At 38.9% G+C, this 144,179-nt stretch overlaps 2 protein-coding genes across 4 annotated transcripts; one reads left to right on the forward strand and one right to left on the reverse strand.

Annotated features, from left to right (window-relative positions):
• Positions 1–50,549: 50,549 nt before the first annotated feature.
• On the reverse strand, positions 50,550–103,961 carry IBTK (inhibitor of Bruton tyrosine kinase). 3 transcript variants are annotated; one of them, XM_062489836.1, is made up of 29 exons: positions 103,788–103,961; positions 95,553–96,221; positions 92,125–92,221; positions 91,663–91,787; positions 90,690–90,800; positions 89,336–89,506; positions 88,107–88,224; positions 86,172–86,352; positions 85,375–85,498; positions 80,631–80,808; positions 79,783–79,957; positions 78,371–78,964; positions 76,928–77,014; positions 75,940–76,022; positions 75,797–75,834; positions 73,925–74,018; positions 73,431–73,532; positions 72,565–72,682; positions 70,900–70,960; positions 69,988–70,115; positions 68,419–68,531; positions 67,672–67,820; positions 67,312–67,475; positions 66,047–66,139; positions 64,753–64,908; positions 61,158–61,307; positions 54,559–54,624; positions 54,250–54,382; positions 50,550–51,911 (listed from the first exon to the last, which is right to left on the reverse strand). In XM_062489836.1, exons 2-29 carry the CDS (start codon positions 95,874–95,876, stop codon positions 51,786–51,788), a joined length of 4,059 nt encoding a protein of 1,352 aa, XP_062345820.1. In that variant the 5' UTR covers positions 95,877–96,221; positions 103,788–103,961; the 3' UTR covers positions 50,550–51,785. The 3 variants fall into 3 exon arrangements, 2 of the variants coding, with proteins under 2 accessions (XP_062345820.1, XP_062345819.1); XM_062489835.1 differs by having other exon boundaries at positions 64,753–64,911; XR_009933051.1 differs by lacking the exons at positions 50,550–51,911; positions 54,250–54,382; positions 54,559–54,624 and having other exon boundaries at positions 61,169–61,307; positions 64,753–64,979.
• Positions 103,962–128,522: 24,561 nt separating this feature from the next.
• Positions 128,523–133,270, forward strand: TPBG (trophoblast glycoprotein). The gene is made up of 2 exons (XM_062489837.1): positions 128,523–128,563; positions 129,246–133,270. The coding sequence occupies exons 1-2, from the start codon at positions 128,523–128,525 to the stop codon at positions 130,483–130,485; spliced, it is 1,281 nt and encodes a 426-aa protein (XP_062345821.1). The 3' UTR covers positions 130,486–133,270.
• Positions 133,271–144,179: the final 10,909 nt, after the last annotated feature.

A 144,179-nucleotide genomic window follows, 5' to 3' on the forward strand; every position in this document is an offset into this window, starting at 1 on the left:
GAGTCACAGAATCAATTTTATGCAGTCTGTTAAAAATGGTCAATTTTTCACCCTCAGATGGAGTCTCAACTCCCCATTTCAGCTACCACCTACCTTCAAGTCCCTTTTTTCCTCTGTTTATCCCACGAAAGCCACCTGAATGGTTACATTTCTGCAAATAGGTACCACAGAGCTTCCTTTATCCCAACTACATAGAACACCAGCATAGGAAAACTCTGCACCAGAGGGACCTGAGAGGATAGGTTACAGAATCACTGAACAGGTCAGGTTGGAAGGGACCACAGTGGGTCATCTCCAGAGAGGGAGGTTCCACTGCTTCTTTGGGCAGTCTGTTCTAGTGCTTGGTGATGCCTTATGTTTTAGCTTTCATATCTTTCAGATTCTGTGCTGTCTTAGTGTCTAACTCTGAACTTCATATAAAGTGTTATCAAGTTCTCTTCACAATTTACTCAGACAAAACAATCCTTTTCCAGCCTGAGAACCAAAGACACTATTGGAGCTTTAGATCCAAAAAGCATAAACAACAGCAAAGCCATCTGGGAGGATGGGACTTCACAACCTGAGCTGTAATTGGACCATCAACCCCTATATGTAAATGGCCCAAAACTTATAAAAGTCATCCATCTTGGGTGGAGCCACAGCCAGGCCCTTGTACTGTCCAAAGTGTATCCTTTGAAGGCCTTTTTAATAAATACCTACTTTATTCCTTTAACATTATCTAGCCTCTGCTCCAGGTCAGCCTCTCAAGGCATCAAGTTATTTGTGCCCAATGTAGGGCAGAAAGGCATCATTGGTCACCCACACAGTAAAGAAATTTTTCCTCATATTCAGGTGAAACTTCCTGGGCTTCAGTGTCTGCCTGTTGCCTCTTGCCCTACTGCTCGGCACCACTGAGAAGGGCATGGAAACATCCTCTGACACACTCCTTTCAGATGCTCAGAGACATTGATACAGTGTCTCTCAGTAATTTCTTCTTGAGGCTGAACAAGCCCAGATCCCTCAGCATTTCCTTTTAAGAGAGATGTTCCTGCCCCTTAATTATCTTTGTCACCCTTTGTCATCTGCTCCAGAAGCAAGTGGATGCACAGTCTTCCAGGTTCAAACATGCATAGCCCAACCAACAAGACATGACCTGACAAGATTTTTGTCAGAGGTGTGGTATGACCATGCCCAACCTACGTCTGTGCAAGGGGGCCCTGTTGGGTCCATTACATGAGTGAAACTGTAAAGCTTTGGGTGGCAGGTGGGCCTCAAACCTCAGGAAAGAGATCACAGGATCACCAGGTTGGAAGAGACCTTCAAGATCATCAAGTCAAATCCATGCCAAACACCTCAACTAAACCATGTCACTGAGTGCCACATCCAGTCTTTTTTTAAACACATCCAGGGATGTTGATTCCACCACCTCCTCAGGCAGACCATTCCACTACCTTATAATTCTTTTTATAAAAAACTTTTTCCTAATATCCAACCTATATTTCCCTAAGTGTGGCTTGATATTGTGTTCTCAGTTGCTGCCCGGAGAAAGAGACCAATCCCCACCTGAATACACCCAACTTTCAGGGAGTTGTAGAGAGTGATAAGGTCACCCCTGAGTCTCCTTTTCTCCAGGATAAACAACCCCAGCTCCCTCAGTCGTTCCTCACAGGATTTGTGTTCCAAGCCCCTCACCAGCCTTGTTGCCTCCTCTGGATGTGCTCCAGCGTCTCCACGTCCTTCCTAAACTGAGGGGCCCAGAGCTGGACACTGCACTCAAGGTGTGACCTCAGGGGAAATACAGGGGAAGAATGAACTCCCTGCTCCTGCTGGCCACGCTATTCCTGATCCAGGTCAGGATACCATCGGCTCTCTTGGCCACCAGGACACACTGCTGGCTCATGTTCAGCTGGCTGTCAACCAGAACCCCCAGGTCCCTTTCCACCTGGGCACTGTCCAGTCACACCATCCCCAGCCTATAACACTGTAGGGGGCTATTGTGGCCAAAATGCAGGACTTGGCACTTGGACTTATTAAACTTCATTCCAATGGACTCTGCCCATCCATCCAACTGTTCCAGGTCTCTCTTGCAGCACCCTCCTACCTTCCAACAGATCAATACACGCTCCCAGCTTAGTGTCGCCTGCAAATTTATTAATGAAAGACTCAATACCCTCATCCATGTCATCAATAAAAATATTGAACAGGACTGGCCCCAGCACAGACCCCTGAGGGACACCACTGGTGACTGATTCCCAGCTGGATGCAGCACTATTCACCTCCACTCTCTGGGCCCAGCCATCCAGCCACTTCTTAACTCATCAAACAGTGGTCCTGTCCAAGCCATGGACTGCCAGCCTTTCCAGGAATTTGCTGTGGGAGACAGTGTCAAAGGCCTTGCTGAAGTCTAGGTACACAACATCCACAGCCTTTCCTGCATCCACCAGGTGGGCCACCTGATTGTAAAAGGAGCCCAGGTTGGTCAAACACAACCTACCCCTCCTAAACCCATCCTGGCTGGGTCTGACACTCTGGCCATCCTCTGAGTGCTGTGTGATGACACCCAGTACAAACTGCTCCATTACCTTACTGGGTACTGAGGTCAGGCTAACTGGCCTATAGTCACCAGGATCCTCCTTCCCATCCTTTTTGTGAATGGCCATCACATTGGCCGGCTTCCAGTCATCTGGAACCTCACTAGTGTCTCAGGACTGCTGGTAAATGATGGAAAGAGTCTTTGCAAGCTCATCTGCCAGGTCCTTCATCACCCTGGGGTGGATCCCATCTGGTCCCATTGATTTATGAGCATCTAAGGGGCTCAGCAGTTCTCTGACTGCCTCCTCATGGATAACAGAGAGGATAACATTCTGCTCCCTGACACCATCTACCATCCCAGGAGTACAGCTGTACTGAGAACAAGCCATTTTCCCACTGAAGATTGAGGCAAAGAAGGCATTAAGCACTTCTTCCTTCTCCTCATCCGCAGTTACTAAGTTCCCTCCCACATCCAGTAGAAAACAAAGATTGGTTTTACCCTTCTTTTTGCCCTTAATATGTTTGTAAATATGTTTTTGATTATCCTTTACAAAAGTCGCCAGATTAAGTTCAAACTGAGCTTTGGCCCTAATTTTTTTCCTACATGCCCTAGCAGCCCCCTTAAATACTTCCTGAGAGACTGACCCTCCTTCCAAAGACGATACATCTTCTTTTTATTCCTAAGTTCCTCCAAAACCTTGCTGCCCATCCAGGTTGGATGTTTGCCTCATTGATGCATCTTTCAGTACACAGGGACAGTCTTTTCCTGCCCCCTCAAGATCTCTGTTTGGAAGCACCCCCACCTTTCCTGGACTCCTTTGTTTTCAAGGGCTGCTTCCCAAGGAACTCTCTGAATAAGTCTTCTAAACAGGCCAAAGTGTGCCCTACAGAAGTCCAATGTAAAAGTCTTATTGATGTTCCTCCTGATTTCACCAAATATCAAGAATTCTATAATTTCATGATCACTGTGCCCCAGGCAGCCTCCAACCACCACATCTCCCACCAGGCCATCTCTATTTGCAAACAACAGGTCAAACATAGTCCCTCCCCTGATGGGCTCACTCACCAGCTGCAACAAAAAGTTGTCCTCCACACACTCTAGAAACTTCCTGGACTGCCTTTTTTCTGCTGTATTAAGTTCCCAGCAGATGTCTGGTAGGTTAAAGTCACCTACAAGAACAAGAGCTGGTGATGCTGAAACAGTCTCCAGCTGCTTATAGAATAAGTTGTCTACCCCTTCTTCCTGGTTGGGTGGACAATAACAGACTCCCAGAAGGATGTCAGCCTTGTTAGCCTTGCCCTTAATTCTTACCCACATTCAACTCCATCATTGTTACTTTCAATACCCATGGCATCAAAAGCCTCCTTAATATAAAGGGCCACCCCTCCGCCTCTTCTCCCTTTCCAGTTTCTCCTGAAGAGCTTGTAGCCATCCAGTGCAGCACTCCAGCTGTGTGAGTCATCCCACCACGTTTCTGTGATGGTGACTACATCATAGCTCTGCTGTTGCACCATTGCTTCCAGCTCTTCTTGTTTATTACCCATGCTACATGCAATGGTATACATGCACCTCAGCTGGGCTGATGATTTCAGCCCTAGCTCAGGCTTACCACTCTTGGGCCTGCTTCCAGACAGCACAGCTGCATCCCCTTCTTCCTACAACCCTAGTTTAAAGCCCTCTCAACAAGTTCTGCCAGTTCATGAACTAAAATCCATTTGCCCTTAACAGAGATGGAGCCCATGCTGTTCCAGCAGGCCAGGTGCCATTAAAGTTGTCCCACGATCAAAAAACCCAACATTTTGCTGATGACACCAACCTTTGAGCCATTTGTTGATAAGGTGGGCTCTCTTTCACTGTTTTCCTTTCTTTGTTTTTCTCTGCCACTAAAGGGACTGAGCAGAACACTACCTGTGCTTCTTCCCTATAAACCACTTGATCCAGTGCCTTAAAGTCCCTTTTAATTGCTCTGACACTCCTTTTCTCAATCTCATCACTGCCAGCCTGGAGTATCAGCAGTGGGTAATAATCACAGGGCAGAATCAGGGGAATCTCTCAGTGATATCCCATTCCTGGGCCCCAGGGAGGCAGCACACCTCCCTGTGGGTGGTGTTGTCAGTCGACATATGGGGCCCTCTGCTCCCTGCAGAAGGGGGTCACCCTCCACTATGACTACCCTCCCCGTGCCAAACTGCTATTCAGTAGGCAGATTCCTTGCTTCAGACTTGGGCAGCAGTTTTCAGTGTTGGTAGCATCCATGGAGAGCCCCTGGACACAAACTTCCTAACACACAGGAATATGCCACCTCAGTTTGGTCTCTCATTTCCATGAAGACCAAAAACCATATTTTTCAACAATTTTCCTTGTCTTTTTCTTCATAGCCATAACTTAAAGGCCATGAAAACAAAAGAATCTCAATATTAGAGGTCATATTCCTTCATTTAAAAATTTAAATTTTTGATGCTTATCTGTAATTATAAACATTGTGCAACACTGCTTTTAATTTGTCATTCCCAGTAGATTAAAATATCTAAAGAAATTATACTGAAAACACTGCAAACTAGAAAAAAAACCTTTGCAAAGTCCTTGTTTAAATTATGTCAAACATAACAGTTCATATTGCAAGTTCCCTGACATTCTACCTGTATGTTTGATCACTGGAGGCAAAGACTCTCCTTTACAAAAGAGAACATTCAAGATTTTCCATCACTCAAAGTGTCCTATAGGCTTAAGAATAATAGAGCTGCTGGTAAACTGACAGCAAATTCTAGTCAGGCATGCGTTCAGAGGACAACTTCCTGATCCCTAAGGGCTTAAGAAAAAATACAGCCTGTTTTACCAGTCAAGAAATGAGGCCCTGTGGGTCAGTTCTGCAAAGCCACAAACATAGCACCAAATAGAAAGGATTACTAACCTCTATTCAAACAGGGCTCTCTTGGTAGGCTGTGTTACACAACTTTTCCAAAAGCATGTTAGATATTGGCAGACACTGAAAAATATAATCCAAGTCCTGTTTTCACTCTCTCTCTCCCTCTTTTTCTTCTTTCTTTAATATACTCCATCAGCTTGGTGTCCTGGAGAGAGAAAAAATGTTCCATGAAGAAATCGCTTTGAAGCTTAATTTTTCACTGCCAAAGTACTTGGGACACTTGTTTTTTCCAGTATTTCTCTAACTCTTGTTATCACTACTGCTGACTCATCTCCTGATGCTGAGGGAAAAACAGTTTTATGGGAACACAAAGAGGTCATGACTGAATTATTTTGGCTATTATAAATGGCTCTGCAACTCATTCTCTGTAGAGCCATTAGACAGATTTTCATAAATTCTGAATCAAAGCTAATGTTCCAGAACAGAAAGATTCCCAGAGAGCTGGAGAAGCTTACCTCTCAAGCAGAAGCAGCATCTCTCAACCAATTGTAGTGAACATCACTCTCCTGAGTACTGATGCAGCAGTACTCCACAGCAATTCCATTCAACATTCCTCAGTGGGAAAGTTCCTCTAAGTCCCTCTAAGTTCTTGTAATGTGCAGTAAATCAGGACTGTTACGTCGAGGTGCTTCTGGAAAACATAGAAGTTTTTTCTCTTTTCCCCTGCCTCCAAAGCTTGCATAAAGATTTTGTTTGTATAGAAACAAAAAAGAAAAAACTGAATTATTTCTCTCTCTTTCATAAAATCTCACATTCTATCTGCATAGGCATATAAATATATTCAAGAGCAAATCAAGTAATTGCAATAAATCACAATTTCAATGAATTTTACCTGCATTTGCTGTCTATTAGCAGAAGTTATTTGTAAATTCTTTTGACAAAAACTTGTTTGTATATTATGCTGTGTATATTATGCTGGTTTTGACTGGCTCAGTGTAGACATTTATAGCAACATTTTGTGCAACTACATCCCATTAATCAATCAGATGGTTGTGTCCATTTCTTTATCAGAGGCAGATTATGTGATGGGAATATGGACAGACTATGCAGCTAAACACAACATTGACCAGGAGTGAATCTTTCAGTCTTTCTACTTTTCTCAAAATTTTAATCAAAGTAATAATCAAGACTATTAATCAGATGGGTGGGTGTATGTGTGGTCATGTGAAGATAACAGGGATAAGTCATGAAGAAACATAAAACTGAAAAATCCCTTCTATTTAGAACCACTCCTGGATAATTTCCTTATCATGACCTGCAATGTATCATGAGCTAGTAGGTTACTCAGCTAATCCTCATCTGGGGAAATTAAAGAGCATTTTACAGTTCACATGCTAAAATGAATGTCAAATAATTTATAGGAACACAGTAACAGAGGGGAAGCTTTCTCTTGACCTGAGATAGGTTTGCTTTGCAATTCTCATCCTAATCAAAATATCTCACAAGCAGGCAGTGAAGTGCATGGGCTGGACTGCTGCATTAAAGGGACAGAGTGGCAGCCTGAGGACAAAGCCCATTGCTGCTGCATGTTGTGCATAGACCATCCTGGGGCAGATGTGCCCTTTTCCCAACATGTACTGCAGTCACACCTACAGGCAAGGCAGGCAGAAGAAAGCTGCTCAAGTTTGGCATCCTCTTAGGTTTTAGACGTGGAAAGCTTGCTCCATAATTACTATTAGCACAAAGAAAGTTATTCTGGACAGGGAAGAAGTCAAACTGGCTGCTTAGAAAGTCAAAGACTAGATTGCCAACACAGAGTAAGCAGGTCCAGCTTTGGCTGCAAGCTGACAGAAGGTCTTAAGGGTCACAGTATCAGGCAGAATTACCTGCATCTCTCCTAAATCCTATCTCAGGTGTCCTCTTCCTTAATAAAGTTCTTGGCGAACTTTGTTCCATGTGTCAGTTGCTTGGAACTGTCACTGAACTTTGGAATATTTTTCATTAAGACCTGCTGTGGGAAGACTGGAATAAGCACAATGAAAAAATAAAAAAATAAAAAAACCAAAAAAAACAAGAATAAATCTTCTCAGTACATGTTCAGCTGAGGGCTGATGGCTCAGACTACTGTTGGCATCCGTTTCTCCTGAGCATTTCCTGAGCATTCTCCTGGCATTCATGAGAGCAGTGATAAAATATGGATAACGTCTGTCAATCCCTATTTCAGCAGTGAACTTCACAGTTGAATAAACATACTTCTAAGCACTACAGCTAGATTTTCTTTTCAAGCACGTAGTTTCCTTATTCCTTCACATAGAAATTACTTTCATAGGAAATTTAAAGTAAATAGAAAGTTCAGTAGAGACATGTGGTGTTCATCAAGGAGAACTTCCAAATCAGCAGGAGTTTTCCTTCACAGAGCTGGAAACCATCACCATGCCATCATCATCTGTTCATTTGGATCCCCCCAGCTACCATGGCTGAAGGCCATTAACCCCCTTGTCTGCCAGCTTGACCAACAACACTTTCAGCAGTTTAGTCTCCAGAGGCTGATAAAATGGGGGGGGAAATTACCTACCATGATGGGTATTTGCCTATTTACATTCCTAGGAATGAGTCCTGAGCCAGTGGGTCCCTGACCCCTGGGTCCTAAATGAAGTCACTCCTGGCTATTAAAATGCCAGAGCACCACTGCAATCATAGTAGAAGTTTTCTTACTCTGACACTTAGGATTACTCTTGACCATGCATCTTACAGAAGCATGGGGCACACTTCTCTCCCCTCATCAGATGAGTGCACGTGTGGCTGCATAAAACTTCCAGTGATGAGCAGTCTTTTCCTTTAAGCTTGGATGGCTTGTTTGAATAAGTGCAGGATAAACATTAGGTAGCATTTCCCCAGTTCACCATGTCTCTCCATCCCACAGAATTTTCAATGCCTTAGAAAGAATTAAAAGCATCACTAGCTCATAGTTGTACTCCAGAACATATTTCTAATGAGAAGCAGCATACTTTTGATATATTTATCTATACCTGTAGGTGTGTATGTATATATGTATATATGTATATATGTATATATGTATATATGTATATATGTATATATATATACCTGTAGGTTTCTTTTGAAATATTTTCTCTTTTTATCCTGTTGTTTCCACATAATTCACTTATTCTTTCTTTTCTCGGGAATGTATTAGCTCCTGTCAGCTTTCAATTAACTTCTTTCATATCCCTTAGCATTTGTAACTATTTTGGTTTTTTCTCATTGTACTCCTTTCCTGGTTTGCATGTTGCATACATTTACACTAATTCAGTACAACCTTTGTAAGTTGTAGTTCCTCCACCTGATGTAGGCTGAGGCATAGGATATCTCATATGCCACTACACATACCATAAAGGCAGCTTCTTTTGCCAGCATGAGAGAAGCTTTCCATGGACCCCATCTGTGGGATGACACAAGTTAGGTTGTGCCAAGTAAAATGCTGACTCTGTCAGAAGAACATTTGTCATATTTCATACAATTTATCCCTTTTTCTGTCTCTCACCACGTCTCTGCCTTGAATGTTATAGAATGAACTTGTCTAATCCAGAAGATGTTGAGGAAATTTTCTAGTCTGATTCCTTTCCTATTGTTTTCCCAGCTTCTGTTTCTCTCCCTCTGATATGCTCTGTTCAATAGGAATTATCATTGTGATAATATTTTAAAATTAATTTTTCAGGCTAATGTGATCAAGTGTGGATGTAAGGAAGAGGTTTGTTTCTGAAAAACTGTTTGCTACTTTAGGCAAACATATAATGTTCTTCTATTGTTTTTATAACACATAACCAACAATACCTGATTTTTTTGGAAACCAGCCTTGAAAGAAGTTTTGATATCAATATATTATCTTTGCAAATCCTTTGAGCATTTCAAAACCTGTGGACATTATGGTAATAAATTACAGGGTGTCTTGATGAAGATCTCAAGCCAGTATGTCAACACCAGAGAAGCTCTGTAGGATAAATAACACTGCACATAATGCTGAACAAAAGCAATTTATTTTGTCTTTCAAGTTTTAGCTAGAGGATACAAGCAAAGTGGCTGTGACACAGCCCCAGGCATATGGGATCCCCTGTCTACCTACCTTGCTAAGGAAGTGGATCCAAAATTTGATCCAAAATGGCAAAAAAAAAAAATCAGTCTGAACTTTTGTTCATTCAATGTTCAGTCAAGCAGACACAGAGATTATTCCCCGTGTCAACAGTCACTAGCATCATCCTCTGCAACAAAATTCAAACTATTTGTTCAGCATCTGCACTGAATTAATTCTGTGCTTGAGCTGTGGAAGGACGCAATGAGTAATCTCTCTACAGTTGTTTGTTTGTACTTGCAATAAGCTTCACTACTTGTGCACGTTTTCACTTGTCAGTAGGGCACTGAAACACAGATCACAGAAAAGTTATTGCTATTTACAGTCCAGCAGAGCAACATATAGACCCTAGAACAAAATCATTTCTGTTCATACAGATCCCAGTTCATTCTTTCTTGACACTGCAAGGCAGAAGGCTCAAACCTGGAAATTTTTTGAGATGTCAAATTTGGTAACTTTGGATCAAAATTCCTTTTGAATTTCCACCAAATGTGCAAATCTTTTTGATCTCTCCTCTATAAGGGAGGATTAGTGGGTTCTCAGCACAGTCAGTTAACCCAGATTAAATTAGAGCTGCAAGTTATATAAAATCAATCTATTTATGCCCCTTAATAAAGTGTTGACTACATCATTCACAAGTATAAAGGAATATCTTCATCAAGAAGAAGTTCTGCTGTGTTAGAACTTCCCCCATAATCAGTTTGTTCACATCCATTAGGAATATTAATGGTCTGCTCCAGAAGTAAAAACTTTCAACAGTTCAGGTTTTGCCCATACATACCTCTGTGAAAACCCTGGAAATCAATATACACAGCAGGGCCAGAAAACTACGTGTTGAAAGAAAAAGTACTGAATAATTTCTTTCGAATTATGAACAGTAATGTTGTACTTTACTGAATAGTATCTGCATTTGGATAGTCTCTCATTTCCTTCTTCAGGGCTAGGAATGTTATTTCCTCAGCAGGGGCTTTGTTTCAATTTTCAGGAGCCATAATCTCTAAATATAAATTTTCCCCCCAGTAATATATGCTCCATTGAAAGCTTACCTGTCGCCAATTACATGACAATAGGGAGACTAAAGGCTTCCTGTGTGTTTTGTTCTCAGACGTCAAGCTGAAGCCAGGAGAAAGCAGTAGGAAGACCTTCAGATAGAGACCATTCATCATTAATGAGTCTGGACTATGTTCTAGTAGTGTCTGTCCAGCATGCCTCCAGAACAAGATTTCATCAGCTTACTGAAGAAACAGCTTTTGAAAGATTTAGAGCAGAAATGAACTGAGCCATCTGGAAAACTTAGGTCAGCATGGATGCAATTTCCCAGGGGCCTTCTCACCACAACAGCTTCTTAACAGGAATCAAAGTTCAGTTAAAGTTCAGGTCCTGTTATGCAGAGTACTTCAAGAGACTGGCTTAAGTTACCTGGTAAAGGAATTACCAATGTATCCCAAACCACCTTTGTCATGATGTTGTGTTCTCACTCAGCAAAAATCTGTTGCCAGGGCCACAGATTCAGCTTCCACCTTGGGTAGCCTCTGAACTGATGTCTCACATCTAAATACCTAACACCTATTGGACTTGAATTTACTGCACATTCACACTAAAATAGAATAATATTTTTTTTAAAAAAAGACCTGAAAACACACAAAGGTATTTATATAATAGAATGTGAGAGATCAATTAAAATAAAAAGCAACTATTTGGAAGATGCTCAAATGCTTCAGATTATGTAAAACTATGCAGATTTTGTGAATGGCCTTCAAATTCCTCTCTAAGAGATCCATCCTCCCCCTCCCTTTATTCTTATTTCATGAAAAGTCTCAATGACAAAATAAAAACAAATCTTTTAAGCAGATATGTTTTAGTATTCTGATTAACAGTTATATTTGCTGTGTACCAGAACAAACCTATCTGGGAAAGGAACTTATACTGCAGTAACTTGAGGATGTTTTTACAGATCTTTTCACTTGATAAGTTAGTTTTTTTAAAATAACATCTACTATTTCATTAATTAATTTGAATTTCAGGTTTTCATATGATACTTGAGTTGCCTTAAATTCCTATAGTATTCTTAGCAACAGCTTGAGCCTATCACAGCAATTCTCCAGAAAAAACAGCAGTTCAAGTACACTTCTTCACATCTCACCTGTATATATATTCCAGTGTCTTCTTATCTTGTGGTTCAGTCCTAGGTAAAATTTGGGTTTGAAAGAATCAAAGGCTACTACAAGTTTTTAGATTTTTTGCAGCTACAAATCCTGTAGATTTCTGGATTCCAATGCCTTTAGTGTGAAGACATGAATCAAGGAGGGTCCTTTAGTTGTTCCCTTCTTTGGTTCTAAGTCCTGTGTCAGAAAGCCTTACTGAATGTAGTGCAGATAAATCTAATTCTCCAGCCTTTACAAATACAGGCACAAAAGCTACACCTTCTGCAACAAAACAAAGCTGCTAAAAAGAGTGGTTTCATTCAATAAATCCTGCTCCCTTTAGAGATTATGAAATGTGGAATGCTTCCAAAAATCTGCTGTAAGTCCATGGGCATGCAGTGGCTGTGTTTGAAAATGTTGGTCTTAATTTTGTTTGCATCCATAGCCCTTTCAGATCTGTTCTTTCATCTGCTGGAAGCACAGTGTGTAAACTAAATTCTGGCACTTCCTAACTGTGCTGAAGGACAGCAGATCTGCTCTGCCTCAGCCCTGGTGCTCTCTGCATGTTCCAGAAGTGCCTGGCAAACTGCAGACGAATCTCAGGTGGTGATGGAGAAAGCCTAGGAGCAGATGTTCCTCCAGTGAGACAGACAAAGTGACAAATGAACTCCAGACCTGCTCACCTCCATTTATTGCCACTTTTGACACAATTTATACTCCAGGAGTGTCAAGAAAGATCACAACTGCTTTTGATTTCTCAGTGGGAGGGTAGGTCTCAAAGTCCCAGATAGAATCCAAATGGAGATGATAGGAGCTATTGCTAAATTAATGTCCCCTGCTGAAGTGGCAAGTTTATTTAGGACACTTTCCTGTACAGATAAATATTTCTGCAAAACAGAAATTGCCTGGAAGACAATATTTGTGGTCTAAAAATCAGGAAGACAGGGCAAAAGGAAGATAGGAAGGCATTAGGTATAAGCAGGGAGGAACTGGTAGTGGGGGCTCCAGCAGACCCCTGAAGGGCACAGCCAAGGCCAGCAGCTGGTACCTTTTAATTTTTTCCAGGTTTGCTCAAATATTGTTGGAGGCAGAAGAATCCTGACTCATCATTACCTTTCAGCATGATGTGGTGCATCAAAAATGTAAAGAATTGTCACAGCAGCTGAAAGCTGTTCTCAATATCACCGGGACAGAACCAGTATAAAACCAGTATGTATATGTATGTATGTATGTATGTATGTACGTGTGTATATATATGTATGTATGTATGTGTATATATATACACATACATATGCACACACACACAGATATAGATATATATATATATATATATGTATCAACCTATTGGTACAGTGAATTTCTGTCTGCTGTACACCTGATCCTCATTGTGCTCAGTGTCTCACAGGATCAGATCAAACTAAAACAGAAGTGGAAACATTGGCTATGTGTTTAAATGATGAAGATTTTTGTGCACTGCACAATCAGTAATTTACCTACTTTGCTTAACCAAGGCCTTTGCCAGACAACCAAGAATATTATTTCTGTCCAATTGAGCAAGTATCACTTGAAATTCATTCTTGATTAAAAATCTGAACTGAGGTTCCCAAGCCTGTTTCATACAAATTCATGTGAAAAGCATAATCTACAATGAGGATTAAATTCTACAGCCCTGATTTGCACCTGTCAGTTTACATTTCTTTTAATTTAGGGATAATGTTGCCTGCAAGTTTGTTCCCACATACAAAGTAGAAGAGAGACAGGCACAAGTGATAATTCATCTTTGGTTCACAATACTTTTTTTTTTTTAAAGCAAACATCACTTTATTTGCTGTAGCATATAATAGCAAGTAAATTCTTTCAAGGAAAAACAATATGTTTAATTGAAGCCACTGGATAATAGGTAAGCTTTCAAGCACAAAAACTTCCCTGAAAGTGCCCTAACTGTTCATCAGTTTTCCACAAGTCTTTCAAAGTAACAAACAGAGGTAAGATGATAGGTTTCCCTAAAAGCTCGTCCTCACATTTACTCTGAAATTTTATTTAATGTTCAATATCCTAGAGGACAGTGGAAAACCCACAGCTGCTGCAGAGCAAAACACCAGTCCTTTCACCTAAGCCCTGCACATTTTCACCTGCTGAGAATGCATCCCCATGCCCCCTCCCTAAATTTTCATAGCATTGCAAAGTGCAAATGGAGTGCAAATATTTCTATATGTTTGGTGGTATTTTCTGTCCCACTGAACAAACAAGTCAGTAAAGCCTGTGGCTGTGCAAACACGAGGAACAGGTCCTGCAATTGGAGAGCTGCCCCTCATGGCTGCAGTGTGGCAAGTTCCCTGGCTCAGGAGGGAACAGGGCAGTTCTCATCCATTCATCCATACTTCTGAAAGCTATATAAGTACATTTGGAGGTGTTTTTCACATGTAATTTGTAATTGAAATAGAAAAACAGTTAATAAGCCACTATGGAAATGTGCTGTTTAGTTACCAACTACCTCATGCTGAAAAGGCACATACACATAGGACTAATTTCCATTCAGATAAAACAGGAGAGTGCTTCTATCCCAAACACAAAATATTAATTTACTGCAGTCACACATATGCCACAAGCAAGGAAAATAACACAATATTGGAAAATTTGCAAAGTATTTCAAAATAATAAGAATTTAGCATCGAAAAGTAATTTACTTATTTACACCAGATGTTACAAATAAAATGCAACCTTACTAAAGAAGATGAATGCTGTCCAAGGGTTCAACGCTTTTTGAGGTGTGACAAGAGTATGGAGGTCACAAAACCCTCCAACCATTTACTGCACTTTCCTGCACTTCTACAACAAGAACTTGAAAAACTTGGAGTCAAAGAATGGTTTGGGATGGAAGAGACCTTTAGAGATTATCTAGTGCAACCTCTGCTATAGCAGAGACATCATTCACCAAGTCAGGTTTCTCAAAGTTATATCCAATGTGACCTTGAATATATCCAGTGAGGGACATCCACAACTTCTCTGGACAAACTTTTGCCAGTGCCTCATCACCCTCATAATAAAAAAATATCTTCCTCATGTCCAGTCTAAGTCTCCTCTCTTCCATTTTAATACCACTGCCCCATGTGCTATCACTACAGGCCCCTATAAAAAGTCTCTGTGTTGCTCATAAGCCCCTTTCAGGAAGTGGAAGGATGATATAAGTTCTCCCTGGAAACTCCTAAAGCTGAAAACTAGCTATGTGTTACATTGACTAAGCTGTTGGCCTTGGAAGAGTCTAAACACAAAAGCCTGCAAAGAGGTTTAAGGAACCTATCTGTATAGAGAGGGCAAAGTCACACCAATAAATGAGAAAAACATAATGAGGTCTTTGCAAAGCTTTCTGTTGTTGACTTAAGTTACAGTCTGGTGAATGCCAGAAGGGAATAATTTTCACTGAAAAAAAGCCAACCTCAAATAAACAAAAAACCTTCAAACAGCACCCATACCACCCCCCCAAAAGCAAGATTTTTATTTATTTGCCATTAAAACAAGCACAAGATGGTGAAAGTGAACTGAGTCTTATGACTGTAGTTTGTTACACAGTCACTAAGTTAGTATCTGAGCTTCAGTATCTGCTGACTGTTCATAAAAACATTCTATTTAGCAACAGTTTTGCTGATACTGCATAACAGATTTGCTGCATTTTCTCCTCCTTTTCCACTTTTTTTGCAAAGGTTATACATACAGAAATAGAATTCTTACTTCTGAGGAGCTCATCTGTGCCTTCTGGCGTTTCCACCCCTGTTATTACAAACAGATGATCAAGACTTGACATGGAGCACCAGCTGAGAGAGCTGACAAACCCTGTTGAAGCAAAGGGCCTGGCTGGTGATTCAGAACAGAATATTCTCTCAGGAGGACTCAGAGACCAAGGTTTCTGGACACTGACCTACATTTGCCATAGAATTACTAACTAGCCTGACACCTTAACTTGTGCCTATGAGTTGGTGTACACGCACATATTCTCTAGTTCATGTGTCCTGCATATAACTGTTTTGTTATTATTCTTTCTTCTTATCACTAATAAAAAAAAAAAAAAAAAAAGAACAAGGAGCTCTTTGACTTATTGCCATCAGTCCTGCCATGATATGGGGGAAAAGGCTACTCAGACCTCGGTCAAATTGGTTGCTGTGGATTTTCTCATGTCCATCGCACCAGGCACCCATCCTACCACTCATCTTCCATTGGCACATCTTCAACAGCCAAATCTGTGTTCTTTTGATTTTACCTGTTACTGCTAAGCCCAAGTCTGGCAATAAAATGGATTCCATCTCATTCCAAATACATACCAGGAGCAATCTCCTAGGATTTTCCACCACCTTAAATTATTATTATTACACTGCCATAATTTGTCATTGTGCAGAAATGCTTACTTAGTTTTAAAAGCTGGCGAAGCTACTATCAAAGTAGATGAACACACCCTAAACAAATTCAGATATGTATTTTACAATAAAGAGGCATGCCTGACTTTGCTATCACTGGGAAACTGAACCAAGGTGATACAGTGAGGATACCTTCAACCCAATGTGAAATCATGCTCAGTAGAAATTCTGCTGTTAGACTAAATTCATTTGCAATTGCAAAACTGTCCAATGACATAGGCCCTTGGGAGAGATTTTGCTATTAAAAATCCTCAGTCCTGGTTCTCAGACAGCAGGGACTGGTGCACAGAACATCCCAGAGCAGTTAGAGTAGCGGTAGCAGCTAGGTCACTGGTGAAAAAGTGTCCAATTTTAAAAACTTGCCAAAATCAAAAGCTCCCACTGATGCCTCATTTTCTAAAGACTGTAGTGATTCATCACAGATCTTTGCCTTTTCAAGTTCAAAACGCCTTGCAGTCACATCCATAGGAAGAGAACCTATGAAAGGAGAGAGCTGTGAAATCAATAAAATATAAAGGCAACCTGGAAACCCAAATACACTGAATGCCCAAAGGGTAAATGCCAATTCAATTGAAGTTGAGAAAAAGAAACTCATTCTTGCTTTTCTTTTTCTTTCTTTCTTTCTTTCTTTCCTTTTTTTTTTTCCCCTTTTCCCTAAGAGAAGAAAAAAGCTGTTTAGGTAGCAACTTTTCCATGACAGATTGCAAATCCCATTTGTTATTCCACTTCATCCAAGGAGCTGAAACCCACTACATACACTGCAAGCTGAGGAATAGCACAGCCCAGTGAAAAGAGCTGTGCAAGCAAATCTCTTCCTATGCAACTGCAGCAACTGCAGTTCAACAATAACTCAGGAAGTCCTTTTTCCCCAGTGGAGAGCAGCAACTCTTTCCCAAAGGGAGCTGTAGAGGCTTCAGAAGTTCTCACCTCTTCTTACATATCAAAATCCTCTGGAGCTCAAAGACCTCGAGTGGGGCTATTTGGGCATGGAGAGTAACAACTGACCCCTCCAGCAGGACCCCACAGCCCTTAGAGAAGGCCAGCATTTTTTAACTGAGTAGAAATGATAGGGACAGGTTAGTCAGGCTTTTCAAATTTCTTCTTTGTAGCACTTCTTCTTTCAGCAAAAATCTATTCTGGACTTTTTCCTAACAGAGTACTAGTAAATAGGAAAATTCTGCTTCTGGGAAGCCTAGGCTGTCTGATTTTATAGCAAAGGCTTTGGGATGAAGTAAGTGAACCAAGATAGTTTATGTTTTTTAATTAAACTGGCTGGAAAAACCGCTCTGTTGCTGACCCTGCTGCTCAGTGACTCAGAGTGGGTTACAGCTCATCTTATCTTTGCATTTTAAGAGCTTTTACCAATCACCTCTGCTACATCTCAGTAAAGCTGATGGAAATTCACACAACTAAAACAAAAACAAAAACATTTCAACAATATAATTCTCAGTATCACATTCTTTCCTCCTGCTGGTCTTGTGGGAAAATAATGGAAATCTATCATGAGATCTAAAGTTACATAAATGTGGAGTGGAGGCTGAGTACTGGGATTCAAACAGGGACGTGACACTGACAGAGACCATCACAAGTTTATTCTGAGAAGTGAGGGATATTGTGGTATGGTTCTGACACATCTGATGACAATTCAGAGCCACCAGAAACTCTGACTCAGTTCTCAGCACAACTGTCACGCCTGGATGGCATCCAGCAAAACAGACTAGCACATGAAAACTAGCTGCTGGAGATGTAGGAGGGTAGCAGATCACAGTTGCCACCTCAGAAGAAACTTCATATTTGGAAAATAATTAGTAATTTTATAACTATCTCCAAATTACATCTGCATGTGTTCCAAGGGCAAACAATACTGCATACTGAACCTGCCTTATAAAAACTGTGCAACTTCATTGCTAGCACTCTGTCATGAATGCATCAACACAGTCTAGAATTAAGCAACAAGAGCAGCAGGCCAGGGGTGTACCAAACAACCAGACACTGTCTGTCCATCAGCCTAAGACATGATCATTCTCAGAAGGTCTAACAGTTTAGATTTCCAAAGAAAACATAAGAAAAGGCGTGGGTGACTTAATAACTGTGACTTTTCCTTCTGAGTAATGGTCCAATTCAGTGGTTCTTTCAAAAAGAAGAATCTTTCCATTGATGTCAATGAAGTTGACCATCATGCCCTAAGAGACAGGTGGTGAAACTTCTTGGTCTCTGTGACTACATTGGTTTTAAGTAACAGCCCAGTTTCCTTTTCAGTAAGTCCTGGCTAATAAACTGTAATAAACTTATGCTAATAAACAGTTTGCCATGGCTGCTGAGAAGGGGACCAGCCCTCACTGCAGGTCCCTACAAATTTTGTAAACCAGCTGATTGCTGTTTAGTGATGCAGTTACATCCAAGAGCATGGAGGCAAACACTGCACAGCTATTCAAGGAAAGGAGTTCATGGAAAAAAACTAGAGCTCTAAAAAAGGTGAAAAGAAAGTAAAAGGAAGTGGTTGCAAATAATGGAGTTGATTGATTGCAAAAAGTAGAGCTGAAGTTGCATTAAGCAAAGATGCAACTAAGAGTCAGACCTGTCCCTCACTAAAAGACAAGAGATGTTTTTACACAAACCTGGTAATCAAAGGCTGCAAGGAAGTTTTCTGACTCAGATTTTACACCACACTTTGTATCCCTCTCCCATACCCCATCTGCCTCTCTTTTCTCCCACAAAACAGCATCCCTGTCCAAATTGTTTATCAGGAATAATCCTGGGCCATAATATGAACAGGCACTACTCAGATACATGTTGGTTTCTAGTGACCAAAATCATGCCTGAGAGCATGCTGGCAGTCAAATGATCAAAGAACAATGCCTTAACCTCTATCCCAGGACTCCCCTTACCTGCTCATATAGACATAAGAAGGAAAAAATAGGGGGGAAAAGCCTTGTGAAACCACGTGTTCCTTACTTGTCACCATTAGGTGTTAAACTGTACTGCTGTCTTCTCTTCAGGAGGCTTCCAGTTCCACCTCAGCTTTGGCTTGAGGCACCAGTTCATTCATTCTGAAACTGTTTTGATGTGGAATGAGATTACTAAAACCAAGCAGTGTGTCCACACCTTTAAAATTTCACTAAATAAAATAATAATAAATTTTCACATACCCAGTGCAGAAGAATCACATCAAAAACTTGCACTTGGCCAAAAGACCCCTTGGGGACACAGATTAAGGCTGGGCTCCTGCCTCTAAGAAGCTGTGCAGCCAGGAACAGTGTGGTTACATCCACAACTCTAAGCTTGCTAGCCAGAGTCTTTAACTAGCTGCTTGAGATATTTGAGGAAAAACACAGATAGCAGACAGCTAGAAATTATATACATTATCTTGTAACAATAAGTTCTGTTTTGAATTTTTAGCTTTGCATATTTCTGTGGGAATAACAAGGAAAGACAAACATTGTGACTGCAAAACAGCACTGGAGTTTCCATTTCCATAGCACTCTATAAAAGCAGTTATTCCATATGGTCACTTTTGCAAAGAGTTTAAAAGGAAAGGAAAGTTTTCAAAGCAAAAGTCGTGGTCATATTCCAAGCAGAGGAAACAAGGAGGTTTCAGGGTACTTTTGAAATTTACAACTCTACACTAAGCTTTGGCACAACTTAGAGCTGCTTTTTCACTGGAATCATCAGCTTGGAGGTTCCTTGGTTGTTGATTTGATTTTTCTTTCATGTGATTCTCAAGTTCCCTCCTGACACAGTAATTTTACCTTTCTTTCCTTGGAACCAGCTCAGAAGAGCATATGTTTGTTATAGAAAATGACAGACCTGAAACTTGACAATTTTGGGAAAATAATTAAAGACTAGTGCCAAGATCAAGTGAACTTTCAGGACAGAAGAGTTCCCTGCAAACTTACCATGAACTGCTGCCTCCACATTGTTTGGGTGTTTTCATTTGTTCAGCTGAGTTTGATCTCTTATCACAGCTGGCTGTCAACCTTCAGCATCTGCTCCTTCTTGACCCTTTGCTTGAACTATATTTTCTCCCCAAAATGTGTTAGGATGCACAGGGCTGGGCAGCATTTCCCTGGGATGACGAATGTCATTGGCAGGGCCTTCAATACCTGCAAGAAGGCTCCTTCTTCCTCCTATGACATACATTTGGAGGAAAAGAGTTCAGCACAGCAGAGCAACAGGAGTGAAGAGGAAAATATTTACTGTTTCAGGTGCAGCTCTCTCATCTACAAAATTGAGTGGCAAGCAACAACTGCAAAAACCTAGAAAGCAGCTACTAGAAAACAAGAAGAGGCAAAGATGACACTGAGAGGCACTGACAAAGAGACAAAGATGACACTCACACAGAGCTTATGGGAATGCAGTATTTCCCAACAAAAAAATAATTAAACTGGTGTGGTGGAGGGGAGAGAAATTTGGACTGCAATGCTGCTGGGAAGATCTCTCTTTCTTCCTTATCCTCTTTCTGTCTGTCTCTTCCTTTTCTGCATCTTAAGAAGGCTTTTCTCTCCCTGATTACTGCAGGGTAGCTGACAGCTGATGCCTTCAGAAAAGAGAGGGTTTTTGCTATTGAAACTCAGATTATCTCTGGTCATGATTATGCCTGCAATCTAAATCTCATATTGCAACCAATGGAAATATCATGATATCTCTCCTGAGGAGCGGGAGTATTAATCTACTCTGTAAAATCCAGCCTTACCAATAACTAAAGTCAAAAATCAAATCAGTCTTCTGAGGGTACCACAATATTCCCTATTTTGATCTCTGTAGGGGAACTAAAGCAAAACAATATAGGCCTCTCAGTTCCTGGCCTCCTTGTTTTGGAAGGCTCCTAAGGTGATTCAGTGGTGTAGCCACAAGTCAGTAACCCACACAGCTTCCCACCAAGGATTTGGACATGAACACACTCATATGCACACATTGGCATTTTGTAATAGAATCTCAGTTAAACAGTGAACAAGTGTCAAATCTTAAATAATCCTTCAACTTCAAAAGGAAAAATTGCTAAGAGCAGTTGTAATCTCTTACAGCAGAATTAACCTGTTGAAGAGCTCCTTATCCAGGTGGGACAAGGCAGATCACTCAAGAAAGGAGCCGTAGGTCCCAGTCACATCTTCACCAGGAAGACCAAGAGCAGATCCACTACAAACTGTGGGGGCAGGATGGGGCTGCAGGGCTCAGCCAAGACGCTGCTGCCACAGGCTGGTCTGTGGCTATGGGGCTACAGACTATATCCTGACCAGATATCCTGGTCAGCCCAGAAAGTCCAGATGGGGACATGGGACACAGACATACCGTGGCACAGCTCAGGTGAGGATGAAGCTGATAGTCCCAGCAGAAATGCAGCTTCACTGGAAGAGGGGGAATCCTTGTCTCTCATTGCTCCCCAACTGTTTAATAATGCCCACTCCGAGCTTCACAGCTTTGGGGGCAGAGTCCTGAATGTTGTCTGTTGCATTTTATATTGTTAAACAAGCTAGTTATCCTTCATATGTTTTGAAAACTAACACACTGTCTAGCACAGCTCATCAAGCAGCAAAATTAGATGTTGATTTTTGAACTCATGTTAGTGATACACCCCTCCATTTACACTCATAGCTGGGGAGACAGATGCTGTCATACATGTGTGCTCAAGATGCTTCTGCAGAAACCTTAAATGCAAGCATCACAGTCTGTACCTTTTTTGCCTCCTTTTTTCCAAGCACAGTCAGATACCACATTAAGAGAAGAAATTTATATAATTCTCGTGCCTCTTTAGGGACATCGACACATTGAAGAGATGTAGATTTGAATTCACTGTCATTTTGTTTTTCTCATATGTTTTTTGCAATTTGCCTAATATTACTCAAAATATTCAGTGAGAGAAGGGGGCCAGTTTTGGGGGGAAAGAAGGTGTAGGGGTGATTTACATATATTCAAGGGTTGATTTCTGAGCATTCTGTCTGTAATTCAGCAAGACAGCTAAGAGCATTGCAACACAGCAATATAAGGGCACATATATGGTTAGAATTAGATGCAGACATAAAAAGCTTCCAAAACTGGAACACATAGCAAGTGTTCCACTATAACTCCACTAAACAATGAAATTCAGGAAGTGAAAATGCATTTTGTAGTTCAGGGTTCTTTTTCTGTCAGCATTCCAGGAGCAAAAGCAAAGAATAACTGTGGGAAAGATTAAGTGCTTAAAAGCCTCAACAGAAAGGATGTCTAGTCCTTAAAGAAAAATGTAAATTTATAAAAAAAAAAAAACATAATTCCAACTTTTCACAATATACATTTCTCGATCATTTGCATTAAATACTGTGTTCTGAAAAGTTCAAAGAATCACATGACAGTGAGAATGGGAGAAAAAAAAAGCATTTATATGGTTATTAAAAAAATATTGCAGTTTATTGTATATCTTGGGATCACATCCTTGGCTTTATTCAATTCCAAGCTTTTTAAAGTACAGTGTATGAAAACCTACAAATATGGTTTATCAAAATTCATATATTTTCACAAGCTGGACACAGGTCTTAGAGAGGTAGGAGAACCATAATTCAGAGTAAAGTAAAGAGCTGAAAAATGTTGAAAATTATGCACTTTTTATACCATTCATAGTTATAGTGGAACCTAAGTTTAATAGAAATACTACTTCAAAAAAACAAAAAGCCCCAAACCAATAAACTTCATCTTAGAAACAGAAAAATATTTTCTTCAATCATTTATTTGAAGATACTCAGCTTGCTACACAAAGTTAAATTTTCAGAGCAGTAAATCATGGAGAGGGTGTTACTTTAAAGAATTTCTACAGAAAATTCAAAGCAAAAGCTGTGTGCCTCTAAGAATACCATGAGTTTCCTGGCATTTGCTTGGCTGGTGCCAACAAGCAAGCTTAGGAATGCCACTTTTCCAAGAGAACTGTATAGAAAGCACCTAATTTTTCCAAGGTAATAAATCCTTTCCAGCACAGCAGATAAGAGACAGGTCTTTCTCTTGCCATGCAGACCTTTATGTTCTCATCCAAGTGGTGAGCTGGAAATCTCAAGATATCCGTTTACTCTAGGCCAAAAGACCATAAAATTCTAAGAAATCTCTCTGGAGCTTACCTCAGAAACAGAATACCAAGGCAGAACAAAGAAAATAATTAAGAATTTGCTTTGCCAACAAATACAATATCTCTTTATTCCGCAGCTAACACAGCCTCCCTTCCTATTGGCAGCATGCACAGAGTGAGACAATATGAACAATACGAAGAATTAAAGATAAATTTGGATTTTTGTCCTTTGATTAAACAATGCTTGACTCTTTTTCGGAAACCAAACAAAAAAGAGCTAGTGTCAATGACCATGGGGAAATTCTGCTGTACTCCCTGCCCCCTTTTCTTTAGAAGCACTGAATGCACATGATAATAAAATCACAAAAAGTCTCATAAGCAAGCTAGGAAAAAATTAAACTTTCCTCTTATGAGGATAACACCATCTCGGCTCCTTTAATTTGCTCACACTCAATAATTTCCCTCCTTATTTCTTCCTCTTCTTCATATTTCCTAGTGTAATTTGGATTTTATGCAGTCCATTAACAATAACAAGAAATATGGCCAAAAGTTTTGCAAACAAAAACTCCTCTGGACTTTGGTCTGAGTCTTGACTTTTCTCAACTCCACCATGCTCAAACAATTCATCCATCATGGCCTGATGCATGGACAGTCGTGCATGGACAGACAAATGGGATTGCAAGAGCTCACAAGAGTAAGAGGAGGAAAGAAAAACAGCTGACAGACAAACACTGGACAGATTTTCCCCTGAAGGAGTTAGCTGGAAAGAAAAGGCAAAGGTAAAGACCATCTATCGGGCCTTCTCAATAACTCAAAGCTCTTCTTGTTACACAGAAATTTCACCCATCTGAGCTAAATGCACAAAATGCACAAATTTAACTGTCTTCAGAGTTGTATGGCAAATGCTTTTGTTGTATCTGTGCTACTTAGTACAGGTAATCTATGTTCAATTACAAGGGCCCGGAGAGGAGAAAGTGCTGTTATCACCATTCAGAAAAAGGAGGCATAAGCACCAGCAATGCTGAGAGTAAACAGAATTTATTTCTAGTTCCAGAGAAGCCACAACACTGCAATCCCCATCTTGGGTAAAACAGACATAGGCAGGTTTGAAGCATACCTCAAATTCCCATAGGAAACTGGAGAGCAGAGCAGGGAATTAAATTCAGTATCAATTTAATAAATTTAATTCAGGTCTCAGGACAGTTCTATCTCCAAACAAGACCAGCCTGTCTTGTTTCCTTGAGTTCAAAAACTGGTTTGATTATACTACAAAATCTGCCAAAGAAGCCCTTCATTCTATTTGCAGTATCCACACAGTGGATGGGATACATTTGACTAAACAAACTTTCTCAATTTACTTTAACTCAAATAACTCTTTCATGAAGATAAGACAGACTTCAGAATCCATCCCAATAGTGCTCAGCCCCAGTGAGTGGATTCTGGGATCATTCACTTTATCTTCAGTACTATCTGTTTCTGGCTTTAGATGAAATGATCTCATGTGAACACTCATCTAAACAACCTCACTGACATCCAGAAGCCTGTGAACAAGATTATTTTATGCAGTTCAGTAGCAAAAGTGCAGCACTGTGGGTGCCATGGGAGAGGCAGTCCCATCTCAGCACACACCTAAGGTTACACACATGGATAGAACTGTTGAAATTAGTGGCTTTATATGAGTGTTTATATATTTAACTTTCAAGTGGGTGTGGGCCAGAGCAAGAACAAACAGTGAAATCTTGATGTGTTGTAATCACCAAAGGTCCCACTGAAGTCAGTGCTGTAAAGATGACATCTGTGGTAGCAAGATTTACACTTGGAGATTCCTGCAGACTTGGGATGATCCCCTTAGTGCTGCTATTCTGGTCTGTGCCAGTAGTACTGAGCACATGCTTTTGTTTCATTACTTACCTTGTTTTTCCTATTTTCCCCACAATAAAAGAACAGATCTGTGACGTACGACTTGCATTATTGCACACCCAGGGATTTTCTGGAGTTCTGAAGAAAGTCATGCAATCTATATTAAAAAAATTCTTTCATTAGGTTCATGGTGTTACCTTATGCTTGCCATGAGATTCTAGAAGACATTTGAATAGTTACAGTGACTCAGATGCTCACAGTTTCCTTGCTAGGTCAGTATACTGGAAGAAGGGAGGTCTCCCAGCATGTGAGCAATGATGCCATCTGTCTCCCTGCCCTCTCTGCTGGCTGATAACTGACAAATACATTAAGTACTACATCTATTTTAACAGAGAGGAGAGAAGAACTTTTTAGAAATTTTTTACCTAGCATGGCAGGAATTGCTAGAGAGCACACCAGGTCCACAAAGTCCAATAGAGAGCCTTCAGTATATAGGGTTCTTTCCGTATCTATTCCTTGTATAACATTTTTTTTTTGTGTCACAGATTCCATTTCAGAATCTAGTGAGGCTCCACCATCTGCTGGGCAAGGCACCCCTGCATATTAAGACTCAACAGCCTCAGAAACCATGCAGTGGTGCACTTGTTAAACACAGTTCTGCAAGCCCACTAGACATCAGTGTGCCAAAAGCATTCAGATGGCTTGTCCACAGCACAGTGAACAGACACAGCAACAAGGGTGTCTGGGTAGCCCATATTTTGCATTCAGGGACATCCCTACAGACATTTGGCTTAAACTGCATTCCAGGCACTGACTGCAGAGCCAAGGAAAACAGAGCTTCAGAGAGCTATTGTTCCTTGTTCACTTGATTTATTTCAAAGTATGCATGCATGCATACAAAACTCAGCAGATAGCTCCAACCATATATCTGTTCATCTGTGATCAAGCGAAAAAAAGACAAGATCCCCACTGTGAAGAAGGCATAGACAAGTATCACATGACATTTTTCCACTGGAGCTACCGTCATCATCCACCACAAGCAAAAAATGATGATGCCAAAGGCATCACACAGATGAACTTTCCAAGTAGCCAAACACCACATAATCTTCTAAACTTAAACATTTTCTAATAAGGAAGAAAAATGCATTCTATTGTCAGTCTCAGTCATTGACTTCAAAGTCCAGGAACAAAAAATCAGCAGCAGCTATTAATGATTCACAGCAGCTAACCTGTCTAAAACTTGAAGCCCTGGTTTTGAGTGCTTGTAATTTTCTGCCAATTCCTGCTTTCGAATATGCAATGCATCTGTAACTCATGTGGAAGCACCATCCCAGTACAGGCTGAGTTGTCCTCCCTGTTCCCATTGCTCCTCTGTGGGAGCCAGAGGTCTCAGGGACAGCACAACAGAGCCTCTCACAGTCTGCATGGCTCAACCCATTTCTCCTCTCTGGATTTTACTCCCTCTTTAATCTACTGATAGCTGTTTTGACACAGAGTGGTATTTCCCTTCAAACCCCTTCTCAGTGCTTCAGTGGACAAAGCATGGTGGTGTATCAAGGTAAATCAATGGAGCTAAGCCGAGAGTGGTTAAGAGCTACAGCTGACATCTGTACCCTCAACAGCTCAAGAATTCACACACAAACAATAGCCACATTTCCTAGTTTTATGTTTTTATAAGTTAATGAAAAGAGATAGGTTTCCCATGAGAGGTGCTGGAGCTCCACACAGCATTATTTACCCTTCTTTCAAAAGCATAATTGTCGCCAACGGAAATTACTCAGAATGCAGTAAAACGTGTTTTTCTAACAAAATGAAGTCCAAATCCTGCTTCCTAGACCAGTGTGAACTTTCCAAGAGAGGACAATAAAGCTACCTCTCAGACCAGGAAAAACATTATTTGGGCCTTTTTCTGAACCATTCAAGAGCGGTAAATAAATATGTGGAGGCAAACATTTCACCTCATTATGCTTTGGTTTATGGGGAACTGGGGTGGTCCATGTACAGGAAGATTCCTTAATGATCTAAGGTTGATACTGTACAGACCATGCTGAAAAGCTTTTCCTGATTCATTAATCCAAACCAAGCAGGGATGTTAAATATCTTTCAACAAAAACACCCACGTTTGTCACTGCTTTCAAAGAATTAGCTATAGATAAAACTAACTTAGATATAACTTTACAAAAACAAAATTAAGAAGCCACTTTTCTTTCCTGTATGTTTTAAAAGCTGTAAAAAGAGGGGTGTTTGTAGCTTATATAGACAAAAGAGAATTTTTATTCCTAATCCATCTGCCTCTACACTGTAAAAATGTTTTCCTTTAGCCTTATCGTTTCAGTTCTACACTAGAAATTTTGGCCAGTTTTTATACTACAGGTTCTGAGAGGGTTGATCTATTTTCTTCTAAAGTGACAAATTTGTAATGTATTTTTTATTCCTGCATTAGAAGGACATTACTTTAGTGAAGTATTCCTTCATGTATTCTTGTAAGGCCATGAATTTCTGCCAGCAAAATTTTTCTGTTGTCATCATAAACTATGTTTACCTTAGATGAGTCCAGCCTTCTGATTAGAGACCAATCTTTTCTAATGAGACTATGAGGCCACTAAAACTTTTCTTATGAATGACTGGTGGCACTGTTTCTAAACAGATTTATTTCTGTTCAAATGGCCTCTTTATAGAGTGTTTTCTCGTGTTATGATTGCAGATATTTGATCCCAGCAAGCAATAATAAACTGTGTTCATTTCTTCTCATGTATCTTCAAAAAAGGACAAAGGTGCACATTATTTATTTTTTAAAGTTTAAAATCCTGAACAACCAAAATTATAAGCAGTCCCTGACAGTCATGAGGACCAACGTAGAGGACTAAGGACAACTGGTTTTTAATGCTGCACAAATATTAATTTTCTTGTTTAAAAAAATAGCCAATAAAAACCAATAGCCAGATATGGATGCTGGCTGTTTAATAGACAATTATTATTCTTCTTCAGAAAAGAAACCCAACTTAATAAAAACCACATCTGAATAAGAAGAGCTTCACACCAAGGTCATTGCCTTATCTCCCAGACTCTCCTGCAGCAAAGCCCACTGCCACCAGCAGACCTGGGAGGGCAGAGCAAACAGAGCTTTTGCACCACAATAAAAGCTGATGACTAAAAAAACATGGTGTGTGATTTTTCACAGGCCCAATGAAGCGTTTTATGCAGATGATAATCTTGATGTGGATTTCTACCCTCTAAATTGTTTGATTTCTGTTTTAAAAGTATCCACCTAGATGCAGATGGATGCAACAGGTGAGTCTACTTAAATAAATATCCACAAGCATTTCTGAACTCATTAACTTTTGAAAATTCCAGAGAAAAATCTAATTCTTCAAAAGTTACAGTCTCTACTCGGCACACAGTTTCACTAAGTCTGCTCAGCCAGCAGTCACGGTGGCAAACAAATTCTTGCTCTCTGCAGGAAACTTGCAGTGAATCCTGATGGGGTTTTTTTGGTGCAAAAAGTAATGTTCTTCAAGCATCAACGCAGAGCACTGTGCGTCCAAGTTTTCAGAGGGTTTTGTGCTGAACGTGAGCTGAAATGGTGATGCAGAGTTCTCTAGCCATGCACATGTAGTGCACAGCAGCACCCTGGCCCAGAGAGCATCCCAGCTGTACTTGATAAGCTCAAAGTCTGTCATGGCCCTGACTGCTTTGATAAGCAGCTCAGCTGCTCTTCCTTTGCCAAGGAACTTTTGGCAGTTTAGAAACTTAAACAAAATAATAAAGAAATAAATAGGACAAACATTAATTGCTTACCTTAGAGTTACTTTGGAATTTAACATGACATGTTAATTTAGACTCTACCTCTGAGGGCTTGTTCAGTTCAGGTAAGAAAGATTAGGCTGCTTTTGCACTGCCCAAAGGAGTGTCCTGCCCTATAAGAACATCTGACCTACTGCTACTCATTCCTTGCAGGATTCCTTAAACATGATCTTCTGAAATGGGCACCCAATCCACAAGGAAAACCAGGCCACATATGAAGCATTTGAAGGATGGACCAAGACCCACACAGGTGCTTTAGAAATTGCAGAAATTCAGTTGTTTTTCAAACCAACCAACTGATGTTCTACAAAGGATACATTTTTCATGTTTGCTTTGCCTGATGGCTTCAATTTGCTATGATGTTCTGACAACCTAGAAAACATTAAATTCAGAGCCATCCCACCTCCAAAATGCAACTCCTCCTCATCTTTAATTTGATGTCTTCCTGTGCCATGGCCTATCACTGCTGGTATGTCTTCAGATGGAAAGGTTTAGGTCTGGGCTGCTGACAGGAAGACCAGGTGGTTTAAGAAGATCTATCCCCTTATTTGAAAAGCATTTGAAGAATTTCCCTTTTACTAAAGAGGTTATTAAAAATATAGACCTGGGTCTAAATTTAAAAGATATGATATATAAAATATTGAAATAATCTTGGCAACATCATGTTCAGAAGAAAGTTCACATAAATGAGAAGAAATGTACTAATCAGTGAACACAACTGAGCTGTAAACACTAAGATATGCTGCACACCACAGTTGCATTGAATGGCAACATGATCTAATTTAAGAACAGAACCAGCATGAGTCTTCCGGGTTTGAGGTCCCAGGTGAGAGTTTGAATATCTTCTATGACAAATGGCTTGTAACAACTTCAGTTATTGTGTTTAAATACTTTTTGCATGATAAGCTTGGGGATTTTAAATCTCTGTTTTACTGCAAAGGCTTGCTAAACATGTTAGAAGAATGCAGAGGTAGATAAAAATGAGGGCAAATTTAAAGCAACAAGAGTGAAAAAATAGGATCTACTTACCCAAAGAAAAGATATCCAAATTATGGAAAGAGTCCAATAAATCAAACCATTTACTCCTTGAAAGATAATTTTACTGTCTCAGTGGTGTTAACCTTTCACTGCCCAGTTAGCCATTACTTCATCAAAATTTCAAGTAGGAGAATTACTGGTGTGTTCAGGCTGTCTTCAGATTTCCTAGTATTTCCTCATTAATGTTAATATGCCATTAGAACATTCTGCACTTGAATTAGTGACTCATGATATTAGACATAGCCCTAAGGCAATCAAAAGAGTTACAAATATCTCATAGCACACTGCAGTAGCAATGCCCTGCAAAATATCCCTTGCATCTGAAATTCAAACTTCCTCAGCAATCTCATAAAAATGGTTACTTTAGAGATGCCTGCAGCAATGCAGGCAGAACACAAGCCCTTCTTCCACAAGTTATTTCCCAGTGCTGTTACTAGAATTCATGAGTGATGGAGATGGGTGGTAGGGAGGAAAGCTGTGTCATCTTGTCATGTTACATCAGTCACTGATGATATAAACTGGTGAATAACATAAGATAAACTGAGAACTTCTGCAGAGAATGGCAAAACATCTAAACAACAGTAAGGTCATTACTGAGTGGTACTCTTTTCATTGTGTGTTTTACTTAATAACACTGATAGTGTGTAGTTATTTTAAATGTAATAAAAGTAACTGTTTCTTGGTGGCAATTGGATATGAGACGTTAGAGGAATCCAGGCTTATTACAAAGGAACCTAACCACCAAGTTTAAGACACCTCTGATGGAAGATACAAAATGAAAATATACCTTTGATGAAGGAAGAATGTAAAAATATCTCCAGTTCCACACAACACTAATAAGTACTGAGCACTATTATCAGTGTGGAAAGGAGATTAGAAAATGTTATTTATATGTCTGCCAGTTGCACACCTTACCCCAGGCTCTACTAGTTTTTGTTTATATGGAAATATTATTTTTCCTTCAGTGCTCATTCCATTAGTGCCATTAACTGTAGTGTGGACCTGTAATCATTGCACACATTCACCCAACTGCAAAGCACCAATTCCATGTACACAAAGACTTTCCCACACAGCACCAAATCTGAAAAGGAAATAAAAGACATCATTAAATTGCCAGAGGGTTAGGAAGAAAGTTCAAAGTAATCTGGGAACCATGAGTTGTGCAGAAAAAAATAGAAAAGATTAATAACTCTAATTACAAAATGGAGATTATCCTTAAATGTTTCAATTTGAATGGGTAATTAACTGAGATAATGGTTGCAAATACATAGTCTGAAGTGTTCTTGCCTTTCATGTTTAAGTAGGGCTAATATCCATAAGGAAGAAATGTCCTCAAAGCATGCTTACCATATTAACCCAATCTTTCCCACACAATGTGAAGTTCTTCTCCCTTAAGTCTTTGAGCAATAGATTTCCTACAGTGATTTTGCTTGATGGTTTTCTGCTGCATAAGATTCATCAAGATTAATCTGAGTCCAAAGCAGGCAGTGCTCTCTCAGTATTCATTTGCACTGAGTTTTGTAGTGAAGAAATAAAGTTATGCTGCATAGCTTACTTGAATCTTCCATCAGCCATTTAGCTTATTTTCCTGCAGCCATTTGACAAAACAATAGAAACAAACTTTGGTTAAGAAATTTAAACAAAAACAGTTTTGTGAACACAACTGTCTTAGTTAGGCATGACCCGGTATTTGGAATTTTTCCCAAATGCACATTTTAATAGAGACCTACAAAAGAGACAGATAAGACATTGTTTTTTTATGCTAGTAGGATAGTTAGACTGGGAACTGCACATCTCCTCTCAGCAGCCCAGGGAACCAACCATGCCTTCAGACCTGCCCTCATCCGTGGAATATTTTCTTATTCTGTACTTTTCAGAATTACAGTTTTGTATAAGTCAATGCGACACAAAACATTCTAGAAATCTGACTGAATTTTCAGACCTGGACTTGGTTACTCCTGCTCACAGCTAGTGATGAGGGCACTAGGTACACCCTACCTGAGATGTACCAAAGACAAATGCATTCTTTCCTGGAAACTTTCCCACCCACTCCACACTTCTGAGAAACACAGTCATCAGCAGGCACAGAGACGTTGCTGCCCACCTTGAGATCACAGCTGGGGACTAAGTGGCATAAACATAATCAGAAGATATTGTCACTCCACTTGGCAGTAAAAGCTAAGAAAGAGCATTCCTCCCCCAGACACTCACGCAGCTCCATATGCTCTTTACGGTAATCTGAGGGGCTGCAAACCCCAGCTACGCACCAGCCCAGACTAGCTGAGCAGGGAAAGAACCATAACATGGTTTGGTTTCCAGCTGCTCCCCTACAGACTGACATTTCTTAAGTAGGTGTACATTTTGTGAAATAATACCCTTAGGCACTCAGCAGAGAAAGAGGTTGTTTTCCAGAGCAACCACCATCAGTCCCTGTACACAGCACAAAATTGCTGCAATCCTCACTGTTTTACATGACTGCCTCAGACTTGGTAAAAACACTTGGGTTATATTAAACATTAAAATCTTAAACATACCTGCTGGGAGACTGGAGGTGTGAGATATGAGACACAGCAAGCAGGAAAGCAGAGAGGAGGGACCTTTAAAAATTACATCGCACTTTGTCTCTAAAACACATTTCTGGAAACGAGGAAGAAATATTCACCATGATGGTGAGATGTTGTAAGAGAAAAGGCATCACATAGGAGGGTGACAGGGAAAAAATATAACAGGAAAGGAAAATGAGGAAATACAGCAAGAACTCAGACTGGAAAGACTATTTCAGTCAAATTTTGATTCCAGAGGAAATGTTCATGGTCAAGTTAGAGCAGAAATAGGTTCAAAATGTATTCATGATGTGTTCATCCACAAAGATCAAAACCATGCTAGCTTTCTTTCCAACAGTTTCTAATGCCAGTACACAGAGCCTTACCCTGGACAAGGCTTCTACAGCTACCCACATCTTAACCACTAGATGGTCTGAGAACTTTCCTTTGATGATTTAGAGGGAAGATGAATTAAGGCTGCACTTTTTACCAGTGGTCAGGTGTTAACTGAGGCAGTGACTTTTGAGGTAGTTGTGTGTGTGTGTGTGTGTGTGTGTGTGTGTGTGTATGTGTGTGTGTGAAATGGGGAGGGATAATGAGGGAAAGTACAGCCACAGGATCTTGCTCTGGGCTGGCTTGTCTGAGACAGTTTCTATTACAGTTTCCAGACCAAGCACTCGCTGTTTGTTCGTGGTCTGTGGAAACCTAACTTGTGAAAGACTTTTTGGCTCTCCCCCTCATTTCCACTAGCTGAATTCCTATAAAAAGCAGTCATGTTATGCAGGGATTTTCACCTTTGGCATTTCTGAGATGTCTACCCTTCTTGTTTTTCACATTCCTGCTCTGTGTCAGTAAGTGGTGTGGCTTCAGGGAACAATCTGTGTAGTCATGATTAGTAGAGAAAGTCCTATGGAGCTGTGAACTGTGAGGCCAAGAAGTAAGAGTGATCCCCTTGCTGGTTTGGAAAAGTCCAAGAGAAAGAGAAATTAAAAGAAAGTCCTGATTTCTCAACTCTACTGGTATGTGTCAGTGGTGCTGGCACAGAGAGATTCAAGCCCTTTACAGACCTCTGCTCTGGCCCCAGCTTCAGAATCTTTACCTCCAAATTCATGACTAAGCCTCGCTGGTTGAGGCTCCTGATTCAGAGGTCCACTAAATCTCCTCTCAAGAACAGGAGGCACAAAAGCTGTGACTGGACTCCAGTGAAAACCACATCTTGTAACCATTCTTCACAGGTGTCTTCATTGCTTAATTTAGACTAGAAATAAACCTTTCCAGAGCTGTCAGTGGGTATAACTCTCACAATAAGGGGGAAACAATAGATCTACAAAGTGCAGACATGGGAGATCTTCTTAGAGGGAAGTTGCAAGTTCAGCTGTAGTGGAGGTAAATGGGTTGACAGACATGAGGTCTCAAGGCAGAAAGGAACTTTCTTCAAAGTAAAGAGGATGTTTTTACAGTAGATTTTGCTTTTTGTTCAAAACTGACTTGTTCATAGATTTGTTCATATGATTGTTTGTTCATAGACCAACACAACATTGCACTGCCCTGTCAGACTTCTAAGCATCCGCTTTTATTGCAGTGTCCCCTCATCCACCTTGAAATCAAGCACAAGTGGATTGCACTATTCTGGGCTCATATGAATGGTAGATACTGCAAAAGCTGAGCCTGTGCACTAAATTCATGTGCTACCCACTCTGTATCACAATGGCAAACTGAAACATTGCATTTCTCTAGTGGCCTGCTCCACATTGCTCTTGCTTTTCTCAAGAAATGTCAAATTATTTCCTTCATTTTTAAGCCTTCTTAGTGACACTCAAAAGGGGGGGGGGGGGGGGGATGATAAAATAAAATCAGCCAGGCCACTGCTACTTTTACTGAACTAACTATACCTAGTAGCGAGTACAAAACCTTTGGGAAACCATCATCACAAGAAATGTACTTAAATTAAAAATATTGTAGTACAGTTTGATTGGGTCTTGATCTCTGTTTCACAAAAAATTCTCTTTTACTTCTTCCCCCCCACCCCCCCTCCCCCCCCAGCAGAGGTCACTAGAAAGTCAGCTGTTATGTATAAGCTCTAAGTGATCTTGTGATTTGTTACCAAAACTGTCTCATGCCCTCTGTTTTACTCAGGTGAGAGAAATTTAAACTAAAACCCACAGCTACTGCACCTAATTATGAGGTTCAGCACTGCAGAACATTTCTCACAGAATGGCTTAATTTTTGCTTCTGTAGATGATTTGACACAAAAGAAAGTCATAAGAAGCTGTCCAAAAATCAATTTTGATAAACTAAGGGGGCTAGGGACACTATATGAAGAAGATCAGGGCTAAAGAGGCTATGTATTTACTGTAAATTGTGAAAATGGAGCAGATTAAATCAGGCACTTGTGTTAACCTAATTTACTTTTTCATGCACACTTGCACATCCATACTGTCATTGTACTCCTCCACTAGAAATCAGGCTGATTGCCAAGAAAAAAGCACCTGGCTCTTGCTTCAGTTACTGAACTTTCCAAACCACAGTCATCCTTTTATAAGAATTTAATGGGGTTTTAAAAAAGGATGTTTTATGCAAATTCACACAGGCATTGTAAAGTTAGTACATTATTTTACATTCTTTTTGTTGATACAACGCCAAGCTCTAACTACTTTGAATGGCCCTTTAAGTACATAGATGCATATTAAAAGCCACTTCCAGAAATAAAGTGAAATACTTAAAATAATTTCCGACTGTGCTTAAAGAAAACTCATTTCTAAGCAGTAAAAATTGATAGTCAAATCTAGTTATTCAGCCATGACACATGAGATTTATGTTTTGATGTCTATTAGTTCTGTAATTGTTTTCCCTCCAAGCATTCATTTGTGGAGATTTGGTAGCCCTCTGGGGTTGCTATTAATTACTCTAAAATAATTGGTCCTGAAAAAATTGCTAGTGTTCTTAATAAGTGGCAAGTCTGAGTGCTTACCTGCATGATTCATGAACATCAAACACTAATCACAGGTTCCTCACTATAAATACTAAAAGTTCATTGCAGTAATTACAGCCTTTAATGCAGAACTTTTCATATAACTGTCTCTTTATAAAGGTCTCAGTTTCATACAGATGTCAGTAGTGGCAGAAAGTGCTCCCTTTTTAGGAGGGTGCTGATCATGATTTCAGGTTAACTACTCTGCAGGAGGCTATCTGCACCAGAAATGGAAGAGAAGGCTCGGATGGGAAACCAGTTCATCTTATCCTGAGTTGGGATTAGTTACACCTGCCTTCATACACCCTATTCTTAATAACATCAGTGATTAAGATTGCCTAGGGAAGTCACGGCAACGCTTCATCATACTTGTTATCACAATGATTTTTCAAGTGTTTAAGCTGAGTCCTCAATGGTCCAGCTGTGTAGAATATTGCTATTTCTTTGTCAGATCCATTACTATTCTTTTCTTGAGGCTAAATAACTTTATTTTTTCCAGACCTTCTTCAGTGGTGGTGTTTTCTATATGTGAAATTACTTTTTGGAGGAAATGTGTCCACCTCATCCTGTGCCCAGAAACCTGCACAGGAAAGCAAGTCCAGCCCACCACTTTTACAGGCATATCTTTACTGCTGAGACACAGAAGGAGGTGCTCCAAAAGCCCACTGTGACCTCTGACTGCAACAGGCAGCCTCTGTGTGTGCAGCTAATACATAAGTCTGCATATTGATGTAAAATCACACACAGAAAGTCAAAATGAAAGCCACATGTGAACATGAGAGATTAACTGAGGAAACTGTGATGATGAGAAAGTTGGGATGATGACATGAACATAAACACTGAGTATGAGGTTGAAGGGTTACTGGGATTTTTTGTACACATCAACAAGTCAGATGAGAAAAGCAGGGAAACCACGTATCTCAGAATTTGGTTATACTGTGACTTCTGTGGAGTGCTGTAGCAAACCACAGCACACAAATATTCGCATTTCAAAGAAGACTTCAAGAAGAAAAGAATAAAAAATCCAGAAATGTTCAATCAAGAGCTGTTAAATAACTGAAAGATGAAATAGGAATCCAGCACATTTAGTTTGCAAAGTCACTCAGTTGCATCCTCTAAGATTATAAACACATTGAGGCCCCGCACGCAAAGCAAATGATTGGAAGCTGAAGCTAAGATTCAACAATAACCAAGATTCAAAGTCAACCCACTAGTGTAAAACTGTTCAGAGTATTTTACTGGACCTATAGATCTGTCAGTTGCCTTTTGAATAGTAGCCTGTGTGCATTAAATGCCAGGGACTTACACTTAGATCAGGATTTGATTAGATTAACGTTGCAATCTTAAAACTCGTTGAGTTTCAAAATTAATTCACAGGGTTATTGTCAGTCTCTAATTTTAATATAAAGCAGCTTCCTCTGTTCAGAACAGAAAAGGAAAGTAATAGTATGAAGTTATGTATTGGAAGAGCCACTGGTCTTGTAGTAAAGCCTACAAGGAGAGACAAGTCAGTAGAGACTTTCCCTTGCACTGTCCACCTCTGCCCATGGCATGGACAGACAGATGTTCCTGAGGCAAAAATGTACTGCTGAGCTTCCCACAGCAAGCTCTACACATGCTTCTCACAGAAACCTGCATTCCTGTTCTCCAAAACTGTGTGTCAGTTTACACAAGACAGGATAAAGGAGACATGCCTGGAGATTTTCTGCTGGAAGTAATTGAAAGACTTATTTTCCTGGGCTGGCAGAGTCCCTCTATTGATTTACCTTATCTAACTCAAGTCTCCTTGACTTCTCTGAATCTGATTTCACAGATATTTAGTTAAGCTTCTTAAAACACTATAACTAACTGTTGAAAACTTTCATATGAGATAGTACATTAAAGGGTATCAGATAAGGGGAAATCCCAGGTGTGTATGAAATGGCTTTTACTGTCCAAACGTGCTGGCTAACAATTAGCAAAGCACTGTGGGAACAGAAGACTGTTACAAGATATGTGTCTGGCCACAATTTTACGGGCCCCTGTAGAAGCACAGAAAAAGATTGTGAACTCCATTTCTATATTGTATTAAAAAAGAATTCCAAAACAACAACAACAACAAAAAACCCCTTAATGTGGGCTAAAAAAGACAACTGCTTGCATCTGGAAATAATAAGAAGGCTAGAAAAATATGGAGTGTGATTGTGACTGCCTGGTGAAGCAAAGCTGGATATAGATCTAGACTGGAGAAACAGACATGAAATGAGATGTTATGAATATTGCAAAGAAATGCATAAATAAAATATAACCAATGAGAATATGTTAGTAGATCATATTCTTATTTGCAGGCAGATTAAATTTAAAGAGAAGATGTATAATAAGTAGTGTTTCCCTAGATAAAGGGAGGCAACATGCAATTGCAGTAAGAAGAGAGGAAAAGATTGGGAGAGGGAAGCTAAGCACAGTGAGCAAAGAATAGCAATTAAAAACTCCTGCAACACAGTGCCAGGGCATTTAAATCAAACATAATATTGTGGGGGGGTGAGGGAGAGGAATCCTGGGAACCTTCCAAAAGCAGTTTAAAGCTGTAGAAAAATGGCATGTGTGAAAAATGATATTTTGAACAGGATTTTCAAGATGTTGAAGGAACCCCACAATAATATTTTGTCAAGCTACAAAAAAAGACAGGCTTGTGTAACTACCCAGTTTCCAGAGATGAACAGATGGCACTAATAACAGAAAAGGAAAAGGCAACAGCTGAAATGAATTCACAGAAAGATGCAAACTCTAGCAAACAGTAGAGACTTGCACAGACCTGAGAAACAAGCTTGTACACAAACAAGAACACTGAGGTGAAAGGGGCATGCAAGTCATACAGAAAAGAAACCAGCACTCAGTCAATAGCAAATGTACAAGATACGGAAAAAATGAAATTAGAAAAACAGTGATGTCATGTCAAAAACATAATGGAAAAACCTTATGCATAGAATCATCATGCCAGGGGTTTCAGGAACAAATTCAACTGCTGATAACTTTGAGATTTTTCACAGATGACATTAAAGAAGACACAATAAGTAAAAAGTAAAGGTTAGTCATACCCTTCAAAAAAAAAAACCTCAACAAATAAAAAAAGCAGTGAATGAACAGGAAAACAGAAACCAAAGAGAAAATCAGTACTTTCTTCCCCCATGCTAAAGCCTTTACTAAATAGTGCAAATTAAATCTAAATAAGATGAGGCTGGGGGCTTTATTATAAACAACACTTAGACTCAAGAAAAAGGGAAAAGGTTGAAATTTCACATAGGGAAGAAAAGCCACAGCTTCTGAATAAAAAAATGTATATGGTAACTAAACCCAAGACATACACTAAAACTAAGACATAGAAAAAAGTATATAAAATTGAATAAAACCAGGTTATTTACAAGTGAGTTACAGTATATAAGTGGCACATTGTCTACCACTGACTCCAAGGAGGTAAAAATGCTGCTGCATTGTCAGAGCAATAATCTAGGGTATAAAACTACCTGATATTTTCTCAAAAAAAAAAAATACCTCCAAGTACATTTGCCACCTGAGAAAACAGATGGAGTAAGCTTCTACAGGATACTGTCTCAGCACACTGCAGCTTGAGTGTTGATGGGAGCTGGAAGCCAGCTACCACATCCTGAAAAACAAAGCAGTGAATGAAGAAGCAATCAGCATACAGCATGAGATCTGCCAGGCAGAACAGAAGTACCACTGCAGGAAAAGGCAGCGAGCTGCTGGATGGCACATCAGCTTCATTATCAAGAGATGGTCACGAAATACTTGGAAAGAACATCTTGAAATAAATGTCTGCTTGACAAAAGCCAGCCAGAACTTTTAAGAGTAGGTAAAAACTAGTAGCAAAGGATATTACAGGATAATAGGCGATGAGTAGGGGGGCATTTTTTGGGTTCATTTATTTTTGTCCTTTTCCACTTAGTTGATTTCTGGGTTGTAAGAGTTTTGAGGTGTATTTTTTTTTTTGTTCTGTTTAATTTTTAATGAAGAAAACACAATCCAAACAGGTATTTCACTAAAGTGACTGAGAGACAGACAGCTAATTGCTGAGACAGTGACCATGCTATGTGTAAACACATCAACTGAACAAGAACTTTGACCTCACAATCAAACAGAAAACATCACCATATCAACTAATGGAGAATTTAAAGGCTGGCACTAGAAAGAAACAGGAAAATAAAGCAGAGGTTTCCAGGTGGGCATATTTATTATTCTTCCAGACTGGCCCTGCCAGAGAAATTCCCCTCTGTGCCCATAAAGACAACACAGAGAAAAGCTGAGCCAGGTTAAAAACATCACTTAAAAGATGAGTGGATCATCAAAAACAAAAGGATTGTCAAAAGCCTGAGCCACAGTCAGCAGGAAAGCTATTTCTGAAATGTCAGAATTGCCAAATTCAGCCTATGACACGGGGTTAAGTGGTCGTGGTACTTGCAGAAGTCAAGTGCCAAAGAGGTAATAACAGCTCATAGCACTAGCAGCAGGGTTTATATTTTAGAGTTGCTAATTCCAGACAAATCTTAACAGGTTAAAAAAAAAATAAAGGAAAAAATAAAAAAGGAAAAAAAAAAAGAAAGGAAAAAAGAAAGCAGAGAAATGAAAACAGAAGAAGAAAAAAGAAAATGAAAAGTATTTTATGAGCAAGCAGCTGTGTGGGGCTGAGTCAGTGGCCAGGATTAAACCATGACACAAATGTAGAAAAAGGTCAGCTAATCTACCCTAACAGATGTTTTGATTTTTGAATTTACATCTCAACCAAATATGACAGAGGGAAAAGTGATGCAGTCTCCATGACCAGGGCACTATGATTTTACATAAAGAAACTGAAAACAACTTTCAGGACTTTTTTCTTGGTGAGAACAACACATGTGAAAGAAGAAGCAGGACCAGGACACTGAACTCTGTGTCTCCCTCCTGTCTCACACAAAACAGGAGGGAACCAAAAGAATCTCTGTGACAACTTATCTGCTTGAAAGTCTTTTAACCACAGGGAAAGAAAACAATTTTCCCCAAAATTTACTCTGCTCATTAGGAAGCATTTCCTACCATGGAAGTGAATATGTGAAGATGCATGAGAAGGAAACACGTTCCTGATTTCTGTCAGCTCTCCATCCCACTCTTCACTGGTAACATACCTGACCCTCCATAGCATTGTCTAGAAGTTACTGTAACCTCCATGGCATGTGTCAAGAGCATAAGATGAATGGTTGAGAAGACAGTTTTTGTTTTTTTTTTATTTTTCCTTTTAAAACAAGTTTTCTTGTACTATATAGCTAGTGCTTGCTATTAAATACTATCATGAAAACTTAAAACAGCCCTTGGTGATGTTACTACTACAAGACCATGTTTCAGTTAGTGCAACACATAAAACATTAAAATATATGCAATCTGTTGTGTTTGGTTTTTGTTTTTTTTTTTCCCTCCCTTTCAGCCTGATCCAAAATATATTAAGCTGATAGAAGAAGGCCAGGAGTGTTGCAAAGGCTCAGGCTTGATACGTTACCTCTACAGCCACAGGTGCACCACACAAGAGCATGTGAAGAAGCAGACTTACTTTCTGGAGATATTCAAGGCACAGAAACTTTTGGGAAAACAGGTCAGACAAACTTATCTGATAAAGAAACTCTGGAGAGCCACAGGGGAAATACTCTACATGTACAGCTCAACAGGATGTAAGAGCCTATGACATTTTCCAGCTCATCCTTACACTTGGACTTCACAAAACTTAAGACTTAGTTTCTCTTCCCATGAACTGCTCAGCAAGTTAAAAGGGATTCAACATCCAGTAAGTGAAATTAATCATCATGATGCTGTCAGCAGTAGAATCCAAAAGAGATGTTATAAAAAAATAGAGCGAGAGTAAAAAAGCCAGCTCTTGAGTCTGTTGGATATCAGCATATTGCTTCATATTCCAAGGCAGCATTAGAAGTGTTCAAAATTGGATATTTGTAATAAGTTAATTAAAGAAATATTATATTCCTATTCATAAAATCTTCCTTCTTCCGGAATGGACATTGATTGATGTTCTTAATAAATAAAAGATCATCAGCTTTTATTCCATGATAAATCCTTCGAATTGCCATGTGTTTGTACTTTCCTGTTCTACCCACTGCATCTCCTCCAGCTGCTATGAGCTATTAGTAATATTTCCAGAACGAAAACATGGAACTGTTCTTGTTTCTTCCCAAATGCCAGAACTGACAAAAATGAAACAGCAAGTGACATTTTCAACAGTTTTTACCTGATCCCATCATCCTTGCTGAAAATAAGTGTCCAAATAATAATGCATGGCACGCTACTCCTACTTGAGTTAACCTATTTTTTTCTTTCCTCCCACTAAAGTGGGAGGAGACCTTTCATATGCCAGTCCACAGTCCCTAACCATAATAAATGTCTCTATACTCATTTCTCATCTGCAACTTCCCTTGAGGTAGGGGTGGGTGGTGGATGGAACAATGGATATGACAAAAAAACCCAAAACCAGCTCCAATGAACAGGTCACGAACCAACAAAAAAAACCACACTCCCATAAGCCAAAGAAGTCCTGAATCATGCATCATAGTTTATTTAATATCTGGCCATGATAAGGTGTCTACAATGGTTTACAGGACCATATTAAAGAGCAGAATGTGCAAGTTTATTATTTTCACACAGCCACATTCCTACAGTTGGGGCAGGTCATGATTCTTTCATGAAAAAAAACTTGTGAAGCAGTAGTTCTAAAGCAGATAGGTTTACAGAGAACTATTTTTCCAAAGCATTTTATTTTTCAAAATATTCTTCAGCTTTGTATCCAGAGACACAAAGCTAAGGGAAAGAGCTTTACAGTCCTTCAGGAGGACTCAGTTAGACTAGGACAAAAATAAAAAAGCAGCAATGAATTTAAATGTGATAAGGCAAAGCATTGATTTTCAGTCCACTACATTGCTCTTTTCAAATACATCCACAACAATCCTTGCATTGGCTACTCAGGGAGATAAGGCTCCTGTGCTTTCCTTGCCTAAAAACGGCTGATGCAAAAATTTTTTTTTCAGAATTCCTTTTCTCCAGTATACCCATCTTACCAAAGTACCAGTAAGAAGTCCTATCCAAAGTAGACTGCCTGCAATAGTTCATAGATTGATTTCCTTTCCTATTTAACAACCAAGCTTTAAAAGCTTACTGGGTTTTCATATTTCTGTCCCTGCCATAAAGTTTTTGAGAACCTGGTCAAGACCTTGCTGCAACAACAGAATCACAGTAAGAGCAATAAATATATATTATAGTGTTAGACAATTAATGATATGGTATTGTGCTTTAAACTATTGTTTAAGGACAATTCTGACCATGCTGAACACTCCCTAACAACAACTCCTGTAAGTAAAGCTGAGAAAGACACATAAATGCAGATGTGGGGGAAGGTGGTGAAAAGAGAAATCTGCTTTCCCACTAAGGAAATAAATAAAACAAGTAAACAGACACACCATCAGTAAGTGAACTCTGATAGCTTTTTTCACCTAACATCTCAGTAACATGGACACATGGAGGCAGGTAGGTGGTGAGGCCTAAGATGGATACAGCCAGTAAAGACCTTTTTCATCCGTCAGTGATGTCTCATCCAAACCAGAGGAAAGGAAAAGCAAGAGGGTTCAGACCCTAAATGGAGAGAAACGGAAACACTCCTGAGGAAATGAAAAGGAGACAGTGGTACTAAGACTAATGGTATTGGTTATATTCTACTTACCTATTCTCCTGAATCACAGAATATCCTGAGTTAGAAGGGACCCACAAGGATCCTCAAATCCAGCTCTTCAATGACTGATACAAAAGCACAACCTTGGTGTTAATAGCACCATGATCTAACCCACTGAGCTAATCTCAGCAGTCAAAAGGTGTTTGACTCCAAATTTAGGGCCATCCCACTTCAAAGATCCCCCTGTTAGAATGATGCCATTGAACAGTCAGAAGAGAAAGCTTGTCCCTTAAATATTCCTAGACAGTACAAAGGCATGGACATTCAATTTTCCCTTGGTGAGATAATCAGTTTACCAAAAGGGAGCCCCAGGCTACAGATGTGGCTGCTGTGATTTCCAACGCTCTGTGAGAGAAAGGCAGTAGAAGACAGCCTTATGCTGACCTCTGCAAAACAGGACAAGAGAAAGGCTGGAGGCCCCTATTCTTGCTTTGATGCAAATAAAAGCATTTTTTATTACCCAGCCTACAAAAAAATTAAATTAAAAAATCAAATAATAATTCACACAAAGGTCACAGCAGCACCCAACACACTTGGAAACAAAAGCCAAATGAGAGGTTCACCTTGAGGTTCCCAGATAATGGGGCAGAGTGCACTGTCAGCACAGATGACACCAAACTGGGAAGAGTAACTAATACACCAGAGGTTGTGCTGCCATCCAGAGGGACCTCCACAGGCTGAAGAAATGGGCTGACAGGCACCTCATGCACAACACAGTACTACACAAACAGCTACAGAAAACAAATTCATTATCAAGATTATGCTATGGATGGGAAAATATTTTGTGTGTGAAATATGTACACAAGCAAAGAAATAATAAAAGTCCTTGTAACTTGCTCTTCTCCTTTTTGTGCTGAGCCCAAGTTGCTACAAGTGTATCTCAGCAGCGTGGGGTAGATACTGAAATCTGCAGAGCCCTACTGCACAGGCACAGAAACACCCAAGCATTCTGCAAGGTGTTAAAATGCTAGTAAAGATTTGCTGTGGGATCTTGCAAAAAGAGATTTCATGCTCTAACAAAGGTTTGTACCAGGTCAGTAGTTACCTTTATTTTTTAATGGGCTTAAAATCTCTGTTGCCATATTCCACTATGACTGTATCACCTGAGACAGAAGAGAAAAAATACTGAGCTTATAAAGCTCTGGTGAGGATGGATTCCGCTATATCCAAGGTAGGAGCTGCCCTTTGATACTCTGGGTGTGCTTCTTGGTTGATTTCTTTGCCTCAGTCCCTTGAGAATCAGCAGGCACCTTCTGTATTTAAAACTGAAAACATCATAGCTTTCAGAAGAAAACTATGGAAGTAATTCACAAGCTGACAGAGTCAATTTGGAACACCCAGCACTGTAACCATGTGCCAAGGCTGTGGGCACTACAGTCAGCAGGAGAAAGGCACATTTGAGAGCCAGCACATACTTGTGATGCCTCTGATATCGTCAGTTTTCTTCTGCTGTGTTTCATTAAACCTTGTCAGTACTTAGTGTAAATCTTACTCTATATAGCTCATTTCAGGGGGAACTTTTTAAATCTCAGCCCCTTAATGAACAAAATTTTTATCATCACAGAGACTTGCTTATGTTCTAAGTTATAGGAGGTTTAAAAGCACAACCCCATATAAATTAAATTCAGTTTCAAAACTATATGAACTTGGGCATTACTGAAATTAAGGTGGTCATTTCAGGCTCTGAACAATTCAGCTTAATGACTGCTGTGCAGTTAAGACTTTTATATGGGAACATTAGGAATATTTATACTAAGTCCACTCCATTAAAAAACAAAACATCACACACACATGTGGTCATTTCCACATATGGTGAAAGCCTTATAGCTCTTGCTGTAACTGGTGTATTTCTAATACATCCAATAGCACTTCACAGAGTAAGTTTGCAGTGCGCAGCAACACATAAACATTTCCATCTCCTTGTCCACCAAAGACTTATCAATACTAGAGCTTCACTTATTGCTTCTCATTCTGAAGCTGCAAAGGAGCAGGGAGAAAAGGACTAAGTAAAACCTGGGTTTATTGTAGCTAGGAAAGAAGATGTTCAAAACTAAAAGACGAGAATGAATAAAAGATAGCCCAATAAATTGCAGCAGGCAACTTACAATGGGTTTTCAGCCAAATTCCAGCCAAAACCTCATTTTGTAATGCCATCAGCAAGAACAGAGAGTGCCCTGGGAGTATAATTTCCACCTCTTCTTATAGAGCAAGCCTGTTCCGGCAGCAGATGCACTTGTTTCATAGAGAGGGTCAGAGAAAGAGAGGAACAAGTCTTGGTGGAAAGGCATTCAGTCTTTCAGCATTTAGCCTATATAGGTGATCCCAGAGAAGTTACAGGTTCCACATGGGAAAGGAAAAGGAGAAACTTTCAGATTCTCCAGGATATGACCATAAATGTACTGCTTAGCCTTAGACTAAAAAACTTCCTACTTGCATGTTGACAGTCACCACCTGGGAGTTGGATAACAGTCCACAGTTAATGTACCGCACAAATACAGTGAGACGTAATTGTTAACATTTGCAAAGCACATAGATAAAGTTCAGATGAAAAGGTTCACTACCACTGAGTACACAGAGATGGACAGAAGAGATAACATGTTACCTGTATTTGTTGAAGTGGTGCAATATAATTCAATTCTACAACCATAAGCAAATACAGCTATGCACACGTGCATGCACACACATTCTCCTTCAGGCCATGTGCTGTCAGCTATTTGTGTAACACAAAGATGTGATTCTGGAAACCACACTTCACTCACAGCCCAATTCTATCTTTGCAGTAGGCATGAACATGGACAGTGTGTCTTGCAGACATCTTAAAATACACATAGTGGGAAAAACAGATAAGATTCTGTACATTTTTCTCTTCAATAGAGACAGTATAGAGAAGGCTGGGTGAACAAAAATATCTGTATGTGTGTATAAGGAAAACAGAAAAAAAACTCCTTTAATGCATCCTTTATACCTTTTTCTTTTTTGCTAGTGTTATCAGTTGTTCCCACTGTTGTGTCAGCAAATGGCATGAGCACAGTTCTCATCAACATGTGCAGTGTTTCCATCAAAGACATTTGCAGAAAGGGGGGGTCCGCTTCAGAACAAACGTATAACAGAAAATAAACAATTGCCCTAGAAGCCCAGTCACACTGAAGGCAGTCACGTCTGATGAATCATGAAGACTGAAGAGAGATGAGCAGGAGGCAGGAGCAAGCAGCTTGCATTCCCTGCACAGCTCCCACGGCCACTTCCCCTACTGTACAAGGGTCGTAGCCGTGCTCACGCTCAGGCACAGCGGCTGTGCTTAAAGCAAAGGGCACCTGGCACCCTCCCAGCCACGTAACCTACAGCACAAGCAGCTATTTCCTTGTAGTCAGGGTCCACTGCCTGACAAACATACGTGACATATTCCTGTAGAATTACAGGATGGTGAAACGACCATGGGAAGAAAAAAGACTCCTCTTCTACTATTATGGCATTCAGTGTGTGCAGACAAATCTGGAAAGTTTACTATAGTGAGAAATTAGCTGAGAATCCAGCCTCAGGTGTTGCACTCTCCCGGTCTTCCTGAAACAAAGTCTAAAATAATATAGAAGGGAGAAAACAAGAAAAAAAAAGAAATCTTACAGTACCAAGAATGAGATAAAAACTTTCAGATCCATTTTCCATGCTTACATTCTTATTTGAGAATTATTCATGAAAATTACGACTTTATTATTATAAGGGAGAAAATTGACTCCCATCTTTCCTCCAGCTGTACATTATTACTTGAGAGCAAATGCAGTGGATCTGTTTAAGTCTGCTGTAAGGTCAACTTACCTTTTTTTGTTTGCTTGCTTATCAGTTTTTCATACATCCTTCATGCAAATGAAGCAATAAAAAATTCCCCAAACATACCCAGGCTTTTAACCATTACATCCCCTTCATCATCCCTGAAAGGTTCATGCATTATTTGGAAAAATTGACCCCAAACATTAAGTGTTTTAAAACAACTCAGTAGTTCTACATAGAATTCATTTAAATCAAGACTGAGGAATGTAATGATCTGTTCTAAATCATCACTTGACTCAGACTTTCTCATCTTCCTGGACCAGTTTCCTCCAAAAAACTTCAGTTGAACAAGAACATTGTTCCCCAACTCCATGAGATTACTAATCCTACTGAAGGGCGTGACTTCACCTGGGTATTTCCAGTAAAAAGCATCATCCGAGAGGAGCCATACAAAGAAAATGCACTCAGCACAAAGCCAACGCTTTTGACAAACTCATGGTGTTCCCATGAAAACATGAACCAAAGTTCTCCTCCCTCTTTGCAAAGGTTGAGACATGCACATTCAGGCACCCTGAGGTGCTCAGAATGGAGCTGCAGAATGTCATCCCAGGCAGACATCAGAACCTGGAGAGAACTCCCCTGCACAGTCCTCAGAAGCCACTCCAGGATGATCAGGCTCCCCTCACTTGGCTGCTCAAGTCTACTGCCTGTGACCACGGCCCAGTGACACAACACCTACCAAGGCCAAATTTTGTATTTCAGGCCTGAGCTGAAATCTATATATTGTACTGAAACAAAACACAGTGAGCATTTCAGTCACTTGAATCACAGGAAATAAAACATGCTTTAAGCAACATTTTGATAAACTAGACTGCATTCTTCAAGGCTGATCTAAAGAGCAGATTTTCAGCTTCTATTAGTATTAGCTCCTGCCAGTCCTCACCTGAAGCCATTGCAGAAGTTTTCTTTCCTTATATTATTCAGGTGCCACAAAAAAAAGGGGGATAAAAGGTCATGCTAAAGAAATAGTATTCTATGTGAGAAATAAAAACAAGTGAAAAAAAGAGAACGCAAGATAGGGAATGAAAGAGAAATAAAGAAAGAGAAATAGAAAAACAAAACCAGAAAAAAAGAACAGAAAAACCAAAGAACAGAAAAAGAAGCAAAAACAGAAAAACAGAAAAGAGAGAAGAGAAAGCAGAATTTTTGCTGGAACAATAGCCACCTCACCTGAGGATTATCTTCATCTCCAGCACTTTCTTCACATCCAACTCCCTTCCTCCAGGCAAAGCTTTCAAGAGCTTGTAGTGCTGAAAGACTAGTGTAATATCAGTCCACGCAGGTTACCTGAAAACTGCTACAAAAATGGCATTTTTTTTGGTGCCATGATACACACTAGTTCAAGTTTTTTATTGGAAAGCAAAAACTTTCTAGATAGAGTTTGTGTCAGATACCATTCCCTCATCAAAGAAAAATCTCACACAAGACATTAGAGGGACTCCCTAAACTCACAAGAACTTGTCTGCTGCATCATTGCTAAAAACCCTTTAATTTCAAACATACATTGTGTGTGTGTGAATCTGTTGGGCCTTCTACATAATAAAGTTTTTTTCTCAAGGTTAGACACATGAAACACTACAAAAACAGTCCCTTCCCTGTTGGGATTTCTGAGGTCTGCCACAGCTAGAACCGTGAAAGGAGGGGTTCATCTTCTGTATGCCTCAACATCTCACTTGACCAGTGTCCAGCACATCAGGCAACAGAGAGAAAACCTTTCCTTTCAGTTTAAGCAGCAGGCTCTTCAGTGGTATTTTACAAACTTCTCTTGGAGTAAAAATGGATGGAATACATTCCAAGATCATTTGATACCTTAATTGCCAGTTCCTGTTACTACAAAATAACAGTGTCTCTGGCCTGCAAATCAAGGATTAAGGGCTTAAGTTACTTTAAACCAATGTACATCTTTTACCTTTATATTTAGAATACGATCTAACAAACCGGAGTTCTGTTCTGACTTGTCTTTACATCGGAGCTAGCAATTCTTTGGGTAAGGAGGAGAGTTCAGGCTGCCAAGGGGCTGCAGAACATCATTTCAATTAAAGAACAATCAATGAACGCAATCAAGTTGAACACTGTCAAAAGAGTTCAGAGTCTCCTTTAGCTCTACTAAAAAAAAAAAAAGGGGGGGTGGGAGGGGACAAGCATGGGGACAAAAATGGACACATTTGAAGTTCAAAAGTGTTCGTATCAAAATACGCAGCTGTAATATCCTATTGCCACTTACAAATGATGCTATCCACAGGGTGGGGGAATGTGGAATTCAGTTAAAAAACATATGGTAGGAAGATATCTTCAAGATTTATAACAGCCTAAATTAGGAAATTTAGTAGTATTTTTGTCAACACTGTTCCGTGAAAGGTTGCACAATCAGTCCTTACATGGAAATTCCATTCAACAGTACTGTCAGCTTAGTCACTAAAAGCCACCTCTATCCTTGAGGAACAGAAGTAGCAAAGGTTCTATAATTGACTGAAGTCTCCCACTTTACTTACATTTTCATTTCAATATACAGTGCACAAAAGTTTTATGTTCCTCAAATGCCTTGACACAAAAACAGTAAGTCCTGAAGTTAGTGCAGTATTAAATTTTTAAACTGTTTTTATTTCTCCATCTGAATGTGAAAAATTTTGCAAATTTTACTTATCCCGTTATTTTTAAAATTGCTAAAGTTGGGGATAATGAAAAATGAAGGAGAAAAAACAAAATGCTTGGGGTTGTTCAGAGAAACTGTTTCACAGGATGGTTCATTTGTCTTTGAGATAAACAAATACTTCACTAGAATCCTTTTGTTAAAGTTGTACTTCTTACACTGAACAGCTGCAGTACATCTCCTTGAACTTGTATATCTATATGCTAAATATTGTTTTTTACTGTAAACTCTGATGTGCTGTTTTATGTGCACTAGAACCTGGGAATTCAGCCCTGTTTTGGTGCAAGTAAAAGGAGTTAATAAGCCCAGAAATGGCTAAACGTGATTAGAGCTGAATTCGCGTTTGGTGTAACAAAAAATGGCCACAAAGTTGGGGATCTGAGCTAGAAAATGCCAGCTTTCTGTAACTTACTTCAGCCTTAACAGAGCTGTTCTACCACAGCAGTTTAGTGTTTTCAATTCCAGAAGAGTGGTACACTGATCATTCTTCACTTTCATTTATGAATATTATGTATAACCAGTGATGATGCCTAAACAAACTGTGACAATAAAACCACAACTTGAAAGCAGTCAAGCTCCTTGGCATGGTGGAAACATCAACCCTCTTAAAATTTCAGGAGAATTAGATTTTCAATGGCATTTTGAAAAATTAAGCCAAATAGAAAATTTACAATAATCTTACATTTGATTACAAATTAGGTTCCCACCTGGAAAGGCCTGATGCTTCCATAGCTATTTCTCAGACTACATAAGCTTTCTTTTAAACCAGAGGATAGTTTCAGCAGGCCCTAAGGCCCTTCAGTACATCAAGTAAAGCCCTTAATGCAAGTATTATCATCAGTTTAGTGAATTAATTACCAGTAGAATTTAAAACAGAATTAAAGCCTACATATTTCCTTGCCTGTGTAGCTTAAAAACGTCTATAGTTCTTGTTTCAGACACAAAGGAAATACTTATCAATTATTACAGTTACCTAAATCATTGATTATATATAGACAGCACATAAAAGTACACTAACTTTGTATAAATCAAGATTTTACGATTTATTGCAGTTTTTTACAAATTTTGTGGGGGATTTTTTTGGTGTAGCTTGACCTGAAATCATTAAGACGTATCTCCATTACTTTTTCCAAGATTCTTTTATCACACAGTGATCAATTCTTTACATTCATTTTCTGCAGATCTCTCCATTCCAGTTTTCCAGAGTTCATGAGTACTGACATTACTGAGGAAGTACAAGTTCAAACACACCTATACAAACAAGACAAACTAGACAAAATATTGCAGATAAGGCTACCTTTTTTTTTCTTTTTCTTTTTTTTTATATCTATAAATTTGTTTCAACCAGGCACAGAGAACCTTGGAACATAATATTGAAAGCCATCTATGACAATCTTTGCAGCTTAGGTGTTTGCAAATTTCCAAGTCAAGCACTTGCCCCTACAGCTTTAACAACATATATACACACTGATCTATTATTTCCTCAGCACTTCAAGTGAATCATCCCCAAACACAGTGGTTCTAAAACCGTACCATATTTACCAGAGTAAGACTACAGATGAGCTAATTAAGTGGCACCACGTTCTCCTGAGCTGTGTGCTTTACTTCAAGACAGAGCTGGCTGCTCCAAGGCCAAGCTCACTCACAGCAGTGACAAACATGCACAGCTGAGCATGGAGGCCCAGCCTGGGGCACAACAGGGAAATGTGCTGGCTACAGCAACCAGAGAACCAGGACTTGCATGTGTAACTTAAGAAAAACTGCATTGTCAAATGGTACTTTTACATGAAGTTCAAGCACAAACTTTTTCCCAATATTCCAAATTTGCAAGAAAGGTCTGAAGGGCACCCCACCCCCCAAACTTTAAAGATGTTTAATTCTGCACATTCAATTCTACATTACTTCACAAAATAAACACCTGCTTTTCACCTGTTAACAAAAAACCCTTGCAATTTAAGATTAGCAAATACATTCCAAATCTACAGCCTCATGTAACATTACTAATTATAGGTATCATTAAAGAAATGCTCTCAAAACATACATATAATAGATGCTGTGAGTAAAGGACACAGTGAACACATTATTTCATTCTCTCTAACAAATACCTAGTGACTATGGGCAGTGTTGTAATGCCGATGTTAAAAATTACATGATTCTTATTCTTCCAGTCCTGTTTCACTTGTAAGAACTACAATTTCAAAAGTGCACATACAACTGTGAGAACTGTGGAAGGGAGGACTGTGAAGAGTACGAATTAGTGCTTGTTCCACATAGGTGCTGCTATAGGTCCCTGTGGAGCCCTTTCAACGGTCACAAATTCTTCAGGGTTGTCAAAAGCTTCATAGTGGACTAATAAGTCTTGAATAGCACATTCCTCAATCTGGAAGGAAGAAAAGAGCATATATGTCAGTGTCAGGTCTACATTTACATCATAGGCATGGTTATGAACTGGCTTCACTGGCCCTGAATGCATGAGACCACCTAATCAGGAGTGGTAGGTGATGCATTCTTCAGACAACTTGAAGAAACCTCATGTTTTCAGGCCCTGCTGCTCATGGGAAACCTGAGGCACCTTTATATCTCTGGAAAGGCAAGAGAGCTGGACACAAGCATTCTAAGAAGTCTCCCCATTGATAAAAAATTCTTAACATACATGATGAAGGAGGGATCAAGTGAGACATTCTGATGGATCTCATACTCACAAAAGAAAAGTTTTGGTCAGGGATGTGAAGGCTGAGGGCAGCCTTGGCTGCAATGATAATGAGATGCTGGAGTTCTAGATCCTGAAAGCGGGGAACAAGAAAAACAGAAAACAACTTGGGACTTCAGAAGAGAAGATTATGAAGGCATCTGCTTAGAAAAATTCATGGGATTTGGCCCCAGAAAGAAGAAAGATTCAGGACTGCTGGTTGATTTTAAAGATCACCTCAGCCAAGCTCAAGAACAGACCATGCCAATGAGTTTCCTAGCCAAGTAAGAACAGCAGGAGGGGCACAGCTGAAAAAAAGAGCTCCTGACAAAACTCAAACAAAAATGAAGTACACAAGACGTGGAAGCAGAGAGAAGTGACACAGAAGGAAAACAGAGACACTGTGTGACCTCACAGGAAAACAGTTAAGAAAGCCAAAGCCCATCTGTGGTGGAATCTGGCAAGGAATATGAAGGACAACAAAACAGGCTTCTACAAAAGACAACATGGATCCACTACTGAATGAAAAAGACATGGAAAAGGCTGGAGACTTTTATCTTGGTCTTAAGTGTACAGATCTGTCTCCAGCAATGCCAGGCCCTGGAGATCAAAGCTGCAACACCACTTTCAAAAACACCTTTGAAAATTGTTGCAATAAAGGTTAATTCCTGAGGACTAGAAGGAATCAAATGTCATTCCTACCTTCAAGAAGGTCAAGAGGATCTCAGTGACCACTAGGTGACCCCCAGGAAAGTGGTACAGCTTAATTACTAAATAAGAGTTAAAGTGGACAAGCTTAAGAACAAACCTCATAAATGCCATGTGAGACAGACTGAAAACTGGCTGAAGTGGTGACCTCAAATGGTTGTGACCAGTGGCACAAAGTCCAGCTGGAGGCCAGCCACCAGCACCAACACTGAGACTAGGACCAGAACTTTTTAACATCTTCATCAGTTACTCACAGGAAGAGACAGTGTGCACCCTTGGCAACATTATGAGCAATAGAGAACTGGAAGGAGTGGCTGATACGCCAGATCATTGTGCTGCCACTCAGAGAGACCAAGACCATGCTGGAAAAGTGGGCTACAAGGAATGTCATTAAATTCAAGAAAGGGAGAGACAACTGTACACACTGGTAGCTGACAAGGTGGAAAACAGTCTAGCACAAAAGGAGCTGGGGTCCAGTTGGACAATTAAGCCTTTTAGCCAGCAGTGCATTCATATGGCAAAGAAAGGTGACAGCCTCCTGTGCTCTATGAGGGACAGCACTGCCAGAAAAATGAGACAGATGACACTTCCCCTCTACTCAGCACTGGTGAGACACACTTGAAGTGCTGGGGTTCAATTCTTGACCCCCCAGTACAAGAGAAACATGGATATAATGAGCAGTCCAGTAACATGGCATAAAAACAATTAAGAGCCCTGCACATCTGACACTGAGGAGATGCCGAGTACACCGCACTTTAATGTGTACAAACGAAGGCTTAGGGTGATCTTATCAAAGCGTATAAATACCTGCTAAGAGAGAATAAAGATAACTGACCCATGAAGTGATAGCCAAAGACAAGAGAAGAGGCAACGGACACAGATTGAAAAACAGAAAATTGCATTTAAAAATATTTTTTGCTGTCAGAGTGGTCCCTGGAACAGGTTTTCTAGAGGGGCATTTGTCTTCATCCTTGCAGATAATCAAACAATGTCTGGCGTTGAGAAACCTGTTCTAAGTTGAGAAACCTGTTCTAAGTTAACCCTGCTCTGAACAGGGGCTTGGATTAGGAAATTTCCAGAGGTTCCTTATAAACTCAACCATTCTCTGATGCTGCAAACACATTTACCATGGACTTGGTAATTTTGACTTTAATAGATGTCTACCTTATCAAACAGCAGTGTGAAGTCATTATTAAATTATATTTAATATCATTATAGAAATGACATGTACTAATACATAATTAATACTAATAACTAATCTCTGAAGAGCCATTGGAAACTCCTTGTGTTACTTTAGAGCAGCAGTAATTTAGCACTTTACCTGGATCAATGCCAAAGGTTTCTCTCTGCTCCTAATAAGAGCAGCTTCTTGCTGGAGCTCTTCCTCTACAATAGCTGAGAACATGACAGGTGCTATCACAGGAGAGCTGGCTGGCGATGCTGCTGACCAAGGACTGAAAAAAAAACCCCCACACACACACAAAACAAAAAAAAAAAAAAGATATAAACCAAAACCCAAACACAACAACGACAAAAAACCAAAACAAAAAAAAATCGTTATGAGGAAACATCAAGGTCAGCATAACACACAGCAAAAAAGTCTCAGAACCTAAGCCACTACCAAACTTACTTATGACTCTCCTGTGGAGAACCTAGAACATGGTCCTCCAGACCTGGGTTACTTCTGGTGTTGCACCTGAAGACAAGTAGGAAAGGAAAGTTAAAGTTACTGGCAGAGCTAGTAACTAGCTAGTAACTAGCAGAGCTCCTACATCATATTGTGAAATACAAAACTGCAGTAGGAAATTACAATATGTAGGGTTTAGACAGAGGAAAGACATTAGTATATAACGCAGAATTTGTTTTTGTGATACTGTGACTGAAGAAGATACTGATTCTCATTTCTAACCACCAGACCCTAATGGAATTTCATCTTGGGCATTAATTCTGGCATTTCCAAATATATGAGGATTTAAAAAAAAAAAAAAGCTTTTTTTGTTTTTTACATGTAAATTAGCCAACTGAGTTATGCACTAACAGCACTACCTATAAAAGTTTGCAATTAATATGAAAGAATAAAAAAAAATCAATATAAAATGATAAAGATTCAAGATTAAAAATTCAATTGTCCTGCATTCAAATTAAGTGTTTCATGCAAAAGAGCCAGTGCAATCTGGCTCTAGAGTAAATCTCACTAGAGTAAATTATTTGAGTGTAAACTCATAATTCAGTCCATTTCCTGTAACCACCACTCACATTCACAAGAACAGCATAAAACTAAAATTAACAGAATAGAAAAAAAAAATATCTTGAAATATTTATACAGTTCTCGACAGGAAGATATTTTATTCAGTCACAAAATGTTAATCTCTCAACAAAAAGAAGTTCACATTTGTTACACTGTATTCATTAAAAGACAAGTATATTTGTCAGAAAAATCCTTCACCAGGAAGAGAGGGTCCTATTCTCATTATTTAATACTTATCTTTGACAGGATAGTTTTGTAATTCCCTGAGGTGTTACTGCATACTGTGAAATGCTGGCAAACATTTTTTAAATTATTCTACACCACTGCAAACAACTCTAAGGGTGTTGCTGTCTCAATAAATCACTCTCAGTTTTCTTTAATGCTTTGGTAATCCTTTGTAAGCGACCACAAGCTCTTGGATAAAACAGAAAAAAAAAATCTATAGAAAGTTAAGAGAATTCCAGTAACTACCAAGTTCTCTGTCTGAAATATTTCCCCAAGAACACAATTCCAAGGATAACAAAAAAAATGATTTCTACCACTAAGTAGTAAGGGCAAGATCTCAAAAAATCTGAAATCTAACTAACATCCATCATCAAAAATGGATTTAAAATAATCATGTTGAGCTTTTTGTCACAAAACAAACAATGCATGTTGCCAGGTCTTGCATCCTTGTACTCAAGACTGAAAAATATGGACTGAGCAAATGGACTACGAGATAGGTGGAAAATGGTCTGGAAATGGATAAGCTGTACGAAGTCCATCTGGAAACTAAGTACTCGTGGGGGTCCTCAGGGACTGATACTGGAACCAATCCTGTTGAGCATGTCTGGTAGAACAGAATAGAACAGACCCTCAGCAGGCCACAGCTGGCTGTGGAGAGGCTGGGGACGGTGCACATTCTGGATGCCAGGCTGCCTTTCAGAAGCCCTCAAGAGGCTGGAGAAACAGGCAACTGAGAACCAATGAATTTCAAAGGCAAGTGTCCTGTATTTGAGAGAGAACAGCCCCACAAGGCAGTACAGGCCAGGACTGACTGGCTAGAAAGTAGCAGAGAGAAAGCAGAACCTGCAGAATCCTGGCTTGCAATTAGTGGAAGATATTACCAGCCATGCCCCTGCAGCAGAGACAGCCAACTGCATGCTGGGCTGTGCTAGCAATACTGTAGCAAGGCAGGCAGAGGAAGTGATTCCTCCCCTTCATTCCTCTACATACAGAGTATCATTCTCAGTTTAGAGCTACTCAATACATGAAGGACTTTGTTAAATTGGAACAAATCTGGGATTAGGAAGAATGTGTTTTGTTAATCCTAAAGTGGGGCAGCAAAGGGGAGATCTCATTGCTGTCTTCAACTATTTAAATGCGGGATAGAGGAAAGATGAAGCGAGAATCTTCTCAGAGGTGCACAGTGACAGATTAGAGGCAACATACACAAGAGACAAAATAGTAAATCCCAGACAAATAAAGGGAAAAATAAAAATACCATCTAGAGATGATTATCCACTGAAACATGCTGCCAAAAAGTCTGGGGTATCTTCGCACTTGCAAGCAGCCACAACTCAACCAGATAAGGTCCTGAGTAACATGATCTAGTTTGACTTACTTTGAGCAGGAGGCTAAACTACAGAATCAAAATTATTCTGGGATTTCAAAGCACGACACTATTTTTTAGCTGCATCCAGCTCTGAGATCCTCAACACAAAAAAACATGGACCTTGCTGCAAGTCCAGACGAGGCCACCAAGATGATTAGAGATATGGAGCACCTCTCCATCCAGGGAAAAACTGAGAGAATTTGGTTTGTTCAGCCTCAAAAAAGGAAGGCTTCAGCGTGACTTAACTGTTGCCTTCTAATACAAGAAAGGACCCTGCAAGAAAGACAGCGAGGAACTTCCTACAAGCACACGTAATGTCAGGACAAGGCTTCAAACTGAAAGAGTGTAGGTTTAGTTTAGGTATTAGGAGGAACTTCTTTACTGTAAAGGTGGAGGCACTGGAACAGGTCCCCCAGGGAAGCTGTGGATGCCTCACACCTGCAAGTGTTTAAGGCCAAACTGGATGGAGCCCTGAGCAACCTGGTCTAGTGGGAGGTGTCCCTTCCTCTGGCAGGAGGGTTGGAACAAGATGATTTTTAAGGTTCCTTCCAACCCAAACCATTTCTATGATAAGTTAGCTTCCAGCTTTTACTGCACTTAAAGAAAACAACATTGAAAAGCAGAAAAGAACCAAAGAAAAGGAAGATGAAGAGGAGATGAAGGCAGTCTTCTTTTCTTTTGTACTGACATTATCTCTCGATTTTATCTCTTTTTCCACCTGCTTTAATAATACTCATGTTCCAGTACATTTGACAGTAACTGATTTGACAGCTAAGCTCTTCTTTCCATTCCCAGTCCAAAGAATTCATAGCACTGCCAATAAATGAACCCAACTGGATTGTTACACTTAACAAATCTGATGACTTCTATACAAACAAACAAGACAAAAAGCCCAAATAACAACCAAAAAATTCACCTCAACGGGAATTTCCCAAAACTGGAATTAATAGCTCCAGCATCACAGCACACCCTAGTGATCAGTTAAAAGGTAAGTAAATACCTGTATTATCTCCCTCATTTAAAGTCATCAGGGCTTTAAAATGTAGGAGGAAGTCCAGGTATTTTGAAACAGTTTGTACATATGTACATCTGTGTTTCTTGCTAACAAGACACTCAGTCCAGATATTAAATCAACTGCAGATATTTCAACACACTAAATTAATTCCTCAGCTGGCATCAAAATGACTAGGAGAAATGTGAGGCTAGCATATACAGGAAAATGGAAAAAAAGCTACAAAAATATAGAACTTGGAAACCTGGAAGTCTTAGAAATTATGACTGATGCAGACACATAAATGGTTCTGCATGGAAATAAACCAGCCAAGTATCATCAGTACTGAACCAACCTGATTAACTCAGTTGGCTGAACTTGCCATGACTCTTGTGCAGCCACCAAAATGTCCCAGCCCTCAGCTCCCTAGTGGTCCTTGAGTATTTGTTCAAGAAACACCAGGTCAGGTTTGGTGCCTCCCTGATCTAATAACTGCTCTCAGAAAAAGAAGACAAAGCCTGGTCTCCTGCAGAACCCTCCCGGGTTTTTCTATACCATTTGAGTCATGTGCTACATATTAGCTCATTATTAGCCATGACAGAACTAGGCCATTCCCACACAAAGCTGCAAATACTTGTTTCCACTAAGACTCTTCACTGCTCCCTGGAGTAACACAGTGAAGACAACTCAGCCTGCTGCAACTAAGTTAAGTTATGTCAGGCCTGTGTTTTTAGCTTGGACTATGAGCTACACATGCACAGCATAACTCACAAGGATGAGGTGCCCCTGGAAACTATGCAGCCACATCCATGCACCCCAGCTCTTGGGATGATCTGCCTCTGGATTAAATGCAGCTCAAATCACCACAATTCATTACATGGTTTACCTAAAAAAAAAAATTCTGTATTGCAAAAATTGGAAGGCGACAATACATAGAAGAATGCTTACGTCACCATCCAAAATACTCTCATCCAGAGGTCTAAGATATTTGTCAGTTTAATTAAGGCACAATTTATCCAAAGGAGAAAGACAAAGCAGGAACATTAAGCAATGCAATTATCTTCAGTGTCCCATCACCAAGTCTAACATTAACAGGTGAGGATTGCTTATACTCTATGTTTTTGCAATTTTCTTTCCTTAAAAAAGAAGGGATAAGGGTATGGATAATTAATCTTCACAGAAATAGCCCTTAAATGCCACAGGTAAAAATCACAGCCTACTGTGACAAAACTGTACAGTCAAAAAATAAAATAGAAACTGCACTCCTAAAGTTTCAGATAGGGGATCTAGTCACCTAAGCTCTTTAGGCCTAATAGAAAGAAATAAGCATCTTCAGACACAACTCAAAAACAACCTGAAATAGCTTTGGAGGGGCCTTTGTTTCAAAGTGATGATAGTCAATTTAGCCATCTACTAGGCTTCCACTAGCTCAATGTGTCCTCTTCAGACATTTAATGTATTACACCTAGATTCAGCTCAAATAGTCCACTTTGAGAGCATGCAGACTGGTCAGGCTGTAAAGACGAGTCAGGGAAATGGAAAAGAAATTACTTTATGAAGATTACAGAGCTGTTGTGAGAAAGCTAATAATAGGATCCAGTACAAATTCTCTTACCACCAGCCCTTGGAATCTCCCATATCATGAATAATTTTATTATTGTGCAAGCAACAAAATGAACAATACCTGTTCTGCAGATTTGTGTTTCATGTCCCCACACCTCCACTCACCACAGTAAACCTCACTTCAGCTTTTTCCCTCTGTTCCTGAGGAATGCCTCCCCATGACATACACTCCAAATGCCTCCTACCTATCTCCTCTATCACTCCTCTAGACACTATCCCACACACAATGGTCCTACATTTCTACCCTCATTTTATTCTTTATATAGCAGTAAAACATGTAATACTTCTGTCCTAGGGAAACACCAATTTTTATACAAGCTGAACAACCAAAAGCGAGGTCCAGCAGAACTTTCTTGTCCCCACAGAGGAGTCAGTTATTAGAGGAGAACGGAACAGGAGCTCGTAAGAAAAACAGCCAGATAATGACACAGCTCCTTGTGCACCAACAGCTCTGCAAACTTATCCCTCAGCACAGCTGCGTAAACTTGAGTCAGACTGCTCTAAAGTTGTGTTGTAAGAAGAGTTATGCGAAGGATTACAGAAGCTCACCCTCTTGACTCAAGAACTGCATTTAAGCTCAGTCCCTCAGGCCTTTCTTACGCTATCCTGAAGCTATGGCCAAGGCCAGTTTTGCTGTTCCTGAGCTTGACTGGATTTGCAGGTTTGACGTCAACCTTGCCTGATCCCAATGCACCTGTCTGTGCTCACTGACTGTGGCTCATCCTGGTTTCTGTCACAGAGCCTGTCCTGCTCACCTCCCTCTGGCACACTGGGGCTGTGCCTTTGCCAGGGAAGGCACCAGTCAGCCAGTTGTGCTGTCATACTTGGCTTCCCTACCACTGTGGATCAGCTGGCCTGCAGTGCTTCCAGACAGTAGGTGGTAAAGTCTTTAAGATTTTCAGGCACTCTGTTTTGTAAATGTCCAGCATTCAAAGTTACTGATGACAGGGGGAAGGGATGCAGGTAGGTGGGCAGTTCAGTCATACAGGCATACAAGAATAAGGCTGAGATTCTTTCCTCAGCTTAGGCAGTTATTTTAACCCAGAACATCAATTCTATTGGAGGTAGCAAGAGGATGCATGGCTAAAATGTTTTGACCAAAGACCAACATAATGACCAAAGACCTCTAATAACTAGAGGTATGATTTACATATGCCTTATGCCTTGTCTTTAGAACTGTAGCCCCATAGTAATTACAGAACACAGACATAACCAGTGCATCAAAGTTTCTGTAAGCTTGCTTAATCCATTAAAAACTGCACTTAATTAAGTCATCTTATAAGAAAACTCAGATTAGGAAATGCCAGAACTATGTTTGAATAAACTAGCTTTATGCACTCAGTGGTTACTCAGAAATACACCTTAGCAAAATGTTTCATGAATGCCATATCTGAATGCTCATGAATACCTAATTTCAACAGGGGTTAGAAAATACATGTTTATCATTTTATACATGAATACATATGCAAACAAACACATACAGACATATTTTGTTTGGAGCCTGAAACTATAGATATAGATACAGATATAGATCCATCTATATGGATACAAACAATGACCCTTAAACAAAGTATTAGCAGTGGTATTAAATTGCTTAAGTCTTTTAGCTTCCTATTCTTTAGAGTATTTCATTCATAAAAATCTTATTAACAGAATCATCACAAGAATGGTCTTTTTAAATGACAATTTGTTCTTTCTTTTTTCAGCAGAATTTAACAGGTCACTGTGCTTCTTGTATAATGGTTGACCAATTAGAACAAAATACATTCTTACCTTATGGTGTTTTGGACTGATGAATCCTCAGATCCTTTATATCTACATCTTTTAATACCAGTACCAGGTGAATTATTCACACTCTTTTCTTCTTCTTCAATCACAAGATCACGGAATGACTTTGGCAAGGCAGAATGTAATGAAGATGACCTTTTTAAAAACAAAAATTAAAAAAACCATCACACTTTATACTTGCACTTTCCAAGATTACATATTATTCCATGATTCAGAGAGCAAAGAAGCCTTTCTACTTACTAAAAATACATTATTTTTACATTACTCAGGTTTTGTACTGCCATTATGCTGCTAGACCCTATTTGCTAGAATAATCCATTTTGGGCCATATAGTTAAAGAACAGGAAATAAATATCTATGAGAACAGAGAAAGGCATTAGTTTTGAAATTTAATTAGAATAAAAAAAAATTAAAATAAAATCAAACCCCAACCCACCCCTTTCCCCCATCTCATCCTCTTACAAAGCAAATTTTTCTCATAGATGGCTTGTCTTAGATAAGCTGTACCTTTTCTAACAGTGCTAGTCTTTGAAAAGTATTTTCATAAATCACAGTGCTTCAGGTACTGTCAATCTAACACAGGTAGTTTACCAGCATGAAGGTCAAGTACAGCTGATCTTCTCTTCCCAAGATACTGAGTTACTCGTACCTGCTGGAGGCTCTCTAAGTCCTTTAATCCACAGTGCAGTTCAATAAAACTGATATCCTTCATTTTCTTTTACTTGTTCAAGCACGAGTTACTGAATTAGAGACTGAATATTATCTTTCAAAAATAAACTATTAAGAAAATATAGCAATTTAGCATCTTAGGTACCATGAACAATTTCCAAACCCAAAGCCTTTTTGTTTACAGAATTCAAGGCAATTACTACTAGTCCTTGTCTTAGCTATCAAGGCTTTGGAATTAATTCTTCATATATTTGCTTATATTTGACTTTACTAAGCATAGCAGTCCCATGTATTGCAAAATACACAAAATATATTTTGAAAGATAGCTCTGCTTATTATCTCCTCAAAGGAACAAGAGACCATTTATAAACACTACTGAAGTAAAACAATCTCTTTATACAATGCCAACTGTTTGTGCAACTGCCATAAGAAGAGCAGTATCTCAAGTCAAAGACTTTCAAACTACATCTAGGTGGGACACAATTTAAGGTAACAAATATGAAGGAATTTTAAAAGTGAAACACTGTATCTGAAACATTACAACAAAAGCATCTAAAATCTATGCATGATGCCTGATGTTATTCCACCATGGCTTAAGTTTTGATTTTTTTTTTTTTTTTTAAATTTAAGTATTGGGTAAGCAGCACAGAAAACATAGAAAGCAGAATGGGAACATCCAGACAGAGGGGCTCAGAGTCATTCTGCACATCCTCTTTTCCTACCACCAGCTGGCACACAGAAGTTCAGGCAAGTGTTTGACCACATCTCCCTCAAACCTATTATACTGAGTAGGCATATGGTCCATGGGATCTGCTGTCACAAAGCCTGCTTCTGCTAGTAACATTTTAAGTAACCTACTTTGATCTACTCATTTCCATGAAAATTCTGTACTGCAATCAGATCCACTTGCAACAGAGAGCCAAAAAAAATAATCAACCCACAAACATCTCCCAAAAAATCAACTGTGTCATTCTCAGTTTGTGAACCTATCTAAAACAATTATTTGTGGCTTAAAATTATTTGTCTGAAAAGTGGTACAAAGATTTTCTAACATGTAATAACTCTAAATTCCAGCTTGTCCTGTCTGATAAATTGTCATTTTTATCTCATTTGCTAAATTTCAAAAACTAACTTATACATTTTTTTGAAGTGGAATATGACTAAGTTTCTCTAAGCTGTAACTGCAAACCATCAAAGCATGGAGTTCCAAAGCAGCTGCTGATGTTAAGAATAAGCTGGAATACTGTCAAACCAACAACTTAGACATCAAGACACAATTATTAATTCTCAAGAGAAACTTAAAATTTCTTCATGCTTCTGGTCTTGAAAAGCCATAGACTCCCCTGAGCTTAGAAAAGGCCCAAAACAAGTAAGCAACACTCCTACTCCCTTGATCAATGTAGGTTTAGAGAACTAATAAACTCAACACGCAGTTAACTTCAGATATTTTTTCAAAGTATTACTAGAGGAGTATTTTATTTTTCCCTTCTAATTCTCAGTTTTCTTCAAAGGAGGAAACACAAGTTCAGTTTCCCCAAAAATCATGAAACTGGGGGTTTCGCTTGGTGGAAAAGGTAGAGCATAGTGTAAGACAGACTTCAAGTCAACCAAAAAAAGCCAGAAGGTCCCACACCCTTCTGGCAAGTGTGCTTCACTGCATTCAACATCCAAGTTGAGTATCTGATTTCACTGGAACACATTCTATGGCTTTGACAATACTGCATGTGTGGAAAGCTCAATCAACTGCCAAATGCACTTAATAGTCCACTGTGAATTTAAAGACTAACTCTGCAAATGTAATATTAGAGTAGATGAGTAACACAACCACTCTACCTTACACACAAAAATACTTTGAACAACTGGCAGGGGCAATCAAATAATTGATCGCTTGCCTAAAGCAGCTTGAAGTTTATTCAATAAATGTTTTCTTCCAGCAGCGAGGCCTAATTTTAAAAATTCATATAGCTCCCACTGGTTCTGTGCTTGAACTCTTGAGCTAATGGCATTTTCCAGACTGGCAGCCAGAGGAACACAGAAGGAACGTGTGGAATCACACACAGTGACCACATGAGTATCAGGCTGGATTCCATCCTCCAGAAATACACCCTAGCCTTTCCACCTAAGAGGGTTTGTGTAACACAGTAGGCCCAGCTCTTTCCAAAAACTATTTAATCAGAACCTTAAGAGCACAATATACCTTCTGGAGACATTTATCTAGGGATATTCAAAAATCAGTCTTTATTTGCTTTTTAAAAGCAAGGAAGAATTCACAGGCAGTTTACAGTTTAAGTGACACCCAACAGGTGTTATAACCTAGTTCACTGAACAGATGATACAGTATTTTTGTATTTGAAACTATGATATTAACTCAAACCCTTAAATTGCATGTGATCAGCATTCAAAGTCATTTTAATACTCCTATGCATCCTTCCACCACAAAACTTTTAGAAGTATCCAGTGTTCCCTCCAGCTCCAAGACACCTAGGTAACTTTGTTATCCCTAATTTTGGTCAAATATCCGCTAATCCAAAGTCATTCCAGACCTTCCCCTAGGAAGGGCTAACATTTTTCTTTATGTTTTTCACAGAGAAAGAACACCATTCATAATGGTTTTCAATAAACTCTTCCTAAGTTTCAGAGATTGTTTCAGATTGTTCTCAATCTTCTTTTTCTACCATTTACTTGGACACCATCTACAAATGTATTATCGTACACAGGAAAGCAGCAGATGAGATGCAATCTTCTGACGCAGAGCAAAATTTCAAAGAGCTGCTCATCTGCAACCACTGCATTTCCCTACCCCCTTTGATTTTCTAGTTTACTTCCAAATGTAGATACAAATAGTTCAGTCTGCCTATTCAATGTAAAAACTCTCCAAAGAAAAATAACATATATTTGATTTATAACATACCATGCATTCCCTAGTTTTGCAACATTTGTGAGTGGAGGTGGTGCAGTTACTAGAGTGGTAGGCTCAGGGCTGCTAGCTATTGATCCATTATCTTTTGCTGCCAGGGCCATCATTTTCCTTTGCTTCTGAGAAAGCTTGATTCCATGAGACACCATTCTGCTGTGAATGGACATTGCAGAGAAAGAAGATGTAAGATCAGTGTCCTTTGAGATGACTCACCTTTAATCCTGCAAATTAAATTTAGAAATAACTTATTTCCTAAACAAAAATACTTTGCTTAGAGTGCCAAAAAGCAAAGGGGAAGCAAGGGCTCAGATGGTGGAGAAACTAACAAAAAAAAAAAAAAAAAAAAAAAAAAAAAGGATCAATTAATATCAATCAAGAGTGACAGAAAGAAAAGCATCATAGGAGTATTCTTCACATAGATGTCCATAAATGAAAACATGCAGAGTAGGAATCAAGTCAACAAAAGAGGATTACCACCAGATGAAGACTATTTTCTAATCTTGTGATTTTTAGAGACTGTTAGCTCCCTTAAACCAAAAATATTCAGACATTAAAAAAATATATACAACAGCATAGAGCCTTTTCCTCTATCTGTAATAATTTTCTAAGCTATTTTGATTCTTCAGTCTTGGCCGTTTTGTTTGCAGTTCCTGAATCTATCAAGCAACCAAGCCTTTACCAGGTTCCATGAGTACTGTCCTAACTCTGCTTTATAAGAAAGTCACACCTCAAAAGGCATGAGAGTCACCTCCTGTTCTCTTCCATATGTCACCACTTAAACAACACTAGGTTTAATACACTGCCTTGTTAAAAAGCACATTTATCTCCTTGTGTCATCTGTGATGCTCCTACTTGAAGGAACCCCACTTGCTTCTGTCTAAAGAGTTGTCAACATCAAGACATGGGTTCTGGGAGAGGTCAGAGAGTGCAAGACAAGAAATGAACTTCTCAAATCCAGCACTCATGCACAAGTAATTTCCAAAGTCATAGGGACAATAATTAATTCATTTTGGTCGGAAACAGAAAGGCTCAACAGGACAGACCACTTATTTAGGAACTAGCTCACTTGCTCTTTTGCAGTAGTTGACAAAACAAGACTAGAGTAAAATAAAGGGATACAATTTGCATGCTCAAAGAAGAACAACATAATGAAGTAAACAAAGCTGCTCAAAACCAAATAGAAAAACTTTTCTCCTGCTTTTTAAAAACTGAATGGCCTAAACCACTAAGTAAATTCATAACAACCTAGCCTATCACACTTTTTTATAGATTTTGGTTTTTTACCAACCTTGAATTTGCCTTTGGCATGGTTCCACACTTCTGCATACTTTCTTCAATTTCCATGATGGTTCTCAGATCCATAGCAGGAGGGCTGGCAGGGCTAAATAAAAAATAAAAAGTTACCTTACAAGGCACTGATTTTTACTTACATTCCACAGTTCCAGCCTTCACTGAAATCATCTAAATCATACATAGGATTGGTAACTGGTTGTATAATTTATGTCTGTTTCTTCAATTATGGCAAACCTCAAATAAAATGTTTCTGACAAAACTTTTATAAATATATACATTTTTAAGAGCACACTATAAAAATACTTTCAAGACTCGTTATACTATGAAACAAAAAGATGTGAACTATGATTACTTTAAAAAATCTAGATCCCTAAAACCATGATTACTTCAAAAAATTAGACAGCTAAATAGGGATACTTATTTAGGAGTAAAATGCCCATGCTAAGTTATAGAGAGGCAATGCTCACAGCTCTGTCCTGAAGGTTGAATTAGATCTCTCTTTGAGGTTCAAAATTATTTAAAATTATTAAAATAACCAGGTTAAAATCATTTCACATGATAACCAAAACAGTTTTTGCAGTCAGAGAGATATACAAACATCAGTAACATTTTCAAACTTCAGGTATCAGTCTCTTTTTCATACATGACCTAATTTTAAGCTTTCACAGAAATGAGTATGAATTAAATCTAGACATTCCAAGCTTTACAAGAAACTATAAATAAAAATATGTGAACTTAACAGCATCTGTAACTAAACTGCATTACAACTCGATTCAAAGACAGGCTTTGAAATAAAACATAACCAGCATCTTCTCCATCTCTCCTTACAGATAAAACATAAACTCCATTTTATTATTATTATTGTACCAGTTATACCTGTGGTGTTGACTTTTACACCTGTTTAAGTCTAAAAGCATAAATAATCTCCAGGTACAGTGGAGCTTCTAAAGGCTTCAAGCACGGTATGATTCTACAAAAAACTCTCCAGTATTTTACACAGTATTAACCAAGTAGGTGTTATAAAAATAGATATAAAAAGTACAGACTGGAAGCAATTTAAAAATATGAATAATACATATAGCATTGCTTTTCTCAATGAATAATTACAAAACGTGTCCCTTTTATTAAATTACCAAAATCTTGAGTTCATGTGTCAAGTAATGTATGACATTTTGAAGAGCAGATAGCTTTTTAGTCTGAATAGAACATTATTAGCTTTCACTACCAAGTGTAAAACAGTGACTGTAAGTATTACTGCACCTGAAGCTGGTTGCTACCCAATTGGGAGAGCTCGCAGAGCTGTGTCTGGCACTGGGAATGGACCGAGGAACAGACTGTGTCAATGCTGATGCTCCCTTGTATGACTTCATCTCCTTATTAGGGTGAGAGGCTTTCATACCCTGACTGCATACTTTGTCCTTCATCTAAAAAATCAGGCAGAAAATTGTTGAATGAACACTACAGACACTAAATTTTATTTTCTTAGTCAAACAAACAGTAACTCCTCAAAGTTGTCTACTCCACTGTAAGTACAACAGCTTCACAGAAAGACTCTAAAATACAAACTCTGCTTTTGATGGACTAGTTAAACACAAAAAGATTGCAAAGAGGAAATCCAACCTCAGTCCTCTCTGAATGAAATCCTTTTGTGAAATCAGGAGACTGCAAGTCTCTGGGGCTACTCACTCCTGCGTAACTACCTTCAGAGTCAGATGTTAAGAGTTCTGGAAGTGATTCTACTGAGTTAGCTTTATCCAGTTTTACTGAGCCTAGAAATAAGAAAAGATAATAGAACTATTAAATCATAAGAGCCAGACTAAACAATGCTTAACAAACACAAAAATTATTCACTCCATATGATGAATATAAAACAACCAGAAGTTTACCTAGTCCAGAATACTAACCAGTGGTAAGTATAAGCAAATTTTAGACTATCCTAAATATTTTTTCAAAATAACATTACTCCCTGTTTTCTTCCTCTGTCTCACAATATACAAATAGCAGCACTTTTGAATTCTTCTACCATCTTTTCAATAAAAAATGGATTATTTATTCTTTATGTTTCAGAAAAAAAAAATCCACAATGCATTAACAGAACTGTTGCACTTATTAAAGCTACATGAGAAAATGTGCATTATGTTTATTTGATAAAATGCATAATTTTATCTGAACTTTGGGCACAAACTTCATATGACAAACACCCTTTAAAAATACCCCTCATCTTAAGAATTCACTATTTAAATTTAACTATAGTGTTCAGTAGAAAAGAAATAATCTAAGATTTCATTCTTGAAATACAGAAATTGCATTGAATATTACACTTTATGTTCTGTTTTTATATGTGAAAAGAATCTCTTTCCCACTGACCTGTAGAGGCTGGACTCTGAATAATATCTGATAGATTATATCCTCCAGAGCTGTCAGACCGTTTTCGTGGCTTCTTTTTTGCCTTAGTTTTTGCTTTTTTGAAAAGGGCTTCCCTAATAGGGGAAAAAAACAAAACAAAACAAAATAATATTAAAAAACCCACACAGAATGCATTAAAGTCACAGAAACTGAGCTTCAGAACTACCTATGACAATGTCATGTTTTTCAACCATAGCAGTTATACTTCAAGCAGTAGCATCTGATCTCAGCAGCTGGCACTAGCTGCTTGCTCCTGCTCTGCTTATGCACTGGCACAACCATTTCAGAAATGATTTTTTGGGGAAAAAAAGAATTCAAGAGGAAAAGGAAAACACTCATTCCAATCTAGATCTAGCCTCTGGACTATTATAGCGCACACAGACTTCTGCTGAGATAATGAAAGATACAGCTTCTGCACAGGCTGGCACTGCCATCTAGGTCAGATTAAACCTGCTACACATCACAGCAACTGACATAAAGCGAATTACAGACAACTCTCCTTTCTTCTCCCTTGCTTTCTCCTGAATTACTGAAGTTCAATAAATGCCACAGTTGGTCTCACTCTTCCCCAACATAAACATTGCCATCATGATAATACTGGTTTTACAATAAAGCAGATACAGGGGGATGTTACTTAAAATGCCATGTGTTCATATATATGCTATTAGGGAAATCAAAGGCCTCTTTCATTTTAATAGAACTACTAGATATTCAGAATTATATGAATTGCAGCTACAGTGCACTATTTCAAAGCTTCTTTAAGCAACTTTTTGTGAAGTAACTATATAACAACTTATTCATTCTTACAGCACTACCTTATAATACTTGGGATAATGTTTTTTAACCCCTGGACTACCCAATTCCCTAGAAGCTACCACCCAGCCTTGAAAAACACTGAGAGGCTTGAAACTGAATACAAAATAGCCTCTCTCTCAGTTTCCTTGAACTGCTAGGTCTTACCTACACTAGCTCATTTAGTGCAACATTTCTGACACAAGTGCTCAGAACAGTACACAATACTGCCGGTGAGGTTTCCTCTGCATGCTGACAATAGTATCCCACTATTTCTATGCCTGTTACTAAGCTAGATTATCATACCGCAAAGCTCTGCATTTCACTTGACAATTCTGCTAATATCAAGAAATTCAGATTATCACAATTTTTCAAACAGATCTATAGCACATTCAGGTCTGTTTTTTGTCTTTTGATTTCTCCTAATTCAGTGAAGTACAATGAACTGCACAGTTGGTCTCACACATATACAGATACCCTCATCACATGCACAACTCCCAAACATCACTGAATAATCACTCTGCAACCTTTATTAATATGCTACTTATAAACTGAAAGTGCTCTGCTGCAGTTTCGCAACACTTTCAAAGACTCAAGGAAACTGAGGATGATCATTGAAACCTCCATTTCTTACAACTTCAATTCTGAACTTAAAAGCAGTCAGGCACCAACACAAATGGGGATTAATACCGCACACAGTTCATCTAGTTAAAGTATTGATGAAAAACAGATACCCACTGAGAATTTTGTTCTGTATTCATTTCTTCCTTTAAAAAGACAAAGTTCTCTCCATCTTCAGGCACAAAAGAACTTATGTCAGGTCCATCTGGATATGGAGTAATTACTCTCCTGACCATAGCTGGAATCTGTAGTTGTAAAAGCCATTACATTAAGTTTCTCTTAAATTGTACACTAGCAAATTTATGTAAGAGGACCAAAACTGATCATCATTTAAAACATTTTCATAGATCACATAATTAAATACTTAACAAGTTTATAAACTTAAGTTGTATCTTGAATCAAAATTGGAGAAATATCTTAAGTGACAGACTCAAAATGCCTGTTTCATCTATCGTTAACTCATGGCAAAAAATGCTTCAAGATTTTGCAAACATTTATCTTTTATAGTTAGAGAATACTGGATCATAATGTGTCTTGGCTTTCACCACTGCATTACGGTTCAATTTTCGCATTATTCTTCTTACTGATTTTAACAACTATACAATCACCCTGAACTTTTCAGATTTCTTCTTCCTTCTTCTAAGTAAGGGATGTTATTTTCCATAGGTTTTGCTTACGGTGTTCCATGCAACAATTGTTAATTACAGAACATTATTATGTTTGATGTGTATAACTAAATAATTTAAAAGACACAGCACTGTTGCAGCAGTATAATGAATAATATAAATATATAATATATAAATAAATATATTTAATATATTTACTATATTTATATATAAAATATAAATAAATAATATATAAAGAATAATGAAATATTAATTCCTTGAGAGTGATAACAGCAGCAGACTTTATCTTTTGAGTCAGATGTTCTACTTCAGCCTGTCGCCTACAGACTCTGTAGGTATGTATTTATCCTCATCTATTCTCATTTTATGCTAAGTTAGTTTATACTCAAATTATACAACTTACCATTTTCCTGTAATAAACAGAAAGATCCTTCACAACTTCATCACTTAAGACATCCAGAGTCCTAAAAAATTAATTAAAAAAATATTTTTATTCTTAAAAACCAAATTCATCTTAGTAGAAAAAAAAAAACGCATTAATGAAAAATTCAAATGAACATTTTGGATGAATCTCACCTACAGGTATTATTACCTATTCACTGTGGTCAGTCTAAAGGAAGACACTGAACACAAAATAAAAATTAATCAGTACCTTTGTTGTAGGGCAGGATTAAACACACAACCTTCCCACCTACCTTTACTTAAGGTCATAGCCAAAACAGACCTTTATAGTTAAGTTACCAAGAACTGGTCATTGCTTTACCTTTTTCTGCACCCTGCCTTCCTGACATGTATCTACATACTCCAAATCTATGTAAATTCTCCAGAAAACACACAACACAACATAGACATTTATGCCAAAAAAAAAAATACCACAGCAACAAACTTCACTCAACAGAACAATTCTCCTTGCAAAAAGCTGTCAGGACTTAGTTCTGTCTCAGGTTATTCAAATTAAAAGTCTTTCTACTGAATACTAACATTTTAATATTTTCACTTAAATGTAGATACAGTCTTAATCATAATAAGAATGTTCCACGTTCTTTCTATGCTTAAGACGAAACAAATCTGAATTCCAAGTAATATTTAAGGCAATATTACTTGACTTTTCTCTCCAAATCAAAGATTAGAATGTTTATACTTTTATAAGAGGCAAAGAAGGAAACTGCTAATATGAATGAATTCCTGTATCTGAGATGCAAGTGAAGCCACTGTGTGACACAGCAATGAAAATGCTGGCCTTCTGAACTGTTACAGATTTCTAAGAACTTCTGTAAGTGAAAAGAAGTCTGACAAAAAGGACAGAGAGGACTAACAACAGAGATTATATTTTTTTGCTGGGCTTTTTTTGTGTTTTTCTAAGGTTTTGCTAGAAGAAAACTTCAGTCAGTGATGATAAGGTTTGCTCTGAGAAGATATGTACCTAGGAAGCAACTTGAAGGCCTGTCCAAAACCATCAAGAGAAGGAAGGCCAGAGCACACATTCAGCTTCTCAGAACTTTAGAACTTTCCACTGTGGAAAGCAAGGATAATAAATTAATTTGTTCAGCTCTCACTGTACACATTAAAGCAAAAAGACTACCAGATGTAAGGTCCATCCTCTTTGGAAAATGAAACAGCTATAAAATGCACCTACTTAAAATAAATATGTATAGTAACAACAATGTTTTTAAAAAACCCACCCAAACAATCCTAAAACAAACAAAAAATCCCACAATAATCCCCGTCCTCCAAGAAAATAATCTCCAAATGGACGGAAAAGAGAAGCCTCACAGCAGTTTTATGCATCTTCAAAAACACTTTAGACCTAATGTTAAAGCCCACTGAATGCGAGAGGCTTTTCATGCCAAACTGCAACATATGGTTTTGCACTATAGAACTGGTACAGTATGTACAGATATTTAACTAGCTTCTTCCTCCCTAACTGGCAAAAATGAACCTATCTTTAAACTAGCAGCATTCAGCTGCATTTTAACACTAAACTGAACATATTAGTTACTCCGATCCTCTTTTTTGGGACATTTAAATTTTACAACTAATACATTAACACACTGGCATTCCTGCTTACCTTGCTTCAAGCAAAGCTGCCATATTGAGTCCTATGAACTGCAAACAAGATAATTTTAGCTGTTCAGCATTATACATTGCTGAGAACTCCAACAGTTCAGCAGCATTCTTTAAGGTAACTGCAGAAACAAAACACAAGAAACTAAATTAGGTACTTGGCTGTAGTATCAAGCAGCTGTTTTTTAAAAAACTTATTGTGTAGCATGATCTAGTCATTGAAACATATCATATCCTATTCCTAGAAAAAATGCTAATGCTCAAATGGCCATAAACTATAGGAAGCTCCATGTAACTTTGTAGCAGCCTGCATGCAATGGCTGCATCACAGAACTAAAAAGCCCTACCTACAAACAGATCAGTTTCAAAATATCAAAACCCATCAGTCCAAAACAAAAAGGAAAAAAAAGATAAAAATAGCAAGTTTCATATACAGCATAAACAGTTGTTAAACTGCCAAATGTTCCAATTTAGTACAGAGAAAGAAAAAGAAAGGGGAGAGAGGGAACACTAAATACATGGACAGAAATAGAAACAGAATTCATTTTATCATATTTTAAAGAAAAGAAATTTCAATTCAATGAAATAAAGGTTTTATTGAGGTTTGGGGGCAATTAGCCTTTTTCTTTTTTTGGTACTTATTTTTACTAAAGAGCATGAGATGAAGATGATGCGTAAGGAATGAAAGATTATTATAATCTAGAATATTGCTCAGAGTTAAGAAGCAATCATTAGCAGCCATGCAATGAACATCAAAATATAATCACCTGAAAGTTAAGACACATAAATTCGGTGCTGCAAAAGCCAAGAACATCTGAAAATACCAGTTTTTATTCTTTAACCCTTTACAGCACATGTTGAAGGACTCACGTTTTTCTGCAATGGCTACTTCACAGATTTCTTTGAGTCTGGATATAAGAAGCTGGTCTGCTACCACAAGAACATTACATATGAATTCCACATTTTGAGAATCTGGAAAACAAAGCATCATGTAAACACCACAGGCAAATCAAAAGCAACTATAAAACATACAGCTTCAATGAGATTTTACCAAAGCACAAATATAATGGCTTCACAAATTTTGATGGGATTTTCATAGCACAAAGAATAGCTTAGAAGAGCACGAACAGTCCACTTTTTGAAGCACGAGAAGGTTGGAAATGGAAAGCTGCAGTTTGACAAACTAAACAAAAGGTAAAACAACACCTGAGGTACTGCTGTCCCCTCAAACTCTATAAAGAAAGAATCAAAATTTCTGATTTTTTTTTTAAATATAACTCCAACACAAGCAAATTAAGTTTTGAATTTCTATTTTAAAAATATAAAAATTGCAAGAGCTACAGTTGAAAATATATTAATGGCACCTTTTATGGCAAGAGCTTCATCTGTATACAAGTAATCCACAATTATCTGTAGTATGTCAGAATGGATGGGCATTTCCAGAGCTGAACAGGTAGCCTAAAAGGCAGGAGTATTTAAAGAAAAAAAAAAAAAAAAAAAAAAAGAAGAAACAGAAAGAGTAAGAGAAGCTGACTACTTGGAATAAAATACGAAATTGAGGCAATAACTATACTAAAATAACTCAGATTGAGGGTCACATTTTCAAAGTTAAACAATTACTTAAGCATTCGTACAAAATCTGTCCAAGTTTCTCAATCAAGAATTGATTGTAGCAAAGCAATTAAAATCTGTTCAAACTTCTGAATAAATATCCATGAAAAAGTTTAATGTTTGATCACTTTGATAATCTACTCTAACAATCCTCTTTAATGATATTACTTTACCCACAATTGCCTGAAAGCAGAACTACAGGAATCCTCTACACAAGTACTAAACAGCTTTCCTTTCAAGGTCAAAAGATTTAATGAAATCACAAGTTCCTAAAAAACAATACTGAAGTAGTCACTACTGTTAATGTCTCTGAAAATAAGGTGCTCATCAAGTCCTACATTTGAAAACCATCCTAACCATTAAGGTAAGACTTTTGTAAGAGCAAACATTTGCCAGTAAACCATGTAACTGTCACCATTTGTGTTTATGCAACATCACTGCTTAACAACTTTGGTTTACTTCAGGTGGTACCCAAGTAAAGCTTCATACTAAATACTTCATATTTTGCTTTAGAACATGCTACTGGTACTGACATATTTTCCTTCTAAGGTTTAAAAACCTCTTACGGACATTAAGATTTTTATAAACATCCTTTTATAAACACGCTTCCTTCATAAAATATTTACTTACAATTTAGGTTGATTAAGATTTACATACAGCATAATAGGCAACTTATGAACTACATACTATTGATATATAAAACCATGATATAACTGGACACTCAACACTTAACTCCCTAAATAAATTATTTGTCTCACAGTATTTCAAGTATGTTCTCTCAGGGATGACTTAGGAAAAGACAACACAGCAATCTGGAGGACAGGTGAAGCTCTGTTTCACAGCAGAACAGAACTGCCAGTACTTCACCAGGCTCTTAATGTATTGCCAGAAAGTTAACAAATTTGAGGAACTCCTGCACATTGCTTTAATTTTCAGTCTCAGAAAAATGTTCCTCCACTTACAGCATTCCTCTCTTTCCATAAACATTATCAATATTGCTCAGGTAGTCCAATAGAGGAATTTAGTGAAATTACAATGTCCAGGAACAACCAGGGCATTGACATGCAGCTGGCAAACAGGAACCAGGACAAATTAAAGATCTACATCTTTTGAAACAGCAGTTGGTGACTTAGTAGACTAGTCACTGATACCCTCTATTTCATTTCACAGCGAAATTCAGCTGGAGTTCTACAAACTGACCTCAATCCTGTTCTCTCTTGCACTCAGTCCATATGACAAGCTATTTCAAACCACATGCAATTTAAATTGTACGATCTTTTACAGAAGAAAATGAAAATTCATCAAAAGTAGTATTCCATAAGAACAGTCCAGTCAGAGTTTTTTATAAATCCACGACCTAGTTCAAATGAAACCCTTAAAACAAAGCAGTAATTTTCTTTGATACACAGTATTATATTTGTTACTCTCATTTAATACATTATCTCAATAGTACAAATACAGAGTAACCACAAATGCTGCTTGTGGGGCTTTTTTCTTGCTAACAAAATCAAAGAATCCAACCCTTCCTTTTCCCCAGTATTTAGGATATAATAGGAAAAACTGAAAAGCTGTCACTTATTTGATGCAAAAAACCATACCACCACACATGGTTTTGGAAAACTTACCTCAATCCATGAGCTGCTTAACATGCTGTGAAAATAATCTGTAAAGAAAGGCATTTCAGTTCAAGATGCAATAAAATGACAATTTAAAAAGACAATATAATTATGTTATATAAATATATATATATAAAAATACACACACATACCAAGTCTTGCACAAAGTACACACTTATGACATGGGAATTCCTTTCCATCTAAAGATTTCAGGGTGACATCGCAGAGGTATGAACTAGAAGATATTTAATAGCATCAGAACTGTATTCAGAACAGCTACGATTTATAAAACTTATAAATAAATGCTTACTTTAACAAGTTAGGTTTTATCCTTTGAAATAAAATACGCCTGAACTTTAATAATACCACAGAACATGAACCCAAAAGTACAGGCACAATACTTTCAAAGGGAGAACTTTTTGTCCAAAGATGAGGTTTAAAAATTCGATCTGAGATAATTCCTTCAAAACACAGTCAATAACTGTTTCAAAAATGCTATGACTAAATAAATTAATTATGGTTACTTTTAGTCAATCTTAAATGGTCTATGTCAAGTGGTCTATGCCTATTTCTTCAGTATCAGGAAATACCATAGGCCTTGATGATTCATTGAATGAACCTGAATTCTGTGAAAAAGTGACTTTCATGCAATGTTGCTTTTCCTATAAAAATAAGCTATTCAGGTATAAGTAACTCAATCACATCAATCAAAAATTAAAAAACAAACATCAACTTGGTAAAAGCACATTAGAAAACATACTATTCATTTGCTTATTTCCAACCTATGTAGTCTTACAGTCACTGAAAGCAGATTTACAGAAATCAAGTTGCTTTTGACTGGATTACCCATAACATTTCTCCTGGCATTAGCATTCTATGACACTGAGTCCACAGAACACATTAAGGTACAGTAGAAAGAAACAAAGATATACCACACATAATCTATCCCAAATTACTAATTTACAGATCAAGTCTATAAACATCTACAGAGAACTTCCAAACCTGAGTTACTATGACAGAGAAAATTGCACGCCAGAAGTTAAAATGCAGACGGATCAACCTTAGCCCACACTTAATAGGTAAGGAAATGATGTAAGAGGAATACGGTGGGGTAGGGGAAACATGATTTAAAAAAATTACCATTTCTTCTGATTTAATTTTGGTTTGTTCCCATTCTTCTTGTTCACAACATTAATTTTTCCATTCTCTAACCTTACTCCATCCAGCCTGCAAATTATTAACATTAACAATAAGCAATACAATTAGCATACAGTTCAAAACACTAAGAACAGTTTCACAAAATAACAGTACTTCAGTGGGCTCATATGGTGAATAGGAAAATGAATCATCATACAAAAATAGAAAGAGCCAGTTGTTACTTGAAAAGTCTTCAAGGCAGATGTAAAGTGTAACTGCTATTCTTTCTACATCTTAGATATGTATTTATTATCTTAGATGAAACCTATACTGTATAGTTAAGGCCGAAGTTCAATACTACAGCATCAAAAGTCTAGAAGTTAATAATCTACATTATCACTACCAGTCAGGAAACTGAGCAGAAACAGTTGGGAAGAGATGCAAGTTCCAGCACAGGCTTTTTTAGCATCCTAATTCATCAAGAAGGCTTGTGAATGGGATGTGAGGACCACAGGAGTGCTGCTGGCAAATTACAAAGTAATACACCTTTAAAGGCAAAGTACCTTACCAAGGAAATGTTATTTAGGAACTCAATTTTAGCAGCAGCTTCACATCTTGGCTGTGCATGCAAAACGTACAGTGAAGAAAACTACCCTGAAAAAGCTAATTTCCCTCTTTTGAAAGAACAACTGCAGAAAAAAAACCCCAAACTGATTAAGGCAGTTCTACAGAGACATTTGATCTCAATTCCATTTCAATCTTATTTGTTCCACTGTGTAACATAAAAATTTCATCAGTTGAACAAGAATTTAACTTTGCTTTGTGCTGTTTTATACTAAACATGTTTGCTGTCTGTGAAAAAACTGCTAGACTACAGATCACTGTACAGAAATTAGACAGTTCAAAACACCGTCAGATCAGCTGTTTCTAACACAGTAAATATTGATGTTTTATGACAATCTTTCTGGAAAGTCAGATGATTTACATCAGATACCAAATCCCACAGAGCTCAAGCCTTAGAAGATACTGTCATGATTTAACTTATCTGGCTAAAGACCACATACTCACTCACTCACTCTGCCCTCACCACCCACCACTGGGATGGGGGAGAGAATTGGGGAAAAAAAAAAATAAAATCTGTGGGTTGAGATAGAGTTTTAATAGGGCAGAAAAAGAATGGAAAACAGTAATAATGCTAACAGAATGAGTAGATGCAAAACAAGTGATGCCCAAACAGTGATGGAATAGCTCACCACCTACCAGCCTGAAACTCTTGTATGTACCAGAAATAAGCCCAGTCAGTTCCTAAGTAGCATCCCCTCATCATCTCCCCCTAGTTTCTATTCTAACATTAGTGTCTTAATTTCTACTACTGTCACAACAACTAAAGTTAGATCAGCTCCATGGAGAGCTCATCAAAATAAAAATGAATTTCCTTTCACCTACCTTCCACTTAAATTGCTGAGCCCAAATTTCTTTGCTGCATTTTGCAACATTTTAATGAGGTTAGCTTCGTCACCAGTTTTGCCTTTTTTAGGTTTGCTCTTCTGTTTTTCATTTATAACTTGCACTTGATTATTTCTATAAATCTCAAATGCAGACTTTCCATTGACATTTTCATCAAAGCTCATTTTGCTGAGATTAGAAATTAAAGTATCTTGGTATTCATCTGATTTTTCTTTGTATGAGATTTTTGGCTTATAACCGTGAGTCAAAAGATCACAAGTATCAGTGTATATGAACTGCAGAAGGTATGCAAACAGATCTGGATGGACCTTCTCAATTACATAGAGATCACAGCCAACAGCATCTTCATCTTTACGGTAGATGTCTGGAGTGTCTAGCTGGTTGTCACTGGAAACAAAGAGCTTCTTGAAGAAGTCAGAGCGTACAGACAGGATGTATTTGTGCACGGGGTACATTCTTGTGCCAATCTGGAAAGTCACATCATGGATGCTGTCCATTTCATCTGTTTCGTCTAACAGTTTGCCAAAATCCATTCCAAAACTTGATAGTGACACACTTGGAATTTCATAGAGACTAGAAAAAAATTAAATCCATAATCAAACACTATTTATAACCATCATCACATTTTACACAGTATGTTTAGTGAAGAAGATAACGATTATTCCAGTTGGTTTCTTTGGCTTTTCTCTTACATTGCTGCACTGCTCAACATTTCTTGTTCCGTTCTTTACAAAAATAACCAATAATATGCTATTTAGACAATTAAACTACATAAATAAGACCTGTCTAGCTTCAGTATATAAAATATTTTGCCTTCATACTGTACCAGTATTATCAGAACTATCTCATTTTTCCAACATGAAAACACAGAAATTCTTTCTGTATTTCATATTACAAACTAAAGCAATAAGGAAAAAAGGCTAACGTTTAGTTATTTATCACAAATGTTGGGAACTATTATGCAAACATTATTATGAGAGCATAAGAAACGCTGTCCAATATTCTATTTATTTATTTTACTTCATACATTTCTTTCCAAACAAACAAAAATTCACTTGTCACTTTTATTTAAAAGCTGATTATTGGTGATTACTGAAGGGGTGAATTTCTCAGTATTTAGAACTCAGAGCATGTTAGGAAATACATGGCAAATGCTTGCCTTAAACACTTCAGATAAAGTACCAATACTGTCTTTTATTATACAAATACATAAACTGAGGCCTTTGGATAACTTCAACATAATTACTAACAAAAGGCTGTTCTCTAGCAGTATGGACAACTGTATTTACTGTGAGTTCTGTATGAGCCAAAAATATATTTGGAAAATGATTATTCAATTCCAATCACACACAAAAAAGGAAAAATTACAGCTGTTGTTATCTTAAATATACCTGGTTTTAGGATCTGACTGTAATACAGCAAAATTGCAACCACTAGGATCAGTGGCAATACTGACAGCTCGGTGGACAAAATTCAGCTTCTGAAGTCGAATTCTTTCATACACACTGTTTGTATCATGCTCACAGGGCACATCACATGAAGGATGCTGAAGGCTCGATACAAGTTCTGTTAAGAAAAAGTGAACACACATCACAGAAAGATCCTGCTAATTAAAATACAACTAATACAATAAAAAGGCAAGATTCTGACTTCTGTTATGTCCATTGATGGAGTAATTGAATGAGGCTAAACCATGCTGAAGGTTTCAGCTTGCTTATTTACAGAATATATAGGAGGAGAGCTGACAGTTTCACTTAAAATCTTATCCTGTGTGAGACAGATATATTCTTGCAGAAAAACAAGCTATACTTTCAGCAATATGAGCCAAGTTAATAAGGTGGAAGTTGCTTTGGACCCTTCATTGTGCCCAGCTAAGGGACTGGGAAACAGGCTTCACAGACTTAGCAGTGCAAGCAAGTTCATGCTCCTTCTTTTGCTCAATTCCAATTCTCTTAGGAGTTATCACCTAATATGCGACAAGATCATTAGACCATTGTGCTAGCATTATTCTTCAGAAGTATTTTTCTTCCTAGAAATCTCCACCTAAAGGGTAACTAAAAGCTGCAAAGTAAATCTTAGTATTACTGAGAAGAGTACAGTAGCAGTCAATGCTAAAAACTGTCAGTCACAGAGGAAGGAACAAACTTACCACATAATACTGTTAGAGGCTGTGAAGATTCAATTAAACTTTTTTACTGATTTAAAAGTACTTAAAAACCACCAAGAAATCACAGCTAACCTTTCTTTTCTGAGCTTTTTTTCCATTCTTCCAGCCACTTCCCTGTAAAGGCTTCGCCATCATGTGTGACAAACATTATCTCATTTCCATTCAATGCAACATCAGACATGAAGACTTGCCGGCCATACAGCCAGCGACACTGCTTCATGGAGTTGTTAGATGACTTCCAACAAAACACCTATAATATCAAATTTTTAAAGAAAGAGAAAAAAAAATCTTCATATCATTTAAAAAGCAGTCACGTATTACACACTTCCATTACTTTTTCACACACAAGAACATGCCAACTCAAAATTGCTTATAAAAGGAGAAAAACATTCGTCAAAATTTTAGGATAAAGTGTTATGAGCATCTCTTAGAGAGAATCCACAAGTAAAACAGGGAAAATCTATCATGATATCAAGATCCATTTGCTCATGGAGGGCATTTGAAAAGTTTCTCTGAATACTCAAATATCTTCACAGCAGTCATCCATAGGACAGGTTTTACTGACATCTCGACAAGGAGAGTAAAAGGTGTCAAGCCAAGAAATAAGCTTTATCAAGTTCTTAATTTACAGATTTGTCCATCCAATTTGTTTTTAAGTCAGACAAAATTCAAAGCTAGCACACTGGAAATTTAAACCATGTCCTTTTAATTGCTTGACAAGAATGTCAAATTTCTCTGTACCAGTCAAGGTCTGTGCTGGATCACAGAAAACTGGGATTTTTGGGCTTTCTGTGCTTTCTGGCACTGACCCCCAAGAGAACTCTGCTTTTGACCTGAGGCCTTGGAGAAGGCTTCCAAATTTGATTGATGGAGTTAAGAGTCACTGGCGTGTAGTTGAAATAGAAGTGTGTGATTTCACATGGTGAAGAGTTTTAAATTTGAGGTTTTTATAATATAGTAATAGGTATGGGACAAGATGGAGGATTTTGGGTGTTGTCTCCTTTCAGTGTTCTTCTTCCTTCTTCATGGTTTCAGGTAGTAGTTTCTGGTTGGACAGTTAGTGCTGCACTGCGGGTCACAGGAGTTTCGTTACTGGGTCAAAAGTATAAATGATATAGGTGTTAATTCTCTATTGGACTCTTTAGCTTCAAGAGACCTTGTAGCTAGCTAGATTCACCTCCACTTTGCTTGCTTTTAGCTGGTAGCTAGAAGCATTGCTGAACTCTCTGTACTTTTGGTAAGATTTAATAAATAACCAAGCCCAAACACGAGAAAATTCATCTCCTTTGTGTTTTTAATCCTGACTCCTGAGTGAAGACAGAAGAAAACTGCAGACAAGCCACTACTTAAGTGGTGCAAATACCACCACCCTTTACAGGTTTGGAATGGAGATCATGACCAAATACAAACTTCGAAACTCTCAGGAATATGAAGCACTGCATGTACAGCAAGACTCCAACAGGGTACACTGTACATGCCTGAAAGACAGCCCCAAGCACAGTAAAGCCCAAATGTGGCATTAGCAGTGCTAAAGTCAGGCCTTCACTCTCCCAACTGAAGGACCTGCACAGGTCTGTTAGCACCTACATAAGGAGGGAACAGAAGAACTTGAGTAACCTATTTCCTTTCCCATGCCTTAAGCCCTACAAATCACAGAACAGCTGAGATTGGAAGGGATCTCTGGAGGTTGTCTAGTCCAACCTTCTGCTCAAGCAGCACCACCCAGAGCCAGCTTCCCAGGAATATGTCCAATCACCTTTTGATTTTGTTCCAAGGTTATGATTTCACAGTTTTAACTGGCAACCTGTGACAGTGCTGGACGATCCTCAGTGCTTCCCCACATTCAGATAGAGCCTCCTCTCTTTCAGACCACTCCTCTGGTGCTGGCTCTGGGCACCACTGAGAATAGCCTGGCTATATTTTCTTTATGTCTTCTCTTCAAGTATGTATATACAGGATTCACCTAGTGACTTTTATCTTCTAGGCTAAACAATACTCCCTTAAAGAAAGTGCAATCAAGCCAGACCAGGAAGCACTGATTCAGGAAATACAGGTGTTAAGATCCCATCCCTCTCCTTACTCAATAATTTATAATGCCTGAAAGCACTAAAGATCCCAGAACTTGTCAGTACTCAACATGGAAAGATATGAAATGTACATGGACATTGTTCCTCTGATGCAGGAAGATCAAGTAGTTTCTTATTGCTAAAGCAGAGTCCCAAAGATGTTGGCAATACAGATGCCAGAGGTTACACTTCACATGACCAAATACTGAATTAGAAGTTTATAATCTCTGGGACAACTAATGATTTAATAAAAATATAACATCACAAAACGTAATTCAGCCAAGTGTAAGGACAGACACACACACTGCTCCTTATTTTGATATACAAGCTCTGTTTATAACATTCTTAAAGAAGGCCTTCCAGTAGGAAAAGCTTCTTTGTAAACACCACTAGATGGCAGTGAAGGTTGAGATCTCAGCGGGCAGCTCGAGAAAAGGGAAATGTAGGGTCCTGTAAACCAGTACTTAAAAAAGAGTAAGGGAAAAAACAGTAAATTCACCGTGGAATTCCAACTCTAAGACAATAGAGCGTGTACACTTAAATACTAAATGATTCATCAGTGCAAAAGTTTGACAATAAAAGAGACATTTAATCTACAAAACAGCCATGTTTCAGCAACTTCTGAAAGGTATAAAGGTGTCTGGAGCAAGTGGGGTGAACAGATGGGAAGGAAAAAAACAACAACAAAAAGAACCTGAACGACATACACTATATAACCACTAATGTGTATGTAAAAACAAAGTTCACACCTTCACAAAAAAGTCATTAGAAGTCCATAGATTTAAAAATCAGCTACTATACATTACTTCTGTAACCTTCCCACGGCCCTAATATTAAAAAAAAATCACCAGCAACTCCATAGAAACAAACTGATTGGAGAAAAATAAAAAGAGCTTTTACAAATATATTAATGGCAATAGGCAGTGTAAGAGTAACATCGGCCCATTACAGGGTGAGGATGGTCACCGCCCAAACAGGGACACAGAAAAGGGACAGGTGTTTAACACATCCTTTGCCTCTGTCTTCAAAGAGGGGGTTTCAGTGCCCTGAGCTACAGGACCATGACTATGAGAATGATCAACTCCCAATCAACCCTGAAACTTGTATGGGATCTGCTGCTCCAGCTAGATCCCTACAAAGCTATGGGGCCTACTGGGATTCACCCAAGAATCCTTAAAGTGCTGGCTGATGTCATCCAAAAGCCATTCTTGATGTTTTTTGAGCAGTCTTGGAAATCCAGACAGGTTCCAGCTACTGATGACCATTGTCCCAGTTTTCAAGAAGGGCAAGAAGAGAACCTCACACTCTACAGTCTATCACTCTCACTTCAGTGCCTGGTAAAGTTGTGGAGAAGATTATTCTGGGAGGCGTTGAAAAACACCTGAAAGAAAACCTGGTCATTGGTCACAGCCAGACACAGCTTCATAAGGGGAAAGTCCTGCTTATCAAATCTGACATCCTTTGATGAAAAAGTAACCCATGCAGTCGACCAAGGGAAGCCAGCTAACAGTAATCCTTTTGGATTTCAGCACAGCTTTCGATATTGTTTCTCACAGGATCCTTCTGGACAAAATGTCCAGCACACAGCTGGATAAATACATCATGGGATGGGTGAGCAACTGGCCCATGAGTTGGACACAAAGGGTTATAATGAATGGGGTGACATCAGACTGGTGACCTGTCACTGCTGGGGTTGTTCCATGGGGCTGCTCAGCCCTGTGCTCTTCAACATCTTCATGAGTAACTTGGAGGCAGGACAGGAAGAGATTCTGAGCAAGTTTACAGATGATACAAAACTGGAAAGAGCTGCTGACTCCCTCCAGGATAGGGAAGCCCTGCAGAGAGACCTTAACAAATGAAAGGCTGGGCAGCCACCATCCACATGAAGTTCAACAAGGGAAAGTGCTGGATTCTGCACCTGGGATGGGCAACCCCAAAGGTATGTACAGACTGGGGAATGAGATGCTGGAAAGCAGCACCTGAGGGTGCTGGTTGAGAGCAAGTTGAACATGAGACAGCAGTGCTCTGGCAGCCAGGAGGGACAACCCTGCCCTGGGGACATCAGGCACAGCATCACCAGCCAGGCAAGGGAGGGGATTGTCCTGCTCTGCTCTGAGCTGGGGCAGCCTCACCTCCAGTGCTGGGGGCAGTTTTGGGCACCGCAATGTAAGAAAGACATTAAACTATTAGAGAGTGTCCAAAGGAGAGCACAAAGATGGGGAAGGGCCTTGAGGGGAAGCCGTGTGAGGAGCAGCTGAGGGCACTTGGTCTGTTCAGCCTGGAGGAGACTGAGGGGAGACCTCACTGCAGGGACAACTTCATTGTGAGGGGAAGAGGAGGGGCAGGCACTGATCTCTGCTCTGGGGTGACAATGACAGGACCCAAGGGAATGCCTGAAGCTGTGTCAGGGAAGGTTTAATACAAAAAGATCCTTCACTCAGACAGTGGTTGGGCACTGGAACAGGCTCTTCAGGGAAGGGGTCATAGCATCAACCGTGACAGAGTTCAAGAAGCACTTGGACAATGCTCACAGGCACCTCGTGTGGTGTTGGATGTGGACTTGAGGATGGATGGTCCTTTTTAGGGCCAGGAGCTGGATTGGTGATCTGTGTGGGTCGCTTCCAACTAAGCATATTCTATGAATCTATGAAATTAATTATTTTCTATGCATTATTTCTTCCTGTCTTATGCTTAAAAGCTTGATCAATCATTATGCAGCCTGCTACATAATTGTAATTATGACAACTTACTCTTCCAGCTTCATCCAGTGCCAGAATGCAAGTCTTTTGACCCCCATTTTCTTTAAGATGCTGAGTATCTACTTTATATTCCAAATATCCCCCGCTGACAAGAACTTTTTTAAGGTTCAGCTGTCTGAAAGAACACAAAAGGTTAAATTAGTATTTCCTATTGTGTACTTAATGTTGGTTCTATGACAGTTACCTTTTTCATTTAGACAAGCAGCAAAAATATAAAGTCAAGGCAGTGACACTGAAAAATTACTTATGTTTAGTTTCATCCTACTGGTACTATTAACATAACTGCTAATATTACAGCAGACTACAACTTTTGCTTGTTTCTAAGTATATCACATTGTATATTTAGAAGTTTTACACACAATTCCATGAGTGAAAATCAGTAGATGATATAGCTTTGATTTCATTATTACAAAAATTTATTCAGCTGTTTGTATTAAAGCATCTATCCTATCCCAGCAGGTCATTTCTCAGGGGTTTAGCAGATCTTCGTTTTTAGCTGATCAAAATCATACTCTGATTTCCTCTTAATGGGTTTTTAAAATATCTTTGGTAAACAGCAAGTGGCACCGTAGTCTCTTGCAAAAAAACAAACAAAAACAAAACACAAATGAAGAAACACACAAAAACAATAGACTTAGTTCATTATGAAAGAACTACAAATGAAGAAAACACAGGGCTATATTTTCTGTACTTCATGCACAAAAATCTTTAAAATAGCTTGCAAGTATACTACTACAGTGAAATCTTCCCCTATTGTTCTTCATGACAAATTAGAAAGTAGCACATACTTTGAAGCTATCTTTTTGCACTGATAGTCTGCAAGTAAATAAATATCTCCTCTTTCAGAAACACATACTGTAGCACCATCACTTGCAGAGACCAGGGACACAGAGATGTCTTTATGGTGTAGAGCAGAGACTTGGCGGGGTGCAGTTACACATTTTTCTCCATTAGGATCCAGCAGATAACCTAGAAAATACAACACACCCCAAAAATTATTTGCCATTCCACATATTGTGCACTTAAAGGATACTTTATGACACTACTTTGAAGAACCTTTAAATTCCAAAAGATTTTTTAGGGAGTTGGATAATTTGTCTTCAGAATATTTAGACAGATGAGACCCACCACACCTACTTGTTAGTTCACTTATAAACACCCAAAAACCAAGTCCTGATACATAAAAATGAAGTAAGGCATATTCAAGAGGAAAGCTATTTAATGTGGTGGTACTATGCTTTGACTCCAAAAAAGGAATATTCATTTCATCACATGAAAATTCAAGGCAATAGAAATACCACAACACTGGCATAAACTACAGATTATTTTGGACATTGGAAGACAAAAAATAAGTTTGTCAAAAAAACTCTCTAACTGCACGTAAGCAGGCAGCAGTTACAGGAAACAGAAAAGGTTGGAGCTGTAAGGCAAGATCTCTGAAAACATTTTGAAAATAAAATAAAAAGAAGCCATTGCTGCTCTGCTGCAACAAGAAACCTAACATCAGGAACACATATATGGCCTAATCCTGTTTTGTGTGCAGAGCACTTATGCCTGCACCACAGATCAGGGTACACACATTGAGAAACTAGCAGCAGAGCTGCCTCTACAGCTGGAAGCAACCCTGCCACAAGACAGTGTAGGGCTATGCTCAAACATCTTATGGGGGCAAGATTTACCACCACAGGTCCACCATGGTGCCCAGCTGACACAGCTAATATCACTTAAGATTCAGTTACTGTCTCTCTGTAGTACTGGACTGGGCCACATGCTAGCCAGAACTCAAGCAACCACAAAAAAAAGCTTATATGATGGGTGCATATAAAAAAAAAGGCAAAAAAACCCAAGAAGATATTCATTAGTAACATATTTCTGTGACAAAGACAAATTTTTTCACATACCTTTGACACCTTAACACAGAAACACAAAAAGAGCTGGAAGCTGAGGACAGAGCTGATGCAGATTAAGTACTAAGTACCAGAGATAGCTAACAGTTTTGTCTGCACATAGACCCAAAACTGGAAAAAAAGCAAATCCAAACCACTATAACAATACCTGTTTATTAAAAAAGATAAAAACAATTAAAATGCCCCATTCATACAACAAATTAAGTTCACTAGTTGGTAATATATTTTTAAAAGGTTCTTTCTTGATTTCAGAATAAGAGAGTTAACTGAAGATTCTGGTAATGGTATTGCTGAAGAAAATCTAGATACAGGCGAGTATTTCACTTTAAAAAGTTAGTACAGAAAACATTATCAGTAGCATGTTTAGAGTGCTTGATGAAAGAAGGCCGTAGGCAGGAGAGCTGAAAGCTAGTTTATAATTTATTAAAGGAGTGCCAGCCAGATTGCTGGAAGGAGACAAGCATGCCTTGGAGTAATTTCCACCACAAACAGTGATATTCTGTTTCCTCAAAGTCTCCAGCAGCAGGATGACAAAAGATGCATGGAAGGTAAAAGTTACATATATAAAGAGTTCAAATAAGAGCTAAATCTGACTAGCTCCTACCATCTCAAAATGTGAAAGTAACTGGTAGGAATGAAAAATATTCTTTGAAGAACTGTGAAGGGATGATGTCATCAGATTGGTTAAAAAAAAAAAAGAGAGAGAGAGAAAAAAAAGCTTCACCCAGGCTTCTGTTCTAAGAAGCAGATGACAGGTTAAGCATGAACAACATCTTTCAATGGTGGGGTTTTACTTTCAGAATGCTTCTACCTTACCTAGTTGGCCGCCATTCAGCCCCATGGTATACACTGCTTCCTTAGTCCATAGCACAGTATGGAATCTGCCTGCAGCCACTCCAATCACCATTCTACCTTTCAGGTTTTTTGCCTGAACCTAAGCACAAATCCAAAGTACATCTTAATATTAAGTAACAACAGGTGAATTTCACACGTACAAACTTCTGACAACATTTAACTCCTAAAGTCATTAAGAATGAAGCACTAATATCAATTCACATATAGTCTAATAAATCAGGTTACTTCAGAAGTTTGTCAAGTGGCACAATATTGTACTAATGACAAAAAGAATTAAACTTTTTGTATTATCTAGTCAGAACTGGAATCGAGTCTCCTTAGGCTGTCTTCATACATAAGGTGTTGAACAAGACTGAACAAGACATGTATAGCACAGCCACAGAGGACCCAGGTGCTGCAAAATGTCAGCTAGAAGTTTAAACTTGCAAGTCCTAATGGCCTAAACACACTGTAGAAAAACTACACTACTAATTCCACACTTCACATTTAACTTGACTTTTCCAGATTAAGATGATAAAACCACAGCAAATACCATGGATATAGAGCTGTCATTACACTACTGAAGAACATATGGTACCCCAAAACACTATCCTGTTGCATTTTGGCCAATCATTCTTTTTTACTTTCACAACACTGATAGTGCCATGTTGTTCTACTTCAGATGAAGTTAAAGCTTCTGTTTACAAAAAAAAAAAAAAAAAATTAGAGATTATGCACAGAAATATAGTTAAGTTACTGATGTCCATACTCCCTCTTCCCTGTCACTACTCTTCCCAAAGCACTGACTCCAGTGCTTCCAGCAAAGGACATAACAATCAAACCCTGAGAGCCATCATCCAATGATTCAAAAGGAATTAAGAGCATGATTCTCAAGTGATACATACCTATTAATACTACAGAACAATTTGGGAAAGAGGGAAGTAAAGGATCTTGGCAGTTACACCGTGTATCATACTTCACACTACAAATTTTGGTATTGTTCAGGTCACAAACTAAGACATTTATTAGAACACAGTTAAGATCTGAGATGTCAGAAAACACAGAACCAATATTTATCTGAACTCACATTAAACTTCACTGTTCTGAAAAAGTTTAGGAGTTATTTTTATAGTCTTCACATTTTACTTTCTGTTACGAAAAACAAAAGCAATACCACCAAACAATTAAGCTTTGAATGATGCTATTTTTACCTGTCTAGGAACACTGCAATTAGAAGGAGGAGGAAGAATACCCAATTGATGGAAAGTATTCAAACCAAATGTGTAAACATATCCATCTTCTGTTAGAACAACAGTATGATCCTTAGCTGCAGCTATCTGGGAGCACTGATGACCAGTTAAGCCTTCCACAAGTCTTGGAACCTGAATGAGGAAAAAAAAAAAAAGTTGATATAAAAGCATATTGGTTTGTTACTAACCAGTGGCCACCTATGAAACTCAAGTTACACCAACAGAAAGTCATGACCAAACATTAAAATAAAGATAAAATGCATTTGAACACACAACACATTCATTAACATAACAACCACATCCAGTGCAGTAAGATGAATTACTTTCATTTGAAATGCTATCAGGGAAATGTACTTGCTATCACGGGAGATGAATTCTGTTCTGAAATTAGATTGGAAGCTACATCTTCAGGACAGCTGAAGAAATATTAACTATCATGTGGTATTTTAAATACCACAAACACTAAAGCTATATCCCTCCAATGCAGGATAATCCTAATGAAATTTCACAGAATAAGGAAGCAGTTCTGTATCTTTGAGTCTTCATTCACTCTAATATGACTTCTCCTTTATTCAGCTATGTAACATCACAATTTTGGGAAGCAATTTGAAAAAATACTAATTTACCAGAATTACTTTAAAAAAGTAAATTTGAGCTCCACTCTCCACTACATCATTCAGCAACAGAATATCAAGTTCTACCAGATATTTGATATTAGAATTTTTTAAAAATTACTGTGCTGCAAGATAAATGCACACTATGAGGTAGGATAAGATGCTTAAGCCTAAAAATTGCATTGTCATCATACCTTAGTCGTCTCAAATTTTAGTTTAGTGCATTGCAACAATGTACTATTCAAATTAAAACGACCAGTGACTTTTACTTAAGTTGCATAAGTCTAGTAAAAAGTAAAAAACCCTACCATCCCTCTTCCTGCCACTACATATTCACAGTACTGTACTGCTGTTTCTCTGTAAAAAGCCCAGCCAAAAATCATTTGCTTCCACTTATCTAGCATCAGCTGGCCTTTAAATCAACTCAGCCATAACACAAGTTTGACCACAGCATCTAGCTATCTGAAGTTAAAGTAAAACTAAATGCACATTCCTCTACTCTCTGCCACCTCACTATTAGCATTGGAGAAGTTTTTCTGTTACTTGGTGGGAAGCAAGGGGTTTGGTTTAAAATGAATGGTAAACTCATTTTGAAAGCATACTAATAGAAACTCTAATTCCCTTCTTAGACTTGCTGTTAGAAATAAAAGAAACATCATACTAGACTACAAGAAATAACACAAGACAGCAAGACAGCATACCAAGCATGTTTGTTCATCACCATGACCCAAGCGCCCTCCTTGTCCATGTCCACATGTGTACACTTGGCCTTTGTGGGAAAGGAATACAGAGTGGAATTTGCAAAGTACCACCTGAAAAAAGAGCAAAAAAAAAAAAAAAAATTGGATGGAGAAGAGGCAATATAGGACAAATTAATTTTCCTGGATAATCTGAAAACACCTGCTGTAAGTACTTTGTGAAGAAGTTCTGCTTTGATAAAGATATGTTCATGAAAATACAAGTAAGATACCGGTATTATATCATAGGACACATAAAATACTTGTTTTAAACATATTACGTACTGCTTTAACCTACTTGAAGAGATGAATAGTTTCATTTTATTAAAAGAAGATCAACCATAGCCCCACAGGCTAACAGAAACTCAAAAGAGTGAGTCTTAAGGTCCACGATGCTGCCTCAGAAATGCCAAAGAAAACACGTTAAGGCCACAGCACAGATTGTCTGCCCTGAATGTTTGCTCAAGTTTTCAAATATTCTCAAACTGAAGTCACAGTAAGTTATTAGAGACAAAGATACTGCTACATGAAATGCACTTAACAGCATATGCTGCTTTGAACACAAGACGCATTTTAATTCAACATGTACCAAGCATATTTATTATTCCACTTCAGTTCAGTACTGGAGTCGCACAGGAAGTCAGCAGCTCAAAACAGCTATGGAAGTATCAAGCTTTTAAATGTATTTAATGATATACAAGCCATATATCCAAAGTAAATCATATAAAAACCCCTGTTCCACTCACCAAAACAGAGAACCACAATTTCAGTAATGGTGATTGGGGCTGCAGTGATGTAAGGAGCTGGGCAGAGAAAGGAAGGCACCAAAATCTATTTTTTCCATGGAAATCTTCAACACTTCATAACTCCTTGGTTACTTATTCCCTCTTACACACCCCTCACCAGGAAATGTGCCCACGTAATACGTTAAGGATACCTGTTTAATATATACACCATTCCGAGGAAAAAGGTCCACCAATTCAGGATGATGTCTACCCTGCTGGCCACCATGACCCAAAGTAAAATTTATATTGTTTCCCCAGGTGTAGACTTCCGTGGGATCTGTAATGAAAAAGATCCTCTCTGAAGCTTGTAAATTTACCAGTGTTGCGCACATTGGCTTCAAAAAACAACTGCTATTTCTACGTAAAAATTAAAGAGGTATTTTTTTTATTTTACCTAAAACTGAACTTCAAAAACATTTAATATTATTAGTAAGTTACCGTGACAAGATATTCTGTAAATATTGTACAGATGATCAACATTAGTATCAGGCATCTCACAATTTATGAAATCCCAATTAAAACTAGAAAATATTGTATCCACTGGTACATGTATTACTACATTGTTGAAACAAATGCAAAATGCAAAATACAAATTAGACTATTTCATTTCTTACCAGTTTTCTTGAACACCACATGGATAGGCCTATCTTTCATCACAAGATCCAGGGCTGATAAGCCTTCTTTATCCTGAACATACAGACTAACGCCATGCTGAAAGAGAAGAGAAGTAGTTAATTTTAACTGCACAGCTGGAAGTAAACCAGGTAAACCTTTAAGGAGCAAAGCACATCTTTAATTGAAGTTTAATACTGATAAAACAAAACATTTAGATTCAAGTAAACTGTAAGCAAATTTTTTTTGCAATAAGACCTAAAAACACTGTAAACCTGGTCTGCCATGTATACGTCTTGTTGATATATTAACATGGATTTTATTGTCTCAACACTGACTGTGTAATAAACTGTAACCAGCAAAACACAAAGGAAACAGATGTGAAGATAAAGCACTGACATCTAGGAATGGCAAGTATCCACCAAAAATCAATTTACCAGCTTCAAGGGATGCATTTTCTTAAAATGGCATTCTACAGAATCACTTTTGACAAGCTAGAAAAGTCATAAAATAAAATAAAATAAAATAAAATAAAATAAAATAAAATAAAATAAAATAAAATAAAATAAAATAAAATAAAATAAAACTACTACTACTTTGAAAACAAGCACTAGGGAAGGTTCAGAGGCACAAAGCATAAACAGGTCATTCTTTTAAAACTTAAGAGAAACACAATCTCTGCAAACATTGTTTTCTCAATACAAAAGAGTGCTGCTACAGCAGCACTGATTTTAGGAAGGAAGTCAAGTGCCATCAATCAATTCCCAAAAGTGAAGAACTCCAGATGTCCCCAAGTAGAACCTAATGGCCAACACAGCTGTACCTGTGTACCTGAGGTCATGGCTAATACAAAGGAAACCTTATAAAACCTCACACTTAAGGGGCAAACACATTAAATAAAACTTTCCTTGGAAAAACATTCCCCAGAAGAACAACAGCACAGATTCTCTGAATTATAAAGACAACCCTAGCACAGCAGGGCTGGGATTATTACCATATGACAGAAATGACTGACTTATTTTTATGACTTAACAGATAGCTGGATAGTCTTCATTTTGGAAGTTATTTAAAATATTCACAAGCAGAGAGAGGCTGCAGGGATATTCACACCATCTGAATTTGTGAAAACAAACTCCAGTTGCTGAGTGGTACATCTTGTAGTTAGATATAGTCTGAGAATAAGCCAAGACTGCCTCCTGCCCACAGCACAAGTCCATCATCCACTAGTTTAGGAACGCAGGACCTGATTCTGGAGCTAGTACTGTTTAATATCTTGACTAACAACCTGGATGATAGGCTAGAATGCTGCTCCCTCAGCAAAGGTGATGATACTGGACCAGGAGGAGTGGCTGATAAGTCAGAGGGCTGCGCTGACATTCAAAGGGACTTTGACAGGCTGGAGCAACAGGCTGAGAGGAACCACAGAAAGTTCAACAGAAGGAAATGCAAATCCTGGCCCTGAGGAGGAACACGGTGAACTGGTAAAGCTCAAGGCTGAATGACTAGAAAGCACCTTAGGACTCAGAGCTTCTTGTAGACCACCAGATGACCACAAGCCAGAAAGCTCAGTGTTAAGAATGGTGAAAGCATCCAGGGCAGCAGGTGGGAGTGCTGCCAGCAAGCATTACTCAGCACTAGCAAACCACAGCTGGAGTACTGGGTTCAGGTCCGGACTCCCAAACAGATAAGGACATACAGGAGCAAGTTCAGCAAAAGACCATGAAGATAATGACTGGGGCATCTGGCATTCAAAGAGAAGCTGAGAGAGCTGAAATGCTTAGCCTAGAGAAGGTTTGGAAGGGGGGAAGGGGGCAGCATACCTTATCATACATAATAAATACTTGATTGGAGGTTAGAGGTAGGGATCACAGGGATCACCAATACCCAGTGACAGAAAATTGAGTACAAATGAGCAATGACTACAAACTAACATGTAAGAAATCCTGTTTAAATCTAAAACAAAACATTTTTACTGCATTGATAGTAAAATATTGGAACAGAGATGTCTGATGCTCTGCTCAAAATCCAACTGGACACACTCATGGGCACCCTGCTCTAGGTGACCTTGCCTGAGCATGGGGGCGAGACTAGACAACCTTCAGAGACCTCTATCTCAGCTATTTCATAATGCAATTCTATAATCAGTTTCTGCTGTTGCTACCTTAAGAACATATCCTTTTTAAAACACAGTACAGCAGACAGATTTCAGTTAAGGAACTGGAAGAGAGAATACCCTCCATGAGCTGTTTCTGTTCTGCTTCTTAGAAGAATATCAGCAGAGTGGCTAGCAAAATAATCTCAGTTACTTATGTAACTGACAGAAAAACAAAAAACATTGGGGAAAACCTGTACCAGAGAAGGCCCCATGTAAGCAAATATCAAAGATGCAGATATACACACATGCACTAGAAGACTGAATATGTTTTCATATATCATGTACACAGTTTCCAGTTTTCTAGAGAACAGAATGATACGTCCAATGCTTATAAAAATATCTACTTTTTTTAACCTTAATGAAAACTTCCCCACTCTGCAAGGGGACAGCAAATGAAAGAAATATTTAAGAGTTATCAGACCTTCAAGAATTAAAAATTACCAGACCCACCATCTTTCTGTTTAAAGTCTTGTACAAAGCAGAGAGTTTTGTCTACTGGCTAGTCTGTCTAAATGGCTAGTCACTATAATTTTAAAAGACTGCATTTAAAATGAAAAATTCTCTGCCTTTAAAGGTTTGGTTTTAAAAAACCCTGAACCACAAATATTTCATTTTTTCACATGGTTAAAGAGACCCTGAACATCTCAAATAAACATCTCTTCCCTTTGCTGTACTTGTGAAAGCAGGAACAGAAGGAAGACCAATCAAAAATATATACAACTTGTTAAGTGGATGGGAAGAAACAGCAATTTTAAGAAAGCAATAAGGGGGACTGAGCAAAAAGTGCTGGTTTAAATACTAATGAAAAGGAGATTCACGTAATAGAATACTCCGTATCGTAAATTTTTTATCTGTTAAAATGTAAGATCAATTTCTAATTACAACTCAATTTTCCTTTAACTCAATTTTCCCTTGTTTTATGTTCTCTAACATCAATTGAAACAATTACTGCAGGGTCTATTTTCAGAGTATCTTTAGTCTAATCACTCTTTATTTTTAAGAACCTGAGCCTGATATCACCCACACAAACAAGTTTTCAATAAAGTCCACAATTCATCAGGGATCCTTACTCAGTGCTGAATTCTGCATGGGCAAAGGCAGACATTTGTATGAACAGAGACAACCTTTGAGTAAATCAATGCACTGCAATCTGAGCACAGTATTAAGACAAGCCTCAAGAGGCATTCAGCCAAGTTTAAAAACACACTTTCATATATGCAATAAAACTCTAAAAATTGTAGATGCCAAGGAAAACTACAGTTGCAAATCACTCACCTTCAGTAATGACAAAACACAATCAATGTATCCATAAAATATACTTCTGTGTAAAGCTGTCCATCCAGACTCTTTGTCTTTTGCCAAGAGATCCACTCCTTTGGTCTCAGCCAACCAGTCCAGCACGCCTTTTTTGCCACAAGACGAAGCAAGATGTATAACATTTCTACCAAAGGCATCTTTGATAGTTGCAGCATTGTAGCAGTAAGAAGAGAGAAAGGCCTTGATCTGACCTTCACTTCCTCTGGTAACTACAGAAATAACATCCAAAGCATGCTGTAGAGATCGACACTTTGAAGTGCACTCTGGCATGTAAGAATTCATCTTCACTTCTAAAGCTGCTCTTCTCCTTAAGGGGAACAACCCTTCAGTGTATCAAGGCACTCCAATTCAGTACACAACACAGTGCCTTAAGAAAAATTGTAATTCCAAGGATGTAAATCCAAGTTTATTGAGCTGCCATTAGAAATCTTTGTACTGTTATGTTTGGCACTTGATTCAAATAAATATTTATAAATATATATTTTTAGAAGTCTTATTTCACCATCTTATATAACAAATATTCTTGTCCATAGAAAATTCCAAAAGTGAACTACCTCTAGCGTGCAGAGGGGGATTCCCCCTCCACACTACCTTACTCTTCTAAAACTCCATAATTGCAAGGGAGACCTGAAAGAAAGCAAACCACAACAAATTAGTAAACAAAAGCATATTTCCCCTGCAACAGTACTGATTTAACTGCATATCAAACTAGCAAGTACAGGACAAGACAACGTGACAAGGGCTGACTGACTTGCCCCATGCCATCTGAGCTTATACTCAGACTTTCAGTCAAATTAAGAAAGCATTATACCCTTCCCCAACCCAGCCTCCAAAGGCACCCCCTACCTTTCTTTGACATAAATTGTTTAGGCCACAAGGTAAACTAGATCCAAAAAAGTTTGCTTTCCCAACCTCAGGGTCCTCAGGATCCTGACTGTTTAGTGTCTAATTGTATCATTACTTTGTGATCAGAAAACAAGAACTGAACTAAAGGACTGGGTGGGTGGAGAAGCCATCCACCAAAATCCCCTCACCTGTTGAATCCACCATGGCTAACAGAGGCATTGTCAGTAATGTGGTAGAAAGAAGGAGGGACCACCAGTCTTCACAGACTAATAAAAGGATCCTGTCCCACTTTCTCTTCCCTGGCCTGAATGCCTACCCATGTGCCTACTAATTCTAATCTTCAGAATCAATAGGAAGGCTCCCCTCCACCACTCCCAGAGTTCCTCACAAAGGTGGGACAGAGGATTGCATCAAAGCAAATAAAAGCAGCTTGTACAACAGACATGAATTCAGGCTGTCAGCACTCATGCAGCGCTAAGGTCCAAAGCTCCTGAAACAGGCAAGAAGAAATGAAGGTCTAAGTTGGAAGGGTTAAGGGAGAAAGAAGAAGGAAAAGGAAGCAAAAATAAGAATTCTTCTTCATGAAAATATATTCACAGTCTGGGGCGCACAGCACATCTGCTTAGCTGTGCAAGCTTATCTTTAGCATATACATCTTTCTCTGGCATCCCTTTTCTCAAAATCAAAGGAGGCCTGACAGAAGCACTCATCTAGCCTATGAAATGTGTGCAGTTATAGTCAGAAGTGTCACAAGAAGTGCACACTGCAGTATAAAAATCACACATGAACCCAAAAAACAGAAAAAGTGAACTACATATATCTCTATGTATATCACCAATTTAGTGTGAACTATTAAGACCCCCCCCAAAAAAAATCACACTTCAGTCTTCCAGACAGAATTTTCAAACTGAGTGAAACAGTATTCAGTACATGGTTTTGTTTGCTGTGCAAAATGTAATTTAAAGTTGTTCTACCCACAAGTAAAATATTCCAAGAGAAGCTGAACAACACCATCCTGAAAGCTAAAGAAATAAAACTAAAAATGTTAACAAACCCTCAAAGTGGGGAATGGGGGAGAAGGGGGGGGATAAGCAGGGGCATCTGTGAAAAAAAACCAAACAAAACTCCCCCATCCTATTAGTGTAGCAGTCATTATAAATGTTAACATCCTACTCCTTGACCCCAACCTCACCAAAAAGGTTGATCTTAGCTTTCTCTGCTTTTCAGCCACTGAATGTATAACCATATTTTCTTACTGTCTTTATTTGCAAAGACACATCATAAAAATATGATTTTGTTTGGAAAAGAGAAATCCCAGTCCTTCTATTGTTTTAAGAATCAAGATTTCCATAAAGTTGCAAGCAATCAGTTTAGAGCAAATATTAATATATGAAATCTAAACTTTCATGAAAAAAACAAAAAAATCAAGTCCAGAGTACTCATTTAAATACTTCATAACAAAGCCCTCAACAATTACTTTTCCCCCTCAATCAGAAGGGTTACAATATTCAGAATGCAAATCTATAGACCAGAAGTTGCTCAGTGTATATCTTCAAAACAAGTTCAAAGAGCAAACAAATGAAGAAGGTTTTTTTTCCACTACAATTTAGTCCCTCATCCCAGAGGCAGCACTCAGAAATCTTTCCAAGACTAAAAATGACCGCATCTGGTCAGCTTAGATTTGTCACAGCAAGCTTCATTTCACTCTACAGGGCATTTTCCAAACAATTTACAAACTTCTGCAGCAACACAAGAAATGTATCATATATGTGTGTGGACTTTTGTCTTCTGACCTTCTCAAGCTTCAGACTATAAAGAGAAGTAAATCACTGTAAACAGGTTTAGAAAAAAGCTCTGATTTCAAGAACAGTCTGACTTTTAACTCCAATAAATCAAAGGGTAATAGGTAACTATTAGCACGCTCAGACTGCCAGCACATCAAACACCCTTCTAAAAATAATAATTAAAAACAAAACAAAACACTCAAAAAACCCCAAACCAAAACTAAACAAAACTACAAAAAAGCCCCAAACATTTCGAGATCTACAGGAAAAATTTATCACATTTCACCAATATGACACTAGGCAAAAGATTTACGTTGTGAAAGAAGTAAAAATTTGATGCATGCCTTGTAAAGCACATCTTAAATATAGCTCATTGTTTAAACATTACTATTAGTGCTACAAAGGAAAATAAATGTAAAGATAAAAAGAACATGAAGAAAAGTCACTCAAGGGAGACATAAGGTTGACTAATCTGTTAGACTGGTATGAAATGGCACCACCACCCAAGAAAGTAGTCCTGCTGTCTCCTGTGCCATACCTTCCTTTGTGCAGATCCACACCTATCTAAGGCACTTGAACTGCATGAGAAAATGATCCGGAAGAAAGCAAATCCCGAGACTTGTGCCATTACAAGAAAGGAACAGAGACAAAAAAGCTTATTGAAGGCACCTGAGCTCCAGCCTATCAAACACCAAAGAAATGGGAATAACAAATCAAACTTTAAAAGAATAAGAAGTCTGCTAGTAAACAGAAATACAAGCCTGCCTATCATACACTAGCTCCATCACAGTGACATTTACTGCAGCTATTTGAAACCTGACTCTGCTGAATTATTTCTTTATAAGTCATTCCAACCCAGCCTTTCTTTACTGTAAACATTACAAAACTAGATACTATATTCGTATATTTATATATACACTTTGAGCTCAAGACAGAAGGCTGTAGATCAAGTTTTTACCCCTCCACAATTAAGGCTGTCACACTGGTAACAAACACTGTCACGTTGTAACAAAATCTGGAAAAGGGCGATAATCAGATCTGTTACACAAAGGAAGTCCTTAACAGAAACCTTAAAACTTGCAAATTGTGAATTGATGATCAGGTCTGTGTGAAAACCCTTCTGCTATCAGGTGTTTATTTTTAGTATAAGGGGTCCCAGCTGAACAGTCAGCACCTAAAACAAGCACTAAACAGGAAGCACCAGCATTTTTTAAACTTTGAATTAAGATGATCTAGAATATGGTGCCTTTCTGATTACGTGTCTCCACTTTTATTTGCACTTATTTCTGTAGGCTTCTCAGCACGAGAAGCACATCCATGTTATAACATCAGTGTCTTCTTAATGTTGTAATTATTAAAAGACACAAAAAGCTAAATAAGGCTATGTTTTTAACACTTTTATAATATAGTAAGTATTATCTGGAATTCAAATAATTTTCAAAAATTAATTCCTAATTAAAATTATAGGAAAAAGTCACAAAATATGAAGGAATTAGAGCAATGTTCAGACTATCCCAGTGACATTTTATTTCAGCAGCAAGTGGGTTTCTTACCCTCAGAGACATGAGCTATTTAATATACATTTACACAGCCCAGGAAAATTTTAAAGATGGAAACCAATTTGGAAGCAGTTCTTTAGCAGCAAGAAATGGTTGTGGTACCTTGCCTTCTGCAAGTGGGTAGGTAGAGCTGTCTCACTCAGCTCTCCCCCTCAGAGAAGGCAAAGCACCACTGCACCAGAGCTGTCAGACACCCTCTTAGAAGGAGTGTCTCAGATGTGTCATCTGACCCTACGGAGGCATAACTCCTACAGCTGAAAAAGCAGCTCTCTACATACTGCAGTTGTCTCAAAAAATCTGTTTCTCTCAAGAAGTCACTACAAAAATCAAAGCTGTCACACCTCTCCTGAGAATGAAGTGAACAAAGATTCTACAAATACCTTTGTGACTAAGGATGATGCTGATAGATTTCATTTCCTGCAAACAGCACACATAAAATCTCAACATTTGGGAAAAACAGAGTTGGCAGAAGCCTCCCACTGCAAAGTTCCAGAAACTTCTCTGTGTATCATATTCACTATCAACACATTCCCAATTTGCTCTTTTTCCAGAAATCATTTCCACAGAGGTTCTGTGCGCTCGGCTCAGAGGAGCAAGGAAACAAGAATCAACCCTCACCTCATGGTTGGCAGTGTCAGTGCATGTTTCTGGAATCCAGTCTGATTTGATACCAGAACTTCCATCTGTGGTCCTTCTGATTCTTCCTGATGAACACCTTACTCAGGTATTACAGCTACCAAAACCTGGCTAACATGGATGCGGATGTTGGTACCAAGACAGGGGCTGGTAGTTGCTGTTGTGCCATTTTTCATTTAATACAAACAATGGTCTTACATGGAAGTGAAAGAGAATACAGAAGAGATTCAGCACCACTCAAAGACAGATTGCTGGGTTTGCATCTTCAATATGCACTGCATTAAACTAACTCAATTGTCAAACTAGACACATGGCCCTGAAACCCATCCTTGGGCTGCTTTTCCAAAAACGTATTTCTCAAGACCTTAGAATTGGCATAACTTCATCCCATTCACTGCTCTTCTGTTGGGGTTTATTAATTCATATTTTCAGTGCTACTAATTTTACTAAATACCAGTCACATCTAAAATGCACACAGTGAAAAATTACCTAGCTCCCCTAAGTTGGGTCTCCTAAAACAGAACCAAGTAATAGTCTTTATTTTTCATAGAAAAGAAGCCTAGAGATCTCCTTGTCAATTCTAACACCCTTCCTTAAAAAAAATAAAAAGTAAAAACAAGTAAAAATAATATGGCTTTTCTGAAGTTACTAAATTAATTTTCCTTTTGATAATAAGTTGCTAAGTGAAGTGAGAGATGACTGGCAACACCACACATTTCAGGAAGGAGAAGTCCATTCTTATAAGGATATCACAATATTTTAAATATTTCCAGTGTGGAATGGAAGGGGTTTGTTTTTAAACAAGCATGCTGACATTTCTCCACATTGGTCCATTCACATTTGTTTCATAACATCACAAAAGACCTGTAACCATAACAGCAGAGAAATCCTGAAAATATTTGTACCCAAAGCAAGCTTCACTACACAGACTATTTGATTAGTAATCCAATAAAAAAAGGCTTACAGAAATTAAGCCATGGGAATTTACTGTCATGTTACCACTTTTCCATGGTAAAAGAATGATTCCATGGTATAACAGAAAGTATTTTCTGTTGACTATATTCTTACTTAAAGGCAACTTTCACTAATACATATTAAAGTAACAGCTTAGAATCTGACAAAAGATTCTAAACTAGTGACTAGAAAGTGACTAGAAAATTGAGTCTAGTTAGTAACATAATACGGTTAGTACTGGCATTAAGCAAGATATCCTCAAGGAAACACAGATGAATTCCTAGATAAACAAAGTAAGTATACCTTTCAGGTACAGGTAGCACACTGTCCTACCATTTAAAGAACAGTTAGATTTTTAATTCCTGTTCAGATTACATATCCATAGATGGTTTAACCTGTTCAGAAATTCCTTGTGCATTTGTCAAAGTATGGGCAAAAATCTATGTTTTCCAACCCCTTGAACATAATATGTATTTTATGGGGAGAAAAGTGATTGAACATACAAAGAGAAAATAGGTAAATCTAAGCTATGCAGTAGCTTCATGGTTTAGCAGCCTGTAGTTTCCAGAGAGAGACCTTTAAAAAAGCAGTTTCTTCTTGACTATATAACAGGAGCATTGAGACACAAAAAACAAGGGTTCTGCTCTCCTCAATGGACAGAATGTCAGGCAGTCCTGCTACTAGTTCAGATAGCAAGTTTTAAGAGAAGCAAGTAAGTAGAGAAAAATTTGCGAAGAGCCACTAGGATTCAAAATGTTTATGGAACAACCTGTGAGTACAAGCAAATTGGATCTCTTTTCTCCTTCAGCTCTGGCTTCAGCAGACCACCCAGAGCCTTTGAATAAGGCATCTCCTAGACAAAGAAGAAACATCAAGACTCCAGTCCATTTTACTCCTGACAGTGGACAAAGCAGTCATTTGTTCAAATGTCATAAAAGGCTCAGATTATACATATGTCAGGAAGGATTTTCAAATGACAAACTGAATGCACACAAGGATCTCAAAGCAGGCTATACAACAAGCAAACTGCTCAAGTTATAAATAAATGGGAGCGGTCCAGAAGTACAGCTATGAAGGAAAACCAACTTGCTTTGAAATACACCACATTCCACCATGCCCACTATGTCCCTTGGGTCATGGCAGATCCAAGCTGCTTCATTTACTGGGATGGGGCCTCCACACCACCACTGGACACAGGTACACCCCAGCACAAGTGATTTTAGGGGCTCTTTCCAGATTTTCTGTAACTTCCTCCTTCACAGTGACAACAGCATAAACCTTATCAGAATGAGACACTCAGCAATCCAGCAACATTAATTCAGTTGCTCCTAGCTGAGCTAAGAAGCACTGCCAATTAAAGGCTGACACATCTGTCAAAAAAAGACCAAAGTACCATTGGTAGCTAAATTCAGCCACAAACGTCAGAGCACATCTATTAGTTGGGAATCATTGCACATAAACAGTAAACTGTGAAATACTTTGCTGGGCTTATCTAGAAATACTCAGGACTGCTTTTGTTTAATAACTTCATATTGTTTAAAAAAAATTAAGTGGTCTAGACAAGAGTACAGTGAGTGCAGCTACAGTCACTCCCATAATCCATCAAGATCTTGGTACAGGCTTTATTGAAAACAGATAATGCTAAAGGGAAGTTAAACACAACAAACCACAAATGTGCACTAGAATTTAACCACACTTCAAAATATATGAGACAAATCCATCAAGAACTTTTCCATCTTGGGAAAAAGTGACATTTTTGAATTAACTGTTAACTTCTTGTACAGTTTTATTTTCGACTACCCACACCAGATGGTGGTGGGCGATTACTGCTTCTTATAAACCACGAACTGTGACCAGTTTCCACGAAGACAGACAACTACACTGACCACATAACCAGAAGACTGCATGGAAGTATCCTTTTAAGACAACTACGAGACCTCGGCTCTCCAGTGCTTACGGTGCTGGTCTAATCCAGCAGCACTGTGAGCTGCTACCAAAAGTAGACAAGTATCACCACGAAGGCGAGAAACACGACAGGCTTTCCCTGAACCCACAGCTAAGGAAACCCGGCAAGAGGCTCCTGCCAGCGTCAGGGCAGGGGAAGGTGTGAAGTGCTTCAGGGAGCCAGTGAGAGGCCAGCAGCTGGCAGAGGAGCAAGGGGCCATTCTGGCTCCCACTACAGGCGTCCACGTAGCCGAGGAGCGACGAGCGACACAAGAGACTGACACAGGCGGCTGAGCCACGAAGTCGGTCCCCTCCCATCCTACGTGGCCGGCTGCCCTTTCACCCTCCCTGGCTGCCTTGCCCGGACCTCTCCCCATTCCTTCAGCCGCCCACCGCCGCCGTCCCGACCCCTCCGACAGGACCCGCTTTCCAAGCGGCTCCCCCGCCGGACGCACCGGCCCGCCCCTCACCAGTCGCTAGATGAATGGACTCGGGCGGGCAGGGCAGGACGCGCGCTGGGCAGCGCGGGGGCTCATCCTCAGTGACTCCGGAGCAGGGCCAGGCTAAGGGTGTAGCTGCTACCGCGACAGTTCCGCCGGCGACAGAGACGGAGACAGGCGGGGCCCGCGGCTCTCAGCAGGGAGCACCGACAGAGGCCGCCGCACCCACGAAGAAGCGAAACGCTGATTGGCCACGGCGCCGCCGCACCTCTCCCGCCGATTGGCTGCGGCTGCCGCCTCGGCCCTGCCCCTCGCTGCCGAGCCCGGATTGACTGACAGGCGGGGTCAGGGGAGCGGAGGGGCGGGGCCAGGGAGGGGGCCGGGGGCGTGGTGCTTCAGGGGTTAAAACAAGATGGCCGCCGGGGGCGTGGGTTGGGGGCGTTGGTCTTTATGTCGGGCGAGCAAAGGGGCTGGAGCTATCGGGAAAGCAAGGAAGCGGGGAGAGCTGAGGTAGTAGTGAGAGCTCCTGCTGGCCGTCGTGGAGGGGGAAATGCCGTGTTTTGCTGCGAAGGAGGGGGAGGGTTTCTGGTGAGGTAACGCCTTCCTCCTGGAGGGCTCAAAAACAAATAGTGAAATACCCAGACTATAGGTCCCCTCAAAGTAACGGAGAGAAGGCATGGGGAAGGCTGTGCTTATTCAGACTGTTAAACCACAGCAGTTTCTCTCTCTGACAGAGCAAGTGGTTCTAATGCATCAGATACAGCTTGATTTTTGGCGAGGCTTTTGACACCATCTCGTAAGCAAACCCGGTGTGTGCACAAGGATTTGCACACCTGCTCCTGTAACTACCTGCGGGTGACTCCGTGACGGCTCGGTTCTTTTTGGTGGGTGCCTTGGATGATGCAATAGGTGGCACAGATTACAAAGTAATCTGGAACAGGATTAGGGTATGCTGTTTAAGGACAGGAAGCTGAAAACCAAGACAAGCAGTACCCAGCGTAAAATACAGGGTAAAACAAGCACATGCCACCTTTAAAAAAAAAACAACAAAAGAGGTATTTTTTCCAAGAAATACATAATGATGTATTGATATTAATGTAAAGGCCAGAGTTCCTCTGTGTTTTTTAAAGCCACAGTATTATCCCATACGGTGTGAGTATTGTGACCTTGAACCAACCTAGCTATCTTTGAAACCATGAAACACTTGAAAGAAAAGTTACGCATGTTATTGAGCAGCAGTTCAATTTGGGAAAGATTCAGGATAAATTGTATATCGGTGAATCTCAAGCGTTTTTACCTATGCATCTTCTCTCTGACTTTCTCTGTATAAACGCTTAGTTTGCCAGCAGTCATTCACCATTGTAACTGATCCTGCAAGCTACGTGAATTTTATTTATGTATTATTTTCCCAGTGACAGTTTCTTAGTGCTTCAGTCACAAATAAAGGTGGAGGTGGCCTTGCTCCGAGTCTGCTGCCAGCTGGCCTAAGAACAGAAATGACCATCTGGGGCGATAAAGAGGTCCAAATACAGCTGAAGTCAGTTGTAAGCAATGCTTTGTTGCATAATAACAAATTCAAGCAAATAGCCTGGACAGACTTTGGAGCAGCAAAGAGTTTGGTTGGGAAGATGAAGAGGCTTAAAGTAGAATAATGTCTAAGATTCTATATGAAAAAGATAATTTCTGGAAGCTGGGCTGCCCCTCACATCTTTCATAATAAATACTACTAAAGAATAGAAAACTGCAGCAATGGACACAGAAAAGTGGGTTATGAATAGGACCTGATAGAGTCCAAGTCAGACAAAACCTTGACAGAATAACCAAAGGCTTTCAGCAATGGTTTTCTATTTCTATTTTACCCTCTTTGCAGGACTTTTAATATATTCACAGACAAATAAGATATTAACTGATTTGTCTGTTTATTGTTTAGGTTTTTCTAATTGACCCCACGTACAGGTCAGTAATAAAAATTCCTGCTGTCTTGTACTGCCTCTGCAAAAGCAGCAGAGAGCTAAGGAATACCATTCACAGAACCAGGTTGCTACCAGGTTGTAGAGCTATGTTGAGGTGCTGAAGTAATATTGCAAAACAGAAGTAGCTCAAACCGGGTAACTTGAGCCTCTGTTTAAATTACTTGTTTTGATTTGTTTTTTTTTTTTTACCGTGGAAAATGGCAACACTGTTGCATAAAAATATACTATTTTAAGTCTTTTGGAAAAAAAATTACAGGATGTGAAGATGAAAAGCCAGCAACAAGTCACTGAAGAGTATTTTTAATTGGGTAGTCCAACAGCCAGATTTGTAAGTTCCTGACACACATAGCATGTGTCTGTCAATAAAGAACTGTTCATGTGGGTGATGAAAAGACCTGAATTATCAGAAATAAACACAGGAAATATGTCTCCAACTGCTGTTGTTACTTTTTATAGAAGCTCTAGACTTTAATCCATAAAAAAGAAAGGAAGAGCAACACTTAAAAAGGAAAGCCAGTATACTTAGCCATCTTCAGAACTTGAGGAGGAACATCAATTTTAGGCAATTACCCTACAGAGTGTATTTTTGACTTAATATGCTTCTCAGTTCATTGACTGTTGAAGAATTACAGATTGACTGTGCTGTAAATATGCATACTTATTTAAGGTTGGGGAGATAAATGTCGACTATAGGGAGGACATTTCCCCATTAGGTAGCTTTCTGGTGACCTATTAATCTTATCCATCCATCCAGTGTGGTCTGCACCAGACTTAGGCTACTGGAGGAATTGGAGAAGAAGATGTAAGTTACAGTAAGGAAAAAAATAACTTTGTGCTTTATTCTATCTGAAATTGATCCTGAATATTAAAAAAAAAACTTATTTTTTTTTTAAGTCGGCAATCAAAAAGTGCAGTCTAGATATCAAAAACTAAAATAATTCATTTTTCCTTTTCAGCTATATTAAATGTCAAGTGACAGATTTTCATCTTTAAATATCTATTTATGTGCCTTAGCTGGTCTAATTATTACAAGCATCCTCTGGAGCCTTGAGTAATAACTGTTAATGGCAGCAGTAATACTCATCTGAAGAAAAAAATTAGTCAGCTCCAGGCTTAACTCCTACTCCTAAAGTTTCTCATGATCCTTCTCATTAATGAACTCAAAAAAAAAAAAGTTATAAAATGTTAGACAATTTATATTACAGAACTAATAAACCAAAATTCAATGTAACACCTCTTAAAAGGGAAAGCTTGCAAAAAACTGTCTCCAAACTTATTAAAACTGTATGCATCTTGCTTTAACAAAGCTTATCACTTCTTACTCAAACAGAGGGGGTCATTAAATTCCTAATGTATAACATTTTAAGAAAAGTGTGGAGGAGTCCAAGGATCAGCATGGAAATGACAATGGTGATGGATATGGGCTTCCCAAACTGATCAATCTACTTGAGAGCTCCCCTGTGAAGTAGGAAACAGAGATGTGGTGAGCATCCAGGAGCTTTCTCTCAGCAAACCGTGGCTCCAGCAAAGCAAGTTCTTCATCTTGCATGACTGGGAACGCTTCCATGTAGTTGAGCCATGTCAGAAAATTCAACGTCTCCTCTTCAGCTTGCAAGATTTCCAGCTTATCTAATGGGACTTTGGGAGGCTCTCTGATGCCCCAGATAGATTTTCTGTTATTGCAGTAGACCTGATACACAGAAAGCATAGTTTGTTATCAGTGATGTGAGGAGTGTGTGGTGACAATGCATTGTCCCACATTTGTTCAGAATTTCCATACTTTAAAAAAAAAAAAACATTTTGTAAAATCCTGTGATAAAGGGCCTAACATACATAAAGCAAAAATTATATTGGCATCCCACAGGTACTAAAAGAACTTCTGTGGGACCTGGTAAAGGGACAGTTACTAGAATATAATCTTCAAAAAAATCAGAGATGGCAGTACATGTAAAGTTATTGTAGTATTATCTGTTGTGATGTGAAATATTTTGCAGAAGAGCATGATTTTAAACAAAGTTATTCTTGGACTTTTTTTCTATTCTGGGGTAATTTTTTTTATACAAGTGCAGCAAAAAGTTCAATTTGTGACCTTTCCTGCATCATTCTTATCTTCCTGAATAGGAGCAAGGCTGCAGATTATTTCAGAGCATCAACCTTCTGTGGAGAGACAGATGAAAAGACAAGAGAATCAAGGGCATTCTCTTGGGCTTCATACAGACATCCCAGTGCAAATCTGAGAGTCTACAGCCGTGACAAACAACACTGCTGGTCTTTGGCAGCCTCACAGAGAGGGGAGAGGAAAGGTCATGGTGGCTAAGAGAAAAAGAGGATCTGTTTCTATCTCCTGAACCTGTGGGAACAGAGAGAAACTGCCTTTCTTGCTTTATTCTGATGATGAGGAAAAACAAAAGAGATTTTTTTTTAAAATCTTTTTGTAAAGACTGGGTAAACATCCTGTTTATGGTACAGGTGATTTTCTGTCCATTTCAATCCCAGATGCCGCTATGCTGGTGCTATCCTTGACACCCACTGTGGCACTGAGCCCCAGGTATAAGTGACCATGCTGGCAGTAGGATCCTGCTGTGCTCAGTTTGGGTGGCAGAGGGAGATTGGAATTGTCTTGTTCCATCTGCATGCCCAGGGATGCCAGGAGCAGCTGGAAGCACCACTCATGTCCATCCCTGTAGCAACTCACCACTGTTGTGGAGGGTGTTGGTTCACAGTAGCAGTGCATTAAATAGTATGTTGGCAAAGATAGCGTGGCATTTCCTTCCATCACCTCCAGACAGGTCTCCTCTGGCCTTACCTTACTTCTTTTTAGGTCCTTAGTCATAATATGCTCTCTTGATATCAAAGTGTTTGATGCATTAAAAAAACTAGAGAATGAAATCTCCACATCTACTAGATGCACACCTTTGCACTTACGTTGTAGTGCCATCTACAGTCGATAAAGTCTTGCGATACTCAGATGACACCGCAGTGCTGTTCAGTTAGCAGGCAATTCTAACGCAAAAACTGTAGCACTTCAGTTTTCTTTGCAAGTTTAGCTTGTAGAGTGCAGGTTCAGAACTTGAGGCATTTCTCTTGACCTAGTTTCAGCTGTGCCGGTGGCTTGCTAGATATTGCATCAGGCAGTGGGAAGAATCCTTCCTCTCTCTCACCATGGTCTGTCTCCATGTACAATCTAAATAAGCACCTCTACTAGGACTGCTGAAAACAGGAACTTAACTTTTCTGTTATAATTGTCCCTTGTATGAAGCTGTTTATGATCACTTATTCCTCAGCAAAACAGAATTGGGAGTGGCCTGGGTTAGAATGAACCGTAAAAGACATCTCATTCCAATCTCGTCGTGGGCAGGGACACCTTCCACCAGACCAGATCGCTCAGAGCCCCATCCAACCTGGCCTTGAACACTTCCAGGGATGGGACATCCACAACTTCTCTGGGCAACCTGTTCCAGGGCCTCTTCACACTCCCATAAATTATTTCTTCCTATTGTCTAATCTATTCTCAGGTTGAAGGCATTACCCCTTGTCCTATCACCACATGCCCTTGTAAATAGTCTCTCCTTCTTTCGTGTACCCTTTAGGTTCTGGAGGGAAATAGAAGGTGGGATGCAAATAGGACTCTCTAAAGTGGTTGAAACCTATGGATGAAAGGCTGTATAAGAAACAGTAAATATTTCAATACCTAAAATTTGAGATTCCATTTTGTTTTAGTGTGTGATGAAAGTGCAAATGAAGATACAAGTAAAATTATGCAGTGGGTGATTAGAGCCTCCCTTCTCCACAACTTTTAAAACATATAGAATTATAGAAGAGTTTGGGTTGGAAGAGACCTTAAACATAATCTCATTGCAGCCCCTTGCCATATGCAGGGACACCTTCCACTAGACCAGGTCAGCCCTTACCAGCCTGGCCTTGACCAAACACTTCCAGGAACGGGGCATCCACAGCTTTTCAGAGTGACTCGTTCCAGTGCCTCACCATCCTCACAGGGAAATATTTCTTCCTAATACCTAATCTAAATCTTCTCTCTTTTAGTTTGAAACCATTAGACTTTGTCCTATCACTCCCTGATAATCATTTTCTATCTTTCTCTTAGGCCTCTTTAGGTGCTGCAAGGCTACTGTAAGGTCTTCTTGGAAGTTTCTCCAGCATGGACAGCCCAAACTCTCTCAGCTTGTGTTTATAGAAGAGGTGCCCCAGACCTCTGATTGTCTTCATGGCCCTCCTCTGGATTCATTCCAAGAGGTCCAACATATGCCAAATTGCAGGGGGAAAAGAACACAAAACCTGAAAACATACATTTTATTTCTCACAGATAACTCCAACCTACCAAGCTATCATTTAGGCCCACTGTAAATAGATCATACATACATATGTTGTATTTCAGACAGAATATATCAGAAAATTTATCGATTTTTTTTTTCCAATTAACACCCTCAAGGAATTTTTTTATTAAAATAGTTTTCAACATTAAGTCTAGCAACTTTGATATAAGTGAGTTTCTGCTAGGGATTCTAATAGCAGAAGTTAAGCAGCAGCATTTCTATGAACTGCCATTGTAATGACCATAAATGGAACTGATAATTTCTATTATTTGCTCTAGTTTTACAGAGGATGCACAAGACTTGATGGATTTCGTACAACATGCTGATTTCTAAGTTTTAATAAAGTAATCCCAACTTTGATGTAATTATTTCTGATTAGTTTTTAATTTTGTTTACTTCCAGATATGAAATAGGTTTCTGTCTCCTCTTCTAGCATTGATTATGCAGTGTGAACATCCAGTACAACACTGCAGGTACAAATGTGGTGTTTTACTAGTACTGTAGCCCAAAAGGACATTAATGTCTGTGAGACAGCATGGATTGAACAACAATGCTACAAAAAAGCACTCAACTCTCCCCTGCTTTCCTTCCCAAATGAACAGTAAATTCAACTACCTGGCTGCATGCCCTGGCACTAAGATCTCCAGAAATGGGAGTCCAGGTAATACAATTGTATTGTATCTTACTGCACTCATAGTTGTATGTCATTTTTGTAAAAGTTTGCTCTCAAGAATCAAGCAAGCTCCTATACTTACATTCATTCTAAACTCCTCAGTGCTGGGCACCCATGGATTACATGTAGATAACATCCCCATGGATAATCATGCCTGTCTATAGGATGTGTTTCTCTCTCTTCTGACTGGGAAGGTACATCTCATGTCCCAGATCGTAAATCAAGGTGATGATCCACATCTTCATGTCAGAAGGCTAGAGTTTTGCAATGTAGTGGGCACACCCAAGTACAGTAACAGAGACATAAGTGTAGCTATTTAGAAACAGAAAAAAAATACATATTTATTTCCTCCATTTCTTTTTAAGTACTCTGGTCATTAAATAGTTCCTGATAGCTCTGCTGGGACATTCTTCTGCAGCTTCCCAGCACAAATTCATAAACTTTACTCTCATGTAGTTTACTTTCTGTGCCAGACTAGCTTAAATACTTTCTCAGAAGATATCAATCTCCATTTATGGTTTCATTACACAGGAAATCTTTCTTAGCAACTGAATTAAAGGCATGGACCTCTTCCCCCAAAACAACATCATCTCCCGTGCAAACTGCTAGATGTATTCCTCATCTATTCTGGATGGAAGAAGCCCTCAATTCGCCCGCAGGGGTACTTCCCAAGGTACAAATCTGAGGACCAAACATTAATCAGTGAGCAGATGTTGAGACTCTCTCAAGGACATCGCACGTATTGCACCACTAGATGCCACTGTCGAGACACGTTTGGTTTTTGATCCCACTTACCCAAAAACGAAAGAATGTCAAGATACATTTCTAAGTAGTGTTTTGGATAGCCTTATTCCTGAAACTTGAGGGTGAAATACAGTCTAAGAAACTAAAATTTCTAGTGAATATGGTATATTTTCCTGAAGTAGAACCAGGGAAACATCTTTCCAGACTACTGCAAGTAAAGGAGTTCATGTTGTATTTAGCTGTTTAAATAGGTATGGTATTATTTAGAGACAAAATTAAATTCTCCCAGCTGTTTGCAAGCCTACTCAAACATTACAGAATCAAAACTAAGGAGAGAAGTTGGCATGTGAGATTTCTATTTCACTTGACCAAGAAAAATTGTTAGTTCTTCCCTAGAAAAATTGTTAGTTCTTCCCTAGTTTTACCAGTCCTCTTACCAGGGAATATATATTCTTTCCTCACTGAGCTGAGAAACTTCTGTTCTTTCTGTACCAAAGACATCTAATAACTAACAGCCAGGAGAAAAAGAAAGGCACTGATAAGCTGGACTATTTTTTTCGCCTTCTTTTTCCAATCATGAAGAAAATAGGTATAATGTGGAGTAGGAGGACTCCATCCAACTATTTGATTGGGACTAAAGTAAACTTGCAATCCTGTGGCTAGATCTTAGAAAAGGAAGTTATCCCTTAATCATGTGCAGTTCTCTTGTCCCAGGAGAATGTGTTCATATGGTCCCACATTTATTTTGTTTTGTAGCTACCTGAAAAGCTATCCTTGTGAGAAATATTGTTCAGATCCTGCCCAAGGTACTTGCCAGCAGCAGGAACCATTTCCAGGCTTGGATAGGTTAGCAGAACAGGGAGACTGAGAAAGAGTGACACTCTGCAATAATTCTGATGCTGTTTTGATCAAACATGGAACTGTTTTAATTTGACATCATTTGGAAGTGAAATAGAAAGACTTGTGCTCAGAATCTGTAAGTGGCAATTCAGTGAATGTTCAGTACTTTGAAAAATGAATTAAAATCTGTAGTATTTGAAATTCAAAATTATGTTAAAAATGCAAAAACATTCATTCATTCATTCATTCATTCATTCATTCATTCATTCATTCATTCATTCATTCATTCATTCCTCATTTTTAAAAGTAATTTTTTACCATGCATGCATCTTCCCTAGCTGTTTCTGCTTAAGAGTTTGGTCAGCAGTAAACTGCTTGCAGAACACGTGGCTGCTACTTCTTGAAAAACAGCCTTATCAGCTTGCTTCTTGCTGCTTTTAAATTTAGTTTTTTAAGAGAATAAACTTTTCAGGGCAGATTACGTAGAGTGTTGGATTAAGTTTTTACTAAGCCAGTATCTTCTCAGATCAGTGAAGATATTGTAGTCCCACATCACTAGATCTGCACTGAAGTGATGTGGATTTCAAAAGTACTCCTCTTTTTAATGCAAATCAGACCAGATCTTGTTTTCAGCAGAGCCTCACAAACCTGCTTGAACCCAACAGAACAACTACAGCACAGACATGGCAATAAATGAGGACAGGGTGGAGAGGCAGGTATCTTGTGGGCCAGCTATGCATAAAGGAGGAAAATGTGGAATACACCACAGTCTGTTACACAGCTCACAGAACAATTCTAACATCTTTCTTATCAGTACTAACACTGGAATAATAGCATAATACTGCCCAGACTACAAACGGATGTTTTAGCAGAGGTATGTAGCATTTCCAAGGCCAGTGGGAAAATACTACAGAATCACTGTGAGAGCCAGGAACTCCAGGTTGGCTCACCACACTAGTTGTTTCAGCCCTTCCCATACTGGGAGTGTAAATGGTATAGAGAACGACAAGAGTATGGACACCTTGTCCTGCAAAATAGTACATTAAAAGATTATGTTAAAAAAATCACATATTAAAATGGATTTTAAGAAGAAGAAGGACTGGAAGCAACTCTCAGCTATAGCCCCTGGGTATCAGTTCACCCACCAATTACATGGTGAAGAAAACCCCAGGGGCCTGCCCTACTGGATGGCTGTGGTGATGGGATCCCTGGTTATGAGACTTTGCAAGCCCCAGGGGTGACCCTGCCACTCAAGTCCTCAGGTCCACTGTGCCCTGTCATTTGCTTTATCTTGAGGAAGATGGTCATTTCTCTCTGAACGTACCCATTTGTATTGCAGGTATTCTTCCTTACTTTCTCAGCTCTATTTTTATAGAAAATAATAGAAAGAAAGAAACAAAGATCATTTTTCATGACAAAGCTCAATAAGCAGACTTGGTTCAGCTCCCAAACAAAAAAAAAAGAAGAAAAAGTGATGAAGGAGCCTGTTTTCCCCTGTAATTCAATAGCATCCTTAAAGAGCCAACCTGTGAAAAATTATTTTTGCCTTTTAGTTGCCTTAGTAAAGAGTTTGCAGCAATGTCTCTGTCTTATGTCTTGGCTATATGGCAGCACAACAAAATCTTTATGGTATTTTACCAATGCAAGCATGTTTCATACTAAGTGGCATTATGCTATCCTTTCACCAAAGCACAGAAAAACAAGGCTGGGAAAAAGATACTCAGAGGTGGTATTCTGAGGTAAGAGGCCCATTAAGGAATTTTTAAGTGACTGGTGTTGCACAGCTGTGGAAGGGATGAGACACAAAGCACAATTTCTGTAATAAATAGGCCCAAACAGGCGGGATTTAATGATATCATATAGTTAATGTGATGATTCACTGGTTATTCTGTAAGGACATTGCTGTTACAAACCTTCCTCAGGGTCCTTTTATTTCTGCAGCCTGCTTTTATATGACTTAAAGCTTTGTATTCAGTCTTTTTCAGCCTGAAAGATTACAGCCAGATTTTTCTCAGCTCTGTCCAACAAACAGCTCTGTATTACCAGTTAAGGCAGTACCCTTGCACAGCAGCATTTGCCATGTCTCACACATAGCCAAACCAATACAACACAAACACCAAAGCCAGCATAGCTTTATACAAAAGACAAGCTGAAGGAAAAGAAAATGCAGAAAACTTCTTCTACAAAAGCAGCTTCTGAAAACTAAGAAGCTTAATTTGTCTGCTGCAGTCTTTAAAGGAGTATCTCCCTTAAACAGCTAGTAAATCTCCAATCTGGGACTCAGCTGCTCATTGCATAAAAATGGCATATGTCACTGAACCTTCCGATACCTCAGCACCTACAGATATTTTAAACCCATAAGTACTCACAATAAGTTGTGTCCAGATGGCATAAGACTTAAACGTAGTTTCTCTTTCTCCTTGGGACTTGATTATCTCCTGCCTCGCTCTTTAAATTGCTTTCAATCTTTGTATCTTCTAATTTATGTCTCTGTAAAGCATTGTCATTTTGGTAAGGTGAACTCTACACACACCTGTAAGTGGCTGCATAGGATATAAAGTAGAAGAAGATTAGGTCTGTGGTTCCAATCTGTTCTGCAGAAGGAAAAAACAATCCAGAGATGAAAGGACAATAGGAATTACCAGCTGCTAAGACAAAAGATAAACAAAACCATTATTCTCCCATCAGTCAAGAAAGCAGAAAAAAAATTCCAATGTAACCTCATGTACTTCATCTTGGATTTCTTTTCTCAGATCCTAAAATGTAGCTAGCTACATAATGAAAGAAAGTCCATTAGAATTTTTTAAGGAGTTTTTCCTGAAAGTATATGAACAAATATCATCCTGTTACCTTCAACAGAGTGTTCAGTCACTCTAGCAAACAGCAGTAATTCATTCAATAGCACATTGCCCTGGCACAGCAAGCACACAATGCCAAAAACAATATACATGAAGTGCTAGGCATTTGCCTCATGCACCTGAAAAACTGGTAGGGAGGTAATTTCTTCTCTTAGTGCAAGAGAGAATGCTACCAGTGCATCTCTCATGCTGTGAGACGAGTACTGAAAATGTTAATGCCTCTCAATGAAGAAATCAGGCTACCAACAGCTGCCCATTGTGCCCCTTGCACAAGGAGAGAGGAAAGCATTCCTTTGTCTCCTGGGGCACATGACAGCCTCCCCATAAAACTACAGCTGCTAGAAAGAGTTCAGGTTTGTGACTCTGTAACATATCTAATTGGTCTTTTCTTACCGTGTCTGTAAAGCTGTACATGCAGCAGTAGATATTTATAATGTTTGTGCATAGTTCAGACTTACATATATGCAGCTTATAAAATAATTAGATATACCAGTGCTAGTCAGAATTTCTACATGCTGCTAAGCAAATGGGGCTGATTCAAAGCACTACAGATATGACCCCTTTCACAAGCCATTTTACCTCAGAATACTTTTTTGTGTCCAATTAGATCTATCCCTCCTGCCAAATGATATCAGCATTTTAATTCTCTAAGGCAAGATAAATCCCAATTCTCCTTATGAAGGATTTAGATTAAAATGAAAAATGGAAAAAAAAGGCCTGTACAAGTTTGTAACAGTCAGCTTGTCAAAAATGTACATTTTGAAGCTGTACTGTGAGAAATGATGATACTAAAAAAAAAAAAAACTAATTCAGCTGAGCTCATAAATCTGATGATTACTGTGAAATATTAACACTAAATAGATCTGTTACACTGTCTAGAATCTGCTCTTTATGGTGAGTTAAAGAAAAGCATTGGCCATCTCTGGGGTGCTCTACACATTATCACAGAGGCTTTTTAACAGCTGCTGGGCTATTTTGTCCAGAAGGAGAGTATCAGAGAGACATGGAAGTTGTAGATACATTTCAGATACCAAAGTACCAAAAGGGAACAACATCATTAATAAAACGGTGTGATCTGAGAGATGCAATCTAGTGAACAACTTTAACCAGGATCCCAGAGAAGTCCAGAAATGGAAGTGAGAAACTAGTAAAAAAGATGAACGGCTTAAAAGAACTCAGCACTAACTCTGCTTGAATGGAATCAGTGCCTTCCAGAGGAAAAAGGCAGGATGGTTTCTTTAAAAAAAGTACCTGTAATCCTTTCTTATTCATTACCTGTTTCCGTAAATTAAAATTATCTCGTGGTGTTGAGAAATAGGCACTGTGTTATTCCAAGGATCTATATTTTTTTACTCTTACACTTAGGCAAGTAGAAATATTTCAGTTGATACAAGTGCTAGTACAGGGCTGATTTTCTTTCTGTCTCTGTACAGACAGTGCCCACTTTGGAGCGCAGCTCCCTTCCTGGGACTCAGCTAGGAACAGAAATGTAACATATGGAGCTGTTTGTAGAATCAGCATTGAAATTTAGTCAAGCAACTTTTGTAATTTTAAATTCATTCTGACCCAGCAGTTATTCCCTTTCTATAATTAAATGTATCATCACTGCAATAGGAACCGTATCTGAGGTTGCAGAAATGTTACTTTAGCAAAAATGAACATGATAAACACTGCCTCATCAAAAATGGAAAATGCTCGAAGATGTTAACTTTTCAGAAAGAAACAGTTAACAAGTCATCTAAGCTGTTGAAAAATATTTTTTACCTATTTTCACATGACTGTGGTTTTACAAAAACTATCTCATAAGCAAAATAATATATTCTATAATGCACTTAGCATTGCACCCAAAATAATTTCTGCCCATTGTAACAAAGGCAGACTTTTACTTCAGCTCCAAGTAATGCATCTCTGGGATTCTTAGGCTGCCAGGTGTTTTATATAACATGTTTATCGAAAAAGAAAAAAAAAAATGCTCTGTTCCTATAAAAATAGCAGGTCTCATCATATTAACACAGTCAAAGCAATCTCATATGCAAAAGAAATGAAAATAGCTACAGCAGGTCGATAAGGAGCAACTGTATAGGAAACAAAAGAAGCCAACATAAGTGATGAATTTTGAATTTTGAATAAAATGAAAAGTTCTAACATAAAATTTACAGAGTGTGAATGCCTCATTGATTGCCAATGCTATCTGACAGCTTGTACAACAGTCCAACATTACTTACTGACACGAAAAAGCATTTCTGTATTACACATCATGACCAGTTTCAGGTGGGCAAACGTCACTGCCAGAGAGGAAACAGTTAGTGAAAAAGAAAAAATAAGTAATCTGTGAAATGGCTGAGGTTACAGCCTAAGAAAGCCACATGCTAAGGCTTTCTCCTATGAATCTCCTCTCTTCCCCATAGGATGGAGTTATATACATGGGCCCATGCTAATTTACAGAGAGGAAGCATAGACACATGAGAAAGTGGTTTTGTACTAATCCAAAAATATAAACGAGCCTGAGTGTATAAATATAAGAGAGGTTAGGTTTCTAGAACTATAAATGTTTTATTATTGCAGGTAAACAAGTCAACCACTGAGATACAGAAATTCAGTTGTAGGCATAACAAACTAAAAATACTCCTATCAAAATTCACTTGACATCTCAGCTTAAAAAAGTCCCAGCCTTTAGCAAATATAATTTAAAGGAAAAAAAATATAATTTGTTCAAATCTAGTCCAAGCTTTGACGTAAGATAATTTTTTTAATCAATTGAATGAAAAACTAGTTCTCTTCCTCATCCAACTAAAGACCTCTGTTACAAACAATTAACAAACGCCTTGACAAATTTATCTCTCTTTTATTTTGAAGCTCAACATTTAACCTTATTACATACTGAGTATTGCTTTCTGCAAATTAATTTTATTTTTAGATTAAATAATTACAGCACTTTTTTTTTTCTTCCAAGAAGATGCTACCATCAAAAAGTAATTATGGGATACATTCTCCCCATTCATGTTTTACCATTAAAGGCATTGCCTGAAAAATTAATAAACCTTATTTAAGATTACATTTGGCAAGGTAAGACTTGATATTTAATAAGCATAAATATAATTTTTTCCTTATAGACTGAGTAGAAAAATTTAGTCAATAAAAAAATTGCTAATTATATTTTTTCACTATTCCCAAGGCAGATATTTTGATATTATATCAAGAATGTTAACTTTTTGACTAGTGCTAGTTCTGCTTACCAGGAGTCTGCAAAGAGTATATATTTACCTTGTAGAGACCCCAACTGTGAATATTGAGGACAAGAATATCTCTGTAACAAGAAAATAGTTAGAGGCCCTACAATGAGAATGAGCATGACTTGAGAATTTAGTTACTTACAATGAATTAAATGCCTAGAACCACAACAAGGTTAGTATTTGCTTAAGCGTTGGTGTTTTTCTGAATGAAACAATTCATTGTCACACAGAATCAGAATTTGCATGCTGATGGATTATTCATTAGCCTATTATCAATTAACCTGAAGAAAACAAACAAAGGACTTAAACTGAGGAAGAAATTAGTTTAAATTCTTTTGAGAAACCTAAAAACATTTGAGATAAGCAAATTTTTGTTCTAGCCTTCACATTTAATATTGCCAGTGTAAATGACAACTATAAAACCTAGGAATTACTTCATCCTGTCTGAATTGGGATCCAGTTTAGTTCTGAGCCTGCAACATAAGTAATTTTGTAATCAGATTAAAACATTTCTACTGAGCTTCTACTGCCATTAAAAACATCTGCAGTGTCACATTACGTGCGTCTTTCAAGATTTTACAGCATCATCTGTCCCATGTGTATCTTGGTTAAAATGCTTGTCTTAGTCTTTTGTGACAGCTTTTCAAATAAGTTTTCCCTCTCTACTTACACAGGCTCATTTTCTATGCTGGCCAACACTTTTTAAAAAAAACCACACACCATCCAGGGCAAATATAACAATAAGCAGTGTTCCACCATTGTATAGATCCATTTCCATTGGGTGGCTCCACTGGATTCAAGGTATGCTAAAATACTATTTTCTGAAGGAAGAATAAGAATACAGGATTTTGAAACAGCTGTAGCCAGCAGTAGATGTCCTAACAGCATTAAATTAAATCTTGTCCATGGCCAGTCTTTTTTCACTTGTATTTTTCCAGCAATTGACTTTGCCTTTGTTCTCATGCGGCTCTGAACTGTGACTTGGCAACATGAGATTGGCAAAGTGAATGAATTTTTCAAACTGATACTAAATGATGGACAAAATGCCAGCTGACTAGAGATAGCTGTCATGACATGTAGAAAATCTACCACTACTATAGGTAAGTAATAAATTACAATCCTCTTAATTTTTTTTTGTGTTTCAGTCAAAAATACCATGAAGAGCAAATGAATTTATCCTGCCCTTTTTTGGTTCCCCTACCACTTTGCCTGGCTCTGTTTCCTGGATTGCAGCAGTTCTGTAGAGGTATATGAGTTAGCAGTTTGTCTAAGTGTGTCAGAAAGAACATGTTGACTGAGAGGAATAAATAAAATGCTGAAAGTACAAAAAATGGAAAAAACGCCTTCTCTGTCACTGTAGAAATTTAATTAAAATTTTTAAAAAGAGAAAAAAGTTTTATTTGTAGCTTCAAAACTGCCGAAATATTATGCAGCTCCCATTCATTTGAATAGGAATATATAAATGTAACAAGTCATGCCCCTGTATTTTTGCAAATATTGAAAACTTTCTTTTTTAACATTAAAATTACTATTAAATACTGAAACTGATTTCCATTCAAGAAAACACTGATAGCCTAACATCATTTAGTCCATCTTAAATGCAGCCAGGACCTCCATGTTTGGTGTGATCAATTGTCAGTTATGGTAAACAACTACCATTAGCAACCTCTATACGAGAAACAATAAAGCATTTACAGCACTGTAAACTTCAGTGCATTTTTTTTTCAGTGTGCCCTAAAGATGATTTAACTATCTTAACAACAGCTTCCCAGCCATTTTCCCCAGCAGCACAATAATTTCCAAGTGTCATGTTTATATACTTGGTATTAGCAACCCAAACTTCAGAATATTTTAACCTAGTCATAAAAGAAACTACTCTTGCCAGCCTGGATCTAATTTCGTGCCATAAATCTCTTCAAGCAGGAAATCCTTAGCAAGAACACCTTTGATATGTTATCTTGCACCACCTCCATTGCAGGTTGTGATGCTGCTATCTTTTCTCCACTCTTCTCTGTTTCCAGCAACACATTTCTTCCACTTAGGGGGACCTCTATATCTGTGTGTCCATAATGCCTTGAAGTGACATAAAACTGAAAGCTTTTTTTTCCAATTACTTCTTCTACCTTGCTTTCCCTTTTGCCCTTTTGTGGGTATGAATTGTAGAAAAAAGAATATGGGGACTGAGAGTCTTAGTCTGTACTATAGGCTGTGGCTGTCCTGTCCTAAATATGAGTCAGAGCAGTCTCAGTTACTTTCTGCTGCCCTCAATATCCATTAAAAAAATCACAGGTATATACAGCTCACTCTCAAGCTAGTATTCCCTTCAAAATGTTCCATGTCCATGCCCTGTTTTCTGTAGAGGCCATCTGCACCCAGAGAAAGGAAAGGCTTCAGAAAGCAAATTTACACCCTATAGGGCATTTTTGTTCTGAATATGGCACAGGGAGGCCCTAATGAAATAAAGAAACCATCCAACACATTTTTCTGAGGGACTCTGCAAGATGTATATTGTTCAGGTGCATTGCCAACAGTTTATTCAGTAACATCAAGTATATGCAATGGTTCTGAAGTGTATTACAAATATATGGAAATCTAAAATTAATGTGTTTAGCATTATATCATCTATTGAAGGAAGGAACTTTTTCTTGTCACTTGTTAATAGTATTGAATGTAAAGATAGATCAAAAATAGATCTTAAAAAATTAAATGTTTTCTGTTTCTCCCTATGTTCAATACCTACAAATTTAGACATTTTAGAATTTTATCCCCTTTATTCTCATATCTCTCTCTCTGTTTGGCCACAGAATTTAAGCAGACTAATTAAGCTTCACTTCCATTTTTTCCCATTATTTTGACATCCTATGACTGAAATCTTTCAGAGCTAAAAAATGAAAAGGGATGGTGTAAACTTGTACTATTTTACTTTTTTTAAAAAAACCCTTCAAAATACTTAGGATGCATGATTTTGTTTTCGAACTTCAGTTTGAAACAGAAGCATATTTCAATGGGGAATCTTTTCATTGTAAAATCTTTCAAGTGAAAAGAATTGGCCAACAGTACTCATGTCCATAGTACTGAAGATTTTCAAGCTCTGATTCAAAAGTTCCTCAGCCACAAATCAGTGGAGTTTGGGAAAAAGTACTGAAGAGTTCATGCTTGAACAGAATTTAATGTCTTTCTTCAGCAATGTATGTTGGCCACAATAAGAAACAATATGCTGGACTAGGCAGACTTTTGCTCCAATGCCACAGGAAGAATTTGGCTTTTTTTCTGGAAATGAAGTTTTTTCCAGTTTACATTCAGGAATAACAAACCTAATGGGGTAGACTTCAAACCTCATACAACATTGAGCTGATAATTATAACAGACTTTGTACTGTAAAATACATTGTATTACCCATAAAATATACTAAAATAGCTAAGCCCAGTGAAATTAACTTTCCATGGCTAGCCAGTGATGAAGCCATGATGCTTCACTATTGTACTAAATCCTTAAAGCTAGCATATTTTTAAGTATGCAAATTTGGCCAAAGAAGCTGATGTCTGTCTTTTGATTCAGACTGTAATTTTATTGGAAAAAGACTACCAGAACAGACTAAATGTTCTACATATAATTGCAGAGGATCTTGTGATTCTTGGCGATGACATCACAAAAACAGAGAAAAAAAAACTGAGAATGTATTCCTTAAAAAAAAACAACTTAATTACCACATTAGTTCCCTTTTACCTTTTCATCTGTCATCATAGTGGACTGACACATAGATACAGAACTTCCCAAGTATATGAAAATTGGACTCTAGTGAGAGGTTCTTGGAGTGAAGTAATAGCCAGAAATTGCACAGAATCTGTAAGTGTTCACAGCCATCAACTAAGGGAATGAGATTCCAAAAGTTACAAGAAGCACACAGGATAAAATAAGAGTTGCCCTTCATACAGACAGATTCACATACATCCACCTTCAGACATGACAGAAATATAAGCATGAAATAGAAATATATTAGAGTCATGTTTTCACCAGTTTATTTAGCTGACTGTAGCACAGGGAACTTACTATGAATTCTGAAGTACTTTCTTTAACAAGGTATGGTAAGCTACCACTAATACAGTGTACTAAGGACAGAATTCTATAGTGTAGGCAAGCTTATTTTTTATACTAAGCATGCATTTTTATTTCCTGAATGTCATCCAATCACCCCTACCCACTTTGAAGTACTACAACTAGCTCCTCTCTTTACTCAATTTTAGCCTGTTTTGAAACAGATGTATCTTCTGTAGCCTTTTTGCTTGGGCAAGTCTTTGCCTGAACTTTTACAATTTATTTTAGTCTCCATATAAGTCAGCATGCATTAGCCTCCAAATCTCTCTCCCTCCCTCTCTCTCTCTCTCTCTCTCTCCCTCTCTCTCTCTCTCTCTCTCTCTCTCTTGTCATTTTTCCCAGTCATAGGATGCCAGAATGGAATGCAGTATTTCAGGTGTAGTCATCAATGCTAAAGGGGAAGGAAGATATCATCTTCCTCCTTTGCTGACAGAATATGCCACCTCCACAATAAAATTACCGTATCCCTTGTTCCTCCCACCCTCTTCCCATCTCTAAGAATGCATTCCTTTCAAAACACTTCAGATGTAGCAACCCAGAAAGATGCAAAGTCTTGAGCTAAAGCTGGAGAAGGATGGGAAGGCAAAGCAAGGCAGGAAGAGTTTAGTAGAAGAGGACTGTATAAACCTATATGTGTCACAGTGGTCAAATGCAGGTAAGAAAGGATCAATAATCATGAAGGAAACGAAGCAGGGAACTGATTCACCAAGCTTTTTAATATTGTGTATTCAATCATACTTCTGGAAGAGAATCTACCCAGGCAGAGAGGTTGCATTTTGAGTCTGTTTGTCAGACTGTAAACAATGACACAATGTGTAAGACAGGGGAGAATCAAACCCCATATGTTCTCAAATCTGCTGAGCCTTTTATATGCCTTTTTTGTTTTGCTTTTTTTGTTGTTTTTCTGTTGGTTTTTTTTTTTGTTTTTTTAAATGGGGAATTTGTAAGATTCAACTCTTCCCTATAAAGACTTCAGTTACAACTGGAAGATGAAAAGGTTTTCATGAAAAAGGCTTTCCATGGAAATATTCCCAACTTGCAGTCCTCTGTGGTTGGAGCTTCCACAACCCTGAGTGCTGGAGTCAGCCACCCTTACTTGCCAGGGAAGCAAGGGCAAACCAGGAAACACCCTTGGCACCACAGGAGGCTGCAAATCCTTGGAATAGCACTGCCTGCAAAGTGAGGAATGAGTGGGACTGTTGAGAGAAGTGTGAGGAACACATTGGCCCAAATTCCCTGCATATCTGGGTTTCTGCTTTTCTGAGACAAAGAACAAAGCAGTGTGTTTCAGCTCTGCCTTCCTTTCCCCACTACAGCTCAGGGACTGCCCCAACCTATGCCATCCTTTAAGAATCCCCTAGAAAGCATGAGCAGATGTGACCTGGAACCCAGCACCTCAATACAACATGGTGCCTTTCTTACACACTGTAACAAAGACAACATCACCAGTTGGCAAAAAAACAGGATTTTGAGTTCAGCATCAGCTGGGAGTGATGTATGCATGTAGCAAGTCAGGTCACCATGGCCCAGAGTAATGCTAATCCAACAAATAATCCACTCAGCCAAATTCCTAGTTTTGCCTTCAGACATCTAGATTGACATCCCAAGAGGATATGAATACACAAGCTTTCCAGCTGAAGCCTACTCATATTATCCACCCTGCACTGTGAATCAGAGTAATAAAGAGTAATAAGAAAGCAGGTCATTTTGGTCCTTCCAGAAGGACTAAAATCAGGAGACTTATTTTGTTGAAGGAAGAGTTTTACTGACTGTAGTGATTTACTCTTAAGTAGAATTTACTTGGAAAATAACTTAGGTCTTAGAAATACACTTGCATACTTAAAATTAGAATAATGAAAAAGAAATCACCATTTTAAAATCCATGTGGAAATCCATCAAAGTTAGCTTAAAAGTAAGACATGAGCAAAGCAAGAATAAAAGCATGTTTAAAATTAAAAAAAATTAACCTGACTTGTTTAAGCATGTTAAACTCTCAGTTATGTTGTGATGAACTTGTAAGTGGTTGTTCAGCTTGGCTCGTGTTGCAGATATTCTACATGTCAGAACATGCCAGTCTGGAGTATGGGCAGAGGAATAAACACACAGTGGTAGCATCTGGAATACAGCAAGTTCTCTTCCCAAATCTTTTTTTCTAGCACATTTCTGACTCCAGCACTGCTAGCTGGTTTTGCTGGAGGAAGTCACCATTGGTTCCTCTCATTTGAGTAACAGATTTTAACAATAAAACACTACTGGGAAACCTGGTGACCAGCTAAAAGATCTGTCTTCAGTTTCAGCGGTTTTCAGCACTGGGAGCACTTTTCAGATGGGGGCACTTTTTCTCCTATGGTCCCTTCTATTCCAAGCTAAGTATGCAGGAGTCTCTAGAAGTTAGAGCAGTGCACTGTGACAGACACCCAATTAATATATTTAAAGATGCAAAAAAAAAAAGATTACTTTTGGCTAAAATATTTTTTTCTGTTAGTTCTGTCAAACTTTAATATGTTTTTTCTGTAATAAAAATCAACATTCTCTATATTAACTCCCATTTTTTTCAATATAACAAATGGAAAACATACAAGAAAATGCAAACATAGATTCCTTGGAGATTGTCTTCTGCATAGCTTCAATCAAAGATTATCACATGAATTTAAGTACACCGAAAAAGAAAACTGAATCCTGAATTTTTATGGGTGTGAACATGTGAATCCTGAATAAAATTCAAACTAGAATTCAGGCAACATTTGGTTGTAGTTTTATGACACAATCTTAAGGATTCTGATGGTCTTTGCTCTAAGGAAGCCAAGCCTCAAGGGAAATAGGTGTCCCTTGGAGGACCTGCTGGATCTCTCCATGTGAGGAAGCAGACAGAACTTGCAGCTTGTTCCTCCACTTTTGTGGGAATATATTTTTGGTGGAAGAGAAGAATTCTGGTCTCTGTGCAATTGCTCACTTGGTTTATTATCTTTAGCACATTATGAATACCCTTCCAAGGTCACTTCCTATGAAGTGCTGAATATCTTCACACAATATTGAGGCAATGTACAAACACTTCACAGAAGAAGCAAAAATCCCCCTGTTGATAATGAAAATTAAAAAATAAAAAAAAAATATGACTGCTATTGAATAGAATCCTAGCTCAAGTTGTTCCAACTCCTTGGGCATCAGCTGTAGCCAGGCCACTCAAAAAGTATATCCAGAATTGTTTAGTATTTGCCCAAGGGGGAATTGAGAAGATTATTTAGGATGGGATCCATCTCAGTGAACTTAATTAACAGCCTTAAATTTCAGTATATAAAATAATCTTTCAGATTTTTTTAAGGACAGTAGAGTGACATAAGCACCTACCAATGATACTTTATTCTTTTCTAAGCTGAGAGCCTTAAATGGGGAATAGCAGTGCCAAAATGGTCAAGTAATACAGTTATCACAGGTTGTCCCTGCGACTCTCTTAGGTAGGTGTCCCTTCTTCACTTTGTGGAAGCTGAATTACTGGAGTACTGATTTTCAAAAGCAAGCAGATCTCATCACTGTCACATGAAGCAAACCTTAACCTTCTGAAGAAGGATGGTCAGAGATTTCCTTCATGATTCCAGATGACCAGCACATCATCCAGCCTCAGCCTGGAGTGGCAGAGAGACTGAAGCATTGTCTCAACCCCATCACCCTTTAACATGAGCTTCTCAGTCAACCCCTGGAAATATCAGCCACAGGAACAGTTTCCTAATGGTAAATTAACTTCCCATTTGAGTCCTTTAGCCAAGACTATTGCACTATTTTGCAATATATACTCACAATATTTTAAACTATAACTATAGTCTAACTCAGGCAGAAGTTTTGCATAACCTTTATACAAAAAACTATGAGATAAGTTTCTATGGGCTGTGCAATGCAAATTCACAAATCAATCAATCCTAACAGCCAAAACTGACCTGAAAACATATCAAGGCTGGGTTTTTTTCATTTTCCTAGTATATATTACAAGCACATGGAGGTAATGCACTTAGTGTAGATGAACTCACCAGAAAGTACCATTTTTTTTTCAGAGTTTGCCTCTAAGAAAAGTTGCTCTATTTAAACAAGAAGAAATCAGATTACAAGTGGTTTTCTTCCTCTTGCAAGCTTAAGCAAATTTAGCAGGTACAATTTACTACCAAAATAATAGGAAAGAATAGGAAAATACCTGTTATATATCATTTGCATTACTGCAGCACATTCAAGCACCTGTCAGCAAGCACTCCACAGAGATGGAAAGAAACCATATCCCCTGCCAAAAGAGCTAACCTGCTGTGAAGGACAAGAGGCACAGTCCCATCCAGGCAGTCATGAAAAGCCTGAACTGCTAGGAAAACTGTGGTCAGCACAATGAGTAGATCAGTGTAATTGCTCTTAATTGTATTATTTAATTCAAAATTACATTGTATCTAAACATTTTATAAAACATGGTTATGGTTATGCTGATTTAGTATTTTTCTATGGTTTATTTTTGATAATATATTGTTACCTATTTTTAAAAGCCATCTCCTTTTGGAAACTACTTATCGGTCACTGAATTTTACTGTTGTCTAGTTGGATAATTCAGGGGCAGGTGTATTTCTTTTGTTCAAAGAATTTTCATAGATTAAGAGAACAAGTCTTTCTCATACAAAATGCAGAATATCTTTACCTATCTATTTTTCTGAGCACTATACTAAGAGGCATGTCAACAACCTCTCAACCAACTAGTGCCACTGTTGTTCTAACTCAACATCAAAGCAATAACTTCCCAAAGTTCTGGAACTGCTTGTGAGTCAAAGATCTAATTTGTATCACTAATACTTCAGCCACTCCATATTTTCTTTTCTCCATAATCTTCAGGCAAAGAGCATGCTGGTCCATCAGCGGGACAGCTCTTGCCTGTCACCCCAGCCCCAGACTTTGCTGCACTGCAACACCACTGTCAGGCTACAGAGAGGAGAACAATCCTACAGAAACTGGTGTTTTAGTTCATTATTCTCCAGATTCTGGGGCTGATTTTATCAAGACTTCATACTAGATTCATCTGTTCATTTCCCCTATGGCTTTTGGCAGCTCTGAGATTCCTGCTGATTCTACCAAAAAAAAAAGGAACATCGTTTATCAGGAGAGCAGGAGTTTAACTCTGACATGCGGGGAGAAGGAAATCTTGTGTAGGCAGTCAACAGGATAAGGAAAGCCCAAAGGAGTCATCGCCTCAAAATGTTCTGTTTCACATAGCTGAAACTGGTTATTTGTATACACTGGTGGATCTTTTGTGTTAATTAGGTGTTATTTAATGATCTCAATCCCTTTCTAGGGACCAGTGGCCGAATAACAGCCCACATGGCAACTCACACGATTCACGAATTCCTCAAATACCCGCTCTGTGGGGTAACATAAAGGAGTTACTCGGTTGCAAACCAGACTTTGTTACACCCGAGCTGTTCAGCCCTGCCAGGACGGTTCTGGGACAGCCACAGCGACCGAAGCTGGTAAATATTTTACACACAGTCAGGTACTTACAGGCTTTTCCTCACCATAATAAAGTTTAAGTCTCAGTCTTGAGCTGCCGATTTGCAAGTCCATTTCTTTTCTTAAAAATCACTATTTTATTTATTTTAGGATCTCTAAAGTTCCCGGTGGGTTTTAGTGTAGTTTTGGTGTTATTTTGGTTTGGGTTTCTTTGTTTGCTTGTTTTTTTGCTTTATCTCTGGAGCTCACTCGGTGTATTTTGTGGCTGCTGTTGTTCCCTCCTCTCCCGTAACGCGATCCCTGGGTAGGCGGGCGGGGGGCAGTGGCCGCCAGCAGCCGGCACGGCACCCCCCGCTCGAAACCCACCGGGATTCCCCGTCCGGCCGCCGGCCCGAGCGCGCCCACGGTGGAAGCCGCGGGGAACGGCGCCCAGCAGCCGCGGCGAGGCAGGCACAAGTCCGGCGCTGCGAGGCGGGGAGCGGAGCTCTCCCTTCCAGAGGCGGGCGGGACCCGCTCAGCGCCGAAAGAGCCGAGCTGAAGCCCCGCATGGCGCGGCTCCACATGGCGCGGCCCCGCTCGGCGGCAAGGTGAGTCTCCGGCAGCAACACCTGGGCCGGGGGCAGCGGGGGACGGGACTCGGAGCCCACCCTCCCGCGGGCTCCCGGGCGAGGCAGCCCGGCAGCGGCGGCTGAGCTGGAGCGCGGGGGCGGCGGGCGGGAGACGGGCGGGGCGCGGGCGGCGGCTCCCCCTGGCCGGGCGGCGCTTGGTTTCTCCTGCCAGCGGAGGCAGGGCCAGGCTCGGCGAGGGTGGGCGCGGAGTCGGCGGCGAGCTCCGGCGGAGTTTGTTCTGTGCGCGGGGCGGAAGGTGAGCGACGGGGTCCGGGACCGGGCTCGGCTCGGCTGCGCTCCGCGGTGGGTTTTGGGGGCGGGAGTTTGTAGCGGCCGCGGAGCGGAGAAGAAAAAGCCCCGCGAGGCAGGGACGGCAGGTGGGGAGCCACGGGACACGGTGGGTGGCTGCGGGTCAGACCCTCCCCCTCCGCGCTACTCCGGTGGAGTCGACGGTCGGGTGGGAGGGAAGGTGGTGGCGTGAGCTGGAAGTGGGCGAAAACTTGTTCCTCCGCGTGTTCTCCCGCTCCGCCGCGGGGCCGGGGCCACCCGAGCGAGTCGCGTATCGGGGGCGGGGGACGAGCCGGGGGAGGGCGGGTGGGCGCGGGCAAGGGGAGCCGCGCCGCCCTCGCCGCTGCCGTCTCCCTTTCCTCCCTTGCCGCAGGTCTCGCTGCGGGAAGCGGAGCGGAGCCAGCCCCCGAGGGGAATCGCCTGCCCCCGAAGAAAGCCGGAGCCGGAGGCGCCCGGAGGGAAAAGTTGCGCGCGGGGCCGGGCCGGGCGCGATGCCGGGGCGCGGCGCGCTCTGCCTGGGGCTGCTGCTGCCCGTCCTGCTGGGCTGCGGCTCGGCTCAGCCCGGCGGCTGCCCGGCCCTCTGCGAGTGCTCGGAGCCGGCCAAGACGGTCAAGTGCGTGAACAGGAACCTGACGGCGGTGCCCCCCGACCTGCCGCCCTACGTGCGCAGCCTCTTCATCACCGGCAACCCCCTGACCGACCTGCCGGCCGGCGCCTTCCCCGCCCAGCGCCTGCCCGACCTCGCTTCCCTCAACCTCAGTGGCAACCACCTGCGGACCGTGGAGGCCGGCTCCCTCGCCCTGCCCGCCCTGCGGCAGCTGGACCTCAGCGGCAACGCGCTGGTCTCCTTCAGCCCGCAGGCCTTCGGGGAGGGCGGCAGCCCGCTGGAGGAGCTGGCCCTCCGCGGGGCCCTGCGCGACCACGGCGTCCTGCTCAGCCTGGCCGCCCTGCTGCAGTCCGGGGCCCTGCGCAACCTCAGCCGCCTGGAGCTGGCCGACAACGGGCTGCTGCTGCTGCCCGCCGGCATGTTCACTGCCCTGCCGGCCCTGCGGCAGCTGGACCTCAGCAACAACTCCCTGGTGGGCCTGCGAAATGTCTCTTTCCAGGGACTGGGCCGGCTGCAGAGCCTCAACCTCAGCGACAACTCCCTGGGTGTGCTGTGGAACAGCACCCTGGCCCAGTTCCGCAGCCTGCCCGCGCTCCGGCGCATCGTCCTGGGCCACAACACCTGGGTCTGTGACTGTGCCATCGAGGACCTGGTGGCCTGGCTCAAGGAGAGCGACCAGGTGGAGGGCAAAGAAGCCCTGACCTGTGCCTCTCCTGATAAGATGTTGGGCAAAGCCCTGCTGAAGATCAATGGCTCGGATCTGAACTGCTCCGTGCCCATAGACCTGCCTTCCCAGCTACAGACTTCATATGTCTTCCTGGGGATAGTCTTGGCTCTCATTGGGGCCATATTCCTCCTAGTTTTGTACTTGAACCGAAAAGGAATCAAAAAGTGGATGCACAACATCAGAGATGCCTGTAGGGATCACATGGAGGGCTACCACTACAGATACGAGATCAATGCAGACCCCAGGTTAACAAACCTCAGTTCCAACTCGGATGTCTGACAAAATGCCCCAGATGAGGGGCGGTGCAAAGTACCTATGCATGAAAAGTAGACTTACGCTTTACCCTTGTGCTTGCTTCCATCTCCCCTGAAAAGTCTCAGACGTGCTTGTAACTTGAAGGGGACATGCCTCCCTCCCTGTGATGTCAAGTTAATTTTTGTTTTGAGACACTGGACTGCTGAGCATGGCGTTCAGCTGTGTGTAGGAAACAAGCTGCTACTTATTTTCCTCCTTACTTGTCTGCACTTGTGGAAAATCGTTTTTCAAGATGTCAAAAGAAAAAAAAAGGATTCTCTCTGATGATCCAAAGCCACCAGAGTTTATAAAACATTTACTGATGCAGACGCCATTCAACAAAAGCTGCCTCAACTTTTTGGGAAAAAAGTTACATGTTCCTCTGTGCCAGTTTTGATCTTGTATATTTGAATTGAGATGTGATGATTACATTTCATAGACTGTCTTGAGATTTTAAAAACCAAACCATCTCCTTTTAACTGCTCTTCAGAAGGAAATCAAATAGCAAGCATGCACAAATACTGTATAGTTTTACATGTTAGGAAATTTATGATCTCAGTAAGTCTCTTACTATTTTGTAGTTATTTTTGATTGCAGTTTATGTGATAGAATTTTTTATACAAACTGCATCTAAACTCCATCTTAACTCATCTGAACTGTTAAATTCAATAAACAGTCTTACAAGAACTGTTGTGTTTGCTGTTCAATGAGAAGAGTATGGACATCAAAGAATGTGAATAGGGCTATAGTCTCTGAAGTAATAGCCCTGCAGTAGTAATATGAATAAAAGTTTATACAAATGTGTAGCTTAGGGCCATAAGTGTTTGACTATTTTGTGATAGATGCTAGGGGAATTATAATGAGAATTAAACACCGAGAGCAGTTTCACTTGGCACAAACCCCTCAGACTGCTCTCTGAAAGCACCTGCATAATGTCAAGACATGCTAGGGTCAACTTTCTGGAAAGGTACAAACTAATCGAATTTTCATAAGGTCTTGTCTACCAAATTAAAAAAAAAATTAAATTGTGGAGTTGGTAAGCTAAAGAAAATTTTACCTGAAAGGATTTGCTTATTATAAAAAAGCATACTTATGTGTCCTGAACTAAATTAAATGCAGCTCAATCGTGCGGTCAGCAAGCTCTAGGCTTGTGCATCACTACAGCATTTATTAGATTGCTGTTTCATTTTCAAGGTCTCAGTGCTTGTGAAGTTCTGTAGCGATCTACATCCAGTGACTTGATGGAACTTTACATTTATCTTAATGCATTTAACAGGTGCACTTTAGTATGGTGTGTTGCTTACTACTTGCTTGGGAATGCATTTTCTTGTAAATATATAAAGCATGCAAAAAAATCCTTCAGAATGCCTAATTTAAGTTGCAGTTCTGACCACAAATAGAAAGATTAGCAAGAACCTTGCCGTGGCTGCCAATAATTAGTGCACTTTTTCTAATCTATTTATGGTTTCTTAATGAAAAAAAAAATACACCAGCTGTAAAAGTGTGATGTGACTTGACATATACGAGTTTATCTGTGGAGCTTTTTCCATGGTCACAGTTACTTGAAGCTCTTGAGCATCTCTCAAATTTTATTAATTGCTGGCTAATACCTTTTGCTTTCAAAAGTGACAGTTTTCTCATAGATGTATATGTTTGGTAAGAACTCATAAATATAAAATAGTCTTTACAGTATCAGAAGAAATATAATCTATTTTGGGCATCGGTATTATTCAAAAGCATTTTTCATCTTGTGATTTCGGACAAAGCAAGTAGCACAACTTGCTTTTGACTAATTTTCTACTGCTTTAAATTGGATTTGTTTAATGGCAGTGATTATTTTTTTTAATGTACTTATGTGCATTTACCCTTGAAAATAAAAAACTAATGGATATTTGGTACAACTATTGTTTTGTAAATCAGTATATTTTGCAATTAATGTGAATTAAAGTGATAGTGTATCTCTCCTGTAATTTAAATGTATGAGCAATATTTGGCATATGAATTAAGTTTGTGGATTCTTATAAAGCAGGCTGCCCGTCTGAATATTAGCTGCCCATATTTTAAGGATAGTGTGAAAACCTTAGTGTGAAGAACTATTACTGCTGCCACTATGCAAACCGTTCATACTCGGTCTACATCAGATAATTTATGTAAGAAGCTAGAATTTACAGTAGCTATGCAGTGTGCTTTGTTGTATCAGTTATTCTGGAGATTATCTACTTCACTTACCTGTACAGTGCCAAGAGGAGTAGAGCATCATCCTTGCTTAAGATGCTCCTGTAATATAGTAGATAAAATATGTGCAAACCAAGCCATTTCTTGGGCAATTTCCTGAGTTTTGTTAACGGATACTTTAAAGTAACTACAATAAAAGCAATTATCCATGATGTGTTAATGTAATGGCCGTGCATTTGTAGAGCTGTGTAAGGACAGGCAACGACTTTAATTGCAGTCTCTCATCAATGGAGCGAGTATTTGTATAGTGGGCAAGTGTAATTGTTGTTACTGTTACTACACATATTATTCTAAAGATTATTATTACTATTTTTTTTGTATCTTAGTCAATGTAATAGAAATTTATTAGAGATCCCGTGACAGCTACTTTAAAGTAATTTTTGTCGTTTGCTTACATGTGTATTTATTAGGATGTAACATTTAGCATGTGCCAGTGTTGTGTTGGATGATGTTCCCCTACAGTGTTTGACCAACAGTGAATGCTTTGGTGTTTTGTACAATGCATTATTTGATCTTAAATTCCCTTCCATAAACAGTGCTTGAAATTTGTTTTGCTTTTCTTTTACAAAATCATTAACGGTGGTACTCAGAAGACACAAAAAAGTAGCTCCCACACTACTTTAGAACGTGGTTAAAAACTAAACACTTAAAAAATAATTAGTTTCAACATTCTTCTGAAGCACATTTTATAATCCTACTTGCTTTGACACCTGAGATTCCAATTGACTACTATTTCCAGAGTAGCTTATTCATTCATTCTTCAGTAAAACACATGCACACATTCTAAATGCCTCTAAAATGTGTTTTGTATACATAAATCCCCTAAGTTCTGCATGACGCAGGTGTTGCTGAAAAACATCCAGACTAAAGTAGAGGGTAAATCATGAAAGCCTGCACAGCTAAGAAGCAGAAAGGATCATTTTTCCAAGGTTTAGCTGCTTTGTTAAAGCTAGTTTTAATTGTAACAATCTTAAAATTTTCTTAGAAAAATACTACAAGGAATTGACATAGTTTTAATATATTTCCTTAAAACACTTTGGATAAGTGATGTTGTCAGGTAAGAAAATTCCCCACATCCTCCTTTAACCAAGGTAACTTTATATTAGATCATTTTTATTTTATTAGATAATTTTTATTTTGCCAAGCCATAATATTACCAGTAATTCTGACATCCAGAAAGTGGTTTGAAGTTTTGCAACAACTGCTTTAAATCTTTTCTTTCAGAGTAATTTACTTTTTAAGCACTGGTGACAGTCCCCAGTGACATGGCAGCAAGTGGAGCAGTCTGTTCAGACCCACATTCTCTTGTTGACTGAGATGTCACTGAAAATCAGCATGGCAAATTATTCAAAATATGACTGCATGAGGATCCCAACTCTCATTATTCTTCTGGCATTTTCCCTGTGGTATACTCCAGTCTTTCTGCATCTGCATAATTTCTTTTTTGCCTCGTTTTCTCAAGAAACCCATTAAAAAGAGTATCATGAATCTGCACAGGTAGAGAAATCAGTCTGACTGCACCAATATTTTGAGGTTTAGCATCTTTATTTCTCTTTAAGCCTTAATGTGGAAAAGAGCCTTTTTCAAAGTGGACAGAATGAAAATTTGATATGCGCTTTTTCTTTCTCTTTAGCAGCAGAATGTTCAAGAAGAACCATTTATTCTCAGCATATGATGAAGGAAAATAGCATTTGGTAAGAAAAATGTTTTGGTTTCAAGCTTCCCAATGACATTTATATTCTATGAGAGAAGGTGGAAGGGAAAAGCTTGTAAAGGAAACAGAGGTATCTCTTTGCAATGGGTCAGCACTGATCAAGTCACAATGCTGTGGATAGGAACAATTCCTGATTGAATCTGTCCATTACAAATTCTGGTCATTTTTATAATTTCATCTCTAATTTCTTCCTGTTGCTATAAATAGAAACACTTTGTTAACAAGTGGCATCCTATCTTACAGTATTTGCTATGCAGGCATTTCCACTGTGAGTGTCTTGTGGACTATTGTAGAAGATTGAATTTAATTCAGTGCCTGCTGATTTAATAATGACCAGATTTGGCTCATAACTTAATAATCCTTTTTTTTGCAAACATGCTGCTTATAAGGGGAAAAGACCTTGGCTTGAAATCAAACAATAAAAGGCCAATAAAAAACCCCAGGGGAGATAGAAAGCAGAAGGTTTGGAGAGTGCAGCGTTTATCAGACACTTCACTCAGAAAAGAGACAAACCACGTGGGAGCTGAGGGTCCTTTGGTGATACAGAAGTTAAGTGTGGTGTGTTAGCTTCCCAAGTCAATACAGCAGTAGCAGAAAAGTGATGCTTTGTACCAACACAATAAACCTCACAGCACTTCTCTCCCACGTTGAAAAAAACCCTACCAAGCCTTTAGAAGGAAGAATACAGGTTTGCAGTATAAGTATGTCCTTAAAAAGGACTTTCACTTTCTCAACTGTGTTACAATTTATGTGTTGTCACATCCTTGGAAAACCTTGCTATGCCAGAAGTCATCTGTTGCGTAGGCAAAGCTTGAAATCAAGCTTTGCATTCCCAATGTTAGCCTAAATAGGAAAAGCAAAATATTAAGGAAATTAAGCTGGTACTTTAGACAGCATATTTATGTATAATTAATAATTTAATATTTGCAATTACTTACATTTTTTCAAAGAATTCAGTAGATAGCTTTTCCTATCTGATGATACACTAGCAGAATAACAGATTTGTGTTTCTAGTAATTATGCATGAAAGCATCTGAATAAATTAGCAATATTTCAGTACATACGGTGATGAAAATGCTAGAAATCTTGTGTTCTAGAATGTTTTGCTGTTATAGAAATTTGAGATGTGCAAGAAACAGCTGTAACTTTTTCTGATTGAAGTTTGGTTTCCTAATTAAAAATGTTCTTGAGGAAAACCCCAATAAAATATTTACCAGATTGCTTATATATGTTCACTCTGTTGATTTTATACTATAAAGCCTTAAAAATACTGAGGTCTTTACTAAAAGTGTAGTTGTATTCCTTTTAGCCCAAATTGATGGTTGAGCTATGAATTTGCGTGACAGAATAGTGAAAAAGTCCATATAGTTGGCCTGATTAATTTACTTAGAAATTTGGCCAGTGAATATTAGAGATTGTGCTTCAATTGTTTTTGTTATTTTGGATATAATTTGTTAGCTTTTTTGGTTATGCTGTATGTGATATGAATTTTCAAATTAGGTGCCAATTCTAAATTTAACAGTAATGTATTTTCATCTTTTTAATTACCAGGTCAGACTGTTTTAAATTTTTCAAATACATATTTACATAGTGAAATATAGAGGCATTGTTATCACTGATGGAACTATTAAGGAAAAATGCTGCTGAAACAGAGAAAACAGTTGAAAACCAGAGTGGTACAAAAAAGCATTCAGCTGGCAAACTTTTTTTTCCTGCAACTTTTTAAAATGAAATTAAAACCTGATGGAAATCAAAGGGAAGAATGGTGGTTTAGCTTCTCTTAGATATCTAATACAGATGTCCAAAATTTTATCAGGTAGGAACAATTTTTTGGGGTTGTCCCACGAGATAGCTGATAACTTAGTCTTGTGCCTAAATTGTTTGCTATTATTGTTTTTCTCTCATTCTTAGGACAGCTAACACAGAAGGATATTTGGCTTTACACATGATAAATTGATCTGTCCTAAGTTTTATCACAGAAATGAACTGTCTTAATATTTGTCCACAATCTGCTTCAGGTATTCCATTTGTTCCAGTAGAAATTCCCTTCTGTGCCATAGCCCAAGGTAGCTTTATGTGATGTCATGGGTGTGTGTACAATAAAGAACTCATTTGTCAAATGGACATTATCAAAAGTCAAATAGACATTTCAATATAATTCACTGTGTATTTCATCAAGTAACGGTAGTGAAATAGCAAAATAAGATAAAATAACATTTATTGCCAGAATGCTGTAAGCAGCCACGAACTGACACCACACTGGAGGATTTGAGTAATTTAAGTTCCTTCTGAAGATGGAGAGAAGAAGATATTGCAGTAACAGTTGTCTTCTTCAGGTAGGTATCTTCATTCATTCTCATTAGTAGCTCAAGAATAAGCAATAACTAAATCCTACAAATAGTTACACATTTAAATCTATTTCAGTCAGGGCTTTTACCCCTCTGATTTTCTAGTTCCATCTTTTCAGAGGTGGGTGCTTTAATTAGCCTGGAGGGGACTAAGAACTCTTAGACATCAGAATACAATACTTTTTATTTTATATGTACACAGAAGCATTTTACATATACACACATACATGTATAAATATATTTATATAATGTAAAACTAGAGGAAACAGAAGAGGAATAGAATCCAAGGCACACTGTCTCTCCTGTACATTCTGTTGGCTAGATTAGGGGCTTTTTTGTGTTTTTTTTCACAGATTGGAAAGGGAACCTAAGTGGCTGAAGGGAGTGGGTAAGCCTCTGAGAAGCACAAAAGACATGATTCATGTAGCTGTGCACCTAGTGTGATCATTAGCAGCAAGTAAACAAAAACTGGTGCTGAGTGGTTAAGATTTTCTAAAGTGGCCACAGTCTGGGGGTCTGCACTCAAAGTAGCTTAAAGGGGCTTCATTTTCAAAAGTTCTTGAATACCTTCTGGAAAATTACACTTGTTTTCTTTTTAAGGTAAATTGAAAAAAATGCAGAAAAATCAGTTTTAAATGTGAAAAGGTATATGTCTGGTATACGCTTGAGAGAAAATACAAATACCTGCTAGAACTGAAATTCCCCAGTCTTTGCTCTCTGTAATTTCTCAAATTGAGATCTCTGTAACACCATCTATCCAGAATGTTCTTCCCCTCTCTTTCATATTTAATCATCCCTAATCCAGATTATTTTATCCATTGCCTTTGCATTGTGACCAAACCTGATTACTTCACATTGGTAAGCAAAGGTAAAATTCCTATGAAACAAATCATAAAATCAAATACTCAGCATTTACCAACAAGCAGATTATTATCAAGGTTATATTTGTTGCCAGTCTTTCATTCAGGTTTTCCCTTTTGCTGTTTGTCCCTTTATGTTGAGCTTTTCAATATTAGAAAGATTCTGTGGTAGCTCAGAGGAACTCTCTGGTTCTAATTTCCAGTAACGAGCAAGGAGATCTTATTCTGAGACGATAGTCTTGTAAAAAAACTTGCAGAAACACTGCTTGAACTTCTCTGACAGGATAGTAAAATGTCACTGAAAATAGCTCTGCTAAAGTATTCTTCATTTGTCAGAAGTGTTACATGTTCAGAAAGAGCCAGAATGCAGAATTTGTAATAGTGATATAGATGCTGTTTAACCAGCCTGTGAGGTTTCTGTTACAATAGCTTGTGGTACCTCTGCTCTGATTTCTCCTCCCTACAGCTCCACATGCACTCTAATGTGCTCGAGCAGGACTTGGATGAGTTTAGGACATGCATTCAGCAGATTGTGGTAATTTGTTTTATATTATTATTCATATGTGAAGTCCCTGATTTTCAGGTGTATAAAGAAATATATTCCTGTACTTGTAATTTTTAACACAGAAAAAACTAGCAGGCATACGCCTGGTTTCATAATTTATCTGTAAATACAAAAAAGAAAAAAAGCTCTGAATTTGAGTTTGCAAGGAACAGATGTCTTTCAGCAAGCTTGGTTGTAAATTCAGCAGGATTTCCAATTTAATCCAGGAAATGATGACATGAAATTTATTGCAAGCAGAGAAATAACTCATTCTTCATCACGGCTGTGTGGACTATGCCTTTTCCACGAAGCAGTGCAAGGTGTTTTTTATCTCCTAGGTTTCCAGGGAGACAATCACAATCCAGTAGGGGTTACTGTTGTTCTTAATAAAGCTCTCTAGATTTTGTAGTTTTAGCAATTTTTCTGATCAAAATCACAGAGATAGCAGATAGGATTTGATAAATGACACTGAGTAACGTGAATTGAAGTGACCTATTTCAAACATGCACAGATGATATAGTGGTGCACCAGCTTAGACTAGATGGTACTAGTGCTTTCACCAGCTAGAATCATTTTAACTGGCAGGAAAGGACTCAAAACTGAGTATTAGAAACTGTAGAGAGCTATACAAACTATGCTTAGCATTTAGTATTTAGTTGATACAGAATATAGTATATCTAAAAGGTTTCTGATATAGGCGTGAAGCACCATATCCAATTCTAGGGGTTTTTGTTTACAAGTTATGTAGTAAATCACACCCTGTATGGCTGGCCTGTAGTTTAGAAGGAAAATTGAAGTAAACTTGAAAGAATATTGAGGTGGTTAATGTAAATGAAATTAATAGACAAAAATCAAATCAATCAGAATAGTAATAGTGAGTGATCTTATTGTTGATAAGAATTCAAGAAATGTTGGTCATAGAAATATATTTGCCTCACATATTTATTTATTATTATATGTTCAACAGCAAAAACAAATTTGCAGAGGGGATATTCAGTACAAGGAGATAAATGGATAGTACATCAGTGCTACTGAGGACTCTCCCAATTTTATTTTCTATTATTCTGCCATGTGAAAGGCAGAAGTAGAAAAGGGACAGAACAAACTTTAAGAAAAGAAGGTGGTAGAGCAAAAAATCTCCTGTAATGACTGTCCTTTTTATACTTACTGAAGAAGGATGTGGCAGCAATAGTGATGCAGGAGTAGAAGATAGTATGGTTTCTTTCATAAGTTTAAGGTTGTTTAGGTTTATTCAGGGTTTTGTGTTGTTGGAGCCAGAGCTAATTCATGCATTAACATTTAATTTAGGTCACCAGAAAGTACCAATGCCAGAATGTGCTATACATTTTCTTCCCATAGCTTTTACACAGCACTCTGTGCCTCCCAGTAATGCATGAAGCACTTGCTCTCTCCTTCTCTCCCAAGGGAAGTGTGTACACTGGCTCAGGGATATTGTATGCACTGTCTTGCCTTATGTTTCTGAGAGAAGGCATAAGCAAAGAAAAGCATCTTGCACTTAAAGGTGGATTTGCTTTATGATATTCCCTAATTCCCGGATGAGTAAGTTCCTTTGCAAAGCCTGCTGCTTGGACAAAGTTTTGTCTCCCATGCAATAAGCATTTTGTCTGCTTTAGAAGAAAATGGTAGGTACATCTCCTCTTCTTTAATTTAGTCCTAGATGTTAATCTTTCCAAAGGAATATGATACATACTCTAGATTATCTTTTGCATCAGGAAAGAAGGTCAGCTGTACATATATTTGGTACCATGATGGAACCCACAGGAAAGTTAATGCTTAGAAGCAGTGAAAGAATGAGTCAAGATCCTACCAATTAAATAAGTTTTAAAGTACATCACAGTAAATAAACTCCCTCCCTAAAGGTCCTTCCTGCAAAGTTCTCAAATGTGGGCCTCTTGATACACTGTGAACTCCTCTCCTCTCCTCTCCTCTCCTCTCCTCTCCTCTCCTCTCCTCTCCTCTCCTCTCCTCTCCTCTCCTCTCCTCTCCTCTCCTCTCCTCTCCTCTCCTCTCCTCTCCTCTCCTCTCCTCTCCTCTCCTCTCCTCTCCTCTCCTCTCCTCTCCTCTCCTCTCCTCTCCTCTCCTCTCCTCTCCTCTCCTCTCCTCTCCTCTTATAGCCTCTTATAGCCTCTGTCACTCGGACTGAGCAGAGTCCCACCATCCAGCTAAAAGGACATGAATGTCATACTCTTATCCTCCTGATATACAATGTTTGCAGCTCATGGTTGGTTTTAATGTCTACATCAGCCAAAATTTAGCATGTGCTGATCTGAGCTTTGCAGTTAAGTGCATGAAGAATAGAAGGTAAATTGGAGATGCACATGCAACTTGGTCAGCTTGTGAATTGCTCTCACTAGATTTAAAGGATGAGAGAAAACATGTCCATACCTTTTTGCTCTTCATATCTTCAGCTCATAATGACACAAATAATAAAATACATTGTATACATTTCCAATATTTATATGTACATGCATTTCTATATATACATGCACATTTATATAGTATATTTTAAAATTCTTGCATATTTGATATGTATGAAAACACAAGTTTCCTATATACAGGCATGCTATTCTTGCTGGAAACCAATATTTCAGTTTATCTCATGTGCAGGTTTTTGCAAATAATGCTAATTGGAAGCTATTTATATTTTGTTCACTTTTTTTAGATAAAAGAAATAGAGTCTACTAGTTTAGAACTAATTATTGCAGTAAGCTTTGCATTAAACACTTTTGATAACAGGAATGATGTTTCAGGCCACCATGGCAATTTTTAGCATCTATTAAGTCTTCTGAGTAGCTTTATAATTCTGTAACTTATAAAACAGTCAGACAGAAGCCTATCCTGGCTGAATAGTTTAGCACAAAATACTCCCTTGCCTTCACTTTGTTTTTATTGCTCCTTCAGCATGAGGATGCTGCCAATATTTTGACACTTTTTTCTGCTTAAATATCTGCATCTCTCTGACGGTATGCCTTCAGAGAAAAAGAGCAAGGGACTGGGATATTCTTGAATTTTCTTGTCAAAACACCGACAGGATAATTACCAAGAGATGATACAATTTGTCAAGGGGAGAGTGGGTGTTTATGCATTGTTACATTCTCTAATGTGAAAGGGTCTCCATCTTCAAATGTGACAGGGGAGCGAGGGCACTTCTGTGAAAGGCAGTGTAAGATCCAGTGTTGGATCTTTAATAGTTTTTGTCCTGGATTGCCCATTTTCTGGGCTCTAAAGGAGAGAGGTCTTCACATTATAGCAACACCTCTCAGGTCTCAAGACCCCTTGTACTGAAGGAGGTCCTGTGGGACACCATGCAATGGCCCTTTGGTCTTCTTGCATCTGGTCTTTCTACACTGCCTGTAACCCTTTTGTGGCAGGTTATCCTGGCATAGTGGCTGTTTTGTACTGGCAAAGAGACATAAACCAAGCTGATTACAGGGGAGAACTAGACCTCCATCCTTATTCCAAAATCACAAAAATGTGTGATCTGCAGTGTGACCTGGGGCACTCCAGTGAGGAGAAAAAGAGCTTCAGAGGTATTTCCTCAAGCTCTGGGGATAAATTGTTCTTGGCAGAGACAATTTAGATTTGCTTGGGGAGGCAGAGTTCTAGCAGTGACAGGAAAAATATTCTGAGGTGTAGTTTGTTCTAGGTACTCAGGCAGCTCTTTTTAGCCCATCAGTTGCAAGTTTCCCATTAGCCCAAAGCAGTAACAGAGAGAGCTGCCTTTGAAAAGGGGAAGGAAAAGACAGGGTACTTACCTTGATTTCATTTGAAACTTTATTTTTACTAGTGAGTAATACAAAGCAGAACTCGTGAATAGTGCAAAAATGAAGAGTTTGTGGAGGTCGAATCATGACTTTATGACTCAACAATAAAGTGTTTTAAAAGAGGAATAGGTAACTGTTCTGCCTACATTAGGAACAATATTTTTAGAAACATGCCATCAGAGAATCATACAATCATTAAGTTGGAAAAGACCTCCAAGGTCATCGAGTCCAGCTTTTGAACAAGCACCACCATGCCAAATATATATATCCAAATATATCCTAAATACTTCCAGGGATGGTGACTCTACAACTTCCCTGGGCAATCCATTCCAATGCTTCACAACACTTGCAGTGAAGAAATTCTTCCTCATGTCCAACCTGAATCTGCCCTAGTGTGGCTTGAAACCATTTCTTTTGTCCTGATGCTGCTGGCTTGGAAGAAGTGGCTGACCTCCACCTGACTACACCCTCCTTTCAGATGGTTAAACAGAATGATAAGGTCGCCCATGAACCTTCTCTTTTCCTGGCTAGACACACCCAGCTCCCTCAGCCACTCCTCACAGGATATGCACTCCAGACCTTTCTCCAGCTCTGCTGTCCTTCTTTGGACTCACTCCAGCCCCTCAATGTCCTTCTTGTAGTGAGGGGCCCCAGAGCTGGACACAGCACTCAAGGTGTGGCTTCTCTAGTACTGAGTACAGGGGGACAATCCCTGCCCTGCTCCTGCTGGCCACACTGCTGCTGATACAGGCCAGGATGCCATTGGCCTCCTTGGCCACATGGGCACACTTTTTTGGTGAGCTTTTTGGAGCAGGGAGTAGCTCTGTTCTGTATTTCCACGTTGCCTGGTAGACTGGGTCCCGGTTCTCTGTCAGGAGCATCTAAATGCTACTAGAAATAAATATTGGTAATGTAGTTCAGACTAATACATTGAACTTCCTTTCTTGGTTCTCCAGTAACACTTACTGCTTTAACACCACCTGTTCTTTTGGAATAGTGTAACAAATCCCTCAAATGCCTGAGCCTCCTCCTTCAGTATTTACCAGGGAGTAAATATTACCTTTGGGTAAAAAGTACTTAACATTATAGGAGACCTTTACCCAGGAAAGAGATTTTTATATGAGGAAATTTGAGACAGGCCTAAGAATTCTTCTTAAAACAACTAAACACTGCATGCTAAACTGAGGGGAAACCTCCAATTTAATGCAGAGATTCCTGAGCGGACTTTAAATGCATTGCTTTGTGTACAAGAATTCTAGCTGTGGCAATATAGAACTCTTTGCAAGGGAATTTGCTCTGCCAGAGAGACTGCCTCTTTCAAGGCTACAGTAACAACAGCAGAAAGATACCTTCTTTTTTTTAACATAACAACTCTTTAAAAGAATATTAAAAAACTAACACAGGACAGATCTCTTATACAAAATAATTGATAAAGGACATCCTATTTAGTGAACAAGAATTTGTTTGTGAAAAGACTGCTGTGAAAGAGGATGAAATCACCCCAGATGATTTAGATTTTACCAGAAGCAGGTTTTCTGCTGCAATCCATGCTGCTGTGAATATCATCAGTGCCTGCCCAGGGTTCCTTGTCAAAGCCCAGCCAGTCTGTGCCATCTTTTCTGGGGACAGCCAGGTGTGCCCAGTCCCTCAGCACAGCACCTGTGCTCATAGAAAATTCCCTGTGGAGGAGGACAGCTGTGAACCCTATCATGAGCTTTCTTTTAATAAATAAATTGATAAAAATGTCTGTGCAAGAGAATTTGCAGAAAGCTCTGAGGGATTCTCTGGCCCAGTCGGTCATAAGGACTGTGGCTAGTTTGCTTTGAAGTGTTTGTATCAAAGTAATGTAAACATTGTGCTGTTTCATTTATTTTCTTTCACATGCTTCCAAATGTGCTAAGTTTATGCAAAGATGTCTATTAGCTGCAACAAATATTTATCCTCTGCTGGAACTGAACTCTTTGAGGACACAGCAGCACTTGTAAGCAGGCATTTGAGGAAGGCAGGTGTGCAGCTGCTCCATTCCTCTTTTTTCCAGCTGGCCACCTTACATTACCCTTCTCAAAAGAGCTGAACTTCCCAAGGTCTGAGTCTGTGTATGGAGTTGTAATTAATCAGCTTCAGTTGGAGCTGCATATGTAGCGTCTGAAAGTAGCTGAGAGCTCAGAAATGTGTATCTAGCATTTCAAGCAG

The sequence above is a fragment of the Cinclus cinclus genome, chromosome 3, assembly GCF_963662255.1.
Source record: "Cinclus cinclus chromosome 3, bCinCin1.1, whole genome shotgun sequence".
NCBI lineage: Eukaryota > Metazoa > Chordata > Aves > Passeriformes > Cinclidae > Cinclus > Cinclus cinclus.

Coding starts and splice junctions, on each gene's coding strand:
- IBTK (XM_062489835.1), bottom strand. CDS start 95,876: ATGAATTCTTACATGCCAGAGTGCACTTCAAAGTGTCGATCTCTACAG. Junction 80,809..85,374: donor CACTGGATGAAGCTGGAAGA/GTAAGTTGTCAT, acceptor TTGATATTATAG/GTGTTTTGTTGGAAGTCATC. Junction 70,116..70,899: donor CTGTTTATTACAGGAAAATG/GTAAGTTGTATA, acceptor TTACAACTACAG/ATTCCAGCTATGGTCAGGAG.
- TPBG (XM_062489837.1), top strand. CDS start 128,523: ATGGCGCGGCTCCACATGGCGCGGCCCCGCTCGGCGGCAAG. Junction 128,564..129,245: donor CGGCCCCGCTCGGCGGCAAG/GTGAGTCTCCGG, acceptor CCCTTGCCGCAG/GTCTCGCTGCGGGAAGCGGA.